Here is a 144,179-nt window from a genome sequence, read left to right as displayed (position 1 = left end):
AGATCTCTCTCGCACCCAGATATTCCTCTCAATGGTCGAGGAGGACACAATCAAAGCATATGATGGCTTTCTTTGTCCTCATCCGCCAAAAAACAATCGCATGCGCAATGTTTCAAATCGTTTGGCAAGTGTAAACAAGTAAATCGGACTTGTGTCACAATTGAAAGTACATGTAAATGGACGGTCGAAAAAATCAGATATAGGCAACAAATCAGAATTGCGTATCAAGAGCTGCAGTGTAACTGGGGCCTAAGGTCAATGCAAAGGTCATGAGTTTGATTGAAATGGTCTGTAAGATAAAAGCATCTGCCAAATTCAAAAATGTGTAAATGATGCAAAGCAGATCTAAGGTTCATTTGCCTTTGTCTGTTTGATAACACAAGATGTCTTGGTGGGCTTTTTGCTGTAGGCTAATTATAAATCGCTTACGTTCAAAGGACCTGCTAATGGGTGTTTTCAACGAAAGCACCTGATAAAGTTCATGCTCATGGTGAATAATTTTCCCTCAATCTGCACTTCCCCTGTGACTGTGAATTTAGGAGCAATAAATAACTGATGATCTGCTTTTCCTTTCTTCAGCTTGCTGTGCACTTCTCACCATAAGATCAATGAAGTCCCTCAGGGATCAGTGCATGGACCGCTGCTTTTTCCATCTACACGACATCCTTGGGACCCATCATACGGGCACAGGGCTCGTATTAGATGGGTATGAATACATCAAAAAGGATTTAAAAAGGATTTCGCTGGCAAAAATCACAATTAAACAGTCCAACAATAATTAAACCTGACATGAACTGTACCATAACATGGGTTTGCTAAGCTTAAATTGCGCTAAAATCACCTTTTTCAAGGTCGCTTCATCTACTTTGCATGTGCACATCCTGCAATTTTATTACATATTTCAGGATCAAAATTTGCCCCACCACTTTTGGAATAGAAGTTCAATTCCACCTGCCAAATGTGTTCTTCTTCTTTTCCCATTTCTTATCAGATAAGAAAGTCCTGTACGTATATGTAAGCGTATAGTACATGGTAACTTAATTCACCACTTTTATTTTCTAAATTATTTATTTATTTTAATATATTTTGTATTAATTAATTTGATTTGCTTACTTTACAGTAAGAAGACATGCTACCTACCTGTGAGCCTTAGTTTCATGTTCAGATTACACTTAATACGAGTTAATAACATTATCGGCATGAACAAATGGTGCTATGAAACACTAAAAGTACTAATCTGGCTCGTAATCATAGGGGAACCAATTTAAGTGATATATATAGCACCTATTCTACCTACTTTTTATAGAACCTCTTTTGGTTTTCAAATTATTGGTGCTATATAGGGATAAAAGAGGTACCACTATGATCACGAGCCAAAGAACCACTTTTAGTCCTACATAGCACAATTAGTTTTTACAGTTTGTAGTGGACAAATAAAGGTTTATGTTTTCAATAAGTTCAACTTTGTCTTCTATTTACATATTTTGATCTTTAAAAAACACCAAACTTATTTATGTCCATGTGCTACACCTTATCCCAGCTAGTCATTCCCAAGGTAGAATGGCCATGAACACAGGCATTTTGAAATATAAGCCATGTGTGCATGTACAGCATAATATATTTAACTTAGTTTTTTAAGGGAGACTAGGCATTGCAATATATAGTAGTCTGTATTCTTAAGATAGCTGAAAAGTGTATTAATACATGAGAATTTGATCTATCTACATACATCCCCATCAACCAGGAATCACAAGATCCAAATGCAAAAAAATTAAGGACTTACCATACTACAGTTGCACATTGCTGCGAGACTTCGAGGGTTGAAGACCTAAATGCAGCTTTACTAATACAACGGTCAGAGCAGGCAGTAGAGATTCACAAACAATATACAACCCAAGGTTAAACACAAGTACTCCAAGCCGAGAATGCTCAGAAATGCAATGTAACAAAAAATCAAGACTTGGCAACGATGAAATAACAGAGCAGGCTTATGTAGACAGAAGTGACATGTTTAAAGTAACAGGTGAGGATGATCAACATAATGAGTCCAGCAAAGGGTTATGGGAGATGTAGTTTGCAATGACAGTTCGGGTAATGAGGGGAGTGCCCTCTAGTGGATTTAAGAGGGCACTCAAGCTGGTGAATGTGACAATTGTAAAGGCATACACTATGAAAAATCCTACTTTTAATTTCAGTGCTTGTTAAGTCATATTTTACATCTTTTTTAATTTTAAAGTCCAATCAAAATATTTCTAACTTATTCTCCTTTGGGTCATCCAATTATTTTTTACTTTCCTTTACAAAGACCACTAAACAGTCAATAGATCGTGAAAACAACAGTAAAATGGCCGAAGAAGCTATCAAACTCCATAATCCCAATATTTTATATTTGTGGATCATTTATTTATAAAAAACATGAATTACAGTTTACATTAATTACGAAATAAATAAATACAAACATAACAACGTACAATAATATGAAAAAATGTATTTTTGGATGAATTATATTTTGACTGAATATGTGTTATATCAACATAAATGTCTGGTTCATAATGAAGATGCACAGATGATATGAGGATGATGTCAACTCAAAAAACACTTGAGTACACTGTGTGTTCATCAGCTTTCTGTAAAAACACATGACACAAGACACATGAGACAAGACACATGAGACAAAAACAAGTTACCTCTCAATGCCGAGTCATTACATTGGTTTGGGTTAGCTTTGCTGTAAATCAGTGCGTGAAAAATACAAACTGTGTTCGTTGTTAAAATGTTTTGCCTTTGTAGAGCTGCACAGACATTACACACTTGGACTAAAGCCAGACTAAATAACGAAAGCCTAGAGACAAGACAGACAAATCGTGTCATTTTGTACAAAATTTCTATTTAATTCGATTCATTCTTTTAACTTTGGTTAACTAGTTGGCAGAATTTGCATTCTGTTTCTTCTCGGAGATTTTACAAGTTCACAAATTCTGTTATATCTGTGTGGTTCGAGTGTAGTCACAACTCACTAAGGTATTTATTTAGCCTACAGCACAAGCGCTAAGCAAGCATCAACATATCTTAAGATAGCTTGACGCCTGATGCAGCATCATGCACTTACAAAAGGAGTGCAAGCAGCACATTTTTTTCTTGTATGTACTAAAGCTTTGACAGAAACCACAGGGTCTCAAATAGCAATATACAGATGCACACAGCAACACAATCTCTTACCGGAATCTCAATATGGCGTGCACTAAATGTTGTTTCTGCATAATGAAGCTCTTCCTCATCACGAGTCTGAACTGTTTTCAATAATAATCACAGTTTTCACTCCACACTTTCTTGCACAAAAGACTAAGTTAATACAATTAAAAACACTTAATACTTACCTCTGTGTCTAGTTTTCCTGTTGTAGAGAAACCACATTACACTCACAGCTGCAGTCGCCACAACCAGCATTACCAGAAAAACTGTGATTCCCACCAAATATGGATTCTGAATGTGTGCTGTAATGAACATATTTAAAAATTAAACTTATCAATGTTTGACTTCAACCAAGGAAACAGACATTAAAGATGAGTTTGACCAACCAGACACTCATTTAACTCTCTTACCTGAACATGACTCACAGAGTTCATTGATGTCTAGATGTTGAGTCTGGTTGCTGACCGGATTGGACACCACACATCTGTATGTGTTGTTGTCTTGATATTCCAACTCCAGAGGTAGAGAGAGTCTGATGTTGAGATCAGACACACTGATGCTGGACAATAAACTGTTTCCTTTGTACCAGGAGAGACTCACATGTGTCACATTCATCACTGAACACAACAACACACATTTTGACACTGAAGATCTTTCTGATGATGAAGAACATTGAGAAGAGTTTCTGATGATGACAGGAACAGCCAGACGAGCTGGATGACATGACAGATGGGAAAAGACACATTACCTAAAGAAACCTATAGATGTGAATTTTCAATCATTTCACATTGCTCACCATGGACAATAACAGTAAAACTTGTGTATGAGATCTTGTCACTGCCGATCATTAGTTTATAAAGTCCAGTGTGTTCCGTTTTTATGTTTGTGATGGTGAGAGATCCAGTCTGATTGTTCATCTGTAGATGATCTCTGAATATCACATCCTTACTAACAAAATAAATGTTCATCTGTTCCCTTTTAATGATTTCGGCCAAAGGAGTGTTTAGTTTAAAAGTCCAGAGTATCTGTATATCTGTCTGTATGTGAGTGAGATCAGTGTGTAGAGTGACAGAATCTCCCTCCATCACTGAGACTGACTTCACTTCATCTGCATCAACACCAAACACACCTGAAGAACAAAAAAGGTAAAAGCTGACACATCTTTACTCACTCACTAACACACCAATAAATAAAAAGACACATATTTATAGGTAAACTAATGTAGACACATGTGCGATTGTGTAGAAGGCACGTGTTACATTAGTAACAGTATCTTCTTCAGCAGTTGAGTTATCGTTTGGGGGTCTGCGCGTCTCGAGTGTACTTTGCACTTTCAACGGAATAAACGCACAAAGGCGAGGCGGGTCCAAGGTGTGTTACCGGATTATTTTCAAATCCGTCACCTGACCTCACCTGTCCATTCATCTTCATGCATTCATTTTCATGCATTCATTTTTAATGCAGCTGTGCAAATGAACATATTTTGCAGACTTCTCAATTATTTACCCCAAACTTTTTTATACTTTATTCAGCTAAAAGTCAAAGCGCATTCACAGCTAAACTCTCAGTCCGACGAAGCTTCATTACAAAAAAGTAACAGTCAGACTATTATTTCAAGTTCAACAAAAGTTAATTGTTATGTGAATAACTTTGAATAAAAATAATCTACTTACCACGTGCAAGCCATAAACACAAAGCGCATAAAACCGATTTATAAATCATATTTTCAAAACGTTTATCCTGCACATGGTAATTTAGGCTGTCTGGTTGTTTTGAGGGTCACTTCAGAAAGCTTCAGAACATCATGAAACGAAAGCATGCCATTAGTTTTCACTTCTTTAAACTAAAGATCAAAAAGAGAAGCAACTGAAGAAAAAACAGTCCGAGAAAGATCATCAAAAAGAAAGATGGAAAAATAAATGTCTTCGACAGACTGTGGATCAGTCTATGCAATAGGTCTACTATAAAAGCACATAATAATATTCCTGATTTTCGCAAAGAAAATTAGCGACGAAGAGATTCAGTTCTTCAACACTGTTGTTTGTTTCGCGGGCTCTGATCTTCTCAAGTTTTTCAAAAGTTCAGATGACATCGGCTGAGGGAGGAGCCACGCAAACTTGGCCCCACTCCAATTCTGTCAAGTTTGGCCAGTTGACCTATTGTTTACATTTGCCCAGCACAAATAAAACACATAACGATAGCAATATCTGATAAAAGACAGACAAATCCATCTAAATAAGATAAATAGTTTTATATATTTTCAAATTATTTATCAAAAATCAAAATAAATTTCCCCCCAAACAAGCCAGATGAACATCACATATGCACAATGTACATATAGCAGAACTTGCCCTGATCATGACATTACTGCAACGATAACCAGTATAATAATATAAGAGCAAAATTAGAATATGAAATCTTGATCTATCTTACATACCTCACCATCAACCGGGAATCGTTAAATCCAAATGCTAAAAAATGAAGGGGTTACTACCACCAGGGTCAGAAATAAACTTTTCCAAAATTTACAAATGAAATGAACATTCTTCTATACATTTGCATTGTCTTCTATTTTAAATATGTATATTAAATCAATTATTTCAACCAATATGAATAACAGCAAACTATAGACAGTAAATGTGCTCAACATTAACAAAAGTCATCTTTAAGCTGCAGCATGACATGGTTTAATACAAAGACTGTTTAATGTTGCTCAAATGTGCCATAATAACACCAATATAACCTAATGTTGTAAGATTAATGTCATTTAAATGAAATGTAATTTAAAGTTAATACATCACAAATGAGAAAAAAAGTTAAAGGCTGATTTAGGCAGAAATGTGTTTGTTGCTCTTGATATTGATTATAAATGTCAAATGAAACATTAAAATCGTTTTGCATGTTGTCTTGCAGACTAACTTATTGCAGTTTTTGCACTCGTAAATCTTCACGTTTCATTTAACATTTATTAAAACCAGGAATAAACAGAAAGCATCAAACAGCTTCCACAAAGAGTCCCTCTGGATTCAAGCTGGTGCATCCAAATACAATGCATTCAAAATGCAGTTAGATAATCTCAATGAGGCCACAACATATTGTTTATATTGTATGAACAACCTATATCCTGTCTTATTTTAATGAACTTCTATTCCTTACAAATACTCAAACTACTAACCTTTATGTTCACTGTTTTTTTTATATATCACCTGTCCTCTTTCTACCCCAGGTTCATGCACACTAATTCGTTTGGTTATACTGCCACCTAGAGGTTAACAACAGTATTGCAACATTGCTCCAAGTAAAACAAATCTTACTAAATGGAAAAATATAAATATATATATATATATTTTTTCACTTGTGTCATCAAAAACCATTTACTTTACTTTACGAAAACCACTAAAAAGTCAAAAGATCTAGATTAAAAGAAAGTTAAATGTGGCGGAAGAAGCTATCCAACTCCAAAATCCCATAAAACCGTCACATGTTGTCCATGTGGGGTATGAAACAATAAAATATTTGTGGATCATTCATTCATAGAAAACCAACATTACCATTTAAAGTAATTACAAAATAAATTAATACAACAGCATAACATACAAAAATGTACAATTTAAACATCATAACATAAATATGTACAACATAAATGTCTGGTTCATAATGAAGACGCACAGATGATATGAGGATGACGTCAACTCAGAGCAACACTTGAATACACCGTGTGTTCATCAGCTTTCTGTAAAAACACATGACACAAGATACATGAGAAAAAAACAAGTTCACTGTCATTGCAGAGGCATTACTTTGGTTTGGGTTAGCTTTGCTATGAGTCAGTGTGTGAAAATAAAAATTGTGTTTGTTGTTACAATGTTTTGCCTTTGTAGAGCTGTACAGACATTACATACTTAGACATAAGCCAAGAGACAAAACAAACAAAGCATTTCACTTCGTACAAATTTACTTGTATTCAGTCACAAATTCGGTTATATGTGTGTGTGTGTGTGTGTGGTTTGAGTTCAGTCGCAGCTGTCTGAGGTATTTATTTAGCCCTATACAGCACAAATGTATCGCAAGCATCCAGAGATTTTTTAGACAGCTTGACGCCTGATGGATCACCACTTACAAAAGTAGCACATAAAACACTTTTTTTGCTTGTAGAGACCAAATCTTTGACAGAAACCAAAGGGGCACAAATAGCAAGATACAGACGCACACAGCAACACAAACTCTTACCGAAATCTCATTATGGCGTGCACTAAATGTTGTATCTGCATAATGAAGCTCTTCCTCATCATGAGTCTGAACTGTTTACAATAATAATCAGTTTTCACACCACATGAAAGACTCTAATAAGAAACTAATACAATTAAAAACATATAATACTTGCCTCTGTGTCTAGTTTTCCTGTAGTAGAGAAACCACATTACACCCAGAGCTGCAGTCGTCATAACCAGCATTACAATAAAAACTGTGATTCCCACCCAGTGTGGCTTCATCATGAGTGCTGTGATGAACAAATTCAGAAATGTATGTGTGAGTTCAAGCATGATATTGTATAATGAAGGGAACAGCCATTAAAAACCAATAACTCATTTTACTGCTGTTACCTGAACATGATTTACAGACATTGTTGATGTCCAGATGTTGAGTTTGGTTTGTGATGGTATGGTTGATGACACATCTGTATGTGTTTGTATCCTGATATTCCACCTCCAGAGGCAGAGAGAGTCTGATGTTGAGATCAGACACACTGATGATGGACAATAAACTGTTTCCTTTGTACCAGGAGAGACTCACATGTGTCACAGTCATCACTGAACACAACAACACACATTTTGAAGATCTTTTTGATGATGAAGAACATTGAGAAGAGTTTGTGATGATGACAGGAACAGACAGACGAGCTGGAAAATATGACAGATATAAATACTTTACCTACAGACAACTAGATGTTCATTTTTATATAATTAAGCATTACTCACCATGTACAGTAACATTAAAAACAAAAAATGAGACCTTGTCCCTGCTAATAAATAGTTTATAAAGTCCAGTGTGTTCAGTTCTGATGTTTGTGATGGTGAGAGATCCAGTCTGATTGTCCAACTGTAGATGATCTCTGAATGTCCCATCCTTACTAACAAAGAAATGGTTCATTTGATCCCTTTTTAAGATATCAGCTATACGAGTCGCTTCAAGTCCAAAACTCCATGTTATTGTAATGTCTGTCTGGTTTTTAGCAAGATCAGTGTGAAGAGTGACATAGTCTCCCTCCATCACTGACACTGACTTCACTACATCTGCATCAACTGAAACACAAAGTGAGAAATTATGAAACATCATATGAGACCCATGATATTTTCTCATGTGTGGTTTATTTTATGGTAGCTTTTCTAAGTCATTTACCAAAACGTGTCACATTTTAGCCGACTTCACCATACTTTAAATAAAATCAGGTGAGAAAAAACACATTATTTTACTAGTATTATCTCTTTGGCAGTTCCGTTGATCGTTGGGTGATGATGTTTCAGTGGGACGCGGGTAGATACGGGATATGCCCGCGCAGCCTGTAGAGGGTTTTTTCGCACTTTGACCCGGTTATACGGTTTTAAAAGGCGGTTCCACTTACCGCTTTATTTCAAAAATAGCTCCTTTCCGGTCTTATCCATTTTCTAAAAGTTATCTATTGTGCCTTAAAACTGTGCATTCAATCAGCATGCGTGGTGTTTACGCAATACTTTGCATTATGAACGTCATTCATAATAAACAATTGATCGGAAGCTCTATTTAGACTTTTTGTCGGCTTCAGTAAAAATAAAACACGGTATAGCCTATATGTATATATATAGCCTATCATATGATTTACACAAGAGTTAATCGTTTTCCTAATTCATTTTAATAACACAAAACACTTACCACGTGCAAGCCATAAGCGCAGAGCGAATAAAACCAATATATATGTCATATTTTCAAATAGTCATCCAAAAAGCTTCTGTTGCTCATGGTGTGGACCTATATCTGGCTGGCATTAGTTTTCACTTCTCCAAGATCGAAAATCCAAAATAGACGAGAACAGAAGCGATAGAAAAAATAACAGTCCGAGATAGAAAGATCAACACAAAGAAAAATGCACTCAAAATAAGTTAAATAAATTCATTAATAAAATTGCAGCGTGTGGATATATATAATCCCGTATAGAAACATACAATAATTACTGTTTTCGTGGGAGAGAGAAAAACATTGACGCGAAGTTATTTCAGTTCCTCGACACTCTGAAAACACTGCGGAGTGTTTTCGGTTTGGGTTTGGGTGGGGTGAAATTTTCTCATTCTGACTTCATTTTATAGAGTTTCGATTAAATGTATCATTACATCTGTTGTATTTTTGGGGGAAAAAACAATTTATATGTTGAAGCCCATTAGAGAATCTTCTGCCTTGCATTTATTGCCTTCCTCCTAAAAAATATGACTATTCATCATTTGTATTGTATTCACATTCATTCAGAACCATACACAGGCTTGCTTTTATTCAAAAGCACACAAGACATCTCTGTTTCTAGTGAAAAACTGGTTATAATTCTTTACAGCACAGATGAATAAACACGCAGGGCTGACATACACAGACTGTAACAAACAACCCTTTATTTTTACAGTACAAATATGGTCATAAAAATAATAGACATATTCACAGGGAAACAAATCAGACTCTTCATCATGGGTTCACTATGTGATATCTCACCAGACTTTATTAGTCATGATTAGATCATTTGTTGTTAACGCACAACATGTGCATGACTGTTTGTCTGAAAGTCCCTGATCATTCTAAACCTCTGACTGTCACCTGCTCCAACATGTTATAAACTTTAAAAACTTCCAGGACCCAAATATGTGGTCATAAAGATACCTTAAGACCACTTTGGAAAACGCAAGCAACACTAATCCAGCGATGGTCCTGAAGAACTTCCTGTTTCAGTTTTAACATTTAAAAAAAAATACAAACAACGGAACGTTTATAAGAGAATATGTTTAAGATTTAATTATATATGTTGGTTTAATTAATAAAAATAAAGATGAAATCGCAAGTGCTTCTGCGCCAGTGTTTACATCCTGCGTAGTGGTCTAAAAATCTGTGCAGGAAGGACCCTGATTAGAGCCTCTAGACAAAATATTGTCTGAACCCAAACATGTTCTTTGTGAAATCCCTTTATAGTTGTCTAATATGTTCTTTTTCGTAGTGACCACATCTCCCAGACTGTGAATGATTTTTTCACTGCATTATCTTTACAAAGAAACCTCCTCATTCTCTGAAAGACTGTATGTGGGGGCTGTCTCTTACTGTATCCTGAAGTGTTTATTCCATGTAACTTTGTCAATCGAATCTCAGTTCTCATTTGTGGGAAATCCAAGAGGTTCAAAACACGAATTACAGATATACACAAGAGCATGACCTTAAAGAGCATGACCCTAAAAACAAACAGCCCTAAGAAGCCTGGCATGAGAAAACAAGAAAAACAAGAGAACATTAAATTAATATATATAGCTTTCCTGTAGCTCAGTGGTAAGAGCATTGTGTGAACAATTCAAGGTTGCGGGTTCGATCCCAAGGGATCCCACATACAGTATGTATAAATGTATATGATAATGCAATGTAAGTTGCTATGTCTGGAAAATGTAATGAGACCAATTAAAGATTTCTTGGAAGTATTTAAGGCTGCTAATGGTTTTCATCAAATCATCCTGCAGTTTATTTACGTGAGAAATAAACAAATGCATAAGATGCTAGCGTGCCATTTCAAATATAGAAAGAACAGAAACTAATGTTAATGTATCCGTGTAGGCCGCCAAGACGTAGGTTCAGCTCTATCAAGTAACCATCTTCACCCACATACGGAACACAGCCTATGCATAACACATAACACCTTCTGCTTATAACACATCTTCAACTTTAGAAGCGTCCTACACCACATCAAATACAACACGCTCTGTGCACTGAACTGACCTACATGATCAAGACGACCACAGCATATCTTATTCAGAGCATGTACGTGGGTCACAGTGCATATCTGCATCTATGTTCCATCAGTGGGTTTACAACACAAGAACAAGAGGTCTTTGGGAGTTCTGCATCGATGCATTACAAAAATAACAAATAAATAAAATAAAATTGAAATCAATGAACTTTTCTGCATGTAAATTGGATGCATGCTCGTGGAAATAACCTGTTTTTCCAAATTTTCCCGAAGGGGGTTATTGTTGACTTTTTGTACTTTCTCAGATTGACAATATAAAGCACCTGGAAATTGGGTTTGATGAAGTTGATCAAGTTCTCTGACTAATGCAACAGCGTGATCTATGCTTGTTATCAAAGACGCTTTTACAGGAACGTGCATAGGGGGTGGAGGGGATAAGAGTGCCCTGCCCATTTGCCCAAGTGTCCTTTCTGATGCCCAAAGATCAGTTTTCATGAAACGGTTGAAGGGGGAAAAGGCATTTTCACATCAACAGGCCATCAGGGTAAATGGTGTTTTCGCCTCTATTTCCAACTCTATCGACCCACCCACTCTTCAGAACATGTGTAATTCAATTGTTTTGCCTCTGATGAGAGTAAATGTCAAATTAAGTTAATTATAACGATGCCCAAATACAAACAAAACAATGCTTTAGTTTGTAAACCCAACAGATGCACTTTAACATTCACCCTTTGTCTTTAATCCATATGTGTTCTATCAATACAAACCACATCCTATACAAAGCTCACCTAAGAATAACACTTTTATTGATTCAAAATCACTTTCAATCTGCTGTGAAAGGAAAATAAAGTGGAACGCAAAAATAGGTAAATATGTCTATTCTTTGTCTTGGGGCGGAGTCATGGCATAGCCTTAGGTTTTGTGTGGAGGGAGAGATGGTGAACCTATCGGTTTTTGACACTCTCTCTCCGGTCTGCGTCTTCGTTTCCCGCCATCTCGTTTCCTTGTTACCTTCCCATCAGTGTTTCATCCCCTACACCTGTTCCCTTAATTATCCTGTTTTTGATTCCCGTATATACAGTATATGCCCTCGTTTCTGCTGTCATGTGCTAGTTCGTTTTGTTCCATGTCGGTGTCCTATTCGAACCTTTGAGATTTCCACTAGTCTTAGTCAAAGTAAGTGTAGTTTTATGTTAGTCTATTGCCATCTTGTCAAGTATTGTATTAAGTATTTGTCAGTTTAAGTATAGTTAGTCTAGTTCCTGTGTACCTTTCATTTATTATTTCTGTCGTGCCCTGTTTTTCCCCATTGTGGGTTTTTGTTTGCTGTTTTGTTCTTTTATTAAAGATTCTTTGTTACCTTACCCGCTGTCTGCACCTGAGACCTCTGTCGTTGTCTCACTGAAACTTGACAGGTGAGCTCTGGTTGACAGAATTTACTTTTATCCTCGCAGGGTTTACTATATTTAAGCACCCACTTGAATTTCCCCAACTCTTTTTTTACCTACAGCACACCAATTTATACTTTGGTAGCATGGTTTGGTTTATTAAAAAAAAGTCCCTTTGAGATGTCACACATCACTGCTAATGTTTACATTTTCTTCAATCTCTCAGCAACTAAATCAGCTGCTGTTTACGAACATAATGGGGTTCAACAGACCACTGAACAGCATCCGTGCAACCTTTCTCACTTGACAACAAACCAAACATCAGTTTTTTCACATACTGCATATTCAACTGACATAACAAAAGATTAAGCGCACACACACCATGACCATCTGAAGCTGAACTAACAGGTGACAACTGTAACGGACAACGTTTTTTTTAGCCTTTGTTTCATATACAACATATCAGCAATGAGTGTTTGTTTTTAGGTTCCGTTTTGACAACTGTTTGAGAACATTCCTGAAGGGAATTTTTCGTGGTTTGCATGGTTTTTCCTCTCAACGACAACAATATCAAAGAGAAAAGTTGTACTTAATACAAGTTTGCTATGATACTGAATAAAAAAAAACATTTTTAAAATGATCTGATAGCCTTTATACACATGTTCCTACACTCTAACAAATGTTGGGTTCTTTGAACCAGTCGTTGGGTCAAGAATGGACAAACCTAACTGTTGTGATATGAATTAACCTATGCTGGCTCGTTTCAACCGATTATTGGGTCAAATTTAAACATTCTCAAGGTAATTTTACGCAAATGTTGGGTTTGTGTGTTTTTTAACCAATGATGGGTTGAAAGAACCCAATATTTTTAGAGTGTAGTGAAAGCAAAGCATTGCACAAACAACTCTAGGGGCCCCGTTTACACTGCGATTTAAATGTGACCAAATTTTTTCCTCCAATGTGACACATATCAGATATGACCCACCATAGTGTAAACAGGAAAAAAAACGAATGCATTCGGATTTCGAGATCAGTTTCAGGCCTCATTCATATTTGGAAATAAATCGGATAAGGTTGATGTCAATGTGACAGTCATGTTTAAAAGGGAGATCGGATTTTCTGTGGTATGTACCTAATTAAAATGGTGACAATTTGGTACTTGTCCGCAGTTTTATGACGTTTGACCAGTCCTGAGATCTCTCTCGCACCCAGATATTCCTCTCAATGGTCGAGGAGGATACAATCAAAGCATATGATGGCTTTCTTTGTCCTCATCCGCCAAAAAACAATCGCATGCGCAATGTTTCAAATCGTTTGGCAAGTGTAAACAAGTAAATCGGACTTGTGTCACAATTGAAAGTACATGTAAATGGACGGTCGAAAAAATCAGATATAGGCAACAAATCAGAATTGCGTATCAAGAGCTGCAGTGTAACTGGGGCCTAAGGTCAATGCAAAGGTCATGAGTTTGATTGAAATGGTCTGTAAGATAAAAGCATCTGCCAAATTAAAAAATGCGTAAATGATGCAAAGCAGATCTAAGGTTCATTTGCCTTTGTCTGTTTGATAACACAAGACGTCTTGCTGGGCTTTTTGCTGTAGGCTAATTATAAATCGCTTACGTTCAAAGGACCTGCTAATGGGTGTTTTCAACGAAAGCACCTGATAAAGTTTGCTCATGGTGAATAATTTTCCTCTCAATCTGCACTTCCCCTGTGACTGTGAATTTAGGAGCAATAAATAACTGATGATCTGCTTTTCCTTTCTTCAGCTTGCTGTGCACTTCTCACCATAAGATCAATGAAGTCCCTCAGGGATCAGTGCATGGACCGCTGCTTTTTCCATCTACACGACATCCTTGGGACCCATCATACGGGCACAGGGCTCGTATTAGATGGGTATGAATACATCAAAAAGGATTTAAAAAGGATTTTTTAAATCGCTGGCAAAAATCACAATTAAACAGTCCAACAATAATTAAACCTGACATGAACTGTACCATAACTTGGGTTTGCTAAGCTTAAATCGCAATAAAATCACCTTTTTCAAGGTCGCTTCATCTACTTTGCATGTGCACATCCTGCAATTTTATTACATATTTCAGGATCAAAATTTGCCCCACCACTTTTGGAATAGTGGTGCGACCACTGCCTGGTGAAGTTATAGAAGTTCAATTCCACCTGCCAAACGTGTTCTTCTCCTTTTCCCATTACTTATCAGATAAAAAAAGTCCTGTACGTATATGTAAGCGTATAGTACATGGTAACTTAATTCACCACTTTTATTTTCTAAATTATTTATTTATTTTAATATATTTTGTATTAATTAATTTGATTTGCTTACTTTACAGTAAGAAGACATGCTAGCTACCTGTGAGCCTTAAGATCATGTTCAGATTACACTTAAAACGAGTTAATAACATTATCGGCATGAACAAATGGTGCTATGAAACACTAAAAGTACTAATCTGGCTCGTAATCATAGGGGAACCAATTTAAGTGATATATATAGCACATATTGTACCTACTTTTTATAGAACCTCTTTCGGTTTTCAAATTATTGGTGCTATATAGGGATAAAAGAGGTACCACTATGATCACGAGCCAAAGAACCACTTTAAGTCCTACATAGCACAATTAGTTTTTACAGTTTGTAGTAGACAAATAAAGGTTTATGTTTTCAATAAGTTCAACATTGTCTTCTATTTACATATTTTGATCTTTGAAAACACCAAACTTATGTATGTCCATGTGCTAGACCTTATCCCAGCTAGTCATTCCCAAGGTAGAATGGCCATGAACACAGGCATTTTGAAATATAAGCCATGTGTGCATGTACAGCATAATATATTTAACTTAGTTTTTTAAGGGAGACTAGGCATTGCAATTTATAGTAGTCTGTATTCTTAAGATAACTGAGAAGAGTATTAATACATGAGAATTTGATCTAAATACATCCACATCAACCAGGAATCAAAAAATCCAATCGCTAAAAAAATTAAGGTGTTACTATACTACTGTTACGCATTGCTCTAATACTTCAAGGGTTGAAGACCTAAATGCAGCTTTAATAATACAACGGTCAGAGCAGGCAGTAGAGATTCACAAACAATATACAATCCAAGGTCAAACACAAGTACTCCAATAGCTGAGAATGCTTAGAAATGCAATGTAACAAAAAAGCAAGACTTGGCAACGATGAAAGAACAGAGCAGGCTTATGTAGACAGAAGTGACATGTTTAAAGTAACAGGTGAGGATGTTCAACATAATGAGTCCAGCAAAGGGTTATGGGAGATGTAGTGTGCAATGACAGTTCGGGGAATGAGGGGAGTGCCCTCTAGTGGATTTAAGAGGGCACTCCAGCTGGTGAATGTGACAATTGTAAAGGCGTACACTATGAAAAATCTTAATTTTAATCTCAGTGCTTGTTTAGTCATATTTTACATCTTTTTAAATTTTAAAGTCCAAACAAAATATTTCTTACTTATTCTCCTTTGTGTCATCCAATTATTTTTTACTTTACTTTACAAAGACCACTAAAAAGTCAATAGATCGTGAAAACAACAGTAAAATGGCCGAAGAAGCTATCAAACTCCAAAATCCCAATATTTTATATTTGTGGATCATTTATTTATAAAAAAACATGAATTACAGTTTACATTAATTACGAAATAAATAAATACAAACATAACAACGTACAATAATGTAAAAAATTGAATTTTTGGATTAATTATATTTTGACTGAATATGTGTTATATCAACATAAATGTCTGGTTCATAATGAAGATGATATGAGGATGACGTCAACTCAAAAAACACTTGAGTACACTGTGTGTTCATCAGCTTTCTGTAAAAACACATGACACAAGACACATGAGACAAGACACATGAGACTAAAACAAGTTACCTCTCAATGCCGAGTAATTACATTGGTTTGGGTTAGCTTTGCTATAAATCAGTGCGTGAAAAATACAAACTGTGTTCGTTGTTAAAATGTTTTGCCTTTGTAGAGCTGCACAGACATTACACACTTGGACTAAAGCCAGACTAAATAACAAAAGCCTAGAGACAAGACAGACAAATCGTGTCATTTTGTACAAAATTTCTATTTAATTCGATTCATTCTTTTAACTTTGGTTAACTAGTTGGCAGAATTTGCATTCTGTTTCTTCTCGGAGATTTTACAAGTTCACAAATTCTGTTATATCTGTGTGGTTCGAGTGTAGTCACAACTCACTAAGGTATTTATTTAGCCTACAGCACAAGCGCTAAGCAAGCATCAACATATCTTAAGATAGCTTGACGCCTGATGCAGCATCATGCACTTACAAAAGGAGCGCAAGCAGCACATTTTTTTCTTGTATGTACTAAAGCTTTGACAGAAACCACAGGGTCTCAAATAGCAATATACAGATGCACACAGCAACACAATCTCTTACCGGAATCTCAATATGGCGTGCACTAAATGTTGTTTCTGCATAATGAATCTCTTCTTCATCACGAGTCTGAACTGTTTTCAATAATAATCACAGTTTTCACTCCACACTTTCTTGCACAAAAGACTAAGTTAATACAATTAAAAACACTTAATACTTACCTCTGTGTCTAGTTTTCCTGTTGTAGAGAAACCACATTACACTCACAGCTGCAGTCGCCACAACCAGCATTACCAGAAAAACTGTGATTCCCACCAAATATGGATTCTGAATGTGTGCTGTAATGAACATATTTAAAAATTAAACTTATCAATGTTTGACTTCAACCAAGGAAACAGACATTAAAGATGAGTTTGACCAACCAGACACTCATTTAACTAATCTCTTACCTGAACATGACTCACAGAGTTCATTGATGTCTAGATGTTGAGTCTGGTTGCTGACCGGATTGGACACCACACATCTGTATGTGTTGTTGTCTTGATATTCCAACTCCAGAGGTAGAGAGAGTCTGATGTTGAGATCAGACACACTGATGCTGGACAATAAACTGTTTCCTTTGTACCAGGAGAGACTCACATGTGTCACATTCATCACTGAACACAACAACACACATTTTGACACTGAAGATCTTTCTGATGATGAAAAACATTGAGAAGAATCTCTGATGATGACAGGAACAGCCAGACGAGCTGGATGACATGACAGATGGGAAAAGACACGTTACTTACAGAAACCTATAGATGAACATTTTCAATAATTGTACATTGCTCACCATGGACAATAACAGTAAAACTTGTGTATGAGATCTTGTCACTGATGATCTGTAGTTGATAAAGTCCAGTGTGTTCAGTTTTGATGTTTGTGATGGTTAGAGATCCAGTCTGATTGTTCATCTGTAGATGATCTCTGAATATCACATCCTCACTAACAAAAAAAATGTTCATCTGTTCCCTTTTAATGATTTCAGCCAAACGAGTGTTTAGTTTAAAAGTCCAGAGTATCTGTACATCTGTCTGTATGTGAGTTAGATTAGTGTGAAGAGTGACAGAATCTCCCTCCATCACTGACACTGACGTCACTTCATCTGCATCAACACCAAACACACCTGAAACACAAAAAAGGTAAAAGCTGACACATCTTTACTTACTTACTAGCAGATCTATACATAAATGTACAGGTATGTACAGGTAAACTAATATATACAAATATACGATTGGGTAGAAGGCACGTGTTATTTTAGTAACAGTAACGTTATTTCTTATTCAGCAGTTCAGTTATTGTTGATCTGCGCGGAATTTTGACAATAAACCGCACGTCCCGGGTGTGTTCCCGGTTTATTGTAAAACGTGGCGCTTTTTTCCCATCACATTCATCTACATTAAGGCATTGTTTTTATCAAAAGTGTTTTACAGTGCCTTCAAGCTACACATTTAATGAATAGCTATACCAGTTTCACGCTGTTCCAGCTGAGGAACGAAAACATACTTCATACTAGAATATTTTTTATATGCTCTTCTTATACTTTATAAATACATCCGATTCCGAAAATCAAAGCGCACAGCCATTCAAACTCTCAGTCAGAGTACGTTTCAGCACAAACTAACACATATCATTATTTCAACAAGGAGCAAATCATTTTGTAAATATTTTTTATTAAAATAAACTACTTACCAAGTGCAAGCCAGAAGCACAGAGCGAAAAAACCGGGTTTATACATCATATTTTCAAAACGTCTATAAGAACAATTCTGCGCCACATGGTGTTTCTGGTTTTTGGGGTGACGAACAAAACTGAAAAGATTCAAAACATCTTAAAACAAAACGAAATCAGTAGTTCTCACTTCAACTTACAGTAAGATCGAAAACCGAAAACAGCCGAAAAGAGAAGCGACTGAGAAACACAGTTCGTGAAAAATCAACACAAAGAAAGGCAAATAAATAAATAAAATAGTTTGCGTCGTGTTAGACAGACAGTCATGCAGCGATATATAATCCTGTAAAGAAATAAACAATAATTCCTGATTTCGTGGGGAATGAACGTCAACGCAACGCCAAGAGATTTCAATTTAGTTCATTGTGTTTGTGTGTCTGTGTGTGTGTGTGAGAGAGAGATGAGTGAGTGAGAGAGCGAGTGAGAGATAGAGAGAGAGCCAGAGAGAGAGAGAGAGAGAGAGAGAGAGAGAGCCAGAGAGAGAGAGAGAGAGAGAGAGAGAGAGAGAGCCAGAGAGAGAGAGAGAGAGAGAGAGAGAGAGAGAGCTCAAACCTGGCTGCAAGATATGTCAAGTCCTGCCACGACCAAAGAACAACCAGCACAACACAACACAACACTGACAGGACAACACACACAAACTGACACTATCACCCTCATTGAGAACTTTGAATAAAACTCTTTTTCTGTTTATATTGAGATGTATATATATATATATTTTTACTTATAGACTTTTAATTTTATTCTATTTTATTTTTTATCTTAATCTATATTTGTGCATGTTTACATTTAATCTTGTGCTTTGGCAATGTAAATTTTATTTTATCATGCCAATAAAGCTCCTTTGAATAGAGAGAGAGAGAGAGAGAGAGAGAGAGAGAGAGACTCTCCTTGTATCCTCATTTTATTATTAGATTTCGATTTTAGAAATGTAAAGAATTATCATTACAGAATTTTCGACCTTGTCTTATTGTGTTCAACCCCATCATTTGCATTTGTGCTTGTATTCCCATTCCCATCCATTCCACCCCACAAATAAGCAAATCATTTTTTAATATCCGATGAATACAAGTGTCTGGTATCATATGATTACTTTACAGCCACAAAGTTATTGAATTAACACACACAGTTGAAACACACAGGCAGAACTTCCTGTTTAAATTTAGTTACCCTAAACAAACACTTGAACAAAATACAAACAACAAAACATCTATAACCAAATCACAAATATCTTTAAGATTCAAATATATATGTAACATTTAAGAAGAATATAAATAAAAATGAAACTGCAAGTGCTTCTTACCAGTGCTATAAATAGATGCTGAAAGGCCTCTTATTAGACCGTCTAGACAAAATCCTGTCTGAACCCAAACATGTTTATAAAGAAATTCCTGTGAGAAACTGTCATTTAAGGAATCGAAAAGCAAAACAAAGGCAAATTTAATCTCATGTTGAAACTCATGTTTGTCGGATCACAGTTTATCTTTATACTACTCTGTTCTATTTCATACAATGGTGACCACAGCTGCAATCGTCTGAATGATATTCTCACGGCCTTTATCTTTATAAAGAAACCTCATCGTTCTCGAACAAAATGAATGTCTGCACTGTCTCTGAATACACAGTGAAGCGTTCATTCTTTTAACTTTGTAAATTGAATCTCAGTTCTCATTTGTGGGAAAACCTAGTTTTATAAACACGAGGTACATAAATACACGAGAGTATGACCTTAAAAACAAACAGCCCAAACAAGCATGACCTGAGAAAACGAGAAAAACAAGAGCGCATTAAATTCACAAGACTAAACGATTTAATGAGACCAAGTAAAGATTTCTTGGAAGTATTTAAGTCTGCTTATGGTTATCAACAAAACATCCTGCTGTTTATTTAGGTCAGAAATAAACAGATACGTAAGCGTGCTATTTCTAATATAGAAAGAATATAAAAACATAAAGACTCGACATGACAAAACGCATTGTTTGTTAAGTCAGTCGCTCACTATTGGTGATCTTAAAGTGTGCATTATTCACTGAATGTTGTGATGTTTACATCTGTAGATTACACTAATGTTATTTTAACCGATGTAGGCCGTGTGGTTCAGCTCTAAGGAAACAGTCATATCTTCACCCACATACTGAACACAGTGAATGCATAACATCTTCTGCACAATTATGAAACATATTCAACAATAGAAGCTGACTTTTACCACATCAATAGAACACGCTCTACGCGCTAAACTGACCTAAATAAATAAAACCACAGCACGTCTCATTAGGAGGATGTATGTGTGGGCCTCAGTGCATATCTCCATCTATGTTCCATCTGTGGGTTAAAAACACTAACATAAGAGGTCTTGGGGAGGTCTGCACTAATGCAAAACAAAAATAAGAAATAAAGGAAATGAAATTGAAATCAATGAACTTTTCTGCATGTGAATTGAAATTGAAATCAAGTGTCTTGCCATTTTTTCTGCTTTTGAATTGCATGCTCGTGGTGATAACCTGTTTTTCCAAAATATCGCTGCTGGTAAGGCCTTTGTGATCTGGAGGAATGGGAGCACAAAACATGGTTACAGTTAGTCTCAGCCTCAAACATCACGTCCATGTTCCTCTGGCTGAACGTCTGATGCATATGAAACACTTTTCTGGAAACACTTCAATACGTTCGAAGTCGTTATCTGATTGGTTGAATTTCACATGATTTCTGTTGGACATGTGTGTGGCGTTCTTCAAAGGTCCGCCTGTTAACAACAAAGCCTTCTGATCTAAGAAGTAAGCTGTTTTGTAAACAACGGTTGATATAAGAATTCATCACAATCAACTAAACGCTCAATTCTTAAAAGTATGCGAAGTTCATCACACGTTCGTAAATGTACAATATCGGTCTGTTACTGCGGGGACATTTCCACCCCTCTACAAAACGTGATTGGTTGCTTTACCTGTCAGTCATATGGCCTCTTGGACGGGCCTTTCCACAGAAAGTGGCGATAACTTCAGACCTTAAGTATACTAGGTTACAGTATGCTTACAGTAAACGAAAACTGAAAAATTATCATCAGGTTTTCAATTTTGCTACATCAGCAGAAACAAAGTGTTATTTATCGTAAGTTTATCGCAACAGGTCATCAGGGAATGCACCTGGTGTTTTTTCCGCCATCTCCAACTTCTCCCAGGCCAAAGTCCCCACTGTAACTGTAAAAAAAAGAAAAAACATGACATGATTCACTTCTACTGTAGAACAATGATGCTAAAATATCCCAGATATGGGCCCTGACATCAACTGGTGTCTGCGCAGTAATGGTCAGAAAAATGACGTATCTGTCATGGTTCCACCTCTCCTTGTCAGGTATTTCTTGGTTTAGAGGTGGAATCATACAGAATCCTCTGTTTCATGTGAGGAGAGATATTTTTGACCCTTGCGGTCTTCCATACTCTCCTCAAGTCGCGTCATTGCCCTACCCTCCTGTTTCCTAGTTAGTGTTAATTACCTTCCCTATAAAGAGTCCTCATGTTTCTTTGTCTCGTTGCTCGTGCATTGTAAGTTGTTCCTTTACGTCTTACCTGTTGATGTTCCTGCCCTTCAGAGTTTGTCCATAAAGTCTTGTTACCTTGTTCCTGTTCCCCTGTATAGTAAGTGTCAGTTTAGTGTTTGTTTCAAGTGTTAGTTTCTTAGTTTTAGTTTAGTAAGTCAGTGTCCTTGTTTATTGTTAAGTATATATTTCCCTGTATGGTTTTCCCCCATCGTGGGTTTTTGTTTTGCCTGTTTGTTTAGTCTTGTTTATTGTTTAATAAAATCCCTGTTAACCCCTACCATCTCGTTTCGTCCTGTGTCTGCCTGCAATTGGGTTCTACCTCCCCCAAACCGTGACAGTATCAGGGTTTACGGCTGAATCAAACAAATCATGTTGACACACCCACTTTTTAGAACATCTTATAACTATGTAAAACCCAACTTCTTGGAAACACAATTTAAAAAAATAAACCGATAAATGCTTTAGTTTTTTGACGCACCTTAAAGGGATAGTTCACCCAAAAATGTAAATACTTTCATCATTTACTCACCGTCGAGTTGCTCCAAATCTGTCTATTTTTTTAAAATCTGATAATCACAGAGAAAGATATTTGGAAGTATGCTTATAACCGAACAGATCTTGCCACCCATTGACTACTATAGTAGAAAAAAATACTTTATAATGTTTTTCCCTGTTGAACAGAAAAGACATTTTGTAGAATGTAGGACAGTAAACCAATCTGGGGCAATTTTGACTACCATTGTATTTTATCCTTCTATGGTAATCAACGGTGGGAAAAATCTGTCTGGTTATAAGCATTCTTCCAAATATCTTTCTCTGTGTTCATTAGATCAAAGAAATGTATATAGATTTGGAACAACTCGAAGGTGAGTAAATGATGACGACATTTTCCTTTTTGGGTGAAGTAGGCTATCCCTTTAACATCCTTCCTTTGTCTTTAATCCATATGTCTTTTGTCTATACAAACCACATCCCGTACAAAGCTCACCTCAAAATAACACTTTTATTTATTTATTCACCTTTTGTTTCTACAAATATAAAGCCCTTTCAATCTGCTGTGAAAAGAATAGAAAGTGAAACGAAAAAATGTAAAACAGCTTTGATGTGGCAAGAAAGTGAGCTCTGGTTTACAGAATATACTTTTAACCTCCCATGGTTCATTAAATTTTAGCACCCACTTCAATTTCCCCAACTTTGTTTACCGTCAGTATAACTATGGTAACTGGTATATTGTAATAAAGTAAAAGCACCCGTGAGATGTTACACATCACTGCTTATGTTGACGTTTTCTTCAGTCTCTCAGCAACAGCTGCAGGCTACTAACATAATGGGTTTCAACAGACCATTGAACAGCATCCGTGCAACCTTTGTTTAATTGACAGCAAACGAAACATCAGTTTTTCCACATTTACTATAGTGCATATTCAAATGACATAAATAAAGATAAAGGGCACAGGCACAAAGTCCATCTGAAGCGGAACAAGCTGGTGACACTTGTCTCGACAAGGTTTTTATTAAAATATGCAGAGGAGCAATGATCTCAGTTCTGAAAGCCACACAAGGAGAGAAACGTCATGCATCAGTAATGAACCTTGAAAGGAAGCTCTTGAAACAGGGTTTCTCCTGGGCATTTTGCTGTAACTATTAATCACTTGTGTTCAAAGCACCTGTTAATGGGTGTTTACAACAGATGCTCATGATAAAGTTGGTTCAGGGTGAATAATGTTCCTCTCAATGTGCACTTCCACTTTGACTTAAGAAGCTATAAATTATAGATGATCTGCTGTTCTTTTACCAGCACCACATAAGAAACAGCAACCAGGTGAACACCTGACCTCAGATCAGAAGCTCTTCAGCATCATGATGTCACCATGAGAAAGACTTCATTCACACTATTGCTTAAACATCATCTTCAAGTTATCAGATCTTTCTCAATAATAACATATCCAAAAAGCTTTTCAACTTTATTTGTCATATTAAGTGTCAGAAAAATTACACAACAACATATAAAAGAACTGGAAAAGCTTAAAGTCTATGCTGTGTGTTTACAGTTTCTGAACACTACTGCCCCCTGGTGTCATAAGATCCTAAAGCAATTCAGTCAGAGCAGTCACGCCCACAGCAGAGATGACCAATCGGATCGTTTTGTTTCAATTAAGTCCATGGATGATCTCTTTGTATTCTTGCATGTTCTTATAATGTCTCTTATCATGAATGTGTCACATTCATCACTGAAAACAACAACACACATTTTGACACTGAAGATATTTCTAAGGATGAAGAACATTGAGAAGAGTTTTTGAAGATGACAGGAACAGACAGACGAGCTGGAAAACATTAATTTCACAATCACCCCGATTCTAAGCTTTATTTCCTGAACAAAACACTCACCATAGACAGAAAACATTAAAACTGGTGTAAAAGATCCTGTCCCTGATAAAAATTTTATAAAGTCCAGAGTGTTTCGTTTTGATGTTTGTGATCATGAGAGATCCATTGTGATTGTCCATCTGTATGAAAAGTCATGAAGTAAAAATAAAACAAATGATTTACAAATTTGAAGAGAGATCAAAGCGATAAAAGCATACGCCAAATGTACAAATATTATAAAGTGACCGGCACACTGAGCCATTTCAACCTTACACCATGTGAAAGTGATGCAAAGCAGATCTAGGCTTCATTTGCCTTTGTCTGTTTGATAACACAAGGCAGTTTTTATTAAAATATGCAGATGAGCAATGATCTGATTTCTGAAAGCAACACAAGAAGAGAAACGTCATGCATAGGTAATGAACCCATCAACAAAGCTCTTGAAACAGGGTTCACATAAGAAAATGCTCACAGGATGAATTTGTTACAAATATATTGATCTGTTTATATTTTAATGAGTCTAAACATCAAAAAATGTCAGTCTGTGAAAAAAAAATGTAAAAAGGGAAATAAACATGTGACAAAAAAAGGACACGTTTTTTGGGAGACGACAGACTTTTTAGGATTTCTGTAAAATAAAATGTACAATCTTGAAGCAATAATACCCAATGAATGGAGAAGGGATGCTTCTTTATAGAACATAAAATGGTTACTTTATATTCATTTTCATGTGTCCCTTTAGGAGCAATATGTAACGTTATGGATGTGACAATCCTGAAAATGGCACTAACCTGACGATGAAGAGTCAGGCACTAAAAATTAAACAAATGCTTTATAAATTTGAAGAGAGATCTCACATGGGTATTTAAACCATCAAACGTTAAAATCTGTGATGTTACTTAAGTTAAAACAAATTGTGGTTAGGTTGACATTTTCATGGAATTGCCCTACACGAACAGCTATCAAGAAATAAAGCGTCTGCGTTGTCTGTATCTCTCCCTTTATATCATTGACCTCAGTGTGTAGAGTAACAGATGTCCCTCCATCACTGACACTGACTTCACTTCATCTCCATCAACACCAAACACTCATGAATCATCAATTTCACAATTCCATTCAGTCCAACCAGTAAATGAAATGTATTCATAACTCACTAGACAGGAGGAACAAAGATCCCACATGAAAGAAAATAATTCGGAAACTTATATGCACATCTATAGAAAAAGGGTTTATCAAGATCATCAATGTTTGTGTTCATCTTTCCCACACTTGTGTTCTCTTCAAAAGGTTAATTTGTGGTTTTGAGAAGAAATTTCCCATATTGCACAGAAGTGTGTGCGTTCACATAAACACACATTCACAAACACACTTCAAATAGACAGAAACTACTTCTGTCAAACTTTTCAATGTCAGTTCTTAAACCATCATGATTTATAACTGTGATCCTCAGCAAAGCTCTTAAACAAGGATTTTTATAGGCCATTGTTCCAGTACTGGTTAAAAGCATCTGCTGTTGACTACGTACAACAGATAGACATGTTAAAGTGATCTCATGGTAGATAATGTTCCTCTCAATGTGATTCACTCCTGTACATTTAGATTAGACAAAGGCTTTAAATCACAGACGATGTTCTCTTCTTTTAAAAGCACTGCAAACAACTAGGTGAACATCTGACCTCACAGTCTTAAAAAAAAAAAAGCTTCAAAGCTTCTTCACAGCAATGCAAAAGAAGAACCATTTTTGGTTCAACAAAGAATCATTCAGTCAAAGGTTCACAAGGAACAATCTCCTTCTCACCTTTTTATAATCTGAAGCACCTTTTCTTCGCCGCAAAGAACCTTTTATGAAACAGAAAGGTTCTTCAGTTGTTAAAGGTTCTTTATGGACCAAAAGGATCTTCTATGGAATCAAAGAAGCCTGTGAAGCACATTTTTAAGAGTGCAGGTCAGAAGCTCTTCAGCATCATAATGAGATTCAATGCAGCTGTAGATGTGAAGCTCACCGTGAGACCGAATTTATAGCGTAAATATAATCTTCATGTTATCAGATCTTTCTTATGACATTCAACTTTATTTGTATTTCTGTGAGTTACAAATTACACAACAACATATAAAGCATTGAAAAAGCTTTGTCTGCATGGTGTAAGAAGGTTTTTTAATCCACTATCGCCCCCTGGTGTCCTCTTCTCCTCCTGTTTAATTTATAAACAGCTTAAGTTCATAAAGCAGTAGAGTCAGAGCAGCCACGCCCACCACAGCAGAGATGACCAATCGGATCACAGTTTCAGTTAAACTACAACAGGGAGAGTCTGAGAAGAAATACAACACTGTTACACAAATGAACCAAAATAAAAGTCACTGCAGTAACATACATCAACATATTGAGCATGACTCACAGATCTCAGTGATGTTGAGCTGTTGAGTGTGGTTTGTGGTGGTTTTGTTTCTGATGATGACAGGAACAGGCATACGAGCTGGAAAACAATGGATAGTTAATGGATAGTAATAATGTAATAATGGATAGTTTAGTTTAACTTTTTAGTGTGGAAAAATCTACACTTCTCATGTCTTCACCACTCTGTATACAATGGTATAAAGCATTTTTCACATGCATTTGCATACACTACTAAATATTATAAGAATTTATTTTATAAAAATATCCTGTGGGTGCCAGAAATAAACTGTAAGATAACACCTATTCCCTGCAAAATAACACTTTTTTTCCTGTAAAAGACATGTTTTCCCTGTTTTCTTGTAAATGTGCATAATTGTAACTTTTTTGAGGGTACTTTCAAAAATAAACTGTAAGAAAAAATATGGAGCTGGAGCGCCAGAAATTAACCTTAAAATATTTGTTTCCTGTAAAATTACATTTACATTACATTAAGTCATTTAGCATACGCGTTCAACTTACAAATGAGGTGAAGCATTGGAACATCATAAGGACAACAAAAAGCATAAGTGCAATAAAACAGGACTCATAAAGCCTACCACAGTATACAGAGCTGTGTACTTTTTTTAAGAAAGAGTAGAAAAGAGATAGAAGTCAGAGATGTGTTTTCAGCTGATTCTTAAAGATGGCTACAGAATCTGCTGATTTTAGCAGCAGAAAATTACATAATTTCCCATTTTCTCATAATTTTATACGGTTTTGACCGTATTTACATGAAAAATATGCAAAGAAAACAGAAATATTTTTTACAGTATGACTGTTAACACAAATTATAACAATCTGTGACAGATGTTGTAAATCAGAATGTTGCGTGTGATGATATAAACAGATTTAGTGTCTGTGACCATAAAAAAGAGGGTGGTGTTAACACATATGACCTAACAAATATAATCAGACATTATATAACACAATTTATGTCCTTTAAAACAATGTTTTGTTTAAAAAAATGGTGAATGAAAATATATGTGTATATGTGTGATTATATTTGAATGAAAATAATCTTATACCTTGTAAAACGCATACATCAGAATAAACAGTGTGAGTGATGTTAAACTCACCAAAGACAGTAACATTATATCTCTTGTATGAAGTTCCTTTGTCACTCATGATCTGTAGTTTGTAAAGTCCAGAGTCTGTGATTCTGATGTCTGTGATGGAAAAAGATTCAGTCTTACTGTCCAGATTCAGTCTGTCTCGAAGTGTGTCATTACTGTCATATAAATCAATGCGATTCTTATACATCTCAGCTATACGACTCCCTTGAGGTCCAAACATCCACACTATGTAATCGTGTCTCTGTATTTCACTAAGATCAGTGTGTAAAATGACAGAATCTCCCTCCATCACTGACACTGACATCACTTCATCTGGATCAACACCAAACACAACTGAAACACAGATACACAAAAATACAAAACTGAGGTCAATCCAAAATTAAACTAATTTACTGTAATTACAAATCAAGTGAAAAACAAATATTTAATATCTGACGGTTAAAATGTTTAATACGAATATTAAAAAATATAAAATGTATAAAAAAATTATAAGACAGACAATACATTTTCTACCAGTAAAAATAGGCTTAAACTGGATAAAATAATATAGCACACTTAAAAACAACAGCTTCCTTTATGGCCAATTATCTTTTAAAAAAGCGTGCAAAACTTCAATACTAAATCCTACTGTTATATTAAATACTGTTTACACATTTTTTTTTTTTAAATAAAAATAATTTCTTTACTTACCATGCAACACAAACAGGAACAGAATAGAGAAAATCATCCTGATAAACACGTATAGTTTTTTATCATAATCTCTTTTCTGAGCTTTACTATAATCTCTCACACGCTTTTGTTCTCATTAGGAACTTCCTTCGTGTATATGAGATGATACCACATTTTCCACACACAACACTAAGATACATAAAACACACAACGTCTCGGGCAAGCAGAGCAGAATTAACCACATTCATTTGTTTCAGATCTTAACCATACCAGCAAAGCAGAACATGCATGTACTGAAAGAAAAAATGACCAACATTTACACAATCAGAACAAATGTCATTGTTTCACCACAAAAGTCTTGTTTTCGACAAGCCATAGGGCCCTATGGTGTTTTCACTTCTTGACTGAATTTTACACACTTCTGAATCAAATACCTTGAAGCTTCAGTTAATCTGCTGTTTGTAAATGTGCTTAAAATTTACAATAGTATACTATATGTTTTTTTACCTTATAAAAGAATATCTCATGCAATTATAGTTTAAATTAATAACACATCTACAGTTCAGATCTTTGATTGTGTTTTTAAAAGCATCAGTTTATTTAGCCACATTTATATTCTGTGTTACTAATAAAGTTTAGAAATATGAAGAATAAATGTTGTGTATATGCAGCCCTCTGAATGTAACGAAAAGGCAGGTGAGCCAGCGGATCCACATGCAGTTAACTTTTATTATACAAAGTAGTAAGTTATAAAAGAAGAAAGAAACTAGTGATGAAACTAGAGGCTTCGAAGTTTGTATTAAAGCATCTCTCAGTGAAAAACAATGTACCGGTATATATATATATATATAAGAAACAGCCAACAGTGTTCACTGTTGAACACATCCTGTTCCTTAATAGAAATCTTTAGATTGTTACCAAAATAAAAGTCCCCAGTTCACAATCTCGTCACAAAACTTTTATTTTAATTTTGTCATGTATGTCTACATGAGCCTCGCTTACGAACTAACAGGACTAAGACAAAAGTTTATTTTAATAACTACATGAAGATCGAAGCACATTTATAAAGAAGGTGTTTTGTCCCATTTTTTTATTTTTTTATTTAGTCATATCAGCTATTCCTACAGTATATACAGCCTAGGCCTACACTGACACATCTTTGTTTTTATTGAGGTTAAGTGACACAAATCCATATGCCACCCGTTTACCACAAGAGGGCGGTAATGAGAACCATTTTGATACAGTTTTTTGGAAAGCCTCATTTCACCATCACTAAAAGAAACACGGAAGTAACAAGTCCAAAGCAAACACTGGGAACACACTGGGGTTTAAATACACTGAGAACTAATAAAATAACAAGAAACACAAGGGAGAAATATTTAACAAGAACCAATGAACAAAAGAACTACAAAAGACTACAACATGAAATAGGAACAGGAAATGCAATACAAACTAACAGGGGAAACACAAACTGAATCATGTCATATGTTGATTGTTTGAGCATATTGAGCTTTCCTGTTGCTCAGTGGTAAATTTTTCACAGATTTGTCCATATGCCGAGATGATCTCTATCACACACAGTCAATATCACACAATTTGTTTCATATTAATGAAAATAAACTAAATCACGCTTATGCTCAACTTGCGTGCTTGCTTTTTATTTGATCAGAAACTCTTTGTTTCTGTCAAATAATTCATTTGAGCTTCTCGGTGATCTTTCACACATGTGTTTACTCATTACAAAGTTCATTTGTGGGCAAATGTAACACCTCTTACAGATACCCGCTTTTGCATTAGCTTTACACCCAGCGAGCAGAATAAACCACAATTCACTGACCTCAATGACAACACATCCGCAGAGCTTTGACTGGACTGAGAAAACAGCATGTGGTTTCTTCAACAAAGTTTCAGTTTCTACAACTTCATTTAAAAAGCATTTTATTTGCTAATATGGAAACGTAGGCCTTCACTTACTTTACAGGATAACAAAACACAACCAGAGTTACTACCATTACATTTATCTTGTTTACAAAACACACTGTTAACACAATTCAAATTTAATATGAAAATAAACCAAAATAAATTCACATTTATTCCTCAAACAATTCAGTTATTTACATGCCATCATTTGAAAGATAATTTTACATTTTAATTTAAATAAAAAGTATCATTAAGTTATATTTAGGTTAAGTTTTAGTTACAATTGGAATATTCATTTGATTTCAAATAAAGTGTTTTTTTTTAATATTACTTTGTAGATAAAACTTGCCGTCCTGTTTTGTTTGTCCAGATTTTCTGCCGTAACAGTGTATCAAATCCGCAGACACGAGCAGCAGCAGGACAACAGCTTTTATCAGCCTTTACAATATATTAACCCCTGATGATGTCTGTGTTTAACAGAGTTAGAAAATACATTTAGTTTCAATGACTCATATATGATTGTAATAAAAATAATAACAGTTGAATTCTTCAAAAATCTCACACTAAACACGACTAACAGACATCATTGAGGTCTAGATGTTGGGTTTGTGATGGGATTCTTGATATCAGTATCCTGATGTTCCACCTCCAGAGGTAACGCTAAAATGAGTCTCCAGTGTTAACCATTAATTGTCAACTCATCAGATGCACTTTAACATTGTTCTCTTGGTCTGTTGTTAATACGTCTTTCTATCACTTACAAGCCACATCCTTCACACAGAGCATTAAAGAACTGTTTATCCAAAAATAGACCAACACTTCTGTCCTTATTTACTCACACTAATGTTGGTACAAACCCTGTGGCGCATTATGTGTGTGCTTTTACTTAATGATATGATAAGGGCTTCAGAGCATTAAAGGTGATATCAGTAGGGAGAGGTAGTACACCTGACCTTACACCAGAAACCCTTCAGCACCACGATGAGATACAATAAAGATGGAGACCTCTCTCAAAACTGCTTTAACACATTATCTTAATGTTATCAGATCTTTCCTAACATTGACAAGTCCAAAGGTATCAAGTCTTCAACTTAATTTCTGTGTGTCACAAGTTACATAAAACCACTGAAAATCTTTACTCTTTACTGTTCATAACCTTCACACTATCGCCCCCTGGTGCCCATTGATGTCTGTGTTCTCCTCCTCAGTCTGTCTCCAAATATCTCATAACTGTCAAAAATATCATAACTTTCAGCTTAATGTGTCTCTTCTGATTCCAGCATCCAGAGAATCTGATCTTGTGTCTGTATGTGAGTTACATTAGTGTGTAAAGTGACAGAATCTCCCTCCATCACTGACACTGACTTCACTCTGTATCAACAATAAACACACCTGAATAAAAACACAAAATGAATCCAATCACACTTTACATTATAATTATTATTAAAAGAGCTCCATATATTCACTCAACACACGACACGAACAGATGAGAGAAACTCATTTTGATAATTCCAGAAAACTCTTCAATCTGATCTTTCACACACTTATTTTCTGATGTGAAGTTTATTTGTGGACATGAGATGAAAACACATTATCACACATGCATAGAGAAAGGCACACACGTGCATAACATTTTCTTGTGCACAAGCAGCCAAATATAAACCACATTCATTTGTTTCAGAACTAACAGCTCATAGTCTAATGAATTTCACACATTCAAACTCCCTCATGCTCCAGTTCAATTTAAATATTTTTTAATGTGTATTTAATTTTATTTAGCTTAAAAAAGACTAGTTTACCCACATTCATATAAAAAAAAATTACAGTTCAGATTGATCCATGAGTTTATTTAACCACATTTATATTTCATGTTAATAACAAAGTTTTACAAATATGCAGAATAAACATTGTGTTGCTCTCTGAAGTTTAATCTTGTGTGTGATGATACGTCACAGATCTCTGTCCATATGCTGATATTACTTCTATCAAACACAAAGAGAGAGATTTTCATTTCATATAAACTAATACAAACATGAACATATTTAAGTAGATGATAAGGAAGGACAATATTTATCATGAATGTGTGTGATGTATGTTCATTGTCCAGGGACAGGTCTTTCACGTGAAGGCTGTAGATGACCTCTGTGTATTCTGACATGTTCTTCTCATCTCTCAATGTTTCATCTGAAAGCACATATGTGTGTAATTACTGTAGTTGAATGTGTGCATTTGTTTGATTAGTTGAAGGACACACTTACTCTCAGGTCCTGTTCACTCTTTACAGAACAAATAGCACACACAGCAGCAGCAGCACATCCATCCCATCAGAAGAAACACAATTACCACAACTAGCACCAGAATTGTATGAACTTCAGTTGATTGCCGAGTTCTTAAAGCAGATAAGAATGGTGGGAACCCTACAGTTCAGAAAAGATCAGATCACACTGTAAATTTTCCACTCAAATTTGAAAAACAAAATTGACTGTATTACATATTTTTCAGTATTTTTGGAATTATGGTGCAAATTTACAAAAAAAACAGAAGGAAAGTCTAATTTTACAGGGAAAACCCGTAATAACAGTGTACTTCGGGCGCACCAGCTACGGCCCATCTGCCAGAAAATTTTCCGTTCATTTACATTTACATTTACATTTAGGCATTTGGCTGACGCCTTAATCCAAAGCAATTTACATTGCTTTTCCTATACATTTTACATAGTTATTTGCACTCCCCTGGGACGAACCCACAACCTTGACTTGTTAACGCAATGCTCTTACCACTGAGCTACAGGAAAGCTTGTTAATTAGGATATTAAGTAAAGATCATGTTCCATGAAGATATTTTATAAATTTACTACTGTAAATGTATATAAACTTTATTTTTGTGAGTGTTTGGCCTCTACGGTGCCTCAGATTAACAACTTCAAAGGCAACTTTCTCAATACGTTGCTTTTTATGCACCCTCAGATTCCAGCTTTGTAAACAGTTGTTGTTCCGCCAGATAGTGTCATATCCTAGCAAACCATATATCAATAGAAAGCTAATTTCGACAGTTTTCAGATGGTGTACAAATCTCAATTTCGAAAAATTCACCCATAAGACTGGTTTTGTTGTCCAGGGTCACATATACTGTATACTTGTATCCTATAATTTAACAAAAAAAAATCATAATTTGGTCACACTTTAGTAAAGGGGGCAAATCTCACTATTTACAAATCGTTAACTACGACTTTTCCCCTAATAAACTCTCAATTTGTTGCTTATTAACAGTTATAAGGTAGTTGTTAGGTTTAGGTATATGGTAGGATTAGAGATGTTGAATATGCTCATGCAGAATATGTGCTTCATAAATACAAAATAAAGAGCCAATATACCCAATAATAGGCACGCTAAAAACAACTAGTTAATAGTGAGAATAACCCCTAATACTTAAGTGTTACCAAATATTTTTTGGTTTATTTCTGTTTTCCAGTTTCCGAAAAAAATCATCAGCATGTTACATAACGATCTTGTCTCGCTCCAAAAAGGTTCATGGAAAACAATCTTAACCCTGTAAGGCGTGTTTGAAATTCTGTCTGTATGAGAATGAAATTAAACTCACCATAGACAGTAACATTGAATCTCTTGTATGAAGTTCCTCTGTCACTGATGATCTCAAGAGTAAAAACACTAGAGTCTGTGATTCTGATGTTTGTGATGTTGAGAGATCCAGTCTGACTGTCCAACTTCAGTCTGTCTCCAAATATCTCTTTACTGTCATACATATCAATGCTTTTCTTATGAATTTCAGCTATAGGAGTGTCTTCAGGTCCAAATATCCACAATATCCGATCATTCTCCTGTATGTGAGTAAAATCAGTGTGTAGAGTGACAGAGTCTCCCTCCATCACTGACACTGACTTCACTTCATCTGCATCAACACCAAACACACCTGAAGAACATATTGTTAAAATAGTAACAGATGTGCACTGTGCTTAGCTCAATTCTACACAAAAACACATGAATGAAAAACAAACGCTTTCTTACCCGTCACACAAACTAGAAACACACAAGTCCACATTTCTCCTTTGTTTCCTGCTGCATCAGTGTCTGTAGTGCAGAAACACAGAGAGGAAGTTAAGTGAGAGATTATCAAGATGTTATAGCCTTTAGAGGTTTATAGAAAACGTCTTGTTTCATTCTGTGCACAAAATATCAGTAGAAGGGGTGTTGCTCGACCTAAGCTCTAAAGGGGCCACACCTCTTTTTTTCTTAAACCTGCTGTGTGCTGGAAATGTACAACACAATGCACTTTACAAACTTCATTTGCTTAAACCAATACTCCTAGAGTGCAACAATACTTTGAAAGGTAAACATTTATGTATTTAAAAACATTTAACTATTATTAGTTATTATATAACTAATATTTTCAAGAATTTACAATTACAACATTCAAGAATGCAGTCATTTAATAAAGTATTTACTCTAATGTGAGGGGTGTACTTACTTCTGTGAGATAATATATGTAGTGGATTGGACTCATTTCCGCCTGGAACGGGATAAAACTGCGGACAACGGACGGCCAGTCGGATAGGAAGTGTGCGCATAACTTGTAAAGGTAGTGAATGTTTGTTTTTATTGTAGCTATGTTCATTTCCTAATGGAATGGCTGTTGTATGTGTCACCTGGTTTTAACAGTTTGTATTGTTTTCAGATGTTCATTTTCTTTACCACTGTTTTTCCCTGTACTTGAATTTGACATGTTTTGTTTTCCCCAAAATTACACTTTGAGTTTATTCTGTAGTATTTTCTGTATGTTCTTTTCATTTCTTTTTTTGTTATTTGTTAGGGCTGTAGCCGCTATTAATGTGTGCAAAATCTTTCTTGGCTGCTAGAGGGGGGTGTACTGCAGTGACGAAGCGGATTGTGTCTTGATTTGTGATGATTTGGGTGAGTTGTTTGCTGTGACTTGAGGATTGGTTTGCACTAACACGTGCTAAGGGTGGTGGTTTCATTGACTCTGGAATCTTTTCTATCTGGCCCTGTTCGCTGGCTACATCCTATTCATTATTTAGCTTTTTGTTGTTTGTTTATTTCATGCATAAACTTTGCTATGTGTATTGCCACCTGATACGGGTGTCAGTCTTATTTAATAAATTGAAGTCATGTACCAACCCAAAGTCCTTGTGTTCATTCAAGTGACAACCTTGAGCGGGCATATTGCTTTGATTGGTATATAGGGTGAATGTGGACCTTATCACATATAGATCCGTTTTTGCTGCTATTATCAATGTAAATGATGACACTGACCAATAAATGAAACTGGGGCACATGCCTCAGTACAAGAAGTCTAGCGTCGCCTCTGGCAGAAGCCACAGACCGGGTCATACACAGGACTTTTTCTGAAACATAGGAATGTCTATAACATGTTCTTCATCAGTGTGAAGCAAAAATTAGAACAAATTTAAAATCAAACGCAAATACTAAAATGAGTCTCCAGTGTTAAGCGTTAACTTGTTGACTCATCAGATGCACTCAAACATTGTTCTCTTGGTCTGTTGTCGATAAGTCTGTCTATCACTTACAAGCCACATCCTGCACATTGAACATTAAAGAACTATGCATAAACTCTTCTGTCCTTATTTACTCAACCAAATGTTGTTACAAACCCAGTGGTGCATTATAGATGTGCTTTTACTCAATGATATGATAAGGATGTCACCTCAGAGTTTTAAAGGTGATATCAGTAGGGAGAGGTAGTACACCTGACCTCACACCAGAAACTCTTCCGCACCCCGAAGAGATGCAATAAAGATGGAGACCTCTCTCAAAACTGCTTTAACACATTATCTTAATGTTATCAGATCTTTCTTAACATTGACAAGTCCAAAGGTATCAAGTCTTCAACTAAATTTCTGTGTGTCACAAGTTACATAAAACCACTGAAAATCTTTACTCTCTACTGTACATAACCTTCACACTATCGCCCCCTGGTGTCCACTGATGTCTGTGTTCTCCTCCTCAGTCGGTCTCCAAATATCTCATAACTGTCAAACATATCATACCTTTCAGCTTAATGTGTCTCTTCTGATTCCAGCATCCAGAGAATCTGATCTTGTGTCTGTATTTCAGTAAGATGAGTGTGTAGAGTGACAGAATCTCCCTCCATCACTGACACTGACGTCACTTCATCTGCATCAACACCAAACACACATGAAACACATTTTGGTAGTCTTGCAATAGATAAAATAGTTTTTAAATACTAATTATTGTTAAAAGATTTGTTTTCATAAACATCCATCTCAAACAAGACCAGAACAAACTGATGAGAGAAAATCAGCCTGATAAATGTTAGTCCCGTTGAACCGGAAGTTGCGATCGTTCTGTATTCTGACACATTTCCAAGTGAAAAGGAATTTCAAAGGAGAAAATTAGTGGGCGTGGCTTGCATTTTACACTGCGAATTGATTGGATGTGTAAAAACAGCCATTGCATTGATTTTGAAAGGAAACTGGAAGCAGACTGACAGTTGAAGGGGAGGAGTTAACGGTTGCTCCGCCCAAGCCGCCTAATTACGTCATTTGAGATGGATAATCATTTCAGATTTTAACTGAAGATTAAGAGTATATGATTTTTTTAAAGAATGACCCCTAAAAACGCTGAAATATTTCATGAAAAAAAAATGATTTACAAATTGAATTTCACTGGGACTTTAAGAACAAAGATTGCTTAACCAAAAAAACGTAAATTTCTGAATTAATATTAAGTAAGTTGAACAAATGTTTGTCATTCACTGTTGCAGCAATGCAAGCATCAAAAATAAAAAACAGTGTGTTTTTATGTTTTTATTTTACACTGCAGTAATTCACACTAGACAGCAGGGGGCAGAAGAGCTCATCTACATGGTGAATGGACGCTCAGGTTTGATTGTAACGGAGAGAGAGGACACGTGTCGTATTGTGGAGAAAAAAGTCTATCAACACTCCTGAGGGTTATATATATATATATATATATATATATACAAAGGTAATAAAGATCAGAATAAATAGATAAAATATATAACTAGTCACTATATCAAAATAGTAACAAATAATACAAATATGAATTGCAAGGTAAAGGAAATATTCTATAATTAGAAAATCCACACAAATACAAAGGTTGCTTTTAAGAAATTCAGATCCTACGATCTGTCTCTTTGTACAAGGAGAGACTCGTACAAAACAAAACACATTTTGAAGATCTTTCTGATGATGCAGAACATTGTGAAGAGTCTCTGATGATAACAGGAACAGAAAGATGAGCTAAAATGTGACAGATGGTAAAATACACTTTATTTACAGAAACCTTTAGATGTTCATTATTAATAGTAATTAAAGTTATTTACAACATAAGTATTAAACTCATGTTTGTGATCCTTTCCCTGATGATGTTTGGTTTATAAATTTCAAAGTGTTCAGTTCTAATGTTTGTGATGGTGAGAGAGTGTTTATCTGTAGATGATCTCTAAATATCCCATCCTTGCTAACAAAGAAAATGTTCATATGTTCCCTTTTAATGATTTCAGCTTTACTAGTTTCCTCAAGTCCATATAACTCTAAGTTACTAGATCATGTCTGTAGTTCAGTAAGACGAATGTGTAGAGTTACAAAATCTCCCTCCATCACTGACACTGACTTCACATAATCTGCATCAACACCAAACACACCTGAATAAATACATTATATTTACATATAATTATTTATACATTATAAATAATTATTTATAATGTATAAATACATTATAAATGTACATTTATAATGTACATTTACATTATAATTATTACTAAAAGAGCTTCTTATATTCACTCACCACACGACGAAAACAGAAGAGAGAAACTCATCTTGATAATCTCAGAAAACTCTTACATTTACGCATTTAGGCATTTGGCAGACGCGTTTATCCAAAGCGACTTACATTGCTTTATCTTATACATTTTACATAGTTATTTGCACTCCCCTGGGATCGAACCCACAATCTTGCGTTGTTAAAACAATGCTCATACCTCTGAGCTACATACCTCTTCACTCTGGTCTTTCACACACTTTTGTTCTGATGTGACATTTATGTGTGGACATGAGATGAAACCACATTTCGCACATGTTTACAGAAAGGAACACAAGTGCACAACACTTTCTTGTGCACCAGCTGCCGAATAAACCACATTCATTTATTTCAGATATGAACTAACAGCTCATAGTCTGTTTGTGTGACATCTAATGCACTTCACACAATCAAACTACCTCATGCTCCAGTTCAATTTTAATCTTTTTTAATGTTTATTTATAGCTTTGGAAAGACTAGTTTACCCAAAATATTAAAAAAAAAACAAATTACAGTTCAGATTGTTTCATGAGTTTATTTAACCACATTTATATTTCATGTTACTAACAAAGTTTTGCAAATATGCAGAATAAACATCGTGTCTGCAGCTCTCTGGAGTTTAATCTTGTGTGTGTTGTCCATATGCTGATATTAATTCTATCAAACACAGAGAGAGAGATTTTCATTTCATATAAACTAATACACACAACAAACATGCTTATGTAGATGATGAGGAAGTAGATGAACAGAAGGACAATATTTATCATGAATGTGTGTGATGTTTATTCATTGTCCTGCGACGGATCTTTCACGTAAAGACTGTAGATGACCTCTGTGTATTCTGACAAGTTCTTCTCTGAAAGCACATGGGTGTGTTATTACTGTAGATTACTGTGTGTATGTGTTGAATAAATTGAAGGACAAACTTACTCTCAGGTCCTGTTCGTTTTCTACAGCACAAACAGCACACACAGCAGCAGCAGCACATACATCCCATCAGGAGACACACAATTAACACAACTGGCAGCAGAATGATTTGAACTTCAGTTGATTGCTGAGTGACTAAAACAGATAAAAATTGCAAAAACCCAACCGTACAGAAAAGATCAGATCACACTGTAAAAAAATATTTTTTACACATTTTCCACACAAAATTGAAAAACAAAATTGACTGTTACATATTTTTATGTATTTTCGAAAATATGGTGCAAATTTACAAGGAAAGTCTAATTTGACAGGGAAACTGTTATTACCGTGTATTTCTGGCGCACCAGCTGCAGCTGCCAGAAAATATCCGTTTATTAAACTAATTTTCATTTTTTCAGTTTATTTTTTTAAGTACGGTCAAAACTAATAAGCAGCCAATATACCAATAATAGGCATGCTAATAACAACTTGTTAATAGTGAGAATTGCCTCCTACACTGAAGTGTTTTGGTTTATTTCTGTTTTCCAGTTTACGGAAAATAAAAACATTTTTCATCAGTATGTTACATAATGGTGTTGTCTTGCTCCAAAAAGGTGCATGGAAAATAATCTTAATCCTGTAAGGAGTGCTGTTGAAATTCTGTTATACTGTATGAGCATTAAAATTAAACTCACAATAGACAGTAACCTTGAATCTCTTGTATGAAGATCTTCTGTCACGGATGGTCTCTAGTGTATAAACACCAGAGTCTGTGATTCTGATGTCTGTGATGGTGAGAGATCCAGTCTGACTGTCCAGCTTCAGTCTGCCTCCAAATATTTCATTACTGTCATACATATTAACATTCTGTGCATGGATTTCAGCTATAACGGTGTCGTGAAATTCAAACATCCACAGTATGCGATCATACTGAATGTGTGTAAGATCAGTGTGTAGAGTGACAGAATGTCCCTCCATCACTGACACTGACTTCACTTCATCTGCATCAACACCAAACACACCTGAAACAATAAATCAATACAATATGAGTAGAAATATGGAGATAATAAAAATAGACAGATTTAGATTATGTGTTTAAGTAAACACTCCTTATTTACTCATAATGTAAATCCGCAAATATAGAATTGAAGTATATTCACTCACCAGACAGGAGGAATAAAGCACACAGATGATAGACAATCATTCTGACACGTGTTTGCACATCAACAGAAAAAAGGTTTATGAAGCACATTGATGCTTGGTGTTGATCTCTTACACACATTTGGTCTCATCATGGTGTTCGTTTGTGGTTATGAGAAGACACAACCGATATTTCACCCAGACACGATGTGACACACACATGCACATCCTGATCTGGTTTAACTGTTTCAATACACAAGAATGAACTCATGTTGAGCTCAGACCCCTCATATGAGCTCAGTCCGTTACTGTTGAATTAAATAAGATTTCATTCTCTCACAGCACAACAACTTCATTTTAACATTATAAACAAAAACTGGATAATCTCATACATTACAGATGATCTGCTGCTTCTTACCAGATGCACATCCACACCTGACCTCAGATCAGAATCATAATAAGATTGAATAAAATGACACAGTAGACATATAGGGTCAAAGTGAGGCCTCAGTCCTTCTATCCAGTAAATATCATCTTGACAAATTTAGATATTTTGTAATAATTTCAAACATATTTTGCCTTTTCAACTTTGTTTGGAATTTCTGTCACAAGTTACACAACAACAACAACAATATAAAGTACATGTTGAAACTATACTGAAGTCTAAATGACCAGAGTATATGAAAGAGTTTTATTCAAATACTGATGAGAGAGGACATGAACACACATTAGGAAAATAATAAATGAGTGTTAAATATTAATCTAGATTTCAGATCAGAACAATCCAAAACCCAGAATGTTCAGTTCTGATGTTTTTGAAAGTGAGAGATCCAGTCTGACTGTTCAATTTCCTATCTTTACTGACAATTTTTTTTAATCCCTTTTTATAGATTTTAGCCATACGAGTAGCCTGAAGTCCAAAATTCCTTAACTTCACTTCATCTCAATCAACACCGAACACAAAAAACACCAGTTTTTGGATACATTATAACATCATAAATTATGACTCCTAAATAATAACTTGTATGTAATTGTAGATTATAGAGAAATAAACTAATTTAAACTCCATTCAAATAATTCAAATAAGAATGAAGCACACAGATGAAAGAAAATCATTATAATTGTTTGTCTTGATAAAGCATTGAAGCTTTGTGTTGATCTTTCACACACTTGTGTTCATCATGAGGTTCATGTGTGTCCACAGACGCATGCGTTCTCATAAACCACATGAGTTCAACAATTCACTAACCTCATACATGAAGCAAGAGTAAGCACAGAGAACCAACAAAGTTAAGCAAAACAAAGTCTTAGTTTTGTATTTCACTACACTGCTAAATAAATACAATTTCAAGAAAACTCAGGAGTCCATTCCTCTTGATTTGATTTGTCTGCTCATGAGCTCCCTCTGATGGTGTTTTTTATTATACAGATGTAATGGCTGAAATATGAACAACCATCTTCACTGAATTATATCAACCACACACAATGAGATGACCAGAAGCATTGATTCACATCTAATCTCACATCAGATCTATAACGTAATAAACCATAAATGATCAAAGTATAAACATGTAGCATCACTCTCTTCATGCTATCAGATGTTAATAATAACAGATCCAAACATATTTTTGATCCAACTTTATTTGGTTTGTCTCTGTTTCGCAAACTGAATGACATAAAAGCACTGAAAAAGCTTTAGGTTTAAGGTAACTTGTGGTGTACCACAGGTTTAGGTTCTTGGTCCACTCTTATTTCTCATCCACGTGCTTCCGTATGGTCAGATTAGCAGACTTCATGATCTAATTTTCATAGTTATGCTGATGATAATGCAATTTACTTTTATTAAACCGAACTCCTTCAGCTCTCCCCTCTCTATTGTCTGCTGTCTTTGAGAACTTAAAACCTGGATGTCTGACAACATTTTGCAGTAAAATGCTGATACAACCGAAATCATGATGGTCGGCCCTAAATCAAAATGCCTGCCCATGATGACTTTTTTATTGATAGTGTCCATCTGTCACAATGAGCTGAGGGGAAAACAAGGAGAGGATCCACGTGCAGTAAATGCTGTTTTTAATATAAGTCCAAAAGACACACATACGGGTAGATCCAGGTTCAGCGACACATGAGGGAGAACATAAAAGAACGATACACACCAGACAACTGAACACAAGGGCTATATACACACAAATGAAGGGACAAACAGGTAATGAGACACAGGGTGTTCCAATAACTGGGAACTGGAGTACTTACAAAACAGAATAGCATGGCGCCCTCAGGTGGTGAACCAAGGTGCCAGCAACAGGGTGTAACACCAGCTAAGGCCCTCGAAAACTGTTAAGAATTTAGCAGTACTGTTTGAGCCAATGCTACGTTTAGATTCACATTTCAGTTAGACTGTTAAAGCGTGTTTCTTTCAACTGCACAATATTGCTTGTGTAACTCCTTCACTCCGTCTTCATGACTCTAAAACTGAAATCCACGCTTTTATTACATCCAACTTTTTATTACTGCAATCCTCACATATCACTCCCATCATCACATCAACTTTACTAGCTTCCTGTGGCAAATCGCATTCAGTTCAAAGTATTAATTTTAATTGTACAAGGCCTGTCATGACCTTGCACCTCAGTACCTTGCAGAGTTATTGCCACCATATGTTCCTACCAGGACTCTCAGATCTAACAATGTTAGCTTGCTCTTTGTGCTACAGGCTCTCTACAGTGGGCGGCAGGGCGTTTGCTTTTTTAGGTCCGAAATTATGGATAGGATAGATAAATTATAGGATAGATAATCTCTGTGCTGTCCCTACTCCCCAGAACTTCAAGTCTCAATTTAAAACTCATCTATTCACTACTCTCTCAAACTAACATACCATTGTTCCAAATCTCATAGGTTATCTCACCATTTATGATGTAATGTTATGTCTTTATCTATTTGAGTTATGTTATGTATTGTCTGTCAATTAATTGTAGATTTTTGCCTTGACCCTGTCAGTATGAGTGTTACCTGTCTTTGTGGTCTGTTGTTGTCGAATAATCTATAGATATGATTTCCTTTCATGAAGGGTCCTTGGGTTTTTGAAAGGCGCTATATGCAGTAAATAAAACAAATTATTATTATCATATTATTCTGTATATAATCTGATTTTCAAGTCTGTTTATGAACTCTATCGCCCTCTGCTGGCATTCTCTCATATCTGCGCTCTCCACCTGTATATGGAGTGGCAGAATCTCTCTCCATCACTGACTTCATTTAATCTGCATCAACACCAAACACACTTGAAACAATGTAAGAATTAATGCAAAATGACTTTCTTAAATTTATCATTTCTCTGAAAGGATAATATCATATTTACTCTCCATCTGGCACGCAAAAAAACAAGAGAAAATCGTCCAGAAAAATGTAAGACCATTTCAAAACAGACATTTGTTCACACACTTGTGTTCTCATATTAAAGTTTATTTGTGGAAATGAGATGAAACCCCTTTTATAACAGCAGATACTTTTTAACAGATCATCTCAGATGTTAATTCATGCACCAGCGAGCAGACTACACCACATTTAGCTGAGATATTAATAAAAAATGACAGCTCAAAGAATCTACTATACTGAAGAGAACTGAAAAGCATTTACATTTAGTCATTTAGCAGACACTTTTATCCAAAGCGACTTACAGGTGGGGTTGGCAATTGAAGCAATTGGGACAGCATAAGTACAACAAAAGCATAAGTGCCATCAAAAAAGAAGCCTGGTCTCATATAACCTAGCACAGTATACAGAACCATTCATTCATTCATTCAAAGAGTAGGGAAGAAAATAGAGTCAGAACAGATCAGTCAGATGTTGACATTTACACAACCACAGAAACGCACAAATTCATTACAGCGTTTAAACATAGACCGATTTACAGTATGAGTTTTGTTAATTTATCTCTATAAAATACATATTGAAATGTTTCTTGAATAAATGATATGTGCTTGTAGCTCTCTGGGGTTTAATCTTGAGTTTCAACACTGTGTTGTTTATTGATAGATACTTCAGATGTACAGTATATGACCTCTGTGTATTCTGACATGTCCTTCTCATGTGTTGGATGAGTTGAAAGACATACTTACTTTTAAAGCCTGTTTGTTTTATGCTGTATATACAACACAACATAGCACAGATCGTAAAGACCACAAACGATAGAAAAGACACTGGATAAAGAAATGAAGGTACTTGTGTAGAGTCTATAATACAATGAAACACGTTTTTAATAAGTGACACAATAAAGACACACCCAACCGTGATGTACTGCAACAACCATGTGATTTAGTAATTAGTTACTACGTAATTAGCTACTGTAATTTAACTACTTTTCCCTTGACAAAGTAAAGTAAGGGATAGCTCTTATTATTTCTTTAATTTAATAACAGTTACTTTTGTTGTAATATATGTGTACAACAGTGGAATTGACATTAAAATTCAAAGTGTAACTTTAAACTGCATGCTTTAATGTATAATTCTCACAGTTGTAATACTTTGGTCAGTTAATAATACTTCTTTGTGTAATTTAATATTTTTTTCTTTGAATTAATAAAATAATCCGTTTCATGTCAGTCATTGAATCACTTAAACAATCAAGGTTGATATAGAAAGTCATTAGAAATAAGTGTCAGGATCCTGTCCTTCCTGTCCCGAGTTTTCTTGCCTTGGACAGTGTCGTGACAGTACCATGTCTTGTGTGTGTTTTGTCTTGTGTGGAGACACGTGTTGGTATGTTTTGACATTTCGGCGCGTGTCGTCCTGTTTTTGGTTTAGCTCCGGCCCCTTGTTTCTCCGCTAGTGTCCATTTAGTGTTTCATCTCCCTCACCTGTCCCATTATCTTACCCCTAATGTTAAGTCTTGTCACCTGCCCGTCTCTGTTGCTACGCAGTTATGCTCTTTAGTGCTTCCCTATTTTATGTTCCCCTCATTCTCACGTTGCTGGTCGATTCATTGTTACCCGTTGTTTGGTTCTACGCACGCACGCACGCATGCACGCACGCAGGCCACACGCCTATGAGGTGTAGTTAGTGCATCTGCATTGCAAACAAAGCAATCAGTCGTGTCGATCGTCGCGCACTTTGCCGTGTCAAAAAGCCGTGACCAATGACGTGTGATAAGGAGTGTTTGACTATCGTCGCCTCGCCTAACCTCATACACGCCCGCACGTCACACGCCCGCACGCCCGCGGATTGCGTTTTCTTGTGGACTTTCACATTTTCGTGTTGGATTTGTTATTTTGGATTATTCGTCGTGTTTGTTTTGTCTCCCTTGTGGGAGGTTAGTGGTTTGACGTTTATATTATTTGTCATGTTTTTCCCCTTCAAGGGTGTTTTTTTTTTTTATTAAAGTAACTTAGCCAACACTGATACTCCCATACCTGAACACGGCTGACAGACATGAGTGATGTGTAGATGTCGTGTGTGGCTTGTGACGGGATTGTTGATGACACATCTGTATGTGTTTGTATCCTGATATTTCACCTCCAGAGGTAGAGAGAGTCTGATGTTGAGATCAGACACACTGATGCTGGACAATAAAAAAATGTGTAAATGAGTGTGAGGTGTCAAAAGTATTCATATTCAATACTCAAGTAGAAGTATAGATAGGAGTGTTTAAAAAGACTTCTACAGAAGTTGAAGTATCAACTCAAGCTTTTTACTCAAGTAAAGTGTAAAAGTACCCGTTTCAAAACTACTTAAAGTATAAAAGTAATGTAAGGAAAAAATGCCATTAAGGACAAAAGCTAAGCCCGCACCACAGGGGCCTATATTGTGTACTACCCTGCCTCCTCAAAAAAACATTTTTCTAAAGGCCATAATGACTTTAATGTTATATTAAAATGTTAATGTTGAAAAATTTGGGATGCAGTAGGCGACCTGTTTCAACCGCATAAATGCCCATTGAAAACGAACGCATTTTAGTACAATGCAAATACATTAAAGAACCTTATGTGTGTACTACTGAGCATGATCAGGCATGTGATCAGCCCAGGACAAAAAAAGAAGGAAGACATGCACCCGCCAACCCCAATCCCCCCAAAACAGTCTTTAACCTATTACTAATTAAATATCACATGATTAAAAACAGGAAACTGTTTGCCGAAAATATATATTTCTCACTTAGCAACACAAAACCAAACTATTTTAATTACCAAATTTGGAAATATCAGTTCAAATATTTATTTCGCCCTTGAGAACCAATCAACTCTGACTACTATAGAAAAGGCCAATGAAATTTGGCGAATGAAATTTGCATGCCGGGCTCCGCCCCCGGATATCCGGTATAAAAGGAAGCCGGCGTGCAGCATTCATTTACCTTTGGTTCTTCAGAGCCTTCGCTCATGACTACGAACAGAACGAATTCAATGAATTCTTCGTCTTCTTCTACTGCCGGATCTACGACGTGTAGCAGCGGATCGTCCCTACCTGCAGCGACCTTCCCCTGGGCGTCTCGGCAGTTCCGAGGGTGTGAGATTTATCTAAAAGGCCTTCTCAGGATTGACTGAGCATTCTCCAGCGCGGCTGTTCTCTTTGGTGCGGAAAGGAATGGATACGATCGCTGCATTAGGTGTGTGGGCGTCCAGCACACTGAAGCAGCGTTCGTTGACACATCTGCCCGCACTGCGGGTAGATTGTCATTCAGAAGTTGCGGTCACGGGTGGCTGTCTTCCTACGGGAACCAGCCACCATTTCGTTTGCTACCAGGGCTGTGACATCTGTGGCTACGGCCCTGATGACCACCCATGTTAGCAGCGTTAGTGATATGGGGAACTCTGCGAACGTAAACCCGCCAGCTAAGTGCTCACGGGCCGATCGCACCCCGATTCGCTTTTCTGAACGTTCCCCAACCGGCGGTGGCATACCGTCCGGATTCTCACGCACACACATCGAGAACGACATGTCCCGCTGTTCTCTTGGGTGCGGCAGGGGACTGACACGATCGCTGCATTAGGTGTGTGGGCGTCCAGCACACTGAAGCAGCGTTCGTTGACACATCTGCGCGCACTGCGGGCAGATTGTCATTCAGAAGTTGCGGTCACGGGTTGCTGTCTTCCTACGGGAACCAGCCACCATTTCGTCTGCTACCCGAACGGTGACATCTGTGGCTACGGCCCCGATGACCACCCACGTTAGCAGCGTTAGTGATATGGGGAACTCTGCGAACGTAAACCCGCCAGCTAAGTGCTCACGGGCCGATCGCACCCCGATACGCTCTTCTGAACGTTCCCCAAACGGCAGTGGCATACCGTCCGGATTCTCACGCACACACATCGGGAACGATGTGTGACGTAGATGAGATGTCGCTCGCAGCATCGGAGGGAGACTGACATCCGACTCTGACGAATCCGAGCTCCACCCCCAGCGGTCGAGTTAGGAGGAAGCAGAAATGTCATTCATGCTAACCCGGGGTTCCGGAGGTGCATGAGGAGCTGTGTAAAACTTGGAGCGCTCCACTCTCGGACCGCTCCAGTGAAAACCAGCTCCACCTCCCTTACTTCCCTCGATGGTGGGGCAGCCAAGGACTGCGTCGAGATCCCCCGAGTGGAACGTCCGCCCGCGGTGCACCTGTGCCGCGGACGGCTACCACCTGGGGGGAATCGGCCACGCCTACGGTCCAAAGCACGTAAGACTTCGGCATCACTGGTGTCGAGGGCTTGCGATGCCGCGGACAAGGCTGCCTCCTCTCTCTTCGCCATGGCCATCCTGCAGGTCCGCCAGGCCAAGGCGTTGAGAGAGCCCCACGAGGGTAAGACCGACCTGGGTATAATGCAGGATCTCCGTGCCGCCGCTGACAGCGCTCTACGGGTGACTAAGGCGGCGGCACGGGCCCTGGGTCGGACGATGTCCACGGTAGTGGTCCAGGAGAGACACCCCCGGCTATACCTTGTGCAGAAGAGTGATACCAAGGAAGTCCGCTTTCTTGATACACTCATCTCGCAGGGTGGGTTGTTGGTAAAGACCGTCGAGGACTGCGCTCAGCAGTTTTTGACGGTGAAGCAGACAGTGGCAATTAACCACATTTTTCTCACCGCGACTCGGCCGCCTGAAGGCCTCCGAGATCCCGCGTGACGTCTGCTTCCCTGCAACCCAGGACCCCTTCGACATCGATTCCGGTTCCTGTGCCCCCACAGGCGGCACCCCGGAAGCAGAGGTCGAGGGGGAAACCTCCACCCCGTCAGCAAACTTCTCACGAGAAGGGACACTGACGGGAAGACTCCAGGGAGAACAACATCGGGCCCGAACCATCACAGCCACGGCTCTGATCGGTCGGCACGTGACGACTCCTGCCTCGTCACCAAAGCCGGGCCCTTTTCAGGGCCTGGCGCCCACTTACTCACAGAGTTTTTCGGTCTCCCCGGATGTACTTGCAGCCGATCCCACACTCCACTGGACTGTGCTCGGTGAACCGACCTCACGCCCTGGCGAGGCGTGAGGTCGTACACATACGACAGTTGTCACCACTCTCAAACCGACAGTGCGTGCCATTGTCCCGCCAGGCAGGTAAAAAGGCGGAGCCATCCTTCCCTCCGGGGACCCCCCGCGACAGATGGTTAGCTCCGCCAGCCGACGAACCACCCCCCGTGGAAATGATGAAGCAGACTGCCCCCTTGGTCACCCTGTACAGTCCCTGGGAGCTCAAGAGCTGCCCACACTGTCTCGCTGGCTAATGCGGGTGGTCCGTCTTGGTTACTCGATCCAGTTTCCCAGAGACTTCTGGCAAAACAGGCATCGAGTTCGTCCAAAATCAAGACGTTCAGTGGGTCACAACCTGCACTTCATCATTCCCTAGAAAGACGGCGGGTTGCCATAGGTCTGCGTACCCTGAACAAGCACCTTCACGAGTTGCCGTTCAGATGCTCACGCAGAGGCGCATCCTGACATCTATCAGGTGTCAGGATTGGTTTGTGGCAATCGACCTGAAGGACGCTTACTCTAATGTCTCGATCCCCTCGACACTGCCCCGTTCCCATGGTTCGAGTTCGAGGGGTGGGCATATCAGTACAGAGTCCTCCCTTTCGGTCTGTCCCTGAACTATCTCGACGACTGGAAAACACTCGTGAGATCTGTTCTGTACACAGAGGGACCTGGTGCTCCGGCATCTAGATCGATTGGGATTTCAGGTCAACCGAGAAAAGAGCAAACTCTCCCCAGTGCAGAGCATCCTCTTTCTCGGTATGGAACCAAACTCTGTCACCATGACGGCACAGCTGTCCGCAGCACGTGCCCAGTCAGTGTTGGAACTGGAGGCTCCTGGGACACATGGCATCCTCCGCGGGGGTAAGACCCCTCGGGCTGATGCACATGAGACCGCTTCAACACTGGCCACAGAGTCAAGTTCCGAGGACAGCGTGGCACACCGGCAGCAGGCGCACGGTGATGACGCCCTGCTGCCGACGCACCCTAACCCCTTGGTCTTCCATGACCTTCCTCCGGGCGGGGATTCCCCTCGGGCAGGTTACGAGGCACGTCGTGGTGACGACGGACGCCTCGCTGCAGGGGTGGGGTGCAGTGTGCAACGGGCACGCAGACGCGGGGCGCTGGACGGGCCCCCGTCTGCGCTGTGCAATTGCCTAGAGTGGTGTACGCTCACGGTAACTAACACAACTTGCCCGACGCCTCCTCCTGTGGAGTTAGCAGGTGATCCGCTCCCTGCGGGCCACACACATCCCAGGCAGACTGAACCAGACAGCCGACACGCTCTCTCGTCAGTATACGCCTTGCGGAGAGTGGCGACTCCACCCCCGGTCCAGCTCATTTTGGGTGTTGTTCGGACAGGCACAGATAGACCTCTTTGCCTCCCATGACACCACCCATTGTCTGCTTTGGTACTCCCTGACCGAGGCCCCCCTCGGCACGGATGCCCTGGCGCACAGCTGACCACGGGACGGGCGGAAGCACACCTTCCCCCCCCAGGAGCCTCCTTGCACAAACACTGTGCAAGGTCAGGGAAGAGGAGCACCAAGTGTATTGGTTACACCACACTTGTCTAACCGCACTTGGCTTCAGAGTTGATGCTCTGAACAGCGACTCCCCCTGAACCATTCCCCTGACAGAGGACCTGCTCTCTCAGGGCAAGGACACGTTCTGGCATCCCAGATCAGACCTCTGGAACACCCATGTCTGGTCTCTAGACAGGACGAGAAAATCCTGAGATGGCTACTCCCCCTCTATGGCTGAGACCATCACCCAGGTTAGGGCCCCATCTACTAGGCGGTCACACGCCTCTAGACGGCGCCTCTTCTCGTCCTGGTGTCTCTCTCTCTCAACGAGAAAAGACCCACTGAGGTGCTTGATCAGGATTGTGTTCCCCTTCTCACGAGACTGGAGACTAACATCTCCCCTCCAAACTGAAGTGTATGTAGTCGCTATCGCCACTCATCACGACTCAGTTGATGGAAAGTTTCTAGGGCAACTCGACCTGATCACCAGGTTCCTAACGGGCGCGAGAGGGCGGAATCCGCCTCATCTCCGCTCCATACCCTCTTGAGAGCCCCTCAGAGGTTCCGATCTTCCTCACCTGAGTAAGACAGCCCTCCTGTTGGTGCTCGCTTCTGTCAAGAGGGTAGGGGACCTCCAAGCATTCTCTGTGTCACCGGATTGCCTTAAATTCGGCCCTGGTATTCTCACGTTATCTTGAGACCCAGGCCCGGATACGTGCCCAAAGTTCCCACTTCTCCCTTCGAGGACCAAGTGGTGGACTTGCAGGCGCTCCCCACTGGGGAGGAAGACCCAACCCCATCCGTGTTGTGTCCTGGACCGCACGCAGAGCTTCAGTAGCTCTGACCAGCTCCTAGTTTGTGTTGGAGGACAGCAGAAGGGGAAGGCTGTCTCCAAGCAGAGTCTGGCGCACTGGGTCGTGAATGCCGTTACGACGGCATTTTGATCTCAGAATCTCCCATGCCCATTGGCAGTGTGGGCTCACTCCACCGGAGTTTAGCCACCTCCTGGGCACTGGCAGAAGCACCTCTCTAGCAGACATCTGTAGAGCTACGGGTTGGGCTACGCCCAAACACCTTCGCAAGGGTTAACAACCTTCGCGTAAACCCGGTGTCAGCCCACGTCCTGCGTGGCGACATGTAGGACTGGCATCCGGGGGGGCGTATGCCTGCGAAAGCACCTTCCCACCCTCCAAGAGGTTGGGTCAGTGTGCTATCTACCCTTTTCTTCTTACCCAAACACATGGCTAAGAAAATTGGTACCTCACCAACCTTCCTTCTTACCCAGACACTGGTTAAGAACAGGCATTCCATCCATCACTAAGCAAGCACCTCCTGGGGGTTGGCTGGGCAGAGCAGCCTTCCCCCTTAGGCCGGGAAACCTTTTGACCTATCACAGATAGTTCTAACCGGACCTGTGCTATCGGACGCAGTAACACCCCCACCGTGGGCTGTTCCGTCTGTTATACCCTCATGACAATGGTTCCCACACATGGTAACCCATGAGCTTCCCCAGGTGGACCTCCACCTCGCGGTACTACCCAGTCCGCCCCTTCCATGCGTTCTCCTCCAAGGATGAGACCATATCATATCTCCACCATATTCCTCCCCACGGGTAGGAGGTGGCCTCTGCAGCGCTTCTCTGATTAAGAGTTGCGCTTTTCCCGGTGTAAAACCGAGCCGGACGGCCTCTCGCCTGTAGAGAGCTAAGGCCCCGTCCGTGAAAGGTTACCGGTCAGGGCTGTACCCATCTTTCTCCCAGAAAGCTCTGGAACCCCCCGACCACCACACTGGTAGGTTACAAGTTTCACGAAAGCGTCGAGCTGACACGCCCAGGCTTGTTACCGTCGCTTCGCTGAGATTGTGACGCGATACAGCGTTTGTGGCGTTTTCCATAGATAACCCCATCTGTCGTTCTCGACACAACATCGAGAGACCGACAGAAAGGGAACGTCTTGGTTACGTATGTAACCTCAGTTCCCTGATGGAGGGAACGAGACGTTGTGTCCCTTATGCCACAAACACGTATCGTATTCTGCTGCAGTCGTGAGAGGATCTCAGGCTCTTCAGAACAAGAGGTAAATGAATGCTGCACGCCGGCTTCCTTTTATACCGGATATCCGGGGGCGGAGCCCGGCATGCAAATTTCATTCGCCAAATTTCATTGGCCTTTTCTATAGTAGTCAGAGTTGATTGGTTCTCAAGGGCGAACCCCATCTGTCGTTCTCGACACAACGTCTCGTTCCCTCCATCAGGGAACTGAGGTTACATACGTAACCAAGACGATTTGCATGCACCGTATGGAAAAAATGAAAGCAGAGAGAGTTTATTCTTTAACATCTGCATTCATTCTACATTACACAATGTCAATTATTAAATATTTTCAAGAATTTACAATTACAACATTTCAAGAATGCAGTCATTTAATAAAATATTTACTGTAATGTGAGGGGTGTACTTATTTCTGTGAGATAATGTAAACATTGATCCGTTTTTGCTGCTATTATCAATGTAAATGATGACACTGACAAATAAAGTAAACTGGGGCACGTGCCTCAGTACAAGGAGTCTAGCGTCGCCTCTGGCAGAAGCCACAGACAGGGTCATACACAGGACTCTTTCTGAAACTAAATTTATGTTTCATTTATCAACATATCTTTAACAAACAATCCTGTCTGGAAAGATAAATAATGTTTATATCAGTGGTTCGCTTCATTTTTGTTGAAAAAGGCCCCCTTTGTGAAAACATATTCAGTTATACAGTTCTGGAACATGTTGTTGGTGGTCTTATTTAAATTACGTTTTCATAATATGCCACCGAATATGTGGCCCCCCTAGACTCACCCCCAGTTTGACAAGCACTAGATTATGAGACGGCTGCAGATCAAACTTTATGCACAAATCAAGAAATGCAATGCAAACTGTACACGTGTTCATGTGTTGTGTGTTCATTCTGACAACTTAAGCTAAGCTAACTCAAATAAACGTATATGAGCTTTTCGCACTTTAACATTGTTCTCTTGAATTGTTGTCGATATGTCTGTCTATCACTTACAAGCCACATCCTCCACACAGATCACTGAAGAACTATGCATCCAAAAATAGATCAACACTTCTGTCCTTATTTACTCACACTAATGTTGGTTCATACCAAGTGGCGCATTATAGATGTGCTTTTACTTAATTATATAATAAGGATGTCACCTCAAAGTTTTAAATGGTGATATCAGTAGGGAGAGGGAGTACAGCTGACCTCTAGAAACTTTTACGCATCACGATGAGATACAATAAAGATGGAGACCTCTCTCAAAACTGCTTTAAAACATCCTTTTAAGATTATCAGATCTTTCTTAACATTGACAAGTCCAAACTTACCAAGTCTTCAACTTAATTTAGAATTTCTGTGTGTCACAAGTTACATAAAAACACTGAAAATCTTTACTCTCTACTGTACATAACCTTCACACCATTGCCCCCTGGTGTCCACTGATGTCTGTGTTCTCCTCCTCAGTCTGTCTCCAAATATCTCATAACTGTCAAACATATCATACCTTTCAGCTTAATGAGTCTCTTCTGATTCCAGCATCCAGAGAATCTGATCTTGTGTCTGTATGTCAGTAAGATGAGTGTGTAGAGTGACAGAATCTCCCTCCATCACTGACACAGACTTCACTTCATCTGCATCAACATCAAACACACAGTCTTACAATAGGTAAAATAGGTTTTAAATACTATTGTTAAAATATTTATTTACGTAACCATCCAGCTCAAACAACACCCGAACACACTGTTGAGACAAAATCAGCCTGATAAATGTTAAAGTCCCCGTGAACCGGAAGTTGCGCTCGTTCCGAATTCTGAAACATTTCAAAGTGAAAAGGAATTTCAAAGGAGACCGTAAGTGGGCGTGGCTTGCGTTTTTCACTGTGAATTGATTGGATGTGTAAAAACAGCCATTGCATTGATTATGAAAGGAAACTGGAAGCAGACTGACCGTTGAAGGGGAGGAGTTAACGGTTGCTCCGCCCAAGCCGTCTAAATTACGTCATTTGAGATGGATAGATTAATTGAAGATTAAGAGGGTATATGCATTTTTAAAAGAAAGTGACCCCATTGATTAGCTATTTGCTATAAATGCTGCAATATTTCATGTAAAAAATAACAATTTACATTTTTAATTTCACTGGGACTTTAAGAACAAATACTGCTTAGCAAAAAACTTAAATGTATGAATGAATACTAAAAAAGTTGAACAAATGATTGTCATTCACTGTTGCAATACAATGCAAGCATTAACAATAAATACAGTGAACATTGACAAAACATCTTAAAACCAAAATAAACACTAAAAATGTAAAATATTCGATTTCTGTGCAAAAATATAGTAGTTAGACGGTGTTTATTGTATATTGCTTGGAATGTACTATTTAAAAGAGTAAAGAGTAAAATACTCTTGTTTTTGATTTTACTCTGCAGTACATCACAGTAGACAGGAGAGGGCAGAAAAGCTCATCTACTGGTAAATGGGTCAATGACAAATAAGAAAATGTCAGGTGGTGCGACCATATATTCATTTAAAATAATATACATTTAATGTATTAAGCACTGAGTATTTTTCCCCTCATATATAAGAAATTTAACATAAAATCATGCCAAAATATTTTATTAAGAATTTTATTGAGAAAATGAACCTTTATTTCTCAGTTTTGTTCTCTGTTTGTATGTTCGGACGGTCGCACCACCTGACATTTTTGGTCTTTCAAACACCAAAACTCAAAAAATCTATTGAATTTCAATAAAATGAAAAGGGTTTCTTATAAAGGACATATTGTAGATCCATTTGATATATGACATGTATTTATTCAAATTCTTTTTAGGAAAATAATGAATTTGGACACAAAACACGTCATTGACCCAAATGCATACTCACGTTTGATCACAACAGAGAGACATATATACAAAGGTAATGAAGAACAGATAATTACATAAAATATAAAACTAATGTCTATATCAAAATAGTAACAAATAATACACATATAAATAACAAGGTAAAGGAAATAGCACAAACCCGATTCCAAATAACTTGGGACACTGTACAAATTGTGTATAAAAACAGAATGCAATGATGTGGAAGTTTCAAATTTCAAAATTTCATTCAGAATACAACATAGATGAGATATCAAATGTTTAAACTGAAAAAATATAGAATTTTAAGGGGAAAAATAAGTTGATTTTAAATTTCATGGCATCAACACATCTCAAAAAAGTTGGGACAAGGCCATGTTTACCACTGTGTGGCATCCCCTCTTGTTTTTATAACAGTCTGCAAATTTCTGAGGACTGAGGAGACAAATTTCTCAAGTAGACAAATTTCTCAAGTTTAGGAATAGGAATGTTGCTCAACTGTCTTAGGTCTTTGTCGCATCTTCCTCTTTATGATGCGCCAAATGTTTTCTATGGGGGAAAAATCTGGGTTGCAGGCTGGCTATTTAAGTACCCGGATCCTTCTTCGCAGCCATGATGTTGTAATCGATGCAGAATGTGGTCTGGCATTGTCATATTGGAAAATTCAAGTTCTTCCCTGAAGGAGACTTTGTCTGGATATACCTTTCAGCATTGATGGTGCCTTTCCAGATGTGTAAGCTGTTAATGCAACACGCACTCATGCAACCCCATATCATCAGAGATGCTGGCTTCTGAAGAGTCTAAGGACCCGAAGATCATGGCATCCAGTTTGGTTTTCCAGCCTTGACCCTTACGCACAGAGGTTGTTCCAGATTCTCTGAATTTTTGGATGATATTATGCACTGTAGATGATGATAACTGCAAACTCTGCCATTTTTCTCGGAGAAACTCCTTTCTGATATTGCTCCACTATTTTTCGCTGCAGCATTGGGGGAATTGGTGATCCTCTGCCCATATTGACTTCTGAGACACTGCCAGTCTGAGAGGCTCTTTTTTATACCCAATCATGTTGCCAATTGATGGTGTTTTACTAAACTAAGTTCGGGAGGAGCAGGAGCAGATAATTAACTCGGCTGGTCGGCTGTCAGCAATCTCAACAATCAACCTATCACTTCAAAGAGAGAGAGAGAGAGTGTCTCTATAAATAGTCAAGACGTCTTACCTTCACTCTCTCTTCAGTCTCAAGCATTGGTATATCCAATTACAGAAATGTCAGAGAACGAAACAGCCCAAATGGACAACTCCATCGAAGATCTAGGTCCTTCGGCGTCCACAAGCGACGGCCAGCCCAGCAGCGCACGCAGGGAAAAATCACAAAAACCCGCAGCTACTCCAAGAGGCCGGCGGTTTTCCCGCGCTTCCTCCTCTACCCCTAGACGCAGTGGCACACAGTCACCGCCGCCTTCCAGGCTGGCACCGACGTCCCCAGCTTCCTCATATGCTTCCATCCTTCCCGACCTCCCGCCTATCGAGATGTGGACGGTCGTAGGATTACGACAAGCGCTACTCAAAGCAAACGTCCATTTTTCACGGCGATTGAACAAAGCCGAACTATATGGTATGTACTCCTCCCTCCAGCCGGATTCCCGGAATACGCCAAATGTCACCCAGACGAGGGCAACAGGAAAGCCGAGGCAGGTTCGCGATTCCCCGAATCTACGGCCGGGTCAGACTCCAACGAGGAGCGGCCTCAGGTCCGAAAACCGCCGGAGCGTTCCCTCTGCAAGCTTGGGCCGCGCCCCGGAGGCCAGAACCGACCACCCGCAGTCTCTTCTCCGCTCAGCTGAGCTCCAGCACGCAGCATCCGCAGGCAAAATTCAAGCCCGCCACACGACGAGCCGCCCTGGCAGCGCGAGCATGGCTCCGCAAGCGGCCCCAGCTCACCCACACATCCTCGCTCTCTCCTCCAATCCTTTTTCCAGCCAATGGCCTGCGGCCCCGCCTTCGTTTTCCAGTGCGAGGCTCCCTCCACTGACGTCACAGGCGCAGGTTTACGACTTCTCCGCCTTCCCTCAGGTCTCAGGCACAGGCAATGTAAACAGCGCAAGACCGGCCTCGCAAATGGTCCCAGCGGACGCCATCCCCACTCTAATGGCACTTCCTCAGACTCGCCCCTCCTTCACACTGGCATCAGCAGCACCGATGCCAGTCCCGCCCAACGCCCCAGCCCTGGAACCGCCCCCAGTGACGGCAAACATAAAAGCTCAGATTCTGGCAGGTGCGGACGTAGACCTCTACACTCTCTTATCTCCACTCTCACCTCCGTCAACAGATCGCCAAATCACCTACGGCGACCTCTCTCTCACTCTAAAAAACACAACACACACCAGTTCACGCACTTTAACATTCCCAGAATTCACTGTAGCCTTTTCTCGCTATCTAGAGAAAATCAGCACGGCATTCCCTCATAGGAGGCGCGAGCTCACCGACTACCTCGCCATAGTCGCGGAGCTCGCGCTTTCTTACGGGGGAACCCTTTTTTATACTTACCATCGTTTATTTTCTGCCAAATGTGCCATCCGCGTAGCTCAGTGGAACCAGTGTCCTTACTGGGGGGCACTGGACACTGAGCTACACAACCGAGTTTTTCAAGGTTGCAAAAATGTTTCATGTGCGGTCTGCAGTTCCGTCGCCCACAACACCACTTCTTGCCCGTTGGTTCACTCATCTTCCCCATGCCCGGACTCACCTCGCACCAAATCCACAGGCTACGTCCCACGCTTCCCATCACACCATGCCAATCCACCTCTGCCCGATTACGATCGCCGACATGCTTCAGGAGGCGAACCATGCAGAAAATTTAACATTGGCGCCTGCTCACGCCAGCGGTGCCGCTACCTGCACGTTTGCAGCTTCTGCGGAGGCGCGCACGCATACATCGTGTGCCAAGTTTACAAAGCTTCTAATAAAAACCGTAAACAGTATTTATCGACTCCAGTGAATGTTTCCATTTTGGCCATTGAACTATCTCTTCACCCCGACACAAGCTTTACTGATTACGTCCTGTCCGGTCTCTCAAACGGATTCAACCCCGGTATCGAGAGTCTACCGTCCGTAAGCCTAGTCTGCCCCAACCTGCAGTCCGCGCTTGCCGAACCCGAAACGGTCGATCTTCTAATCAAAAATGAAATCGACTCAAATTTCATGATCGGCCCCTTCACCGCTCCCCCGTTTAAAACCTTCCGCATCAGCCCCATCGGTGTAGCTACAAGAAAATTCTCAGGTAAAAAACGACTCATATTCGACCTGTCGTCCCCCCATAATTCCCCGTACCCAAGCATTAACAGCCTCATTCCGCTAGAAGAGTTTTCCCTTCTATACCACGACATCGACCAAGCGATTAAACTCATCAAAACCGCCGGACGCGGCGCCTGGCTCGCTAAAGTCGACATCACCTCCGCTTTCAAAGTAATGCCCATTAACCCAGACCTTTGGCATCTGTTCGGCATTCGCTGGCGAAATCAATACTATTTTTCCGTTCGCCTCACTTTTGGTTGCAGAAGCAGTCCAAAGATTTTCGACATGCTGTCAGAGGCAATCTGTTGGATTCTCACTAACAACTACGCCATTCCATACCTCATTCACCTTCTCGACGATTTTCTAGTTATCTCACGTCCAGACTCAATCCCAGCCGCGCATCTCTCGATAGTCCAAAAAGTCTTCGCCAAGCTCGGCATCCCACTAGCCCAAGAAAAAACTTCGGGTCCGAGCACATCAATCGAATTCCTGGGCATCAATCTGGACTCGCTGAACTTTCAGGCTTCCTTGCCCAAAGAGAAAATCGACAGATCAATTCTGATCGCTTCCACTCTCCTAAACAAACCCCATTGTTCCAAACGCGAATTATTATCCGTTCTCGGTCACCTCAATTTCGCGATGCGTATCATTCCCCAAGGAAGATCGTTCGTTTCGCACCTCCTATCCCTCGCTTCCTCAGCTCACGCCCTAGAGGACTCAATAACCTTAACCAGCGCATGCCTCGACGAGCTCGGTTTATGGATTAAATTCCTTAATCAATGGAACGGCTTGTCCTTCTTTTACAAGGACATGCGCGATCTCCCCGTCGACATTCAATTGTTCACCGACGCCGCACCCTCCGTTGGTTTCGGAGGATATTACCAAGGACGCTGGTTCGCCTCCACCTGGCCCCCGCAGCTCCTAGAATTACCTCAGTCACTATCGTCCGCAGCTTTATTCGAGCTGTACCCTCTCGTAGCTGCCGCATATTTATGGGGGAAGGAATGGTCAGCCTTAAGCATTACCGTTCATTGCGACAACGAAGTGACAGTGCACTGCATCAATAAAGGCCGTTCACATTCTTCCGCACTAATGCCTTTCCTTAGACGTCTCACATGGATATCGGCTAGCGATCAGTTTATCGTTACGGCTAAGCATGTTCCCGGTTCTGCAAACCAAATAGCCGACGCTCTTTCCCGTTTTGCCTTCCAGAAATTCAGGCGGCTAGCACCAGAGGCGGACCCCCTCCCAACACCAGTACCTCCCTATTCGGAACTGATATTCCCATAAATCACCCGCTAAGATCTCTTCTAGATTCTTCATTCAATTCTATCATCCAAGCCGTCTCACTCAGGACCCTTCAGTCTTACCTTACCGCGTGGAAGAGTTTCAAGTCATTCCACCAAACATACAACATGCCTTTTCCCGAGTTCTCTCTGCTAACCATCACCTCTTTCATATCCTTCCTAAATATCAACAAAAACCTGCAAGCCAGCTCAATTAAAGGGTACCTAAGCGGAATTCAATTCTTCCACAAACTTATTTTTAACTCAACCTGCACAGCTATATCCAGTCCTCAAACCTCCATGCTCATCAAAGGAATTCAAAGAGCTCAACCCGCCTCCCCGGACAAAAGACAACCCATAACTTTGGATATATTAACCAAATGCATTTCTACCCTCCGCAGAGGTTACCACTCCACGCACACCACCCGCACACTCGACGCCATGTTCACTCTGGCTTTTTCGGATTTCTCAGATGCTCCGAAATGACAACTACATCTAGCTTCAACCCTTCGGTCCACCCCACCATCTCCGACTTGGCAGTGCTCGACGCAGAAACAATCTCCTTCCACATCAAGCAAAGTAAGACGGATCAATTCAAAAAAGGCCATTTCATCTTCATATTCAATCTTCAATCCCCCATCCAGCCGTACCAAACCCTCCTGGCCTACCTACAGTTCAGGAGATCACAGGCAAAATTACCATCGGAACCTCTCTTCATAGATGACTCCGGTCGTCCAGCCTCACGTTTCTGGTTCCAAAAGCATCTTAAATCAGTATTGCGCCAATCCAGCATACCCGAAGAACATTTCTCGAGTCATTCCTTTCGCATCGGCGCAGCTACCACAGCCGCCCAGAAAGGTCTCTCCCAGCCGCAAATCCAAGCTCTCGGTCGCTGGACCGAGCTTTCAAAAGCTCCATTCGGACGGACCGCTCGCTCATCAAAGAAGCCCATCGGACACTAATCTCCCAGATCATCTAGCATCAACCTACCACAGCATAGCGGCAGCATCCACCCCACACCGGCCCGTATCTCCATCCACGTTCTGCAGCAGACTTCACTTCCTTAAAGGCCAGCATCGCAGCAAGCGACCGCCCCATAAGGGCCCGTGCCTTCATCTATTTTCCGCAGGCATCGCAGCAGCGACCGCCCCTCAAGGGCCCGCGCCTCCATCCATGTTTCTGCAGCAGCATACATCATTCACATAGAGGCCAGCATCGCAGCTAGCGACCGCCCCATAAGGGCCCGTGCCTTCATCAATGTCTTGCAGCAAGCGGACATCCTACACACACATAGGCCAGCATCACAGCAGCGACCGCCCCTCAAGGGCCCGCGCCTCCATCCTTGTTTCTGCAGCAGCACACTTCATTCACATAGAGGCCAGCATCGCAGCTAGCGACCGCCCCATAAGGGCCCGTGCCTTCATCAATGTCTTGCAGCAAGCGGACATCCTACACACACATAGGCCAGCTTCACAGCAGCGACCGCCCCTCAAGGGCCCGTGCCTCCATCCATGTTTCTGCAGAAGCAGGCATCCTACACAAAGAGGCCATAATCGCAGAAGCGACCGCCCCTCAACGGCCCGCGCCTCCATCTACTTCCTTCAGCAGCAATCACCAATTACATAGAGGACAGCATCGCAGCATGCGACCGCCCCTCAAGGGCCCGCGCCTCCATCCATGTTTCTGCAGCGGCATACATCATTCACATAGAGGCCAGCATCGCAGCTAGCGACCGCCCCATAAGGGCCCGTGCCTTCATCAATGTCTTGCAGCAAGCGGACATCCTACACACACATAGGCCATAATCACAGCAGCGACCGCCCCTCAAGGGCCCGCGCCTCCATCCTTTTTTCGGCAGCAGCATACATCATTCACATAGAGGCCAGCATCGCAGCTAGCGACCGCCCCATAAGGGCCCGTGCCTTCATCAATGTCTTGCAGCAAGCGGACATCCTACACACACATAGGCCAGCATCACAGCAGCGACCGCCCCTCAAGGGCCCGTGCCTCCATCCATGTTTCTGCAGAAGCAGGCATCCTACACTTCGAGGCCAGAATCGCGGCAGCAATCGCCCCACCAGGGCCTGTGCCTCCATCTACGTGCTGCAGCAGCAGGCATCCTACACACAGAGGCCAGCATCGCAGCAGCGACCGCCCACAAGGGCCAGTGCCTCCATCTACGTCCTACAGCAGGCACAACTCCTTTAGAGGCCAGCTTCGCAGCAGCGGTCGCCCACAAGGGCCCGTGCCTCCATCCATGGTCTACAGCATTAGACATCATCCACTCAGAGGCCCGCATCGCGGCAGCAATCGCCCCACCAGGGCCCGTGCCTCCATCTACGTTCCACAGCAGCAGACACCACTCCCCTAGAGGACAGCATCGCAGCAGCGACCACCCACAAGGGCCCGTGCTTTCAGCTACGTCCTACAGCAGCAGACATCACTCCCTGAGAGGCCAGCATCACAGCAGCGACCTCACAAGGCCCCGTGCACACATCTATTTCTGCAGCAGCAGACATATTTCACTTAGAGCCCACAGGGCCCGCGCCTCCATCAATGTCCCGTAGCATCAGACATCACTCTCTTACATCGCAGCAGAGACCGCCCCCCAAGGGCCCATGCCTCAATCTACATCCCTTGCTTCTTTCATCCCTCCGATCAGCCGGCATCTTTCTCCAGGAAACCTCAAATTCCCCGCTTCAGTAACACCTGAAGTCTCTTCAAGACTCCACAATATCGGCTTTCATACCAAGCAAGGCCTGGTCACCAGCAGCCAATACCAGCCTCGTTTTTGGGGGGTGTGCATATGCGGCTGCTGTCTTGCATCGGTTGCATCTCTTGGGGGGGAGTGTTCCGGGTTCAGGCTAATGCCGGATTCGGAGCCCTCACCCCGGACAGGGGGGAGTGCTCTGAGCTCGGAAGAATGAACGAGCTCGGAGCCCTCTCCCCGACAGCACGCCAAATACGCATACCCTCAAACTACTCTATTATCTGTGTAGGTGAACTCGTGAAATGGTGTTTTACTAAACTAAGTTCGGGAGGAGCAGGAGCAGATAATTAACTCGGCTGGTCGGCTGTCAGCAATCTCAACAATCAACCTATCACTTCAAAGAGAGAGAGAGAGAGTGTCTCTATAAATAGTCAAGACGTCTTACCTTCACTCTCTCTTCAGTCTCAAGCATCCCACCACCACCCCGGCTCCTCACCTGGAGCCACTCGTCTCCAGCAGGACACAAAGGGGGGGGGGGAGTGTTCCGGGTTCAGGCTAATGCCGGATTCGGAGCCCTCACCCCGGACAGGGGGGAGTGCTCTGAGCTCGGAAGAATGAACGAGCTCGGAGCCCTCTCCCCGACAGCACGCCAAATACGCATACCCTCAAACTACTCTATTATCTGTGTAGGTGAACTCGTGAAATGGTGTTTTACTAAACTAAGTTCGGGAGGAGCAGGAGCAGATAATTAACTCGGCTGGTCGGCTGTCAGCAATCTCAACAATCAACCTATCACTTCAAAGAGAGAGAGAGAGAGTGTCTCTATAAATAGTCAAGACGTCTTACCTTCACTCTCTCTTCAGTCTCAAGCATCCCACCACCACCCCGGCTCCTCACCTGGAGCCCCTCGTCTCCAGCAGGACACAAAGGGGGGGGGGGGAGTGTTCCGGGTTCAGGCTAATGCCGGATTCGGAGCCCTCACCCCGGACAGGGGGGAGTGCTCTGAGCTCGGAAGAATGAACGAGCTCGGAGCCCTCTCCCCGACAGCACGCCAAATACGCATACCCTCAAACTACTCTATTATCTGTGTAGGTGAACTCGTGAAACCTAATAGGTGGCAAATTGGTCCTACAGCTGTTCCTTATATGTACTTATATGTATTTTTATTATGTATTTTATTTTATGTTTAAGTTTTATTATTCTTCTGCTATTTTTCATGTCATAATCACAAGCCCTGAGATGTGACAGGTCTCTCATGTGAAGACTGTAGATGATCTATGTGTATTCTGACAGACAAACATGTGGGTCACTGTGATGACATTTACACTTTGTATATCCAAACAACCATATTATCAGATCACGTCACTGTATGTGTAAGATGATTGTGTATAGTGACAATGCTCCCTCCTATACTAACACTGACTTGATTTAATTTACTTTAATAAATTCAGTCCGACATAAAATTATAATCATTATTTAAAGAGTTTCTATATTGCCCTCCCCGAGACACAAACAAGATCAAAGCAAACGGGAGAGAAAATCCTCATGCTAAACATTCACTTAGATCTTTCACCCACGTTTGTTCTTGGTTTATTTCTGGACATGCGATAAAACCACATTCTCCCCCCAAACACACACAAACGCAAGTGCATGACACTTCCTAAAAGACATCATCAAATTTTCTTGTGCACAAGCGAGCAGAATAAACCACATACATTTAGCTCAGATCTAAACAAACTAACAACTCAGAAGTTGAAACTGATTAACATTTACACACACACACACACAGACAAACAGAACAAATACATTCATTCACAGTGTTGTCAAATGTCTTTCACACATGTTTCAGTTAAAAAATATCAATGTTTTTCATGTGTATTTTATATTATTTAGCTTATGAAACACTAGTTTACCCAAATATATATTTCAATAAATAACAAATTACAGTTCTGATGTTGCCATGTTCAGCATATTTTATTGAGCATCAGTTTATTTAATCACAATTATTTTCCATATTACTTTTTTTTTAAATGTAATAAACATTGTGTCTGCAGCTCTCTGGAGCTTAATCTTGAGTTCACTGTGTAGTGTGATGATACATCACAGAGCTCATGGTTCTGTCCATATACTCATATGATTTCTATCAAACACACCCACACGGAAAAAACCTATATGTTTAAATATAGGTTTTGATATAGGTTTTTAATATATGTGACATTTATATAAAATTGGCAGTTTTCCTATATTATATGCACACATATATGCACATATATGCGTACATATACGCGTACATATATAGACATATACGCGCACATATATGCGTACGTATATGCGCACATATATGGGCACATATATACGCGCACATATTTGCGTACGTATATGCGCACATATATGCGTACATACATGCACTTATATGTGTACATATACGCGTACATATATGCACATATACGCGTACATATATGCACATATATGTATACATATACGCGTTCATATATGCACATATATGCGTACATATACACGCACATATATGCGTACGTATATGCGCACATATATGCGTGCATACATGCACATATATGTGTACATATATGCATATATACGCGTACATATATGCACATATACGCGTACATATATGCACATATATGCGTACATACATGCACTTATATGTATACATATACGCATTCATATATATGTTTGCATATATGCACGTATATGTCCACCTATATGTTTACCTTTATATTATTAAAATTGTTAAAATCCATAGATGCTAGACAACATAAATAAAAGCCCACAATGTAGAAATTTACATTTTTTATTTACTTACAAATAATCAAATAGTACAAGAACAAAAATAAGACAAAAAATTATCTTGATGATCTTCTCAGCTCCGTGAGCTTCGAATTGATAGACGTGCCTATCTGCCCTCGGGTGGCTGATGGCCACTTCTTCAATGTAGCATCTAGAGAAGACAAAAAAAATAAGACAGTATAATAATATTAATAATATAGTGCTTCATCAGGAACCCAAACTGCTTATAGTACAGCTACAATTGGACACAAATTTTGGATAAAGGGCTGATCATAATAATGCGTCATGTAAACACGTCAATTGGAAGATTCTGATTGGATTCTGCTAAATCTGAAAGAAATTCAAATTGGAAACATCATCCCCACTTTTTTTAGCGGCATCGTTCTTTCATATGCACATGTCCGTCATGGGGACTGCATGTCACACGGTCAATCATGTGCATGCAAAGCAGATAAAATTCTTGGATAAGAAAATTTTTGCCACTCCCGCGTTTTTTGGTTTGCTTAAAACACATGTAAAGTACAACTTCTGCAGTTGTTGGCAGACTGGTAGTGTACCTTGTTCGTTGCCTCCTCCTCCTCCTCGTGATTGTATGTAGAAGAACATCTCTTCTTCACGTAAACCTTCGGAGGGAGAGCAAGAAACAGAGGAAAAAGAAAAAGCAATTTAATGGCGACAGTGGCACAGATGGGAGAGCGGATCGTCCTATGATCGAAGGTCGGGGGTTTGAATCCCAGCTCCTGCAGGTGCAGACTGTCATTGTGTGACAAGGCACTTGGGCAATACACTTCACCCAATCCTTATGTGTGAATGGTTCGTGGTTGTCAGAGGGACCGTTGGCGCAGATGTGAGCAGCCTCACTTCTGTCAGTCTAACCCATGGGAAACTATGGCTACAATTGTAGCTTACCACCATCAGCATGGAGTGAATGAACCCCCCTCCCTTTCATGTGTGAAGCGCTTTGGGTGTGACTTGTGTGTCTTGTGAAAAGCTCTATACAAATAAGATTCCCTTATCCCCCATAAAAATCGTAGTCATCATGAATGAAGAGTAACACCACACACACAGGATGCGGACTGGTAGTGTACCTTGTTCTTTGAAAGTCTGTCATGACCCTTCTCCTGCTTCTCACCCTCCTGGTGCTTATATTTGGAAGCCCCTCCCTTTTTATTGTCAATCTTGAGAGACAGAGAGAGACAGACTGACTTTTAGCCCAACTCTTATTAACTTAAGTTACACCACCTTGCACATACATCTTGTCAACAAAGCACATGAAATCATCATAGATGACATAATAACAAACCTAAACACATGCCTACACATTAAGAAACAAGAGAGAGAGGGGGAGATAACTTTAAGTAAAGCACCAATTGGTGCAGTCAGTTACCTTTTCTTTGAAGCATTCCCAGTCTGCCCCTGCTGCTCACTGTACTTTGATTTGGGGATGTGAGGACGTTTTGTTTGCCCTTGTGTGTCCTCCTTCTCCATCTCGATTGCACACAGTTTAATTTGGAGAGTTTTTTCAAATTCTGTTGCAATAAAATTGAAATGTTACTGCAAACGTTTGTCTAATCATGTTTAACGTTACCAAATCTAACATTAGTCCCTCATTCCATTCAAGTAAGACATAGCGGATGTCCAATGTTGATATCGCCATTTTTTCTCCCAGCCGGTCTCTTTCGCCGCATACGGATGACGTCATCAACTACGCCGCATGCGGATGACGTCACAAACTAGAAAACGTTGCATTTTGCATTGCATTTGTTGGATGTAACGGTGAATGTGTGGATGTGTATGAGCTGTAATGTGAATCAGGAAGTGACTTGAAATTAGAAAAAAAGGCTTAATTGACAGAATAAAAAACGGCAAACCATTTTGTTGTACATTTCCTTCCTTTCCACTATCTTTATACAAGAAAGAATTGACCTTAAATGTTTCAGGAAAACGTGTAGACATCATAGCTTTCCATCTCCCCTCACTTATTTGCCATAGTTAAATTCCATAACATGCCAATTACATGTGATACCAATTTCACATGTTAGCACATACATACGTTTTTGCATTTTTTTTAGTTTGTTAGTTATTGCCTTGATTTTAGAAAATATGAGCTAGGCATCATGTATGACAGTTGCCAAAGTGAGATATGTGCTACAAAATCACCAGATCATGCCATGAGCTATATAGGAGACATGTACATATAGGGCTTATAGGTGGATATAAAGAAGCAATACAGGAGACCTATATGGCACATATATGCACCTTAATTTTGCCTATATGTGGCATATATACGCATATAGGTTTCATATATGTGAATATATCCTCATATAGGTTCTTTCCATGTGGGCACAGAGAGATATATTAATTTCATATAATCTAACACCAACATAAACACATTTAAGTGAAAAATGTCTCACAGACGCCCTCTAACAGACACACAAACACACTCTTGTGCATCCAACGAGCAAAATAAACCACAATTCACTGACCTCAATGACAACACAGAGCTCTGACATGATTGAGAAAAAAAACCTGTGGTGTCTGTGAACAAAACTCAAATAAAATGTTCTCAAATTTTATTCAAAAGGCATTTTTAGTCAATTCAAATTTACGTTACAACAATTACAGTCATACAAAAAGGACTCTTAACTTAATTCTAATTGAATAACAAAATAAACCAAAAGGTATTAACATTTATTCTTCAAGCACTATATGTGACCCTAGACAACAAAACCAGTCTTATGGGTCAATTTTTCGAAGTTTTTATATAATTTGAAAGTTGAATAAATAAACTTTCTATTTATCTATGAGTTGTTGGAATAGGACAATATCTGGTTGAGATTAAACCATTAAAAACTCAGGAATCTGAGAACGCAAAAAAAATATATATGGAGAAAATTGCCTTTGAAGTTGTTAATCAGAGATGCTGTAGCAGGCCATCCACTCACAACTTTTTGAAATTTTACAACATATCTTCATTGAACATGATCTTTACTTAATATCCTAATGATTTTTGGCATAAAAGAAAAATCGATCATTTTGACCCAATCAATCTATTTTTGTCTTTTACCTAAAATGTTTCCATGCTACTTAAGACTGGTTTTCTGATGCAGGGTCACATATAGTCATTATACTACCATCATTATTTAAACTAATAATAATAAGCACATAACTGCTGTATTGTTATCATCTGTGCTGATGTCTTTTATTGTGTATGTCAAAGATCAAAGTCAAATATTTGAATTCTGCTTAGGTCAAAAAGGAACACTAATATTAAACAAACTGACCAGACAAACAATAATCTCTTCAAGTAGCTCAAGCATTAACATGTGAAGAGTTGAGTTGAGATTTTTCAGTGACCTGCTGTGACAGATCTCTCATGTGAAGACTGTAGATGACCTCTGTCCATTCTGACAGACAAACACATGTGTGTATTAAACATCACATGTAATTTCAGTTTAGATTTTGCCATGTGTTTAATATATTGCATATGTCACATTGCCAAATAAGTATGATTTTATTTGGCAACTAGTATTTGGTTTACCCGAGTTTCAACTGGTTTTCTTTTTTAATAGTATTTTTCACAAAAAAACATTATTTGCGTGTCACAGTCTGAAATTTTTAGAATACTTGCCTTCTTGTTTTGTTTGTCTAGATTTTCTGCAGTAACAGCGAATCACACCCGCAGGCACGAGCAGCAGCAGCATCACTGCAGCTGCTATTAGCATTAAAATAAATACCTTAGAGAAGTCTGTATGTAACATGAAGAAAACAATCTTTAGTGTAAATGACCTCACCCATCCACTGTGAACAGATCATGTGACATTTGGAAATATGAATTATAGTCGAATGTTAAAAATATCACCTGAGCACAGCTGATCAACATCAGTAATGTGGATTTTGAATTATTAATAAATAAACCGAGATTTAAACCAAATAATTTAAATGGAGACTTGAATTATAAAGTGACAGTTGATGAAAAAACAATCAATCTTCAAATCTCATTTCATTAAATCTTTTTACTTGGTAAATCGACACCTGCATTAAATATGTAATAAATCCTATTAATATATCGTCTGTTTAAAAATGAATTTTTACTTTTCCTAATATAATTTGTTTCTTCACTTACCACAAAACATGCTGAACATTACCAGAAGCTCTTATTTCTGTCACGTAAAATCATCTGATCTTCAATATGATCTTTCACATAGTTTTGTTCTCAATATGAAGTTCATTTGTAGACATGAGATGAAACCACATTTTCCAAACAAACACAAACACACACAAACACCTGTACAAAACACACTTTCTCATCACAGACTCACACAATCTCATCTTCTGCACCAACAAGCAGAATAAACAATGATAATTTATGTTGGATCTGAATCAAATTAAGAAAAACATAATTTGTGACTCTACAGAAGGCAGCAAATTGACCAACATTTACACAGTTGAATTCAGATCATTGTAACACAAGTCGGCTTGTGGCATCTAAAGCAATTTACAGCACAAACTCATTGAAGCTTCAGTTAATGTGTTATTTGTAAATGTGTTTAAAATATAAAATAAAATAATGTACTATTTGTTTTTTACCCTATAAAATACTGTCTCACCCAATTATATTTGAAAAATTACACATCTGATCAGATCTTTAAACACGCTTTATTAAGCATTGGGTTATTTAACCGCATATACTGTATATTCGGTGCTGTTTACAAATATGCAAAATAAACGCTGTGTCTGCAGCTCTCTGGAGTTTAATCTTGTGTTCATTGTGTCATGTTTTATGTTGTACGTCACCTATCTCATTCTTCTGTCCATATGCTGATATGATTTCTATCAAACACAGAAAGATAAATAAATGTATTATAATTATATTACAAACATAAGCATGTTTAAACTTCTGTTAGACTGGAAAACTCTCTCTGTCTCAAAATAAGTAGATGATGAGCAGAAGGTCTATATTTATCATGAATGTGAGATGAATGTGCGTGATGTTTATTCGGTGAAATGCGACAGCTCTCTAATGAGAAGGCTGTAGATGACCTCTGTGTATTCTGACAAGTTCTTCTCTTAAAGCACATGTGTGTGTTTTTACTGTAGTTTAATGTGTGTATGTGATGGATTAAGGACACACTTACTCTCAGCACAGAAAGCAGAAACACAGACAGCACATCACAGGTCACATTAAAAAGATCATAACTGGCAGTGGTAACACATCATGATCTGAAGTTACTTCCTGAATGACTAAAACAGATACAAATGGCAATTACCTTTCAGTACATAAGAGATTACATCACACTGTAAAAACCTTGTAATTTTACAGAATCTTTCTGTTACTTTTTTACAGATTTTCACGTAAAATGAAAAATCTATTTTGACTGGGGAAACTTATTTTAAAGTTAACTTCTGGCACCCCAGCTTTTCTCAGTTTTTTTAAACAAGATTTATTTGTTTACTTTTTACTTTTGAAATGCGGTCAACAACTATAAAATAACATTTACAAGAAAAATGTGTAAAACTATTTAAATGTATCCGTGTATCCTATAATTTCACAGAAAATACCGGATATGTATCTTATACAGTATATTTCCTGTTTTTTTCACATTTTCTTTACAGTGCAGTTTAGTATACAGTAAAAAAACTTTTCCCATCAGTATGTTACATAAAAAAGCTACATGGAATATAGTCTTAAAACTGCAAGGAGTACTGTTGAAATCCTGTTATACTGTCTGTATGAGAATGATAGTAAACTCACCATAGACAGTAAATTTGAATCTCTTGTATGAAGATCTTCTGTCACTGATGGTCACTAGTGTATAAACAACAGAGTCTGTGATTAACATTCTGTACATGGATTTCAGCTATAAGATTGTAGTGAAATTCAAAACATCCACAGTATGCGATCATGTATCTGAATGTGTGTAACATCAGTGTGTAGAGTGACAGAATCTCCCTACATCACTGACGCTGACATCACTTCATCTGAATCAACACCAAACACACCTGAAACAACATATAAATAACTAAAATAAATTCAGTCCGACATAATATTACAATAATTATTAAAAGAGTTTCTATTTTCACTTACAACACAACACAAACAAGATCAAAGCAAATGGAAGAGTGAAAATCATCCTGCTGAACATTCAATGGCATCTTTCACACATGTTTGGTCTCGGTATGAAGTTGATATCTGGACATGCGATGAAACCACATTCCCACTCACACAAACAAAGAATGCAAGTGCAGAACACTTCCTAAAAGACACCCTCAGACTTTATCTCGTGCACCAGCGAGCAGAATAAACCACTTTCATTTAGCTCAGATCTAAACACACCAAACAGCTCAGAAGACGAAACTGACCAACATTTACACACAAATGTACAGACAAACACAACAAATACATTAATTCACTTCAGTGTAACTTCACAAAGAAACTCTGTTTGTCTAATGCATTTCACACATACTTCAGTAAAACAATGTTTACATTTTTGTCATTTATATTTTATTTTATTTACCTTATGAAAGACTAGTTTACCCAAAAATCATACCTGCCAACTTTTCAAAAAACCTTGGAGTGAGATTTTGTCAGGAGTGATCAAAATTATGCCGCGCATGCAGCCACACAAGTTGGTGCCTCAGATCTCAGAGAATTGGAATTCATTTGATGTTGTACCCTGCATTCTGGTAGGTTGTGCGGAGGCCCAAATCCGTTGATAGGGGCAGCCTACTAGAGATGGATAACATTGGTTACATTCTGTGAATCAGACATAGCTGAAGGTCCGCCCCCAGGAAATTTTGGATTAAGTAGATGTGATTTCCTGCATTCTAGTGGATTTTTGAGTGGTCTGCTAAAGATGTGTAATACCTGAACTTATTCTAATTTATGTTCTTCATAATGACTTCTAGGGCCTTCTAGACTTGAGCTGAACAGTCGACCTGAAAAATATTGTTGTGCCTAAATGACTGCCTATGTACCACAATAAAACCTTATTTATAGACCATTCTTTAAGATTTGACCTAGATAGGTTGATTGATATCTTGATTAGAATGGTATTTAACTCATTCTTAACTGAAACCTAGCCTATGTTGTGAATAATTGTATTGTTAAAGGGGTCATTTGACTCGGCTAAAAGGAATATTATTGTTTGCTTTAGATGTAATTCAATGTGTATACACGATTTAAGGTTAAAAACTGTGTATTTTCCACACACCGATCATGTTTGTATCTCCTCTTTGCTCCACCTCTCTGAAACGCGCTGATATTTTACAAAACTCATCGGTCTGAACAGTGAGGTGTGCTATGATTGGCTAGGTCACTAGTGCAAAGTGATTGGTCTAATACTGCACTGAAATGTAACGACTCTTACCATATTCAGAACATCAGGCTGCGCAGGCGACGGTACAATGAGATATAAAAGACCACCCACCTTACTTGAGTATACATTTGGGCGGTCTTAGTCAAATCAACGTGATGTACATGCTTGGGATGTGGTTACAAGAGGCGTTTCAGGAAGGTCTGGGTTCACATTCGCTTTTAGATTGCATTTATCTTTTGTTCCGACACTTAATATTTTTGAATTTTATGTGTCTAATACATGCATGGGCAACTACAACACCCCAAAGACAGAGAAAAACACGTATTTCCGCCATATGACCCCTTTAAGAGCGCTTCATGATTAATGTTCAGCCAAAAACGACACAAGATTACTTAGGGAGGGACATTATTCTTCATTCAAAGCCACAAACATCAGATACAAATAAAGGGCAACAAATAAAGTGCTGAAACAGTACAACTTTTTAAGCAATAAAACAGATGAATTTAATGGGTTTAATAACTCTACTCTCAGTTACAAAAACATGCCTACTTCTATTGCTCAAATTTCTTGTATTTATGTTAAATTCTTTGGAATACATACCTGTTTGGTCAAACAGATGAGAAAAAGTCTTCATCCACACGGAGTCATTTTCGTTGGACTGTTGATAAAAAGATAAATGTGATAGGAATAAATAAACAATGCTATAACCTCATGTCTTGAGCATGCATTAAACCACAAAGTAAAAAAGATGCTCTCCTGCTGCTTGTTATGACAGCTGAGCTTACATTCACAACAATAAATCGTGTTCAAAGACACACACACACACACACACACACACACAAATAATTTATTTCAAGATTTAAAGTTTAAGAGAGTCAGTACTCAATTGGACGACATTTCATTGTTACATACCTAGTCTCAGATTCATCATTAGACTTGAGGTGGTAGTTTCTCTCATTGTCTTTCAGGGTTTCTCTTCCCCTGTCGCTAACTTGGGGGTGCAGCAAGCCATCAGTGCCATCTACCGTCGGGGAGTTTGAAAAGGAACGAACGAGTCTCGCCCCACGATCGTTATTTTTTTTTGCGTGAGAAATTGGATGTGTGGCGTGAGTGCGTGTGAAAATAGAGAAATCCGTGTGTCACACGGCGAAAGCGTGAGAGTTGGCAGCACTGCAAAAATATTTAAATAAATAACACCGTTCAAACACGTTTTATCAAGCATATGTTTATTTAACCACAATTACATTGAATGTTAGTAATACAGTGTTTACAATAAGGTAAAATAAACGTTGTTCGTGTCTGAAGCTGCAGAGTTTAATCTTGCGTTCACTGTGTTGTGATGATACGAGATGTAACATGTGGACAAGATCGCTGTTCGTTCACTCCACCACCTACGTTTCCTGCAAATCTTTAGACACAAACCTGCAACCTTTGGGTTACAAGTCCAACTCTATAACCATCAGGCCACAACACAAAATGACGTGCACGATATTCTTTTATTGACTCGTGACACATTTTGTTTATGATTATTTGGTGAGTGTCACAAATTATACAACAACAACATATAAAAGCGGCAGAAAATCTTTAGATCTAATGTGTATAAACAGATGTTGAGTTGATCTGAACTCAAATGACAACGTTAAATGGAGACTGTAATTTACAATTAGGTGGAGTTAAAAACACAATATTTTATATCTGACGATCAAAATTTTCAACACTTTCTTACATTGAAAGATATGAAATGTTATTTGAATTAGATAGACATTTTTATTGGTAAAAATGTGCTCAAACATAATGAAATAATTATCAAAAATACTTAAAAAATAAATTGTACTTATAATACAAATAAGTAACTCATATTTGTTTTTGTGTAATAATAAATATGGTTTAAATACTAATCAGGTTTTAGTACAAATAATTTCATCACTCACCGTGCAGCATAAGGAACAAAAAAGAGAAAATCATCCTGAAAAACATTTATTGTTTTTTAATCATAAACTCTTGTGAATGAGTTTTTCTCTGATCTCTCTCACACTTTTGTTCTCATTAGGAAGTTCTCATGTGAGATGAAACCACAAAGTTACGCAAACACAAGTGGGTAACAAACTTTCTACAGTCTCGGGCCGGCATAACAAACTTTATTTAGTTCAGCTCATAACCAAAGAGTACCTAGCATATGGTTTTTTAGGTCATACTTTGGTTTATGGAGTGTCCAACAACAAGTGTATGTACATACAATGTGTAAAAAGACTATAATGTCGTTATAATAGGCAGTTATTCGTACCTTACTTTCAAATGATTCGTTCCGCGATGCATCTGTCTAGGCCCCGCCTACCCGCTAACCTTGTGTCATGTGATTGCATGTCATGTGTCATGCATGTTGTGCTTTTTCTCATCAATGAAATAAATTATATTTTTTTCTTAAAATACTGTTAATACGTTAGTAATATTATTATTTCGTCTTAACTGTGCGTTGTCATGGTACATCGAGCATTTCAGAAAGTTGACGTCATGAAAAATGAAATATATTAAACCCAAATATATCTATATAGGTGCACGTGCGGCAAATGTGTCAAAATGAAGAGTTAATAGCAAGATACACAAACTGTAACACTCCAGAAATAACGCTACATGCTAATGTTAGCATTATATGCATTAGCTTAACACAGATTTAAGGTACGAAAATATTTCTTGAAGTTAAGGCAAAAATCAAAAGTCACACATACAGATTGGGATTCGGTGGAGCTAACAGGTCCAAATAGAGTTGGTGTTCCCCCTCTTTCAAGGACAGTCGTTTCACATACCCTGCTGTGAACGCGCCAATATTAAACCAATGTTCAGTGAAATGACGCGCGCACAGTTAAACCCTGGGGTTATACTCCTTTGGTATCGTTGGAAAAAGGAATTGTAACCGTTTTTCCATCAGACGTTCTTCCTTTGGTAGTTGAAATAAGACGGAGTTAGTTTCACACCGTAGAACACAGACTCTAGACATGATACACGGCACGCGCATCACGAACGAGCGACAGTGTTTGGGGGAGGAGAAATAAGTTTTCGCGTCAATCTCGGCAAAACGTAGGCGGGACTATGTATAGTGACGTAGATATGCAGGTGAACTGTTCCACGTCTCGTTTGTGTTATTCAGAGTCGACTCTCATTTTTACAAGCAAATAACTTTGTTATTTATTCACCTTCGAACTTGCAACTTGGCAGACAGCTTACTTTCAAACACGGCAACAGATCAGACTGCATGAAATGTAATTTTCATGATCTCATGCTACGTACTCTTTAACCAAACTGACAAAGTACAAACTCAACACATACAGTAACTTAACAACAGAGATATTTTGAGTTCAGATTTATCAATTTCACTAGAGGGATCTAGTGAACTCTTCTTTATAGACTCTACTTTGTCTATAAAAAGAAATAACACACAGTTCAGATCTTCAAACATGTATTATAAATCAGTTTAACCACATTATTATTCCATCTTACTAATGTTTAGAGAATAGATTTTGTGATTTTGTATCATTGTGTTGTGTGTTGATACGTCACAGATCTCATGGGTTTTTCCATACGCTGATGTAATTTCTATCCAACACAGAAATACACTTTTATTTTTTACAAATTAATACAAACTGAACAGAAAGTGCTAAATTTTGTCAAAAATGAGCATAAAGTCAAAGTTATCATGAATGTGTGTGATGTTTATTCATTGACCTGTGACAGAGATCATCTAGAGTCTTCACGTGACAGATCTATGTATTCTGACATGTTCTTCTCATCTCTCACCGTTTCATCTGAAAACACATGTGTGTTGTGTAACTGTTTTTTAATTTGTGTATTTATTAAACAATGTGTTGTATTAGTTAAGGACACACTTACTCTCAGGTCTTCTTTGGTCTTTACTGTGCAGACAACAGCACACAGCACAAATCACAAACATCACAACCGACAGAAGAATCACCACATGACGAAATGAATTGACTTGCTGAGAGTCTAAAACAGATTTAAGATATTTTAAGACATTTTGCTGTATTTAGTACAATACATTTCTGATCAGTTCAGTAAATAAACATTAAAATTACTTTGTACATACCTGAACACATCTGACAGACATCATTGATGTCTAGATGTTGAGTCTGGTTGCTGACTGGATTGGACACCACACATCTGTATGTGTTTGTATCGTGATGTTCCACCTCCAGAGGTAGAGAGAGTCTGATGTTGAGATCATACACACTGATGTTGGACAATAAACTGTTTCCTTTGTACCAGGAGAGACTCACATGTGTCACATTCATCACTGAACACAACAACACACATTTTGATGCTGAAGATCTTTCTGATGATGAAGAACATTGTGAAGAGTCTCTGATGATCACAGGAACAGGCAGACGAGCTGAAAAACATTATAATAAAATTCCTACAATATAATTTTTTTACTATAGGTACATCTAGACTTTTAATAATTGCAATATCCTGATATTTTTTAATATATAATTTGTTTTATGAAAAAAAATCGCTCCAAAAATGGTGAATGAATGATAATCTTATACCCGTCAGAGAATTGTTGTAATTATGTTAAGTGGCCAGGCAAATAATATCCTCATCGGCGTTGCCAGGGTAACACACGCAATTACCCATTCAAAGCTGCCGGTCGTCTGCTCCTGCGGCTCGTTCCCGGTCCCCATAAAGGCGGGAGAGGAGAACGAGACGGGAGGCTTCCACTCAACATGCTAACCCCATGTTAGCACCCCAACATACGTTGTCTCTTTCTCTCTTTCCGACACAACCTCATTCCATTTCCCCACACAGGACTGCACCCAGAAACCCCAGAGGGACTGTTTTGCACATTTCCCCAATTGCACCACCGAATAAACTGCCCTCCGGGGATTTTCGCACTACCCTGCGTTTCGTGCTTTGCTCGCCACAGTTACCATTGAATCAGTGTGTGACAATAAACTCACCATAGACGGTAACATTGAATCTCTTGTACATAGTCCCTCTGTTACTGATGATCTGTAGTTTATAAAGTCCAGAGTCTGTCAATCTGATGTTTGTGATGACGAGAGATCCAGTCTGACTGTCCAGCTTCAGGCTGCCTCCGAACGTCTCATAAGTGTTATACATTTTAACCCTTTTTGTATGGATCTCGGCTATACGAGTCTCTTGAGGTCCAAACTGCCACAGTATCTGTTCGCCTTTCTGTATGTGAGTAAGATCAGTGTGTAGAGTGACAGAATCTCCCTCCATCACTGACACTGACTTCCCTTCATCTGCATCAACACCAAACACACCTGAAGAACATGTTGTAAGAATAATAACTGATGTGATGCACTGAGTTCAGCTCAATTGAACACAAAATCACATGAAAAACAAACGCTTACTTACCCGTCACACAAACTAGAAACACACTAGTCCACATTTCTTCACTGTTTCCTGCTGCATTCAGTGTCTGCACTGCAGAAACACAGAGGAAGTAAAGTGAGAATGATCATGTTTTTGCCTTTAGGTTTATAGGAAACGTCTTGTTTCATTCTGTGCACAAAATATCAGTAGCAGGGGTGTTGCTCGACCTAAAGCTCTAAAGGGGCACACATCACTGTTTTTCTTAAACCTGCTGTGTGCCGGAAATGTGCAACACAATGCCATTTACAAACTTCACTTGCTTAAACCAATATTCCTACAGTGCAACAATACTTTGAAAGGTAAACATTTATGTATTTAAAAACATTTAACTGTTTAACATGCTTCACATAAATGTTGACATAATTGCATGCACTGTATGGAAAAATGAAAGCAGAGAGAGTTTATTCTTTCCCATCTGCATTCATTCTACATTACACAATGTCAATTATTAAATATTTTCAAGAATTTACAATTACAGCATTTCAAGAAACCAGTCATTTAATAAAATATTTACTCTAATGTGAGGGGTGTACTTACTTCTGTGAGATAATGTAAATGTAGATCCGTTTTGCCGCTATTATCAATGTAAATGATGACACTGACAAAAAGTTAACTGGGGCACGTGCCTCAGTACAAGGAGTCTAGCGTCGCCTCAGGCAGAAGCCACAGACAGGGTCATACACAGGACCTTTTCTGAAACTAAACTTATGTTTCATTTATCAACATATGTTTAACAAACAATCCTGTCTGGATTATCAGCTTATTCATCATCGTCTTAATGCAAAAACATAGGAATGTCTATAACATGCTCTTCATCAGTGTGAAGCAAAAATGAGTACGAAAACAAATTTATAATCAAACGCAAACGCTAAAATGAGTCTCCTTTGTTATCCATTAACTCGTCAGATGCACTCAAACATTGTTCTATTGGTCTTATGTCGATACATCTTTCTATCACTTAAGCCACATCCTGCCCAAGGAGCATTGAAGAACTATGCATCCAAAAATAGACCAACACTTCTGTCCTTATTTAGTCACACTAATGTTGGTTCATACCAAGTGGCGCATTATGGGCGTGCTTTTACTTAAATGATATGATATGATGTCACCTCGAAGTTTTAAATTGTGATATCAGTAGGCACATCAGAAACTCTTCCGCACCACGATGAGATACAATAAAGATGGAGACCTCTCTCAAATAGGCTTTAAAACATCCTTTTAATGTTATCAGATCTTTCTTAACATTGACAAGTCCAAAGGTATCAAGTCTTCAACTTTATTTAGAATTTCTGTGCGTCACAAATTAAATAAAACCACTGAAAATCTTTACTCTCTACTGTACATAACCTTCACACTATCGCCCCCTGGTGTCCACTGATGTCTGTGTTCTCTTCCTCAGTCTGTCTCCAAATATCTCATAACTGTCAAACATATCATACCTTTCAGCTTAATGAGTCTCTTCTGATTCCAGCATCCGGAGAATCTAAATTTGTGGCTGTATGTCAGTAAGATCAATGTGTAGGGTGACAGAATCTCCCTCTATCACTAACTTCACTTCATCTGAATCAACATGTAACACATTTTGGTAGTCTTACAATAAAACAGTTTTTTAAATACTAATTATTGTTAAAGGATTTTTTACAATTACCATCTAGCTCAAACAAGACCAGAACAAACTGATGAGAGAAAATCAGCCTAATAACTGTTAAAGTCCCGGTGAACCGGAAGTTTCGATCGTTCCGTATTCTGACACATTTCCAAGTGAAAAGGAATTTCAAACGAGAAAATGAGTGGGCGTGGCTTGCGTTTTTTTTTCTGAGAATTGATTGGATGTGTAAAAACAGCCATTGCATTGATTTTGAAAGGAAACTGGCAGCAGACTTACAGTTGAAGGGGAGGAGTTAACGGTTGCTCCGCCCAAGCCGTCTAATATACGTCATTTGAGATGGAGCGTCATTTCAGGGCGGAAGCGCATTTTCAGATTTTAACTGAAGATTATGAGGGTACATGAATACAATGATCAATAATAAAAGCAGTGAACATTGAAAAAACATCTTAAAATCAAAATAGACACAAAAAAGTAAAATGTAAAATTTCTGGACCAAAAAATTGAATAGTGAATATTGTATAGTGCTTGAAATGTACTATTTCATAGAGTAAAATACTCTGGTTTTTTTACAATGGAGAGAGAGGACACGCGTCGTATTGTGGAGAAAAAAGTCTAGCAACACCCCTGAGGGGTGTATATATATATATATAAAGGTAATAAAGACCAGAATAAGTAGATAAAATCGGATCGCTCGCCACGTGCATGGACGGAATTGGATGATGATCGATCTCATCCGGGATGGTCTCGCTCAAACGGAGTTGAGCACACAAAAACCACCGGATGAGATCGATAAACTCCACAAACGGGTCTGTCCATGAACTCAGGACACAGACACCGAAAGGAGTCATCATCTAACCCCAACAAAAACATGCAATCGATCGAGCGATCATTCCAGCTCACCTCGCGACTCAGAACGAGGAAGTCATTTCCATTTTACATTTCCATAGGCATTTGGCAGACGCTTTTATCCAAAGTGACTTACATTGCTTTATCCAATACATTTACATAGGTATTTGCAATCCCCTGGGATAGAACCCACAACCTTGCGTTGTTAACTCTAACCACTGAGCTACAGGAAAGTCCTCCACATATCTCTCCAGAGAACAGCCGTCCTGGCTGAAGTGGTACTTCAGATTGTCCTCTGGAGAGATGCCATTATTTTCTTTAAAGGTCTGCTATTCTGTTACGTGTTGTCTCGGGAAAGGTAGAACGCACACAACACTGGACTCCAATACCAAAGGGTAACATTTAATAGAAACTCTGGAACAGAGAATACTTAAACTAAACAATAGCAGACAAGGAACTGAGGAACACACAGGGCTTAAATACATGGGGAAACGCAATCAAGGGAAACAGAATCTGGTGAGGGACTAATTAACATAAAGACATCAGACAAAGAAGGCAAAGACAAACCACAACAGAGAACAACTGTGACACTTGTGTCATACCAAAACCATTTAGATAACGAAAGTAAAATTTGAGCGAAGCTATCAAACTCCAAAACCCCAATAAAACCATCACTTGTTGTGCATGTGGTGTTTGAAACAATAAAATATTATTTTTTTAATCATTTATTTAAAGAAAACCAACATAATATATATTAATTACAAAAATAAATTAACATGCAAATAAATTAATAAGACTAAATGTTTGCCGTAAAACAGGAGTCATGTGATTTAGAATGTGCTGTTTGAAGATTCACTTAAAATTGACTGTGAAATGGGAACAAACCATTTCGAATATAACAGATGAAATGGAGTTCTACTACCAATTAATAAAATTTCTAAATAATTCCAGTTTAATTCATCTTCATAACACTTTCTGCAGCAATGTATTTTTGGATTATTTCTATTGTGATTGAACATGTATTAAAGCAATAGAAGTTGTTTATAATGCAGACGCACAGATGACGCCAGGATGTCATCAACTCAAAGGAACACTTGAGTACAATGTGTGGGCATCTTTCTGTGAAAACACATGAGAAAAAAAAGTTCACACTTATGGCTCATCATATGACTTAGGTTTGTGAGTCAATAGTCAATAGTCCCTTTCACACATGCGCTCTTTACTGGTAAGTTGCAGGAATATCACAGCTACAGATCATGTTTGAACCTTACTGGTAAATCAGTAAACCCAATTTACCAGTAATAGAAGATGACTATCAAATTACCAGAAAGCCTTTGCTTGTGTGAACAGAATTTACCATAAATTCACCTGAATGACTTTACCTGTGATTCACCAGATTGCTTTGTGAAAAGGGCTATTGTGTTAAAAGAATATTGTTTTCCTTGTTACAATGTTTTTAATCTGTAGAGCTGTACAGACATTACACATTCAGACTAAAGCAAAGAGACGAGACAGATAAAGCGTGTCATTTTTTGTTAAATTTAAATTTACTTCTATTCAGTCTTTTAACTTTTAGTTAAATTTGGTGGCAGAAATTGCACTTTGTTTCTTCCGGACCTTTCCAAAGTTCACAATTCTGTTTTGACGAGTTCGCCTATGCAGGTAACAGTGGCAGGAGTGGTAAAGTATGCTTGTTTTTTCTGGGGAGAGGGCCCGAGCTCACCGGTTCCTATCGAACCCGGAGCACTGCACCCTGTCGAGACGACAGAACCGGTCCAGAACCTGAGCGCACCCGCCTGATTCATTACCAGTTACAAAAGTAGCACAAACAACACATTTTGGCTTGTACAGACCAAAGCTTTGACAGAAACGACAGGGGTCACATAGCAAGATACAGACGCACACAGCAACACAATCTCTTACCGGAATCTCACTATGGCGTGCACTAAATGTTGTATCTGCATAATGAATCTCTTCCTCATCATGAGTCTGAACTGTTCACAATAATAATCAGTTTTCACACCACATGAAATAATCTAATAGGAAACCAATATGATAAAAAAATAATACTTGCCCATATGTCTCATGTGTCTAGTTTTCCTGCTGTAGAGAAGGAACATTACACTCAGAGCTGCAGTCGCCACAACCAGCATTACCAGAAAAACTGTGATTCCCACCCAGTGTGGCTTCTGCATGAACGCTGTAATGAAAAATATCAAAAATTAAACCTAGAAATGTTTAAGTTAAAGCATGATATTGTATAGTGAAGGAAACGGCTATCATTTTACTACAGTCTTACCTGAACATGACCCACAGAGTTTATTGATGTCTAGATGTTGTGTGTGGTTTGAGATGGTGTTGTTGACGACACATCTGTATGTGTTTGTATCCTGATATTCCACCTCCAGAGGTAGAGAGAGTATGATGTTGAGATCAGACACACTGATGCTGGACAATAAACTGTTTCCTTTGTACCAGGAGAGACTCACATGTGTCACATTCATCACTGAACACAACAACACACATTTTGACACTGAAGATCTTTCTGATGATGAAGAACATTGAGAAGAGTTTCTGATGATGACAGGAGGAGGTAGATGAGCTGGAAATATAACAGATGGGAAAACAGTTCACTTATAGAAACCTATAGGCTATATACTTATATCTGTATACATTTATTTCAATAATTAAACATTATACTCACCATAGACAATCAAATTAAAACTAATGTCTGAAATCATGTTCCTACTGATCCGTAGTTGATAAAGTCCTGAGTGTTCAGTTGTGATGTTTGTGATGGTGAGAGATCCAGTCTGATTGTTCATCTCTAGACGATCTTTAAATATACCTTCCTTGCTAAGAAAGAAAAATTGAATTTGGTCCCTTTCAAAGATTTCTGCTAAACGAATGGTTTGTTTTAATGTCCAAGTTATCTGTATATTCTTCTGTATGTCAAGATCAGTGATTAGAGTGACAGAATCTCCCGCCATCACCGACACGTCACCTTTATCAACACCAAACACACCTGGAAGAATGTTGAGGAATAATTAAAAAGTTGCTTTAAAACAAAATTAAAAAGTAAAAGTAGACATTGATGCACTTGAGTGCGATTAGGCTATACATAAACCCTATTAAAAATATGAAGATTAAGTGAGATACAACACGTCTTATTTTAATAGCATCAATTCTTTTCTGCCGTTCAGTGTATTGTTGAGGGATCGTGTTTTCCGTTTAGCTTTTAGGAGTTCCTGCACTTTGATCCTTAACAAATATTGTATGGCTCCAATGTGTTTGCCCACTTCATTAAAAAAAAGTGGGTCAGCTTCAAATGTTGTCATCTGTCCATTATCAAAAATTATATTATTATACTTATATTATCATATTTTACCATAATGGGTTCCCTAGTCAAACCCAAGGCTTGCACCACTGATGCAATACTTTGCATCGGTCTTCTTATACTTTTTAATGATAGTAGCGTGAGGCTAGTAACATTTCGGAAATCACTCTTTATGTAGCTGTAGTGGAGTATGCGAGGCGAGACCGTGAGTCGAGATTGGGAGCATAAGAGAACGAGCGACCGGACCGTCGATGAGAGAGGACCAGGCCTTGATTTTAGTTGTGGTTTGTTTTATTTACCGGCAGTCGTCCGTGAGGGGCTGTCAGCTGTCTTTTTACTTTGTTGTCGTGTTATTAAATGTTTAAATGTTTGCCGGTTCGCGTCTCCTTCCTTCCTTTTAAATGAACCTTATTACAGTAGCGAATATTAATTAAAGTTACACATAAAAGGTTGGGTTCAGGGTTATAAATACATGTGCAATAAATGTGGGGAATTCCATTTGTTAGAAAAAACTACTTACCACGTGCGAGCCATAAGTACAGAGTAAATATAACAGATTGATTCATCATTTTCAGACGAGGCTGACTCCAGCTCCTTTTTCGCCAGCTCCCTATTCGCCGAACTATCCGTTCCACCTTAAAAAATGTGGAATGAGATATGTGAACAGTTTTCAATTGGTGATTTATTCATTATGAATCACTGATAAACAGTGTGTTATTATTACTTTGTGAATTGCTTTGATATTACAGAATAGTGCTATGATTGTCAAATTCTCAGAGACAAATTAAATATGCTAACAACCATTTTAACTAACTATAAATCAATTAGACATTTATAATCAACTGGGCTCATCAACCATCACATCTTCCAGAAAGGCAAGAAACCTGGGAGTGGTGGTGGATGATCAGCTCAACTTCACAGATCAAGTTGCCAGCACCGCCCGGTCCTGTAGATTCATTCTCTACAATATTAGGAAAATTAGACCCTTTCTATCAGAGCATGCTACGCAAGTCCTAGTGCAGGCTCTGGTCCTGTCCAGACTGGACTACTGCAATGCGCTACTGGGTGGACTTCCAGCTTGCACAACCAAACCTCTACAGATGATCCAGGTTGTGGTTGTTAGCTGTTTGCTCGTTATCCCTTGTTACCTTGTTCCTGTCCCTCGAGTCCTAGTAAGTTGTAGTTTAGTGTTTGTTTCTAGTGTTTGTTTTATAGTTTAGTTTGTCCTTTTTCTTGTATTGTTTAAATATATTAAATTGTCTTGTTTTCCCCCTCGTGGGTTTTGTTTTGCCTTTTTGTTGTTTTTTGTTATATTTAATAAATATACACTTGTTTACCCCGTACCACCCGTGCCTTTGTGTCTGCCTGCGATTGGGTTCTCCCGCACTGTTTTCCGTGCCACAAGTGTGACCCAGTGGTGGAGTCGGGTGTTCGTGACGCCGGAGACCGATCCTAACAAAATGTAAATGTAATAATCAGTGCATGAAACTCAACAATAGTGAGAATCAACAAAATAAAAATGCATGCAGGGTAACATCATGATTCCCAGCATCCATTGCAGTTGATCTGTTTATCTGAATTTGTTTAATGATTGTCAACATTGTTGAGGTTTGTATGATGAGTGTTGATGTCTAAGTGTGTCATTAAAACATTATTTTGACACAATCCTTGTGCATTTATGAACTGAAACATTTTCATCAGTAAGAGAAGGCTGGAACTCATTCTTATTTACATCAGCTTCTGTACTTTATTAAAAATTGAAACCTTTTATGAAATCTGCTCCAAATTGTCCTTTTGAACTCTTTCTAATCAATGTAAAAGTGTTATTTCTGGAACACATACAAGCGCTGACAGAGAAATTAACTTCACAGTAGCCAAGAGTCAAGAGCCATGGCAACCACGCAATCACGCCGCACCACCTGCAAGTTGTCACCACCTGATCCCTATCAAATGCACGATTTATAAGCGGCGGAGAAAGAGGAAGCGTTGAGCTTGTTCTCCTGAAAGCCACTTGAAGACTAATCCTTTGTTACTCTCTTTACCACAAAATCTAGCGGCTGACAACCAGCAGACACCACACCACATCGCCATCACGCAAGACTGAACTTTATTCACTCAAGGGACTCTCACGAAGCACCACTTCAGACAGAGACTAGAGGAGCTAATTTGCCTACTTCCTACAAGCGCTACTAAAATTCACCACTTGCTCACAACTAGGCACCTTCACACACAAATACAAAATAGTATACAATATATAATAATACAATATAATATTCAAACTCGCTCAATCTTCGGCCAAGCAGAGGGGCAACGCTACGCGTGCCGCTCTGCCACTCTATATGACACCGACACCAAGGTGACTCATTACGCCAAACCACTTCACCACCAGCTCTATATGTACACCCATCTGACACATGATAGGATGGTCAATAATCACAACCACACCAATCACCGTTACAAGGGAAGAACTATTGGTTCCACCAAACCGGCAAATACATCTAAAATTGGCCTCTGCCTCCGATATCACTTAAGTGGTAATAGTATTAATAGCCTGGTTTTGGTCACGTTTAATAATGGACAATCGTGTGTGTGATGAATCTAATTGTTTGGAGACTAATCATTTTGACTGAGGTCAGAGTTTCATTTACACAGCCTAGCTGTATGTACTTATTAGTAAAACGTAGTCTTGGAGCGCTGCCTGTGTGCTTCTGTCTGAATAGTTTTTCCCTATTGTGCAAAGTACTTCCTATGCTTTACAATAAAATGTGTTTTGTATCATATTTTATTTGATTTAAAATGAAAGCAATCACATCAGATTACCCAAATCATATACATATATGTAAATGAAAACAAAGCAGGTGTTGATATCATATTGCATTTCATTGTAAATGTAAAATGAAGGTACGTGGAACGGACAATGGATTAGAACTATTTAGAATTAACTGATATTTAGTGAACGGCTGATAAGTGTCGCAATCAGAAGTGAATTACAATTGTTATTTAAAGGGTGTTCAAATGTCTGTAAAATAACTCTTACAACTGCACTAGTGTATTATTGCAAAAGTTCAAAATAATTGTCTTTCCTTGATGTCATGATAGAATAACAACATGTCATACTGTTACAAGCATTTTTACCGTTTTAGTACAGTTATGATTTAGTATATATTTAAGATAAACAAACACATGCAGAATGCTTGAGCAAGGCACCTTACCTCTAATTGCTCCCCAGGTGCTGCAGTGATACCACTTGCTGTGCATGTGTTCACTTCTCGGATGGGTAAAATGCAGAGATCAGCTTTCGGTATGATTTACCATGACTGAAACGTCACTTCCACTTATTGCAATCTAGTCCTGTTTAAAAGAAATGATCTATGTGATGTATGTGTATGGTTAACACTGCTTTGTCAACTCAGTGAAAACAGCAAATGGAAAGCATGAAGACAGACTGAAGCTGAACCATGAGACTGGATCTCTCATCATCACAAACATCAGAACTGAACACTCTGGACTTTATAAACTACAGATCATCAACAGCATTGCAACTTTATACAGGACATTCAATGTTTCTGTCCATGGTGAGTACAGAGAATTTCAAAATTGTCGTCTGTTAATGGTCATTGATTTTGAAAAGAGAAGTAAAACAGTTTAGACATGTGTTTCTATCTCATGCATATCATAGGGATTTCAAAACATACAGCACAGTGTCAATCTATCCACGGTAGTAAATAGGATGTCAAGGTTTTGCTGCTTAACATCTATTTAGATGTTTATGTACCATATACAAAAAGATATTGCCTTATAAAAGTACATCCTAACAACAGAAGTGAATTCTTTATTAGAATAAACTAGGCTGTTTTCTTCAATGTTTTCCAGAGCGTCTGCCTGTCCCCACCAGAAAACAAACTCAACTTCTCAGCATAACTGATGTCTGTCAGAGGTGTTCATGTGTGTAAACATTTATAGTAATTTTATTTAGGCACGTCAGTAGTGATGGAATTGTCACACAACGCCCACATTGCCCACTATGGCGAGCCCCAAGGGGAAAACTGTATTGCTCACACACACACACGTTTGCACAGCTATCCTTATGAGGATATACATTGACGCAATGCAATCTCTAGCCCCTTACCCTAACCATCAGAACTGAGTACCTGTCCCTCACCCTAAACCTAATCCTAAAACAAAACCTAATTATAACCTAAACCCTAAAACCATGTCTTGACCCTCAAAGAGCCCTTTAAAGGTGTCTCAGAATGTGAGGGCCGGCCAAAACTTTCTCAATTCACTCTCTTAGTCCTCACTCTGCTGGTCTTAAACTCAAACTGGTCCTCATAAAGATAGATGTACAAGCACACACTCACAATGCGAATGCTCTCAGTATTACAATATAAAACACTCAAATAAAATCTGTTACACACGCAAATAAAGTACAGTGACAGGTATTTATTGCACCAATTTAACAAAAGCATTACAACATATAACAAACAAAATGATCATAGGAATTGTAAAAAACTGTATAGATTAGGAAAGACTAGTTCACCCAAAATATTACAGTTTGGATGGATTCATGACTGTATTTAACCACATTAATATTTCATGTTACTACGACAGGATTACAAATGTGCAGATTAAACATTGTGTCTTGCACTCTCTGGAGTTGAATCATGTGTGTGTGTGTGTGTGTGTGGTGATACAGACAGAAATAATCGTTCTGTCCATTTTCTGATATTAATTCTATCAAAGACCAAGAAAGAGAGAGATATTAATTTAATATAAACTAATACAAACATAAGCATGTTTAAGTTGATCATGAGGAAGCATATGAACTGAAGAACAATATTTATCCTGAATGTGTGTGATGTTTATTCATTGACCTGTGACAGATCTCTCACGTGAAAACTGTAGTTGACCTCTGTGAATTCTGACAAGTTCTTCTCATCTCTCACTGTTTCATCTGAAAACACATGTGTGTAATGTTACTGTAGTTTAATTTGTGCATATGTTGGATTAGTTGAAGGACACACTTACTCTCAGATCCTGTTTTATTGCACAAACAGCACACACAGCAGCAGCACATACATCCCATCAGAAGACACATCAGAAATATCAAAACTGGCAGCAGAATCACATGATGAACTGAAGTTTTTAGCTGAATGACTAAAACAGATAAAAACGCCAAGAACCTTTCAGTACAGAAAACATCAGATCACACTGTAAAAAAAATGTTTCTGTTATTTATTTTACAGATTTTCAACGTTAAATGTTTAAAAATACGTAAAGTGTCATTTTCAGGGAAAACCCGTAATGTTACATTTATTTCTTGCTGCCCAGTTGTTTTTTTAAAACAAGATTTCTTTTGAAAAAGATTTCTTTTTTTACAATTTAGTTTTTAAATATGGTCAAAAACAAAAAAGTTACAGAAAAAGACAACACATTAACAAGACAAATGGGGGAAATCCTATCCCTTTAATTTTACAGAAACAGTATATGTTTTTATATTTCTGTTTTTCCAGTTTACGGAAAATGTCCTTTTTTTTCTCTTCAGTGTTGTAAACAGTAAAAACCTTTTTTCATCAGTATGTTACATTATGCTGTTGTCTTGCTCCAAAAAGGTGCATGGACAATAATCTTAATACTGCAAAATTCTGTTATACTGTCTGTATGAGAATGAAATTAAACTCACCATAGACATTAACATTGAATCTCCTGAATGAAGATCTTCTGTTACTGATGGTCACTAGTGTATAAACACCAGAGTCTGTGATTTGGATGTCTCTGATGGTAAGAGATCCAGTCTGAATGTTCATCTCCAAAATTAACTTTACTGTCATTTACGTTAACATTCTGTGCGTGGATTTCCGCTATAAGAGTGTCCGCAAATTCAAAAATCCACAGTAAGCGATCATGTATCTGAATGTGTTTAAGACCAGTGTGTAGAGTGACAGAATTTCCCTCCATCACTGACGTCACTTCATCTGCACCAACACCAAACACACCTGAAACAACAAGTAGAAATAAGGAGTTACAGTTTTTCTCTATTACTAAAACACAATTCGTGAAACAATACACCATTTTCTGACAACTTTAAACACATTCTCAGAACAATACACAAACATGTGTAAACCCCACACAAAACAGCTTCATTTTGCAAAGGTTTGACCATGTTCTCATTCAGAAAACACACAATATAATGAACTGAAGTGTCAAGATGTAAACTCAAATAGCACACATTTATCCATCAGTAAACATTCAGTGGAAAAACTGATGACACGGCAATCAGAATCTCAGGATTATGTCACCACAAGCACATAATTGTGCTTCCTAGAATCATCTAGGGCTTTACACTACTACTTACATAAACATACAGTATAATTACAGTACACACTTTATATGAGAGACGTTTCTCTATTCTGTATCCAGTAAACTGTACGTTTAAACCCACAAATTTATCATTGTCAAGTTTACAAATTTGTTATTGTAGCCTTTTTTACCTGTTCGGTATTTTTGCAGAAAATAGTATACTTTAACGAAATTGTGTCAAAGGTCCAGCGGATGCCATATTTTTTACATTGCCTCCTATTGACAAATCGCTTCGCTGTATTGTTTCCTTTATCTTCTCTGTCAGTTGCTTTGGATAAAAGCATCTGCTAAATGCATGAATGTAAATGTTATTTGTGCAGTTGTATACTGTATTTTGTTGCATGACCATTTCATATTGTTCTTTGGTTTTTGAACTGTTCTTGTCATGTAAGATCATCTTTAGTATTGAAATGTATTATTTTTATAATTTCCTGAAGCTCATTCTTGCATTTGGCTCTATATGCACACTTTCATGTTGTATATTCTTATAAACACTAAGCTTTCAAATAATAATTGAATCCCAATAGGAGATTGTAGTTACAGTGTTTTATCTCACCAGTGTCTAAGACTGTGTTGTAGTGTGGGTGTTTTTGAGGGCTTGTGTGTCATGTCTGGTGGAAAAGTTAGTTTTTCCAGCAAGTTTGAATTGTTTTGAGAGCTTAACTTTGACCTGAAAATAGGATGTTTGGGGAATTGGGTGAGATGTTATGGATTTGTGTTTACTGTTTTGAGAATACGAGGAATCATTTCAAGAAACGTGTTTAAGCAATCGAGAAAAACTGTAATAAAATCAAACAGATTTAGATTCCGTGTGGAAGTAAACACTCCATATTTCTCCAATCGTGGGGCAATCGTAGCCTAATGGTTAGAGAGTCCTACTCGTGACCAGAAGGTTGCCGGTTCGATCCTCAGGGCCGGCGGGTAAGGATTGCGGTGCCCTTGAGCAAGGCACCTAGCCCCTAAATGCTCCCCGGGCGCTGCAGTGATAGCTGCCCACTGTTCCGGGTGTATGTGTGTTCATCACTAAGTGTGTGTGTGTGCTCACTAATCACTGGATGGGTTAAATGCAGAGGTCACATTTCGGTTATGGGTCACCATACCTGACAAATTGGTCACTTTCATATTCAGTGTTACTGTGAACGATACTTTTAATACTATACTATCACAGTTTTTGATTTCACGCTCTCTAAGATCTCAAAACTTAGGACTTTTGACAACACCTAGAATAACAAAATCCACCAAAGGGGGTCGAGCTTTCTCATACGTAGCACCTACACTCTGGAATAGCCTTCCTGATACTATTCGAGGGTCAGACACACTCTCCCAATTTAAATCTAGATTAAAGACACATCTTTTCAGCCAAGCATTCACTTTATGCATAGTTAATGAACAGCAGCTACGCTAATTATTCTCTTTATTCTCTTTCCGCCTCTAGGAAGAAGTTCCATCATCTCCAGATGACCGACAGATGCCCATCCCAAATTTGAGATTACAGCAGATACAGCTGCAGACTGACTGACCATCCCAGCTCCATCTAAGGCAATTCCACCAGCTGCCAAGAGAAATATGACCATCGAACCATCCCAGCTCAGACCACTACATCCCCAACGCAAAGACGGACAATTTTGTCTTATTAATGCTGAAGTTACAATATTTGGTATTAAATGCTAAACCTAAACCACATGTCAGCAGTCTGAGTGCAGCTATGACACGTCAGAGGGGATCTGGCCCTCCTGGTTGAGCCCGGTTTCTCCCAAGGGTTTTTTCTCCATTAATCAATCATTGGAGTTTGGGTTCCTCGCCACAGCAGGCCAGTGTTGGCCTGCTCACCGGGAGACTGCATTTATTTATTTATTTAGATATAAGATATTATTTACTGAAATGATCTTACTCGTTGTATAAATACCGTGCTGTGTTTTATTGGAATGATCTTACTTGTTGTATAAATACCATGCACTGTGCTCTGTTTTACCTTTTCTGTTTTTTTCTGTTTGCCCCTGTAAAGCTGCTTTGAAACAATACACATTGTGAAAAGCGCTATATAAATAAACTTGAATTGAATTGAATTTGATTCAAGACAAAGTGTTTTTGATAAAACATGAAATGTAGTTCAGGTATAGAACAGTTGTTTTGTGTTTTGAACGGAGTTACACTGGAGGAGAAAACAGACATCAGAGGACACCAGCAGGGGGCGAAAGTGTTCAGAAACTGAATTGAACATCTCTTTATACACCACCACTTTAATGGGTTGTTATGTAATTGTGACAATCACCAACTACTTCCAAACAAAGATCTGTCAGGGGTCAATGAAAGAATATCTTGCACGTGATTTTGTGTTGTGGCCTGATGATTAAATCGAGGTTGTGCAGTGAATGAACAGGGGCCCGTTTCAGAAAGCAGGGTAAGTGCAAACTCCGAGTAAGTCAACCCCAGAAAACGGAATACTCAGGGTTTTTGGTTTCAGAACGCGAGGAATGTCAAACCCGCGACCGCGGAGTAAGTCAAGCCCATTTCAGAAATCGAGGTATCTTATACTCCGGGTGAGTAACCAGAGTAACCTACTCCGTGAACCTAACCTGGTCGGGAGCAGGTTTTATTCCGCAAACGCAGGGTTTGTTACAATCTCCGCCCCCTTTTCGAAGCGCGAGCGGGTTGAAATGACATACGTCATATGTTTATTGATTAGAGTTCCTAATCGCGCTCTATTTAGTCACACAGAACTTAAAATAGCATGTTCGTTTATTCATGAACCCATAGATGAGGAAGCTGCATTAATTCGCACAGAATTATATTTATGTCGGGAGAGAATTCTGAGGCCCCGTTTGGACGTTTTATCTTAACTTTTAAGGCCAGTTTAAGAAGTATATTTAACATTTCCCAATCAGTCATCCTACTAGCAAGACTATTTTATTTCTTTAAACTTTCCTGAATGAATGATGTTATTGTATTTCTACCACGGCGTTTTAGTGCCACGTTAAAAATAACATAAATTCAAGATTACGAGAATAAAGTCAAAATGTTACGAGAATAAACTCGTCGTAATACGTATTTTATTTTCGTGAAAGTTGTAGTTTAAGAGTTTAAATTATGTTTAAGTACGTCATCTGAATCAGTGAGTTAATTCGTAGTTCATGTCAGATTTTGACATTTCGACTTTATTCTCGTAACATTTCGACTTTATTCTCGTAACATTTCGACTTTATTCTCGTAACATTTCGACTTTATTCTCGTAACATTTCGACTTTATTCTCGTAACATTTCGACTTTATTCTCGTAACATTTCGACTTTATTCTCGAAATCTTTTTTTTTACGACGTCGTCGTATATTTCATATTCAGCTGCTGCCAAGATCTTTTTATTGCAGAAGGATTTCACCTACATGAGAGCAAGAGAGTTAAATATAATTTACATTTTCACAGTTTCAACAAAATAAATATAAAAGTGATTGACATATAAACTTGCGCATTAACACGTGAAGCACTTTTCTCCCACGCCAACTCTCTTTCTTTTGCTGCTGCGGCTGTGTGCACTTTTTTCTAAATATCTGCTCATATTCACTATACGCTTGTAACAGTTCCTTCAATTTGATTGGCGAGAAATGAACAGAGCGCTTTTTGTCACGTGCCGTTGCCATGGTGAATCGTGCTATCTTCACTCAATTGATGATGGCTTTTCATCGCCATGCTGCACGCGCGTAACCTAGAGTGAACTTACTCAGAGTGGATTGAACTAACTCAAATCAGCTGTTCTGAAACTGAAAACTCAGAGTAACGATTCTCTGAGTAAATCAACTCAGGGTTCAGATTTTAACTCAGTGTTGGTTGAACTTCCTTATTGAAACGGGCCCCAGAGCTCTTGGCCACATGTAACTTCACGTATCATCACACAACACAGTGGACACAAGATGATACTCTCTACCTGCAGACATAGCGTTTATTCTACCTTATCTTAAATACTATATCAGTAACATTCAATATAATTGTGGTTATATAAACAGATGCTTGATAAAACATGCTGAACAAGTCTAAACTGGGTTATATATTTAAATGTATTTGTGTAAACTGGTCTTTCAGAAGCTAAAGAACATGAAATATAGCTGAAAATCATTTATAATTTTATTAACTGAAGCATGAGTGAAATGCATTAGACGTCACAAACAGACTGTGAGTTTCTTTGTGAAGTTAAGCTGAAGTGAATTAATGTATTTGTTCTGTTTGTCTGTACATGTGTGTGTGTGTTAATGATGGTCAGATTCATCTTATGAGCTGTTATTTGGTTCCAATCTGAACTAAATTCAAGTGGTTTCTTCTGCTCACTGGTGCACAAGAAAAAGTCTGAGGGTGTCTTTAGGAAGTGTAATGCACTTGCGTTTGGGTGTGTGTGGTTTCGTCTTTTGTCCAGAAATAAACTTCATACTAAGAACAAACGTGTGTGGAAGATCATGTTTAGCAGGATGATTTTATCTCTTCTGTTTGTCTTGATCTTGTTTGTGTTTTGTGGTAATTTAATATAATAAACTCTTTTAATAAAAATTATAATTTTATGCAGGACTGAATTTATTTTAGTTTTCTATATGTTCTGCAGGTGTGTTTGGTGTTGATTCAGATGAAGTGAAGTCAGTCGTGGAGGGACCTTCTGTCTCTTTATACAATAATGTTAATGAAATACAGAGAGATGATCAAACACTGTGGATTTTCGGACCTCAAGATACCAGTACAGCTGAAATCTTTAGGCAACACATTTCAATGTTTGATAGAAATGAGATATTCAGAGACAGACTGAAGCTCAACAATCAGACTGGAGTCCGGACTTTATAAACTAAATCCGCAGTGACAAAGGAATAATTAACACTTAACCTTAATATAACTTAATGATAATATACATTAAATGTATATGTTTGATAAATAATTGAATAATTAAAATGTTGTAAAGCTGTTAAACACCTTAATGTCCTCACAGTGATTCACATGTGTTTGTGTTTGTCTGTCAGAATACACAGAGATCATCTCTTCACATGAGAGATCCGTCACATCTCAACGCTTCACGTGGGATTACGACATGAAAACTAACAGCAGGATAATAAAACTTAAACAGATTCTCTTTGACTTGAGTGACAGAAAGTCTCTCTATCACTGACTTCACTTCATCTGGATCAAAACCAAACACACCTGAAGAACATATTGTGAGATAATAACAGATGTGATGCAGTGACTTTAGCTTAATTCAACACCAAACACATGAATGAAAAACAAACGCTTTCTTACCCGCCACACAAACTAGAAACACACAAGCCCACATTTCTTCTTCTGCTTCTTTCTTCCTCTGTTGTGCAGAAACACTATGAGGAAGTCTAGTGAGAGGTGATCATAGTGTTACATCCTTTCTTAGTTCACAGGAAACTTCCTTTGGACGTCTCAAACACAAAAAGCATCACTCATCCTGCAACTTTTCCTCAAATGTTTAAACTAATAAAAGCCAACAAAATGATCACAGTTTCTTAGTTTCTCTGCATCATTTCGCGTGTCATCTTAGTTAGACAATTATGTTTCAATTTCGGATATATGAAAATGGTTCAGTCTGGTCAAATGCACTCATAAATGTGTTAAAAGTCCTGTATTGAATTGTTTTTTAAATGAGTAAAATATCATGTTAATACATTTTCCAGTTGGTGTGTAGAGATGTCAAACTATTTTACAATGAAATGCAAATGCTAACTTGTCGACTCAATACATGCACTTTGACATTGTTCCCTCTATGTTACATGTTTCTATCACTTACAACATTCTGCACTCTTACAAAAAGGTGCTTCAAAAGGTTCTTCAAAGAAACCTTAACATCTGTAGAAACTTTCTGTTCCAAAAAAGCTTCTTTGGATTATAAAAACGTAAGAAAGAGACACTTTTTAAAAGAACTGTTGACTGAATGCTTATTTGTGGAACCGAAAATGGTTCTTCATCGCTGCGCGTGCACAGAAAGCATTAAACAATTGTTCATCCAAAAAAAGACCAGCACTTCCGTCATTACTTACTAACACTTTATGTTGCTACAAACCCTGTGGTAGATTTGGGCCTTTAGTGTGACAGACCATATGCTAATCTCTCTTAAATTATGCTAATTTTATCAGCCTGTTAACCTATTTTCGCATCAAGTGAGTTGTGCAGTACGAGTCTTTATCTGCAGGGACTTGGGGTGTGGGAGGTGTTGCAGCAGCTGAGATCATCGCTATTTAGGGCCTGTGACCCTCCCTTTTTGAGTAAAGCTATCTTATTACCTGCATTTATAATGGCTGCCTGAACCAGAGTGTTCCGGGAGGGATGTGGATAGTGTAGCAATTTATACGTGTTATTGACAGTCTTTAATTTGAAGTTTTGTATGTGTTTGTATGTTGGTTTCTTTTGTGGCTTTTCTTTCCAGAATTGGGAAATTTGTCGTGGCGAAGATCCTTTGTTTGTGGTGCTGTGGTTGTTGGTTTGCAGTGTTCACAACAGAGAAGTTTTGGTGTGGTTTGACGTGAGTTATGAACAAGCGATTGCTGAGTTATTGTTTCGATAGAATGACTTCCCCAATTCTGAGTTGGAGAACTTGTGTGTGTGTGATGGTTTGGTATTTTAAGATGTTGTATTGTCTGGATTTTAATGCTTTAAATTAAAGGTAAGCTTGTATTTTATATAACGTGTTTGGAATAAATAGTTTGCCATCTTCCCCTGTTGTCTGCTGTCTGTCTCAGCCAATAGTGAACCTGTGTGCTTTTGGTGCTTGTGTTCTAGGTTTCAGGGGCGGGTCCAGAGAATTTTCTGGTGGGGGCACAGGGGATAACAGCAATTAATCTGGGGGACGCCCAAAAGTAGCAAAAATGAAAGCTGCCACTGATCGCCCACTTCAATACGGCCGATCACTTCAATTTATATTGTACAGTTACACACTGTTTGATTTCATCTTGCTTTTCTTGGCCACATCAAATCTGCTGGGTGTACTCTAACCAAGTGGTAACACACAGAACACTGGCATATTTGCTGTACAGATTTAGCAAGAAGTTAGTGCTTCTAGCTCAGTACAGTGAACAAAGCAGTGTTCTGTATAGAAATCAGTTTTAAGCACCACTTAAACTGGCACTGAGAGTATTTAATCCAGGTATAGGCTTAATATCATGAAGCGCTGAAAGCTCTGGTCCAACCCTGCAGTGTTGCCAACTTGGCGACTTTGTCGCAATATTTAGCGACTTTTCAGAACCCTTTAGCGTCTTATTTTTCATAAAGCGACTTGTGACAAATCTAGCTACTTTCTTAATAAGTCTTGGAGACTAAGCGAAACATTCTGCTTCACTTCTACTGCCCTGCCAGAGCGAGTCTTTGCCTTCTGTACAGTGCGAGTGCCCACAAGAGAGGAGTAGCTGAAGACCGCACGGATGCATGAATGAGATTCGCAGTTTGCTTTTACAAACAAAAGGTTTCCAAGAACTAATCACTTATTGACCTCATTTGAGCATTTATGATTACGAAACATGATGAAACACCCCGACTATGGACGTGTAAACATGAACACAGACAGATTTTAGCTGTTCGATGAAAATTACTGCTGGTGTGTTTTAAGGGGTCGAGTTTAATCACTATTATGTAGATTTTGTTGTCTGCCAACAGAAACACAAAAATAATTTTGTATAAAAAATAAAAGAATTTAAGATAACTTTATAGTGCATTTGGGTGAATTGTTTTAATATAATACTATATATGACAGCTCAGAGAATAGAGATGTGAAGCAGACCTGAAGCGCTTAGGGATTACATCGCTGATAGGCAAATCAGCGCGTGGCGTCATCTGCCGACTTTTCAGGCAGGACGTAGCTACTTTCCATTGAAAAGAGTTGCCAACACTGCTACCCTGTACATGCTGAGTGCGATGGAAGGTCTTCAAGATAGGATGTGCAGGGCCTGCAGCTCTGGTTTGAGAAATGTCAGGAAACATTAGCGTTGCACACTATATACTTTCGGTTGAATGAGTGCATCATCCGCGTACTTAAAGTGCACTTCTTTTTGGAGAATTTTCAATATTTGATGTGTGGAGACCATAAGTAGCTTGACAAATAATGAAGTGCATAAATGCATGATTTGGGACGCACCCATTGTGCTGGATTATTTAAAGGACACACTTACTCCCTGGTTATGTTTGGACTTTACTGCACAGACATATCACAGCACTCATCACAAATATCACAACTGACAGCAAAATCACCACATGAAGAAAAAAGGTACTTGCTGTATTCCTAAAACAGATAAACATGTCAAGACCCTTTCGGCAGAGAAGGTCAGTTTAAACAGTAAAACTTTTTTATCAGTATGTCACATGATGATGTTGTCTTGCTCTTAAAAGGGTACATGGAATATAATCTTAAACCAGATGGACTGTAGAATTGCTGTTATACACTGTCTGTTTGAGAATGAATTTCAAGAAAACACGTCAGATGTCAAAGCTTCAATTAAATGATGAGATCATGAGCGGTCTCTGATGATGCTTCATTGATTATACAGATATAATGGCAAAATTATGAACGACAACCCAACGAATTATTGCATTCAAACATTATAAACAAATCTCAGAAATTACAGAAGATCACCAGCACTATATAAGAAGCACCAAACAGGTGCACACCTGACCTCAGATCAGAAGCTCTTCAGCATTATGATGAGATTTAATAAATATGCATAGAAACCTGTAGGGTCACCACAAGACCCCATTGCCACTACAGAGCAAATATCTTGTTCATAATTTTAGATATTTAGATATTTTTGTTTTTAAGCATGGACTGTAAAAGAACAAGGTCATCAAAAATATGTGGCTCTATAAACAGACTTAAAGGAATCGTATATCCTCCATATAATGGATTCAAAGGGGGGCTACCTGATTTAAGGTCCCAATTTTAGTTTCTTCGCAGGTTTAAATGGAAAATCGCGACACCAGCTGATGAATCAGGGTGTTTTCTAGCGAAACAAACTACTTTTTATACTTTTTAATCACAAATACACAGCGTGCACCCAACCGTGTTGCGCGTTCAAGACTTCCTGTAATACATTATCACGTTGGAGAGGTCACACGTCTGACGACAGTACATCTGTATATGCCTGTATTCTTCTGTTGAACACTAAACAAGATATTTGGGAAATGTGGTTTTGTGTCCATACAATGAAAATCGATGTGGGTGAATGTTGTTTGGTTACCAACGTTCTTCAAAATATTTTCTGTTGTTTTCTGGATAAGAAAAATTCAGGAAGAGTGACTTGAAGAATTCTGACTTTTATTACTTCAGGCCTCTTATTTAACCCAAAACCACATGCTCAGCCATAATTTTATCATCGATTCTTGCTGTTTATCTATTCAGAGTTATGGGGTTTATCAACAATAAACTAGAGAGATGTCACACAGATAGACCATGAAAACCAGAGCAGGACAACATTGCATCATTTACCACATCAGACTGACGTGATCGCCACATTCAGATGCACAAAATTATAATGATGAATGCTTTGGTAACTCAAAAAACGACTTTGTCTTCATTAATCTCAAATTTTAATACTTTAAGTATTTCTAGTTTCAGTGCACAGCAACCAAAATTGCACAAAAACATATCTAATCACTAAAGACATCTAGGCTATTAGGCATCTCGTATGGCCTTGCATGAACAAGTAAGAAATGCGCACACCCTAGTGTCTGTTTATGTTTATTCTTGCCTCAAGTTCATATCTTAAGGGTCTGAAGTAATTCTCAAACTTTTTCTGGCAATTCAACTCAACTTTATTTATAAAGCGCTTTTTACAATTTTCATTGTAACAAAGCCGCTGTGCATGAGACACATTGAATACAAGTAAAACTCAAGGGATATACCTGTAAAAACAAGAAAAAGGTGAAAACAACAAAGACAGACATACAAATGCTCCACACACACAATATGCATACATACTCACACACATTGACATAGACGCACACACACACACAACACACTCGCGCACACACACACACAGTGGAAGCACACATTTGAGATAAAGGAGAACCACAGGTCAGATATTAAACGGACTATAAATTCTTATGTGCGATATTAATTATCATAGGAAACTAAAAGAGGGAAAAAAGTATGCTACATGAAAGAACGAAACGTACAATTACAACACAAGGAACTTTTAATAATTTGGAAATTTCACTTGATCGGTGACGTAGCCTATTATACGTCGGCGAGATGCCTTGTTGGCCGTGTTGGCTCTGCTTTGTGTAGGTTTAAAACATGTTTTACAGATATGTATTATGGTGTCTGCGGTCTTGCTATGACAATAAGCGGAATAATGCTCATGTGCGGGTTTGCTCTGTCAAAATGCGCTTATTTGTCGACGCATCTCGCAGGAAGGAAACTGAAACGCAAACTACAGGGAAAATAATGTCAGTCACGCCCGAAAGTGTAAAATAAGACGACAGAGACTCTACCCGCAGCATTGCAACATATCGACGATACCCAAGAAACTTGGATTTGTTTAAAACGCTCTCAATCCTGATTGAAACCGGAATAATACGATTTTAACCGTACGGAGTCGCGATACCGCTCTGATGATTTATATTTCACGCACCTCTAGTGTGGACGTCCACTAAAATGGATCTCGTTGTGTTCCGTGTACAGGATGTGGAATGGATTACGTGACCTTTCAAGTATGTATGTTTTTTAGCAAAACACACTTGTATTCGTGGGTAGTGGTGACAGGGTCAATTCAGAAAACACAACAGTAACATGGACAATGGGAGTTTTACCAGAAAGAAGCAAGTTAACCAGTTCCACTTTTATCCTCTGAGCTGAATGGAAGTGGATGACTCATCACACACGGTTGTGACCGACGGCAACTTGGCAAGTGATCTCACATTTTGTTGAGAAAACCGAGAAGATGTATGGTTTGATATCGTGATTTCCTTTAATTTTAAGGAAGTTAAGACTCTGAGATCTTGTTCTTGTTGTGAGCAACAAGTTAGGTAAACAAAGAGCTTATTTTATTGCTGCTTCTGTTCCACTTAAGTGAATAATAATAATAAAAAAGAGAATAATTATATATATTTGGTATTTTTAAAACATATATAAGTTATTTCAAATTAGAGTTCAAGAAAGTGATATTTAAAAAATTTGTTCAGCAAAGAAAAGGCCTTGGGGAAACTGCACACATTGTTGGGTTTAAATCGGATGATGTGAAGGTAATTAGGATTAGTTTCTTTTAATCTCTTTATTGTGCGAAACAATAAAGTTGGACTAAACTGTTCCGCTACACGATGTTCACTAGATGGCAGCAAATAGCAATAAATAAAATCAACACAGTCCGCAAGGGGAATCTCAAATGAAGGACAATGATTTTTGGGAAAATATAATCAAAACACCTGAAACTCCACAAAACAAAGAACGTTTAGAAAATGTGGAACGTAAAAACTCACAAAGCACAAGGCTTCAGATGAAGACATCAGGAAACATTATTTAACAAAACGTGTAAACAGATCAGTGCACATTTTAATTAGCGCATTAAAGTCACATTAAACAAACTACAGATTGGTGAAGCCCGTTTAAGGATAAACAAAATCGATTGGAATTTACATTCTGTCAAGAAGGACTGACAGAAAAAGTAGAACCCCCAAAAGCCAAGAACGTTTCACGATCGGCACACCGAGGCCAAGGACTCATCTATTCATACAATCTACACAACCTCTGCATGTAACTGTATACTTAACAGCCCTGTTATAAACTTAAAACTATGAAACCTTAAACTTCTTAAAAGAGCACACAGACAACGCGTATTTTACTGGAACAACGATTCACGTTTAGTGCCTTTATGCATATTTACATGGTATTTTAACATAATTGAGCCATTTAAATTTAATTTGCTATAAAAATAACAAAAATGCCTTTTGCACTTTTATATTTTATCAATGGGTTCTAAAGTGTGGCTCTTTGGTGATAAAAATAGGAGCAGGGGGAGTTACAAGAACTTAAAAAGTGGGTTTCCTGACGCCACAGTATAAGACAATGTGTCAAGCAAAGCAGTTCCGTTAGAGACAGACCACAGACAGATTTTTCTTTGCGTGCTGATGTGCAGAGAGCAACCTCATGTCTTTCTGCTGGTTCAATCGCAAAAGGACCAGAATTTCATAGAGTCCGTGATGAACTATAGCTTACAGGAGAGACTTTATAAACGAACGGCATCTGTTTCACTCCAAAGGATCGAACTGCGTGCGGAGTAGAAATGGCACTTCTACCGCTTTGTGCATTTTCTCTATTAATGGTGAAAGGTAAGAAAGTCTTTGGAAGATTTACTTTAAACTGCAAACACAGAATGGGCACACGCACCAGCCGGAGCTCTCTGAATGTGCCCAGAGAATGTGGTGATTCTTACATTCTGTGTATTTCATAACGTAGTTTATTGGTGAGTTGAAGTGTATATATTTAATTTCGGGACTTGACATTTACAATAATGCATTTGGCACTTTTATCCAAAGCGACTTGCATTGGATTGTATTATACATTTTTTTCTGACTATGTGCAATCCCCTGGGATCGAACCCATGACCTTTGCATTGATAGTGCCACGCTCTGACCACTGGTGGCCACTTTTCACTGCAATCCATTTTCAAGATCCGACCATATTGTGATTTGATAATGGCCTTGATCTCATCCAGCCGTAGGACATCCTGGGCATACACCTGCATCAGACACCAATGCTTAGGGACAGAAGGCATGAAGGAACAGGTTCAAATGTCACATGCAGGAACAGGCTCGACTTTAGAGGACTGGCAATCCCCTTGCAAACTGTCAGATACTGGACTGTCTTTTGTAACCACACCTCAGCATTACGCTCCTGCAGATGCACCAGAGGTGGGGAAAGTATGAGTGGGGGAGTTCTGGGTAGGGACAACATGCTGGGTGGGGGCAGTGAACTGTGTGGGGAGAGCATGGTGGTTGGTAGCAGAGGGCCGTGGAGCTTTCACAGCATATTGTTTCCTTCATGGCAATGGCAATTTACCAGAAGGAAAGAGCTCAATATACTCCCTAAAACTCCCCTTGTAGTGGGCATGTTATTGGGTCTCTTTGCCGCCTCATTTGTCACATACACAATTATAAAGAATATAATCAGCAGTGAAATGTTAGTCAGGTCAGGTCCGCTCAATGGACAGTGCAATTATATGTACACAACACAACACAAGAGAATATACATAAATATGGTATATATTTTTTAATAAAGTAAGGAACAGGGGCCTCGTGTTATCACGATGTTATCACATCGTTATCACAATGCATTGACGATGCATTGGCGTCTCAAATTTCAATTTACTAGTTCGCATGTTTGTCAATAAATACAAGCAGTCAGATATATGAACTGAAACTCTAATTTTACCTGCTCTTCTTCGAAGTATCAAACATCAAACAAAACACAAGTCTGTGCATTAGCATGAGCAGGCGCAACAGGAGCAAATACAAAAAATAAATACTTAAAGTGCACAATGCAAGGAGTGCAGTAAATACTGCAATGCACTTGTAAAACATTTTAATGTAAACAAATGTTTAAACATTAAATTAAGTAATACACCAAAATAAACAAGAGGCCACACCTACTTGTGAAGTCAATGTTAAAAAAAAAAAAATACATTTGCACTTCAGCAGTGTTTTAGAAGCAAAAAACAAATATAAAAGATCAGAAAGACAGGCAACTTCCTGAAACATCACAAACTGCTCAGTATGAGCCACTGCTTATAAACCTAAAATTTGTAGGTTTTTCTTTAAGAACACTAACTGGTCCACATGGTCTGGTTTAAGAGTGCTTCTTTTAGCAGTTACCACATTTCCTGCTGTGGAGAAAACACGCTCTGCAGACACGCTTGTGTCTGGGATAAACACGTATTGCTTTGACAGCTGAGACAACTATTATATGCAGTATATGGATTATAACTGTTTTTCAGTTTAAATAAAAAATTACTAATATTATTATTATGTGTAAAGGGTTTGTTTTCATTTTTTATATTGTAGAATTACCTTTAAGGATGCAGCAGCCTCTGTCAATGCTCCGTATAGCTCGAATCTCTCCTCTTCTGTGAGAATAGGCATTCCCTTAAACCTGGGATCCAATGGAGAGGCTGTATGAAGGATTCTCTTCTCTGACTCACTGTTGTACCTCTTCAGGAGATCTGTTCTGGTAGCATTTTTGATCTCATGGATCATATGAGAGTCTCCAATGGTGTCGTACATGTTTTGGATGAGTTGCACATTTAGAGGACCAATGAGAGACATTGTCTGATTGCGCTCTTCTGACAATCACGAGTTCACCTTAGCATATAATTAAAAGGGGGGCAGCGTAGTTACGCTGAGAATTTAGTATGTGTGTTTGGCATGCTGTCCGGGGAGAGGGCTCCGGGGTCGGCATTCTCTCCCGACCCCGGAGCACTCCCCCTTGGTTCGGGGTGTGGGCTCTGATCGCTGTGTTTGTCCGTGCCCCGAGCGATTCCCCCCCTTTTTCGGGTAGAAAAGAGTTTTAATGGTGAGGAGTTAGGACGGCATGAGACACTAGCTCTGCAAGATGCGCACCTGTCTGAGACTCATAAGCCGCTCTCGTTTGCAGCACATGTGACACAATCTTCCAGTCCTCGTTAATGTAATGTGCCGTTATTGTCACATTCGGCTCATTAACTTCATTACCTGGGCCTTGGTTTCGTGGTAGAGTTCGGGCACAATGTTTTCTGAAAAGTGGCTGCGTGAGGGAAGCTTATATTGCGGCTCCAGTGCATTCAACAGGTGGCGAAACCCGAGGTTTTCCACCACAGAATAAGGCCGGAAATCCCTTGCAATAAAAGCTGCCACTGCTCTGGTAATTCTCTGCCCTCTTTCCAAGTTGGTCGGAAATGTTGATAGCATTTTATCTATTTTAAGCTGAGCTGGGTCCACCTTGGCAGTGGCACTGATATGCGTTAACAGCTCAGGTACCCCTGCGTCAGTGGCGGCTGCTGATCTTTTAGAGGGGAAGCTCATTTTCGGCCTAAATCATAAAAATTGTCCATTTATTTATATGTAAATTCTTCCCTACCTTCCTTTTCAAGAAAATGCTCTGTAACCCTGTCGTACCAACTAGGCGTCTTTTCCAGTGACTTGAGCAGTGTCCTCTCAATGGCCAGCAGAGCTAGGCTGCTTAAACGGCCTTGGTCCATTGTGTTGCGGGTGTAGGACTTGAGGCGCTTTAAACAGGAGAAGCTCCTTTCTACACATTCAGATGTAGCTCCAATTGTTGCCACTAATGAGAACAGTTTGTAAAGCTGAGGCATTGCACTGTCCAACTCCATGTCTTTAAGGAACACCTAGTAATCACACAGCTTTCCCCTCTTACTCTGCAAGTCCTGATCTGAATGAATGAATTAATTAAGGTTTAGACTATATGAATTAATGAACAAACAATCTCATATATATATATATTTAACTCAACGGGAGGAAATGTGGGAATTATGTTAAACTGAAACAATGAATGTGGTGTGAAATTGTGTGAAATATACGACGAAGGTTGCAGCAGTTGTGCAGTATGTCTTTCGACTAAACATGCAAAATCCACGATGGGACTGAGTTGGAAATGGAGACACAGAGTGATACGCGTCATAATCTGAAGACCAGGCCAACGCCCACACCAACCGTCTCTTTGCATTGCGAGAAGCTGCCGCCTCCTTGTCATTTATGATTTATAAAAAAAAAAAATAATGTCTAAAAGCTGATATGTGACAATGTGTATAGCAAACAAGCTAAACAAGAAATACGTTTTTATAAGCTGTCGACCCCAAAAAACGAGCGTTTTAGGACATAAAAGTGGATTAAAAAGAGATGACAGACCCTCTAATCATTACGCAGATGCTCGTAGTCCGGGCCAGCCCACTCCTCCATTCATCCCAGAGACGCTGAGCGTCCGTGGGCGGGACATAATCGCAGCATTATCCAATGACCGTCTTGTTTGAAAAGCACTGAAAAAAACTGTTTACAGTTTTTCTCAGTCGCTTTGGTGCATTTCTCAAAACACTATTTACATTTGCACAACAGTTAATGCATTTCTCAAAACAATTAGTACAAACTGCAATACCTAGTTGATAACCTGCAAAAGCGTGTCATTTGTTCAAAATGGATAGCTTATTCCTCAAAAGCAAGTATTCATGTCAATGAAAGTGTCAGTGTCATCAAGATGAAAAGTCCTGACACCACTGTTTATGAACAAGGTAGTCAAATGGCTTTGTCATGTTTTCATTATGACAGTTTACTCTGTAAAGGTTTTCCAATGCAAAAAAGGTCAGATTTTATAGTACCTCATGCACATCCAGACGTTCCTCTCTGTCTGGACACATAGTTTCATCTAAATCACAGCGAATATCATTTCTTACAATGCAGCGAGGAAAGTATCTCCTTATACCTTCCACCTCCATGAAGAGAAATTCCTCTATTGGATGTTGGAATGGTGAGTAGGGAGGGAGATACTCCACCAGCATCCTATCATGTGCTGCAAACCACTGTCTGACAACATCTGAGTGGTGAAAACGCACATTATCATAAACAACAACATGCTTATTCAGATGGTCTCCAGTTAGACCCCTCTCATTCTCGGGGATTATGTAGATTTTGACAACTAGTTCAACATTTTTGTATGTAATGACTCAAGCAATGAAATGAGGACTATTAGTTTTATATGGAATGACTATTCAGCATTCACAAGTTTAGTTAATTTTGACTGACATGACATAAGCAACTGATAATGTTATAAAACAGCAGAGAGTTGTATGAAAGCAATTGATGCATGTCCAAAAGCATTTGCAATTTGTTGGAAGGAATGAAAAACTGCTACTATGATGTGGACAAATGACCAAATGTTGTGGAGGTTGAATTAAATGTTGTGCAAATGTTAATAGTGATGTGAGAAATGCACCAAAGCGACTGAGAAAAACTGTAAAGCAGCCCTATTGAAGTCAATGGACGCTGGGCCGCTTTCGAATAAATCTGTGAGAAAACTAGGTTTGGATACATATTGCACGTTTGCAAAAAATGCCTTTATCGTATTGACTGAAACAACACGTCATGCGAGCGTGTTTCCATTGGGCATATTTTTAAAGCGCCATTTCAGTTTGAGCATTTTGAAGGGTAATGGAAACGCAGCTACTGACCCCCTTCAATTACTCTTAAAGGAAAACCCGTGTGAATGCAGGGTAAGAGCTCAAGGGTTTCTTTCTAGAAACATCCTGAGCACCCCAAAACAAAATGAAATCCAGGCCGATGCCCCTATACACTAGCAGAGGATTATAAATTATGATTTAAAAGAAATTATTTTGTTCTATACTTTTTTTTGGAAAACCTTGCATTGTCTACTTATAACATACTTGATTTGTGATTTATTCAGATGTGTTTGATTTATATATATATATATATATATATATATATATATATATATATATATATATCGAATAGACTGCCAAGGAAATGGACAAAATTAACAATTCAATAATGATAGAAATGGGCCCTATAGTGATTTTTGTGTTATTTAGAGAATGCTTTGTATTGTATAAACATTTACATTAACAGTCATTTTCTTTTAAACATCATAACTGTTTTCTTACAGAGAGCCAACAGGAAAGATGACTAATGACTTTGCAAACTACAGCAAGAAGCTAATAGCTACACTGAGCTTCTACGAGCTGTTTTAAGAACGCTTATGTTTCATGTTTGTTACCTAAAATGACCCTAAACATGATTACACAATGTTGTGGTTTGTTATTTAGGAGTCTCCTTTTGTTTCTAAAGTGATTGAATGTCGCTGTACAGACAATTTAGCATGACCTAGCAACTGTCCAAAAGCACTTCCTGCTTTTGGAGAGTGCATATTTAGATGATCGGACCTGTTAGATTTATAACACATTAAATGCATTTACATTTACTCATTTGGCAGACACTTTAAAAGCGACATTGCATTATCCTATACATTTTGTTTCTGATTATGTGCAATGCTCTGGTCCGGAACTACAACCTTGCGTTTTTAATGCAATGCTGTTACCACTGAGCTACAGGAGAATACAGGAAATGAGTCACTATTTCCTAGCAGTGTTGTAAAGTACAGTACTTAAGTATTTTGTACTTTACTTGAGACTTTATATTGCTGCAGACTTTTCTGAACAGAATTTCCTGAACAAAATTTTTTATTTTTACTCTGATACATTTCCCCTAAGCATGTTCGTTACTACAAAATAAATGCATGGATTGGGTCACCATTAAAATGCTGAACCAATCATTGGTTAAAGCTCAATGTGCAGGTGCAAAAAGGTGCTCTTCACAGTTAATTTCAACATGGTTTTAATGTGCTGCTTCTTTTAAAGATGGACAACATTTTTTTCAGTTTCAATGAATTATCAAATATCTGGGTTTTACTTTAAGGGAAATGCAAGGAAAGAAAGAAGTAAGGGCCAGACAGATTTGTTGGAGATAATATTGGGGGTGGGAGGGAACTATTCTTTTATTAAGTTATAAAGATGTGGTTTCTGAACTTGTATTTTGATAGTACTTTTGTAAATTAAGCACAATATTTATCTGATACTCTAAGACTCTTCCTCAAGTCAACTTACCTTCTACCAAAGCAAATTTCTGGACAGATATTTTTACTATTTGTACTTTATACATCACTGGTCCCGACAGACATGATAGAAAGTTGGCGATGAACGAGAAGAATAAATTGAACTTTATACTTACACAAACAATGTGTATCTGACATGACTAAAACACAATGTCATATAACAGTATGATTGTTGCCTCTTCCATAAAACATCTTGTGTATTTTATGAACAATAAATGTATTGATTTGGTTGAACTTTTGTAAATGTCTGAAAGCTAAAATAAACAATATACGTGATTGATAACACTGCATAGTAGTGATATATGTCAACTTCTCTCTTACGTTTCTGACTCAGAGCTTAAAATGAGTAAGAAGTCTGTAACAAATCTCCATAAAAGGGAAGGAAGGAGTCTGGAACCGGAAGACATTTGAAAACATTTAATAAAGTAATATAACAGCCGGCGGCCCCTCATGGACGACCGCCGGCGAACAACAACAAAGTAAAACATAAATACATATACAACCGTAATACAAGTTCGGGCCCGGTCCTCTCTCTTCGGCAGTCCGGGCGCTCGTTCCTTTTATTTGCTCCCAATCTCCTACGTGATTCGAGCCCGGTGTGCGCACAGCTGGCGCTCATTCACAATTACTGACCGGACTCGATCCACGGTCTCGCCCCGCCTACTCAACTACAAAGTCCAACTGCAGAAATTCCCTGTCTGGAAGCAACAAGCAAATGCGAAAATAAGAGAGGAAATGATGTCACGCAAGTGCTACAAGTACACTCTTCTCATGTAACATATGACCGCAACGAAGAACATATTTGGATCTTATTAAACGTTCTCTTTACTTTCTATATGTTTAGTTTCGATTGCAAAAAGAGGACATAATACGATTTCTAACGGCAGGGTAACTGTGATATCGCTCTAGTGCAGTGGTTCCCAAATGGGGGTACGCGTACCCCCAGGCAGGGGCGCCGTATAGGGGGGAAAGTTAGGACAATTCCAAGGGCCCATGACTGACAGGGGCCCCAAACATATGTAAAAACTTATATAACATTATCAAACCATCATCATTCATTATATAATTTTATATAATAATACAATTAATGATCGCTTTCTTTTAAAAATCCCCATTGACCAAAAGGTAAACATCCATATTAACCGACCACCCCCTGTATCTGCATGAAATGGTTTGGTTCTGATTTAGCGCTCTCAGTGACGTGTTTAGTTGCAGTCAGTAGATGCGCCAAAACTACAGTGACCACAATGTTGCCTACTAACGTTAAATCAAAATCTGGTTTTCCATAAAAGAGAGGAAAGACAAAGGAAAGGGTGGCAAACTGTAACCCAGTTTTTCACCAAGAAAGGTGTGTAGCCTATAGCAGTGGTTCTTAACTCTTGCCCGCGAGATCCACTTTCCTGCCGAGTTAACTCTGATAAAACACCTGGGGCCTCATTTATAAAACTGTGCGTAGGATCCTTACTAAAACTCTACGTAAGCACAAAAGCCAAAAATAGCGTACGCAAAAAAAGATTCAGATTTATAAAACCATGCGTACGCACACCTGCAAGCAATTTTCACTTTATAAATCACAGCCTACCTGATAATTTGCGCACGCAATTTACCGCCCTTTATCCGCCCACATTCAACCATATATAGACAATGCAAATTACCTCATTGGCAATGCATATTAAAAAGAGCAAGGAAATTCGTGTTTTTTAAAAACAAAATCATGGCAGCAATGGAGAGCAAGGGCAAGAAGCGAAATTTCTCTGAGGCAGAAATAGAGGTTCTTGTGAGTGAGGTGGATGAAATGAAGGCTATTTTGTTTGGTGGCCACAGCAGTGGAATTACCAATAAAAAAAAAAAATTATAGTGGCAACACATCACTGCTGCGGTAAACGCAGTTACTTCGGCAAACAGGACGGTTCCAGATATAAAAAAGAAGTGGTCCGATCTTAAGGTGGGAGCAAAGAAACGGCTTGCCTCTCACCGACAGAGTGTGTGTGCGACTGGTGGGAGCAAAGGCGCCCCCGATTTGTCCCCATTGGAGACCCGAATGGCCTCGATTCTTGGCCAAACCAGTGTGTGTGGCATTGTGTCTGAGAGGGAGGGAGACACGGATGTGCTGGATACAGGGGAACAAGGTAAATAATTTTATTGCTTGTGTGCTCAATTAAACAAAATATGTTACATAATTGATTTAGTCCTTATTCTTGCAGAGTCTGCGGGAGACCAGTGTGACGAAACTCCCATCGCAGAGTCTGCAGGGGCTATGGAGTTTCCCGAGGTCCCCAGCACAAGTGCGTCCCAACCGTATGGCACGGCTGGAAGTGGCCGGGTGCTGACTGAGGCTGTTCTGCAGACAGAGAGAGACACCATTAACGCAATTACTGTAATCGCAGATGAGCTTAAGCAAATAAGGGTTGTGCTGGGTGACATTGCATCTACATTAAAAGATCTTGTTAAAAAATGTACCTTGGCACTGTTGTTCTTCACAAATGGCGCATTACTTCCTGACGGAGCCTTGCTCCCTGATGATGTCCTTCTTGTTGGGGAGGGGGATGTGGGTCAGGCTCTTCATGCTGGTGTTGTGTTAGGTCGGGAGGAACAGGGATACCATTCATCAGTGCAATGTTGTGTAAAATAGCGCACACCATGATGATCTGGCAAACTTTTTTGGGTTGATATAAAAGTCTACCACCCGAAGCATTAAGGCAACGCCATCTACACTTGAGGAGGCCAATGTCTCTCTCAACTACTGAGCGCGCACGAGCGTGGGTATCATTAAAGCGCACTTCTTCTGTGCTCTGAGGGTTTGAGAATGGGGTGAGTAGCCAGCGCCTGAGCGGGTAACCGCTGTCACTTGTAAAGTATAACAGATTATTTGTACAATAGGCTTTAGCTGTTATTTAAAAACAATGATATGCATTTACTTACCCAGAAGCCAGCCATCGCGAACTGCACCCGCCCTAAGTCGATTCCCTACACTGCTGTGCGCTAGAATAAAAGAGTCATGTGTAGAACCAGGCCATCGTGCCACAACATTCCTTAGAGTCAAGTTGGCGTCACATATAATTTGCACATTTATTGAATGCACATGTTTGCGATTCACATAAATGAATTTATCTAAATATGGAGCCCTTATAGCAATATGAGTGCAGTCGATTGGGAAACCGGACATTGCTGCAAATTGCCTTTTGATATTGGCCTGTTCTCCAACAGTGTAAGGAAACTTTATGTATCGATTGGTCATTTGAATAATCCCTTTCAAAAAAAGTACAGTTCGTTACCTGTCGCCTATTTCCCGCTGATATGTCCCGGTTGCCAAAAATCCTAAAACTGAAAGTTCTTGGGTTGGTACCGTCATGGCGGGGTTCCGTGTTGTTGGTCTTTGTAATGCTGGGCCAAGTTCAGCACACAGATCCAAGAGCATGGCTCTGGGAAATCTAAAGCGGCTTATTAGCCACTCATCATCATGGGCTAGGAAATCCTCACGGTCCCTGAATACTCTTTCCCTGCGAAGTCTGCCATTGGCATAGTCTTCCAGCAGTGCCAGCGCATCCATCATACAATATGCACTTAAGTGTTGCTGCAGTAGGATATTTACGTTTTCAGCGATCAGATGTAATCATTTACACCTTATCACATTAATCACATTAATCACATAATGAATGATAGGCCTACATCCATTTAAGAATGGAAGTGAAAGAAATTAAATTTACGTACTTTCAGCATATAGTTCCTTTTATGTCTTTAAACTAAACATGCAAGTATGTATCTTTAGGACCCATAATGGTGTTTAATGTTATTTGTATTTTTTCCGCAGGAACTGGCGTACGCATGTTTTCAGCCCCGTTTTGTGCGTATGCAAGCTTTATAAATGAGGCCCCTGATGAGGGTAATCAATGACTTCAGGAACAGACGCGTTCAACTTATTGTTGGGCTGCGCAGATTGTTTGGCATATCGTATTAAAGTACAGCGAGAGCGATTCAAATGCGTACCGCGCAATCTGAACTTGAATCTCTTTTGCGGTACTTAAATGTCATACGCTGATAGATTTGCGCAGCGCTGCATTAAGTTGAACGCATCTATTGTAAAAACGCTGATTAGATTGATCAGGTGTTTTTTTTATCAGAGTTGGAGATAAACTCTGCAGGAAAATGGATCTCGCGGACCAGAGTTGAGAACCACTGGTCTATAGTCTGTGAGTGGTATTAACCTTTTGGCTTAATGTCCATTGTGAAATAAGCTAGCTAGAAACAGACTAGTGTTAGCCTTCATTTAATCACCATTTAATCAGTGCAGGGAAAAGTTTTACACTATAATAACCCTGGTGTGAAATTGCATTTTACATGTCCACTTTATTTTCTTGTTGGCACATATGTGCAGCTTAGTAAAAAAATATGCCGTTTTCATTGTTTTGAGAGAGGATGATGTTAATTTTTAAGTTTATTTGTTTTTTCTTTCTTTAAATCTTTCATTAATAATTAAAAATAATTTTGTTACGAGAATTATTTTTTTTGGCAAATATCACAATAAAAATACATTGAGACTGTAAAAGACAGCCTTCAGCTAATTTTTATGGTTGCTTTTAATCTTGCATCAAATAGTTAACTATACTAGACTTCCATGCATGTACAAATCACCAGCAGTAAATTTTGTGCTAGTACTAGTATTAGACTACAAGAAGCAGGACAGTAGTAAGCCTTTAATTAGAGTAATGAAAAGATTTTGATGGGACAGTTAGGTCCTAGAGATGTGGTGACAACAGCTGCACAGAGGGGGCCCAATTTGATTTTTTGTCATGGGGCCCAAAATTCCTGGCGGCGCCCCTGCCCCAAGGGGTACTGCAAGGTAAAACGTGAGAGAAACTGAAATTTAGGAATAAATAATGAAAATAAATTAGTCAATAAATTATGATAATAGTGTTCTTTCTATGAAACGAGGACCACATAAATATGCATAAAAAAAATATTCAAACATTTAAAACGCATTTCAATTTATAAGCGTTCCTTTTTGAGACCCAGACCCGGACTCAGGAGCAGTGTCTGGGTGCGAAATAATGCAAGTTAGGAGAGTTTACGGTTAAATGTTAAAGAAATGTTGATTTTCCTGAACTGAAAAACACTGATTTATTTAACTGTTATGACTAATACTTAAGAGAATTAGCCCATAGTTGCCTAAAGCTACATACAGAAATTTTTATAAGCAATAAACCTGCTTGGGGGCATGAGATATAATAACTGTCTGACTCTCATTTCACTGTATTTAACTGCAAAATGTTGCGGTCTGGTCAAGGGGTACTTGGCTTGAAAAGATCATAAAAAGGGGTACTTAAGCAAAACAAGTTTGAGAACCACTGCTTTAGTGTATGTACATCGTGTGTGTTCATCGACTCATGCATTACAAATCCTCCTGCACTGTTCCCCAGCCAAGCTGCTTGACCCACAATGTTCTCTTGCACATGTACAGTATTCATCAGAACCATTTGTATAGATTGTATTTTTTGTTTATTTATAGGTAAAACAATTTTACACATAGTATATTTATTGTCAAACTATCAGTAGGATAGTTATTTATGCCTGTATATATGTAGCACCCTGGTCCTGTGAGGCACGACATTTTGTTCCACTGTATGTCCCCACATGTAGTGGAATGGCAATAATGATCAAACTGAAACTGAAACTTAACTTACTAAAATGCGTTTAGTTTCGCTTTGTTTAAGGTACAGGGTGCGGTCATGGCGACATGACTGTCGAAGTATTCTGGAATATGATCTAGAGCGAAAAACTAGAAGTAGAAAAGAAGAAAGATAAATAATCGCAGTTAATCCACACACAAAAGAGTACTGAACAACACATCGCTCTTTATTCTGTGTCTGTGATCGCTCATTTTGTTTTTACTCGATGCGAATCGATGACAAGTGGAATGGTTTGAGACGTCGACATTTTATAGGTAGAACTGCTAAAGAAGGTGACGCCTAGAACTCTCTTTCAAGGATGGGGTCGACTATATGAGACCAGTTTTACTTCACTTTTTGTTGTCCTTATTTTGTTCCAATTGCTTCTATTGCTCACATCACATGTATTTCTTTGGATAAAATAAAAGTTATCAGTTTGGGTTTTTGATAAGTAGTACAACAATTTGTAAGCACTAAATATGAAACACATGTTTAAAAGGATCGTAATATCTTCTTAAGATCCTCTGCTTCCTATTTTTCGTAAAATTTCGGCGTTGTATTGTTCATGATTAACAGAGATCAAGGGGTCGTGACGATCAGCACAGTGCGATTTATAAAGCAATGCTGCGGGTGAGAAACAGGGCAATTCTCGGCACCCGGCATAGCGCGAGGATGTGTCTGTTGAGAACATTAATACTTTGTGTTTTTCTCTCTCCGATAATCGTGGAAGGTAAAGATTGTTCTATACTGTTTACCGTGTTGACAAAATGTTTATATGCCCTCGCTTTGGAAAAAGCGTCTTCAAAATTAATTAATGTAAATAAATGTAGGATATTGATTTCTGATTTTCATTCAATAGAATAACACTTTTCTTGATATTGAAACTTGACATTTTAGACTTAACCATGAAAGCATTTCCTTATCATCTGAATTTCGAATCCAAGACATTACGATAACAGGAAAGAGGTTTGATCAGTTATATTCATGTTCTGTGAGGTCAGTTTACTGATGCCAATGTCTTCCACAGGTCTTCAGCTGCTTCCACAGACCCGTGAGGATCCTAACAATCTGAAACATGCAGATGAAGGTACTTTGAAGTGAAGGTTTGCTAAACCAAGCTTAACTTGGGATAGAAAAAGTTGTAATAAACTATAAAATCATAATATCTACAAAAATATATTCTGCTTTTCAATAACATTTAAACACTGTACATTCTCTAAATGTGTATTCAGAGGAAATCAAGTCAGTGATGGAGGGAGATTCTGTCACATTACACACTGATGTTACTCACATACAGAGACGTGATCAGATACTGTGGATGTTTGGAGCTCAAGGGATTCCAATAGCTGATATTTATAATCAGAAACCCAACACATATCAAACTGGAAGATATGGTGGTAGACTGCAGATCAACAGTCAGACTGGATCTCTCACCATCACAAACATGAGAACAACAGACTCTGGACTTTATAGATTAGAGGTCATCAACGGGAAAGAAACATTGTTCAAGAGATTTAATCTAAATGCCTATGGTGAGTAAAGAGAATTCAAGTCTTATCATCATAAGACATCGAGCTTGTTGTCAATATACAGTATGCTCTGTGTTAAGGAGGTTTGGCTGGTACGCTGCTGGTGAGATGTTATTTTACATCATTTTTTCATAAATTGTTTTTCAGCTCGTCTGCCTGTTCCTGTCATCATCAGAAACTCTTCTCAATGTTCTTCATCATCAGAAAGATCTTCAGTGTCAAAATGTGTGTTGTTGTGTTCAGTGATGAATGTGACACATGTGAGTCTCTCTTGGTACAAAGGAAACAGTTTATTGTCCAGCATCAATGTGTCTGATCTCAACATCAGACTCTCTCTACCTCTGGAGGTGGAATATCAAGACAACAACACATACAGATGTGTGATCAATAATCCCATCACAAACTGCACACAACATCTACACATCAATGATGTCTGCCACACGTGTTCAGGTCAGTACACAGTTATAATAATGTGCTGTTGTGTGGAAATTCAGCCACTGTCAGCATTATTGTCAGTGTGACGTTGTTAAAGGCATTTTTGTTGTAATTATATACACTCTGGTATGGAATTCCCACGTTATATTAGGGTTATTGGATAATGTGTATTGATAGTAGGGAAGCACACAGTTTTTTGACCGTTTTAGGTCATGCTTCATGATTATAAACAGGCTTTTTGGATTAGCCTATGTGGGACCAAGTAAAACATTATGCTGTATCTACAAGTGTGAACCAAACAACATGACACCACAGGAAGCTAATTGAAGCAATTTTTATTCGTTGAAGCACAATAAAGAGACTATGTCCATATTTACATGTATGCATTTGGCAGAGGCTTTTATCCAAAGCGACATACATTGTATTATCCTATACATTTATACATAGGTATTTGCAATCCCCTGGGATCGAACCCACAACCTTGCGTTGTTAACGTAATGCCCTTACCAGTAAGCTACAGGAAAGCTATTTCATCCTTTTGCATTGACACTAAATGCTTCCTCACTCCTTTAACCAAATCCTGCAGTTAAATGGAAAGCTGAAAAACAGATGTTATCTTATCATTTGTGGTTAACACTCAGATTTTCCAAGATGTCTGAACCGTAGAAAATTATGGGTCAAAAAACTGTTTTGTCTGTGTTGTAGGTAATGATCACATGTTTTGAAAAAATGTTTGTTAAAATTAAATGTACTCACCCAAACCTTTTTTTGTTTTATGTCTAGGTTTACGTCATACTGACTGGGTTGTCATCATAGCGGTTATTTTCATTCTAATATCAGCAGCTGGTCTGGTCTGTTTTGTCAAGATTGTAGCAGTCAAACACTGTCGGATCAATGAACAAGAACTGCAGGAATGTAAGTATTGAATCAAATATGACAAATCATTGTGCTCAAGACACTAGATAGTTTCATGAGTTTAGACTCGATGAGAGTGAGACAAACAGATGACTGTCCATTTTTTGACATTTTAAATTTACATTTGTGTCACGTGGTTTTATTTTACAGCCAATGTAGAAGAGACGCTATCTTTGAATCACTTGAACAATTTGGTAAGATACTGTACTTATATGTTCATTTAACACCATACGAACAAGAGTTGACCAGTAATGAATGACTCACTTTGTAAAAATGTTTGTGAAAACTGCATGGTGTAATTCATTTTCTCAACTAGACTGCCGGTAAAGTAAATGGGGAACATGGTCATACACAAAATAAGCCCTATAGGGCATTTTTCTGTCTTGAATGTTTTATATGAACATACTTGCATTAATAGTCCTTGTTTCTGTTGTGACTGGCTCTGTGTTTTCTTACAGGGAGCCACAAGTGATATGGTTTCTGCACCAGCAGTTTCAAATGGAGTCTTCACCTGCTGTCCATGTGGTCATATTGTTTAATCATGTCTAATTGTAAATGAATAAATATTAAAATTTACATAATTTCTTGTGCAATCTGATGTAATTTGTATTTATTTTGTAGTAAGAACTCATCCCGTGATGTAATGTGTTGGTTCTAGGTGGCAACCAACAAGCTGGACTCATTAAAAATTGTGAATGAAAGGTGCAAGTAAATTTCTTTATTATCTGTTTTTAAACGTGAAGGGCTTATGTTATTCTGAAGAATGTAGGTAAATGGCTCCCATTCATTTGAATTTGTTTTATGTCAATACAATAGAAGTGAATGGGTGTCACTGCTGTTTGGTTACAAACTTTCTTTAAAATATCTTTTCAATTCTGCAGAAGAAAGAAAGTCATACAGGTTTGAAACGACAAGAGGGCGAGTAAATGTTCATTTTGAGGTGAACCATATAAAGGCTCTCAGAGAAAAACATTACGCAGGGGACGAAAATGCACCCAACCACTTTTGAAACAGATTAAATGTACAAGGTTTTTATTGTGCGTTTCTGTGGAAACCAAAAAGATGTTTAGGAAAATAACAGGTCATACAGGTTTGGAATGATTAGATTAGATTCAACTTTATTGTCATTACACATATACAAGTACAGTGTAACGAAAGGTAGTTAGGTCTAACCAGAAGTGCAATTAGCAAGTGCAGATATACAGTGTGATGACACAAGTGTTCGAGTGTTTAAGTGCCAAACCAACGCCCTATCCATCAGAAAACGTTTTACTGCCGCAGGTGTTGCGAAGTCACTGTGGAAATGTATCTTCCTGCTTGTCCAAGTATTTTGCATATTTTTCCCCAAATCCTGTTTTCCCTCCTTGTTAAATCTCAAACATTAAATAATCATGTTGCCTTGGGATGCAGCATTTCCAAAAACAAATCAACGCTGTTGAAATAACCGCTTTTACGGAGCAGTGAACACAAAACGCTTTTCAGCTTGTATCTTAAAGTGTTATGGACTGGCATGAAGTTAGTTTGACTTTGGACGTTCGATAATCGTGAATTTAGGGACCATCTCTAAAGTTACATACACATTCAATTATTATTTTACAGTTTTAATAGCATTTAAAGGGAATTACAGGCAGAAAACTTACTGTACAGTGCTCATGAGTTTGTCAGCTATGATGCACACCGTTTTGATTTTTTTTATAATAAACCGTAAAATCAATTGCAAATATTGCTGTGTTTCACTACTGTGGCAAAATTTGCATATGATTTTACGTTTTATGACACACTCGTGAACACTCTACAGTAAGTTTTGTGTCTGTAAGTGATTCCCTTTAAATGTTATTGAGCTTTAAAAAAAAATATTTTCATGAATGAGTCCATACATTCGTGAAACACATGGCAATATTTGCATATGATTTTGCAGTTAATTATAATAAATAATTAAAAATCAAAAAGGTGTGTATTGTATCTGACACTCATGAACACTGTACAGTTAGTTTTGTGTCTTAGTAATTCCCTTCAAATGTTATTGAGCTTTAAAAATTGGATTATGTGATCACGTCTCTGTATGAGAGTAAGATTAGTGTGTAGAGTGACAGAATCTCCCTCCATCACTGACACTGACTTCACTTCATCTGCATCAACACCAGACACGCCTGCAGAAAATATAAAAACTCAAGTAAATTCAGTCCGACACATTATAATCATTATTAAAAGAGTTTCTATTTTCACTTATCACAAAACGCAAGCAATATCAAAGGCAAAGCAAACCAAAGAGATAAAATCATTCTGCTTAACATTCTCTGTGATCTTTCACACCTTTGTACCAGAAGTGACTTGCACCTGAGCTCAGATTAGAGGTACTTTGGCATTATAAACATGATATCCTGTACAGTCATTGTGAGACATAACTCTTTACTTACTGATTTTATCTCATCTTCATGTTATCAGATCTTTTAATAATGTCAAATCCAAACCATTTAATTTTTGGAATTTATGTGTTAGGCAGATTACACAACAACATATAAAAGCACTTAAAATGATTTATGTCTGAACTGTGTAAGAAGCTCTTAATGTAATTTTACTGACTGAGTAGTGGTCTGAGAAGAAATACCGCTGTGATATATCTGAAGTCCATTTCATGTCTTATAAAACCAAATGTTGTCTTGAACCAATAAAGATAAATTAAAAGATCTAAAAAAAGGAGTAATTAAGCGATTAAACTCACCATTCACAGTTACACTGAACGTCTTCCACAAATGATCTTTGTTCCTAAACATTTCAGCTATACAAGTCACTTGAGGTCCAAACATCCACAATATCAGATCATCTGTCTGTAGATCAGTAAGTGTGTAGGGTGACAGAATCTCCCTCCATCACTGACACTGACTTTACTTCATATGCATCAAAACCAAACACACCTGAAGAACATATTGTAAGATAATAACTGATGTGATGCACTGAGTTCAGCTTAATTCAACACAAAAACACATGAATGAAAGACAAATGCTTTCTTACCCATCACACAAACTAGAAAAACAAGCCCACATTTCTTCAGTTTTCTTTCTTCCTCTGTTGTGCAGAAGCACTAGTAGAAAGTCTAGTGTCATAGTCATAGTGTTACATCCTTTCTATGTTCACAGGAAACTTAAACGTATCTTTTTCACGTCTCGAACACAAAAAGTGTCATGATACTCAGGTTGAGACATGGCGTGGGAACCCAATAGCAGGCAGACACAGACGGTAGAGGTGGTAACACTTATATTTATTGTACAAGTAACAGGACTAAACAAACAGGCAAAACAAAAACCCACGAGGGGGAAAACAGGACAGGAATATATAAACTTTAAGAACAAACACTGACTTACTAAACTATAAAACAAACACTTGGTACAAACACTAAACAAACACTTACTTAGACAAGGGAGACAGGAACTGGGGAGACAAGGAACTTGAAATAGTAATACTATTACAGGTACAAGAATGTACAGCAAACAAGTACAATGCACGAGCACAGGACAATGAAACATGAGGACTCTTTATAGGGAACAAACACAGGATTGTTAACGAGAAACAGGTGCTGGGGATTAGCACTAAGGAGAGGCTGACGAGGAACGAGATGTAGGGAACAATGACAAGACACGAGAAAGAATCATTCAATCTCACATAAAACCATAGGTTATGCCAGCGGTTCCCAATCCTGGTCCTCGCGACCCACCGCTCTGCATATTTTGTGTATCTCTCTTGTTTAACACACCTGATTTAAATCTCTAGCTCATTAGAAGAGAGCTTAATGAATGAACCGCGTTCCGATTGACGTGTTCCCTGAACTGTGTTCATTGCTCTCTACTCCCTGCACACATGAAATCGTCTGACGTTAACTTAAGAACACGAAGAACAAAATTTACTACGGAAGATTGAAGGGTAATTTAACCGTAATTTTGAGATTTGCGCAACATTATCCACATTTCGAACGGGATTTATGGCAGAATATCTAGTGATGTTTACTTCGCAGGGCTCTTATGGGCGTATTAAACAACCCTCCGAAGCGGTAGGAGAAGCATACAAAATATGCAGAGTAGGGGGTCGCGAGGACCAGGATTGGGAACCGCTGGGTTATGCCATGACTCCACTCAAATAACACGAATAAACATGACATGATAGTGGAATCATGACAAAAAGTATCACTCATCCTGTATCAAATTGCAATTTTTCCTCAAATCTTTAAACTAATAACTGACAAGAAAATGATCACACTTCTTAGTTTCTCTGCATCATTCTATCTGTTTCATCTTAGTTAGACAATTATGTTTAAATTTCGGATATATTAAAAAGTTCTGTCTGGTCAAATGCATTCATAAATGTGTTAAAAGTCCTGTGTTCCCTCTATGTTTTTAATACATGTTTCTATCACTTTCAACATCCTGCACTCTTACAAAAATGGTGCTTCAAACGGTTCTTCAATGCCATAGAAGAACATTTAAAGAACCTTAACATCTGTAGAAACTTTCTGTTCCAAAAAAGATTCTTTGTGGCGAAAAAAGCTTTTTTAGATTATAAAAAAGAGATTAGGGTTAGAAAGAGATACTTCTGAAGAGAACTGTTGACTGAATCTCTTAAATTTTACTCATTTTATCAGCCTGTTGACCTATTTTCGCATCATGTGCATGGTGCAGTAAGAGTCATTATCTGCTGTGACTTGGGGTGTGGGAGATGTTGGAGGTGTTGCAGCAGCTGAGATTGACACTATTTGGGGGCTGAGATCGACACTATTTGGGGGCTGTGACCCTCCCTTTTTGAGTAAAGCTATAACCTGCATTAATAATGGCTGCCTGTAACGGAGTGTTTCGGTCGGGATGTGGATAGTGTATCAATTGATATGTACATTGACAGTCTTAAATGTGAAGTTTTGTATGTGTTTGTATGTTTGTGTTTTGGTTTCTTTTGTGTCTTTTCTTTCCAGAATTGGGGAACTATCCGTGGCCAAGATCCTCTGTTTGTGGTGCTGTGGTTGTTGGTTTGCAGTGGTCACAACAGAGAAGTTTTGGTGCGGTGTGACGTGAGCGAGCACAAGCATTTGCTGAGTTATTGGATCGAAAGAATGACTTCCCCAATTATGAGTTGGAGGTCTTGTGTGTGTGTGTGTGTGTGTGTGATAGTTTAGTATTTTAAGATGTTGTATTGTCTGGATCTTAATCCTTTAAATTAAAGGCAAGCTTGTATTTTATATTACGTGTTTGTAATAAATTGTTTGCCATCTTCCCCTGTTGTCTGCGACCTGTCTCTGCCAATAGTGAACCTGTGTGCTTTTGGTGCTTATGTACTAGGTTTCAGGGGCGGGTCCAGAGTATTTTCTGGTGGGGGGCACATGGGAAAACCCAAAAGTAGCAAAAATGAAAGCTGCCACTGATCGCCCACTTCAATACGGCCGATCACTTCAATTTATATGGACAGTTACACACTGTTTGTTTTCATCTTGCTTTTCTTGGCCACATTAAATCTGCTGGGTGTACTCTAACCAAGTGGTAACACACAGAACACTGGCATGTTTGCTGTACAGATTTACCAAGAAGTTAGTGCTTCTAGCTCAGTACAGTGAACAAAGCAGTGTTCTGTATAGAAATCAGTTTTAAGCACCACTTAAACTGGCACTGAGAGTATTTAATCCAGGTATAGGCTTAATATCAGGAAGCGCTGAAAGCTCTGGTCCAACCCTGCAGTGTTGCCAACTTGGCGACTTTGTCGCAATATTTAGCGACTTTTCAGAACCCTTTAGCGTCTTATTTTTCATAAAGCGACTTGTGATAAATCTAGCTACTTTCTTAATAAGTCTTGGAGACTAAGCGAAACATTCTGCTTCACTTCTACTGCCCTGCCAGAGCGAGTCTTTGCCTTCTGTACAGTGCGAGTGCCCACAAGAGAGGAGCAGATGAAGACCGCACTGATGCATGAATGAGATTCGCAGTTTGCTTGCACAAACATTGTTTCCGAGAACTAATCACTTACTGACCTTATTTGAGCATTTATGGTTACGAAACGTGATGAAACGCCCTGACTATGGACGTGTAAACATGAACACAGACAGATTTTAGCTGTTCGATGAAAATTACTGCTGGTGTGTAGTTTTAAGGGGTCTAGTTCAATCACTATTATGTAAAATTTGTCGTCTGCCAACACAAACACAAAAATAATTTAGTATAAAAATAGAAGAACTTTAGATAACTTTATTGTGCATTTGGGTGAATTGTTTTAATGTAATACTATATACGACAGCTCAGAGAGTAGAGATGTGAAGCAGACCTGAAGCGCTTAGCTCGATAGATACTACGTGATGACATCGCTGATATCCAAATTAGCGTGTGGCGTCATCTGGCGACATTTCAGGCAGGACGTAGCTACTTTCCATTGAAAAGAGTTGCCAACACTGCTACCCTTGTCCATGCTGACTGAGAGGTAAGGTCTTCAAGATAGGATGTGCAGGGCCTGCAGCTCTGGTTTGAGAAATGTCAGGAAACATTAGCGTTGCACACTACATACTTTCGGTTGAATGAGTGCATCATCCGCGTACTTAAAGTTCACTTCTTTTTGGAGAATTTTCAATGTTTGATGTGTGGAGACCGTAAGTAACTTGACAAATAATGAAGTGCATAAATGCATGATTTGGGACGCACCTATTGTGTTGGATTATTTAAAGGACACACTTACTCCCTGGTTATGTTTGGACTTTACTGCACAGACATATCACAGCACTCATCACAAATATCACAACTGACAGCAAAAGCACCACATGAAGAAAAAAAGGTACTTGCTGAATAGCTCAAACAGATAAACATGTCAATACCCTTTCAGTACAGAGAAGATCAGTTTAAACAGTAATACATATCTTATCAGTATGTCCCATGATGATGTTTTCTTGCTCTTAAAAGGGTTCGTGGAAAATAACGTTTAACAAGATGGACTGTAGAATTGCTGTTATACACTGTCTGTTTGAGAATGAATTTTAAGAAAACACGTCAGAACTCAAAGCTTCAATTGAATGATGAGATCATTAGCGGTCTCTGATGATGCTTCATTGATTATACAGATATAATGGCTAAATTATAAACGACCACTTACCGAATTATTTTATTCAAACATTATAAACAAATCTCAGAAATTACAGAAGATCTGCGTATTCACCAGCACTATATAAGAAGCACCAAACAGGTGCACACCTGACCTCAGATCAGAAGCTCCTCAGCATCATGATGAGATTTAATAAATATACATAGAAACCTGTAGGGTCACCACAATTTAGATATTTTGTAATACTGACATACCCAAACATTTGTAAGTTTTGCCCCTTTCAATTTGGATTGTCTGTGTGTTATATATTACACGACATCATAAGAACAGTAGGAATGCTTTAGGTCTATGAACAGATTTTAAGGGCCGTTTCTAAACACTATCTGCTGGTGTCAGTGTTCTTCTTGATCTTTCTGATGATGAAGATTGAGAAAAGTTTCTGATTGTCACAAGGTCCACAAAGCAGCTCAGACCAGTACATCCCCAACCAAGAGCAAAGACGGACTATTTGTCTTATTAATGCTGAAGTTGCAATATTTGGTATTAAATGCTAAACCTAAACCACATGTCAGCAGTCTGAGTGCAGCTATGACACGTCAGAGGGGATCTGGCTCTCCCGGTTGAGCCTGGATTCTCCCGAGGTTTTTTTCTCCATTAATCAATAATTGGAGTTTGGGTTCCTCGCCACAGCAGGGCAGTGTTGGCCTGCTCACCGGGAGACTGCATTTATTTATATATTTATTTATTTATTTATAAATTAGATATCATTTATTAGAATGATCTTATGCGTTGTATAAATACCATGCACTGTGCTGTGTTTTAACTTTTCTGTTTTTCCTGTTTGCCCCTGTAAAGCTGCTTTGAAACAATACACATTGTGAAAAGCGCTATATAAATAAACTTGAATTGAAATGAAATGAAGTGAAACAGATAATGGTCAGGACAGGCAGAAAAGGTATAACAGGCTGTGATCGTCGCAGGCAGCAGAGGTTCAGAAACGATAATCAAATCCATTGTCAAACACAATAAAAAAATAAGGAATCCACTCAGAAATGCAATATGACACAAACAAGACTTGCCAATGAGTGACTTAAATGACTGGGTTTAAATAAACAAAGGTGTACAAGAGAGAGGTAACAAACTAAATTATTGTACTTACATTTAGGTAACGTCAAAATCCCACAACACATTTGCTTCAAAATGCGTTGCGAGAACTCGTAATCCAAGATTACCCGATCACAAATGGAATTTACTTCCTTGAAAGGACCACAGCATGTACCCTTCGCTAACAGGCTTCTGAAAGGGCCTAGGCAAAGGGATTCAGGTGTTCACTTTCGTTTGAAATTCCCCTACAAATGGCGTCCCCTTCACCAAGGCTTCTTCAAGGGTGCATTACTGCCAATCTCACGGGGAGTCAGATTTTGAAATGACACCGGATATCTGCTAACCTTCCACACGCATCAAATAATAGATATGTCTGTATGGTTCTGCAAGCTCTATGTCCCGGATTACTGACCTATATACACACAACACCACAGCACATCTCTGTATGAGTCAGGAAACAGAGAAAAGTTCTATCACAGTGCATAAAGTCTCATGGGTTTACAAAAAAGTTCAATGCAAAACCAAATATAAGAAACATCTTTAAGGTTCGTTCTTAAGCATGCACAGTTAAAGAACAAGGTCATCAAAAATATGTGGCTCTATAAACAACCTTAAAGGAATCGTATATCCTCCATATAATGGATTTAAAGGGAGGCTACCTGATTTAAGGTCCCAATTTTAGTTTCTACGCATGTTTAAATGGCTAATCGCGGTATCAGCCGATGAATCAGGGTGTTTTCTAGCGAAATAAACTACTTTTTATACTTTTTAATCACAAATACACAGCGTGCACCCAACTGTGTTGCGCGTTCAAGACTTCCTGTAATACATTATCACGTTGGAAAGGTAACACGTCTGTACATCTGTATATGCCTTTATTCTTCTGTTGAACACAAAACAAGATATTTGGGAAATGTGGTTTTGTGTCCATACAATGAAAATCGATGTGGGTGAATGTTGTTTGGTTACCAACATTCTTCAAAATATCTTCTGTTGTGTTCTGGATAAGAAAAAAGTCAGGAAGAGTGACTTGAAGAATTTTGACTTGTTATTACTTCAGGCCTCTTTTTTAACCCAAAACCACATGCTCAGCTATAATTTTATCATCGATTCTTGCTGTTTATCTATTCAGAGTTATGGGGTTTATTAACCATAAACTAGAGAGATGTCACACAGATAGACCATGAAAACCAGAGCAGGACAACACTGCATCATTTACCACATCAGACTGACGTGATCGCCACATTCAGTTGCACAAAATTATAATGATGAATGCTTTGGTAACTCAAAAAACAACTTTTTCTTCATTAATCTCAAATTTTAATACTTCAAGTATTTCTAGTTTCAGTACACAGCAACCAAAATTGCACAAAAAAATATCTTATCACTAAAGACATCTAGGCTATTAGGCATCTCATATGGCCTTGCATGAACAAGTAAGAAATGCGCACCCCCTAGTGTCTGTTTATGTTTATTCTTGCCTCAAGTTCATATCTTAAGGGTCTGAAGTAATTCTCAAACTTTTTCTGGCAATTCAACTCACCTTTATTTATATAGCGCTTTTTACAATTTTCATTTTTACAAAGCAGCTGTACATGAGACACATTGAATACAAGAAAATCAACTAAAGGCATATACCTGTAAAAACAAGGAAAACGGTGAAAACAACAAAGACAGACATACAAATGCTCCACACACACAATATGCATACATACTTACACACATTGACATAGACGCACACACACACACAACACACTCGTGCACACACACACAGTGGAAGCACACATTTGAGATAAAGGAGAACCACAGGTCAGACATTAACTTCTGAATTCTAATCCCCACTTTGGAGGTTAGGAAGGGTTCCGAGCGCCACCCGTCCCCAATAGACCCAACAAAATGGTAATAAACTTTGTCCACTGTCTGTCTTGGTTTTGACTGCTTTTGACATTTTCGCATTTCTTCTATTTATTTAGCCATTCAGCAGGAAGACCAAACCGCAAGAATAATGATGTAACCTTTGTCTTCAGTTACTTTCCATAGCGTAGCTTAACCATCATATGACAACAATTGGAGCTGTGAGAATGATTATTCTATTGTAAAAATGTTTCAAAACTATTTGTAGTCGTTTCAAAATGCTGCTTGACAAAATGAAAAATTAGTTGAAAAGATGCAAGAGCAGGTACAGTATATGACAAATATGCCAAATATGAATTAATTCCAGTATAAAGTTTGACGTTTATGAGCAACTTCTGCGGTTCACTAAGCTGAGTGCTTCTTATAAAAAATGCTTTTACACAACATCACAAAATATTTTTGAGACCAAAAAGTTGGGCGTATAGTGGGTAAAAAACATGGATTGAATTATAAATTGATGTCAAAGTTATTATCTCAAGATCACAGATGGATCAAAATTGAGTTCAGGCCCACTTTCATATTACAGTAAATCGACAATGGACAAGAGCAGAGTGCCCTCTGGTGGATATCAAGAGCACTTCACCTGATGCTTGAGCTACACCAAGGTCCTCAGAGCAAGTATGCTTTTAAAAATTGTCAATAATTTATTAGATATTGAAAGTGTGACAGTCTGTCAGTACTGTGATGGTACATTATTATAGAGATGTTTATAATTCTGGAGAAGTTGAAATTCCATCTTTAATACCATGGTGCTACAGTACATTTCAACCATAGTTGTATCTCTAGTAGTTTGTTTCAGCAAATATTTATTTTCATTGTGGTTGTTTATAGATCTATTTAGATTTATTTAAAAAAAAATCACATGTCAACTTCCGTTTTGTAATCTCTAGGGTCAGTGATTGACACAATACTGCCATCTAGTGCCCATGAATCTTATTTAAAATAAATAAATATAAAAACCCTAGAAAATTATAATAAAGAATGTTTCAGTTGTTTTGAAGACACACAAAAATATTTTAATATATTAGTTTGTGGTATATTCTAAGGACAGAGACAAAAAAAGATCTTGGTATGTAAAATGAACCAGTGTTTCTTTCGCCGCTAAGTTTATTACAAACATCACACATGGTCAATGTGCCACAAGCATCATCTACATTATAGTTTATTAGCAGGTGCTGTTATATATGCATCGTAAAATACGGACAAAATACAAGCAAAACGTTGAAAAAGTAAAGGCAGAGCCATTAAAGTATTGTAGAAAAAAAGCATTCTTGCATTCCATGAAAAGTAGATCTCCATACGTTTTAAATGTGCATTTAAATGACATTAAGTTTGCATGTTGCATGTATGCAAAAAATATTTTTTTGTAAGTTTCCAGTAATGGCGACATTTGCGCTTAATCAACCATTTTTACTGGTAACATGTTGATAAATCATAATATTGCAAATAACCCAGCACCAGTAACATTAATAAAGGATATGACTAAGATCGCATTGCCTCTCTGTACATTATCATATTGTAAATCACCTATGAGCACAGTGATCACTAAATATAAGTATATGTATTTTAAATAGCATGCACATAATATTGAAAAAAATTGTCTTATATTAAACAATCGACATTTTCTGACAATCCAAAATACTCAAAGACCATTGCACAGAGAAAAATTGCATGTATTATAGACTAATTCCATATATAATCTTCGTGTATTTAACGATTATTTTTACTATTCTTACTTAACTTTTCTTTATGTGAAACTTTGCAACAATGAATAAAGCGAAAAGAGCTTCATAAATAAAATCTAATTGAACTGAATTCGTCTATTTTAACACAAAGACTTGTTAAATGCTCGGAAGATCAATTATTACCTGAAGTTGGGAAAAGACAGAATGATGTGAAAGGTCAAAAACAATGTCTTTTAATTATTATCCAATAGCAGTTTAGTTTATGTAGTTTATAACTATAGTTTATAGTTTATATTATATTTATATTTCACGCACCTCTAGTGTGGACGTCTACTAAAATGGATCTCGTTGTGTTCTGTGTACAGGGTGTGGAACGGACTTGACCTTTTAATCATGTACTTTTTTTTGCTAAACACACTTGTATTCTTGTGTAGTGGTCTGAAATACAGAAGACAGAACAGTAATATGGAGAATCGGTGTTTTACCAGAAAGAAGCAAATGAACCGGTTCCCTTTTGTCCTCTGAGCTGAATTGAAGGATGACTCATCACACACGGTACTTTCCAAGTGATCGCAAGTTCTGTTGAGAATACCGAGAGGATGTTTGGTGTTTGATCGAGATCGAGATTTCATTTAATTTTAAGGAAGTTCAGACTCTCTCAGAGATCTTGTTCTTGTAAATTCTGTGAACAACAAGGTATAGGTAAAGAGCTTATTTTATTGCTGCTTCTCTACTGAATAGAAGAGAATAATTAGATTTTTTTTTTTTTCAAATTATTAAACACGTATAAGTAGAGTTCAAGAAAGTGATCACAAGTTCAACAAACAAAAAATAATATATAAAAAGGAACAATGTAATGTTTTTTGCACTATTTTCAGGGGCGTAGCAACATGGTGGCCCTTTTTATTCAGCTTGTGTCAATGTGTTATGGCTGTGCCACTGCTTTAAATGAAATTGACTTACATTTACATGTATGCATTTGGCAGACGCTTTTACCCAAAGTGACTAACATAATGTTATCCTATAAATCTATACATAGGTTTGTGCAATCCCCTGTGATCGAGCGCACAACCTTGCGTTGTGTTGCGTTTTGGGTCGAGGCTTTGAAGCGATCCAACACCCCTCACCACGGTGATATTAAATGGTCAATATGCGTTCATTTCTCTGAATAAACCTTGACTCTGATTCATTACAATGTTGTTTGTGGTAAAGAATGAGCCGTGTGGGAAGGTTTTTTTTCGATACCTGCTTTACTGGTTAGGGCTAACGCAATTGTAAAAGCCACTGAAAGGCGTATTTTAATTATGTTTTTAAACGTGCTGATTTTTTATCGGCAGAACAACACATCAGCTTGGTTTGATAAAATTAGAATTATATCATATTATGAATCGGTATTATTATTCTTTACGTTCTTCAATGAATATTTAGTTTGAAACACTTACATTGACACCATGGCGTTTATCAGAAATGTGCCATCACACAACTTACAAGGTTGTTTTAAAAATGTTACCCTGGACAACAAAACCAGTCTGAAGGGTCAATTTTTCAAAATTGATATTTTTACAACATATGAATTTTGAGGACATGAATTTTGGATCTTATTAAACGTCCTCTTTAGTTTCTGTACGTTTAGTTTCGATTGCAAAAAGAGGACATAACACGATTTGTAACGGCAGGGTAACTGTGATATTGCTCTAGTGTCTGTACATCGTGTGTGTTCATCGACTAAAATGCGTTTAAGGTACAGAGTGCGGTCATGGCGACATGACTGTAGAAGTATTCTGGAATATGATCTAGAGCGAAAAACTAGAAGAAGAAAAGAAGAAAGATAAATAATCGCAGTTAATCCACACACAAAAGAGTACTGAACAACACATCGCTCTTTATTCTGTGAGCTGACTCATCACACAGGCTTAGTTTATTCAGTCAGGAGGCGTGGACTTGGTTTGCTCTGGCAGGAGGCGTGACTTGGTTTGCTCTGGCAGGAGGCGTGACTTGGTTTGCTCTGCCAGGAGGCGTGGACTTGGTTTGCTCTTGCAGGGTATAAACTTGCACCAGTCTGAGCAGTGAACACACAGTTAGTGACGGGAATGTACTGGTGTTCGTCTGAATCTGTACTAGGATAGAACTTACGTCATGGAATATCCCCGTGTTACCGCGTTGTGTGCTTTGTCTATTGATTGGCGGTGTGGAAAGTAATGAAATCTTTTTGATAATATTTATGGCAGATGATTTGGTTTACTGTAGTGCGGACCTATTCCATTTTCATGTAATGTTATGCATTTTTTAGAAGCTTTTATCCACATCAAATTTTGATTATGTATTTGGTTTAAGCGTCTTTAATAAGTATCTGTGTTCCCTGAAAGAGGAAAGAGGTAAAATGGGTTTCGGTCCGTTCAAGGTACACGGTGTGGCCATGGCTTCCAAATATGTTGGCAAATCTTCTAGAGCGAAAAACTAGAAGTAGAAAAAGGCAACGTTGATAATCGCAGTTAATCCACAGTCAGAAGAGGATTGAACAACACATCGCTCTTTATTCTGTGAGCTGAACCGAGAAATGACTCCTCCCACAAGGTTTGTAACATGTTCATTTTCAAGAAATTGCTCATTCTGTTTTTACTGGTAAATGGTTTGAGATGTTGACTTTTTAAGGGAAGAAAAGCTAAAAAAGATAATGCCTAGAATTCATTTTCTTCCACTAATGCATTGTTTGACGATTCCTCTCAGCCATTCTTCGCCTACTACTGCTCTGAGTAGATTTACTGTAATCAACCATTTGTAATGGCGACATTGGTTTGTTGTCCTTCGTGGGCGTGGCTTATTTCGAGTTTTAGAAACGATGCAATCAAACCGGAAAATTCAAAGTGTTTTACTCATTGCTGAAGTGATCATTATAAATGATGTATCCGCGCACACCTTTCTTTTTGTTTAAATTCGTTTGCAATTGAAGTCTCAAATAATAAAACCGTAAAGATCCCCTCCCCCTCTCATATACAACTCCTCGCCACATGACGAAAAAAAGATGGAAGGTTCTTCAGTGACCAGTAGAGATCCGCGGCTAAGCTAAAATGTCACCCACATCCGCTTCTACAAATAAATTATCCATCCGCCCGCACGTATAATTTTCACAGATATAGATATCCGGACCCGATCGTCATTTAAATTACTCCGTAAATTGTCTAGCACTGTCTTTGTCTGTAAATACTTAAACGATGTAGCTCACACATGATCCTTGTTAAAACCACTTCGCAAAAACGCTCGCACACGGTACTTTTCTTTTCTACCTTTTTGTTTTGTTTTTAATTCTCCCTTTTTAAATTTCTCTCGGATCTGTTATGCCTCTATTTCTGCATAAGAAATAGACCGTCCTCTACTGCCGCCACGCGCGCATTTCTTTTAAATTACTGCAAATTAGCGCCTGAAAAATGCATTTAAAACACATGCAATGTTAACAACATTTCTCTAAAAATACGAATGTGATATTAATCTAGATGTATGTTTTATTACCCGACACGCGGATCATCCGCGGCGCCCGCGGATTTAACCGCCATCCGCGCATCACTAGTGGCCAGGCATTTTTAGCCCTCCCCTGCAGGCCATGCTTTTTTTCTAATTTCAGAAGCCATTTAACTTGGATTTGCGTCACGATACGGAATATAAATCAATCCCAACTTCCGTATCATGGTGAATTTAATTACTTTTGGTTTTGACAGGCACGAGTAGGACCCTGAACAGTGAAGCATATTCTTTTGGATTGTGTTGCATATTACAGGAAGTGGCAACAATTAGTTAAAGGCCTAAATTTGCTAGGAATTAATATCAATTATCTAAAATTATTATTAGGAAATGGGTCAAAACAATCTAGTATTCATGGAATATTATACAAATATTTGAAAGAATGAATAGAGTATAAATGGTGTACATTTTAATAGGATTTTGATAAGTATTTTTCCTCCAGTTGATTCCATTCAAATATTATACACACTCCATATCAGTAGGTGGCGATGATTTGCCCAAAACACAGGAAGTAAAGGCCGCCGTGATCTCGCTTTAATTATTCTGTTGATGCCTAGCCTAGACTTTCCGTTCTTTGGACACGATCTCCCTCATTTCGAATGACAGAATTAACGTTACGAAATATCAGCATGCTATCACGTTGCGTACCTTGGATATCGTTTATTTTCCTGGCAGGTAATTAACCTTTTTATTATATTTAATACAGACTATGTATCCGTTTACTTTAGTGCGGCCCTGTTCCATTCACATTAAACGTTACGGATTTGACAGACGCTTATGTTCATATCGACTCTTGGTTATGCATTTGGTTTATACGTGTTTTATTAGTATATTATACCGAAGTCTCTAGCGTCTGTCGCTAGACCATCCTTGAGGCGGGGGAGTGAGGTTTACACACTGCACAGCATTTCACTAGCTGGCCTCCGTCAAAGCCACCGGGATAGCAAGCTGGTGGCGGGTGAACATCGCGAGGCTCAGCGTCTCCAGTTTTAGCATTTATATAGGGTTTTTCTTTGGATGTCGATTTGAGCCTTTCCGAAAGTTTTATCAGCAACATTCAACTCGTCCCTGAGATCGCCAGAACACCCGATGCTACGCACCCCACACGGCCGGGCGGAAGTGCTCGCCGGTGGCGTCGAGATCGTAAACAATGGCGGTTAAAGCGCGCAGCGCTAAGAGCTAAGCTAAAGCTAACACCACATCGGCTCTCTTTACCCAACATTTTCCTTGCTAATATACGATCATTAGTGAACAAAATGGATGAGATTCGACCCCGCGTCATCAACAACAAAATACTTTTGAACTGCAATGTCATAATCTTCACGGAAACATGTTTACACAGCGCCATACCGGACAACGCTATTGAGCTAGCGGGCTACAACACACCGCGCGGATAGAACGGCAGAGTAATCCGGTAAAACAAGAGGTGAACTGTGCATTTATGTCAACAAAGCTTGGTGCACGAACTCTGTTATTGTCGGGAGACACTGCTCTGCTAACCTTGAGTTTCTCATGATTAAATGTTTTATCTGCCACGGGAATTCACTTCCACCATTATAATGACAGCTGATATTCCACCGGATGCTGATGCCAAACTTGCTATGAAAGAACTTCATGCAGCCATCAGTAAACAACAGACTGCTCACCCGGAGGCTGCATTTATTGTTGCGGGAGATTTTATTCACTCTAACTTAAAGACAGTGCTCCCTAAATTTCATCAGCATGTTTCCTGCCATACAAGAGGAAACAAAACTTTGGATCATGTCTAATACAAACATGGCTGAAGTTTACACCGCGACCCCCCTCCCCCACCTGGGTTAATCTGATCACCTTTCTTTGTTCCTCACCTCTGATTAATCGTGTGAAGCCATCAGTGAAGACCATCTGTGAAGAGAGGTGTGGCCTGCGGGGGCAGAGTTAACACTCCAGGAGAGGTTTCTACACACAGACTGGAGTATGTTTGCTTCTCAGGCCACCAGTGGCTCTCATACGGACATAGACAGCTATACCTCCTCTGTATTGGACTACATCAATACCACCATTGATAGTGTCACAACTCACAAGCAGATCACCACACACCTCAATCAGAAGCCATGGATGAACAAGGCCATGTGTTAGGGAATCCAGGCCATTAGTGATTACAAACCCAACCACACATGTATATCACAGACTCTCAATATACATTGCATTTTGTTCGTTGGGTTTTTGTTTGTTTGCTTTTTGAGTGATTCTGCTTCGCGCAGGTTTAAATGCAGTTTTATTTTTCAATTTTTTCCAACGTTGGTAATCTTCAATATTATATCAACAGAATATAATATTAGTGTGTTATATTTAATTATAATTATAAGCTTGATGTGAAATTGTGACTAAATAAAAATGTAACATTTGTCTTTATGAACTTAATTTAAATAAACAAATATTTGTTTTTTATGAGCTCAAATATGAAATTATTGAAAAACGGCCATTCCTAGTTTCCATGCGCAGTGTCACATGCACATCCAGAAACAAATCAACCTATTTTCGCATGTAGATTCATGCAATGATATGAATTTGCTCATATGCAATTAATAGAGTGCACATCTGAGAGCAGGACACGTTGTATGTTGCTACATATGTTAATTACTAAATACATCATTTTCTATATGATTATATAACCAATCACACAGATTCGTTTTAACAATGCTACTATGCTTTATTTAAACTTGGAAACCTTTTTATTCAGGCGAGGAAGCTGGCGTTTTGCATAGCATTTGTGCACCCTCATGCCATATGCCACCAGTAATCGATTAATTGATCGTAAATTTAAATGAAGATATATTATGGGAATTTGTCTAAATAGACATCCCTACTCCTGACTCAACCTAGCACTCTGGAAATAAATTCTGAATAGTCTGCAAAGATAATTTTGGGATTTCAGTAACATTGAGATACTTGTTCTGTCACTATAATCTGTCACTCTACACACTAATCTAACTCGCATACAGATACAAGATCAGATTCTGTGGATGTTTGGACCTCAAGAGTCTCGTATAGCTGACAATCATCGACTAAAACCAAACACATATGGTTCAGCTGGAATGAAGTTGGACAGTCAGACTGGATCTCTCACCATCACAAACATCAGATTCAAGGACTCGGGACTTTATAAACTAGAGATCATCAACAGCAAGGAAACGGCAGTAAGGAGATTCAATGTGACCGTCTATGGTGAGTAAATAAAATGTCTTGTCGTCTGTTAATGGTCATTGATTACATTTTAATTAGAAATAAAACAGAATAGACATGTGCTTATGACAGCATATTATCATTAATATTATTTAACTATAAATTAGGCTCAATTTATAAAAACAGACCTTTTCAAAGTGCAACTTAAAAAGGGTGCATAGGGCTAGCCTATAGTCTGTACAAGTGTTGGGCTGTTGTAGAACTACTGGGACGCTTTAATGAATCGGCAAGTAGTGCTGCCTTATTTTTTGGTCGACATGTTTCGTCTGAGGACAAGCAATATGTTCACTTTGTCTGGTTTCAGTGAGGCTCTTAAGTAGGGAAGTGCATGAATCTTAAAATATTGGATTCGCAATAACTATTCGAAAATTAAAAATGCTCTTCGAATATTCATATTTTTCATAAGAATAACAGGGCTACGTTACCTCTACAGAAGAGCCTAGAGTTGTCACGTCTTAATGGATGCTTCTTTAATTGTTCTGTAATGATTTGTAATATAATGAAAATGTAAAAAAATCATTTGTTTGTGTTCCTAAATCTTTGTTCACACAAGCTAGTTTAAATATTTTAAACTTAAAGTTAAAAAACGGAAGGCCGGATCGTGTGTTATGCTCTATTTACATCACCATATTAAAATGTTTAAAAACTGGTTAACCACAGAATTCGTTAACATTACTTGCATAAGGTATAAAAAAACAACGTTATATTAAATGATTAATAAAAATCCATTTGTCACCACAACTTCGGAACTGTTGTTTTTTGTAAATTCATTTGTGCTTTAAAAATATATTAAATAATGCTAATTTCTACAACTTTAAACATGAAAATGTACATTTCACTGCTACTAATGTTAATGAATTTGGCCTTTGCATAATACTGTAGTCTGTAAATAAATTTGCACGGATGCTTTTTTCTTTGTTTTAAAACGCATTGTGATTCCTTAGTTACCTTAGTTGAAATAAAAATCTTATTGATTAATGCAATGCAAAGCTATGAAGACAGTAATTTATGATAAATAATAATTATTGTGTTTGTAGTTCATATCACACACACCATATGCACTCCTGTAACTTTAACCAGCAAATAAATAAAATACTGAAGCGTATGATGAACGACAGAAAAAATACTTTTTCGACTCACTTTAGGTTACTCAGAACAAAGAGCAATGTAAAACACATCCTTGCCCTTCTGAACTAAAACTGCTCATCTTTTTTTCGGGGATCCAAACTACAATAACCTCTGTACTTGTAGCGGCGCAGGGAAAAGCCCTAAGTGCATCAAATCAACATTAGGTACCACTTTCTGTGCACTACAATACAAAAAAGTACTGTGATGACCTCAACACTGCGGTCAGCATCTCATTACTGCTGTGATACGGTTATCGTCACAGCCCTATATGTGCTTCTCAGTCATATAGGGATTTCAAAACACGGCACAGTGTCAGTCTGAACACAGTATTAAACAGGAGGTCAAGGTTTTGTTGCTTAACATCTGTTGAGATGCTTTATGCACCATTTGCAAGTATATTCTGACAACATAAGTGAATTCTTAATTAGCGATATACATCTTTACAGTGAGGCTACGTTTTCTTTAATGTTTTTCAGAGCGTTTGCCCGTTCCCATCACAAACGAACCTCAACTACCCAACACCACTCTTCTCTGTCAGACGTGTTCAGGTATGTAAACATTATATTAATGTTTCTTAACGCATGATAGTAATGATGTTTAGGAATTGTCACACAAGCAAACGTGATGTTGTATCAAATATCAGCAGAGATGTTTATCAGATTATTGTCAGTTTACTAAGATATTCTGCTCATCTGACAATATCTGTGGTAAAGCTTTTCAAATTTAAAGATGGTTTTGCAAGAAGTTGGTTCTGTTGTTTGGACCGTTTGAAATCTGATTTTCTGTTCAAATAAAATGTTTGGACAAATAAACTTGAACATTATGATCAAATTAAGATCACAATGTTGTAGGTATCCAACATATGTATGGAAATGTTTGTGTAATAAAAAAATCCCAAATCTGCTTGTTCCATGTCTAGATGCGACTGCCAGCAACCGTTCACATGTCTTTGCCATCATAGCAGCAGTGGTGGTGGTGGTGTTGGTGGTTTTAATCACGAGTGTTATAGCAGTCAAACACTGTTGGACCACTAGACACCCAGACAGAGATGTAAGTATTACAGCTAATACAACAAATCCTGCTCCGTAAATCACTGGAGACATTTTGATTACTTTATTGATGGCTGTATTTGCTTTTACTTGTTCGTGAAGGTTACATGAGGTTTGCTTCTTTTAAACATCCTGAGCACCCTAACACAGTCAAGAAATAAATACAAATCTATTACTGCCAGGGACAACTTGCAAAAGATTAATTTAAATAATGACAACAATGTGAGAAAATGATTTCATGAACAAACAGAACATTTATGAGAATTAAATGCCAAAGCCATAAAACAGACAATTAATCCTCGAAGCCCCCAAACAGACAATTAACCGTTATAATCGCCATGATTTATTAGACAATAAACCGTTATAATCGCCATGATTTATTAGACAATAAACCGTTATAATCGCCATGATTTATTAGACAATAAACCGTTATAATCGCCATGATTTATTAGACAATAAACCGTTATAATCGCCATGATTTATTAGACAATAAACTGTTATAATCGCCATGATTTATTAGACAATAAACCGTTATAATCGCCATGATTTATTAGACAATAAACCGTTATAATCGCCATGATTTATTAGACAATAAACCGTTATAATCGCCATGATTTATTAGACAATAAACCGTTATAATCGCCATGATTTATTAGACAATAAATTGTTATAATCGCCATGATTTATTAGACAATAAACCGTTATAATCGCCATGATTTATTAGACAATTAACCGTTAGCCAAATTTCATTATCGTGACTGCACTAGTCATGCAATAAATCTGACATATGCAACCAGTTAACAGATCAAATATTCACATATGCTTGGCTGTGCGCTCCCAGATAAATGTTAGTTCTAAAGCTACCAACAGTTTAATGTTTTACAGTTAGCAAATTACTCGTAATTGTATCCTAATTAAGTAACTTGGTGTTTGGTAACAAACAGCCTTCTGTGCATCTATAACACTAACTCAATGACAAATAAGTAATTCATAAGAACTGATGGTACCTTAATTCATAGCAACTAGTTTCTCATTAATTAACCATTTGATTGTTAATCATAATTAATAATAAACATATAATAATATATTACGTGACAAGCAATGGTGATGCGCAAAATCATGCTCCTAATAAACAGCTACTTGAAATAAGGTACAATATTCAACAAGCATGCAGTATTTATTAAGCAAATATTAATGTATAAATCATTGGGAGCTGAAAACAAACATTGTAGCTTAAAAAATCTAAATGTAGTCAGAAAATAATCAAGAAGTGTCAACAGAACTTCTCAATGAATATTAATCCAATTCCAACAATACAACAGAGCAGGTATTCCAAAAAATTTCACAAAGGTCTAACAGAAACAGTTGTGTGTAAATGTGGGGGCTCGTATGTATCTGTGTCTTGGAGGCTCAGAGAAAAGCAGCTGCTCCACTCAAATTTACTACCATTCCAAAAAATATAGTGGCATTAAAGTGTAATGTTGTACAACACTGAAATGCATTTTTATTTTTTTCCATGCACAGCCCACCAACATAACATAGGCTTAGAGAGAAGCAGGCTAACATGGGGCTGCTGCTCGATATAATAGAATTAAGCCTAGACTACTAACACAAAGACCGAAATTTAACATAAACTCTTTAAATGGGTCATTTGACGCGGCTAAAACAAATATTATTGTTTGCTTTAGGTGTACACATGATTTAAGGTTAAAAACGCTGTATTTTAAACATACCGCGCATGTTGGTATCTCCTCTTTGCTCCGCCTCTCAGAAACGTGCTGATATTTTAGAAACCTCATTGCTCTTAAAAGTGAGGTGTGCTATGATTGGCCAGTTCACTAGTGCGTAGTGATTGGTTGAATACTGCAGGGAAATGTCACACCTCCTTACCATTTTCGTAACATCAGGGTTCCAAAACGAAACGCACATCGTCTCCGCGACATGGCTGCGCCGGTACAATGAGATTCACAAGTGGATGAAAGAGGCACATACCCATTTACACCCGCTGCTGTAATCTGTCAATTTTTTTCCACTTTTGACCACTTCTGTCCTGATCTCCTCAAGAAATATCTGAAAAAGCATTTCACCTGGCTTCGTGAATGTACTGAATGTTCAGATATTTCATTCGAATACACAAAATAAGTGCATGCAATGTACAAATGAGCACGACTGAAGATGACAGAATAAAACATGCAGAGAGCAGTGGTTTTATTTCTGCTTTGACAGATGTGAGAGCCCCGAACACTGTGTGCATGTGTTAAATTGAATGGTGAAAAAACTAATTTCACCAAAATCACACGTTTTTCGTCTTTAAATCAAACTTTTAGGTCTTTAGCCGACATAGTTTCAATCCTGTCTGGCTAGCCCGCTTGTTTACTCATGATGTCCGTATGTGGAGAGTATTGTGGCTGTTCATTAAACGCCGCAAAACAAAAGTTCACAGAAACAAGCTGATGTCTAACTAAAGCAGCGCATGTAACACCGCAACGCTACTCTCCTATTGCAACACTCCCTCTTCTTGCCAGGGACAAAAATGTATAAATTGTTAACATCTAAATTCATATAAAATTCAATAAAATCTGCACTATATTGTTACAGTCAAGCATTTTTAAATACAGTTTTATTTTTAAACCCCATGAAGAGGGGATATCCATCACTCACATCAACATCTATGTGGTAAGATGCCATACTTATGTTTGTCAATATATTTAATTCCAAATTATCAAGACTTTTATAATATAATGAACAAGCCCAATAATAACAGCATTGTACAAAAATGTTGAAAACCTTGTTATGTTATTCATTTTGTTAAAAAGTCTGCAAAAAAGTAAATGGACCAACATGGTTGATTCATTATCCATGAAATGGGTCCTATAGTGATTTTTTTTGTCTTTGAATGATGTTTAAATAAGTGATAATCCACGATGAGCTGTGAACCGTTCCAACCACACTGCTCGAAGCTTATAAAATGAACATTCATTAGTATTATACATTACCACTATATTTACATTAAGACATTTACATTAAAACTCTCATTACTCTCAGGTTTTTAAATGATTCTTTTTTTTCTTACAGAGACCCAACAGGGATGAAGTTTCTGTACCACTAGCAGTTGCCAATGGAGTCCAGCACCCTCCATGCTAGGATGAAGGCATGTGTCTTTCAAGCAGATCAAGATGCTGACTGCTTCTCTAGTTATTACTGTTTTTTACAAATGTTAGTGTTTCACATCTGTCACCTGAAATGGCACTTAACACTTTGGCACTTTTTGATGTTACTGAGATTGACAAACAATATTTCTTAAAAAGTCTTCATGCCCAAGTGGAGTATGTCAAGAAACAATGGCCCCCCGTTTTATCATATTTTGAGAAAGTAAAATAGGCCAAAATACATCAGCACATCTTTTTAATACTTGCATATTTTTTATCTTTTTAACTTTAGATAATGTATTATTAGGGATAAAAATAATAATTATGTGAGAAGAAATACCTCAACTTCATACGTGAAGAAAAGTTTACCTCACTACGCTGATCAAAACAAAAAGCTCAAGATGTTTGTCCCTGATTGTGCTAATTTGTATTTTCTGGAAAATGTTACGTTATGTGTATTATTTTCTTTCTCAATTTTTTTGTATTTATAATAGCAGTATGTGTTTAATGTATCCGTATGTCTTGTGTTTGCATGTTTTGTTATGTAAAGGCCGTTTGGCTTACCCGAACTTTTGGGCCCCGGGACAAAAAAATCTAATTGGGCCCCCTCTGCACAGCTGTTGTTACTAAATCTCTAGGACCTAACTGTCCAATCAAAAGCTTTACATTACTCTCATTAAAGGCTTGCTACTGTCTTGCTTCTTTTAGTTCAATACTAGCACAATATTTACTGCTGTTGATTTTTTTTACATGCATGCAAGTCTATTATGCAGTTCACTGTTTGATGCAATATTAAAAGAGACCATAAAAAATATTTTACATTCTCAATGTATTTTTATTGTAAAATTTGACAAAATGTAAGATTCTCTTCACAAAATTATTATTAATCATTATTTTAACTATTAATGAAAGATTAAAAAAAAGAAAAACCAACAAACTTAAATATTTACTTTTCAATCAAAATAAATGAACCCTCCTCTCCAAATAATGGAAAAAGCTGATTTTTTACTAAGCTGCACATATATGCCAACAAGAAAATAAAGTGGACATGTAAAATTGAATTTCCACACCAGGGTTATTATAGTGCTAAACGTTTCCCTGCGCTGACTAAATGGTGATTAAATGCAGGCTAACACTAGTCTGATTTAACGTAACTAGGTAAAACTTTGGTTACTGTCGTTCTGGTACTGACTTTGCCTAACACCGTCACTGATCAAGGAGGACCAAACCATTTCATGCAGATACAGGGGGGTGATCGGTCAATATGGATGTTTACTTTTAGGTCAATGGGGATTTTTAACTTTTGCTGCCAAAAACAAAGAGATGATTTATTTTATTATTTAAAAAAAATATATACTGAATGATGATGGTTTGATAACTTTATATTCGTTTTTATCTATTTTTGGGGCTCCTATAAGTCATGGGCCCTTGGAATTGTCCTAACGTTTCCTCTATACGGTGGCCCTCCCCTAGTGTATATCACGCTGCCATGGCCAATCACAGTGCCGTTGCCGCTTCAGTCTCCACCCAGGCTTCGACTTCATATTGTAGTGTCACGGAGGATTTTAAGCGTTTCCAACAGAAACACGCCCACTCAGAGAATCTGGGGAAAGACGTTTTTTCATACAAAAAATCTGCCAAGATACGTGGAGTTGCAGTCACTCTTACATTTTCGAGATATGATGATGTCACTATTACCACTATGTGTCATGCTCTTACAAATCATTATACAAGGTAAGAAAACTTTTTTTTGTGATTCACATACGATGCCGTTTACCAGAGTTGATCTAAACTGCTCATTCTTAAAACTGCTGAAACATCGAACGCGTAATTTCTCTAAATTAACAGTCGATAAAGCAGAACAGTTCATCTGACATGGAAACACAATGATGATATTTAGAACTGCAATGGTTGTTATTTATTATGTTTTATATTTTCACGCGCTGTTATTATCTTATTTCACTGTTAACCGCACTTACACAACTCCTTAAATATGGTGTAAGTTTTAGTTTAATAAATGGTCAACGTTGACGCTATTATTTCAAGCATACGGAAGGTTTGACGAGATGCCGCCAACATTTTACCTATGGGTGCGTGGTTTCAATAACAAATCCGACTCGATCTGTTCCGCGCATGCTCGAAATGAACTCAAGGGATCGGTTGTCCTCTCGCAGAAGTTATTTGCATTGCGCAGCCAGCATCAGCAGTGCGCTCGTTTCTTTTTGGCACAATTTTCGTGTATGCCTCACCGAGAGTTAGTCATTTGATTGGAGAAAGCTGTCCATAGCATTCCAACCTTTAGACTCACGAGTCTATAACAAAATAGAAAAAAATACTATTCAATTGTACTAAAACACTAAAGTATAAGAAGTAATTAAGGATAGAAATTCAATTGTTGGATGCAGGTATAGCAAAGTGTACCCTATTTTAAGATTAAGAGTTGCACTCTGTTTTCCAATTAACCATTGTTACTCATTAAACATAGTTTAATAATAATTTGTTATACATTAGATTGCAATTAATGCAAATCTAAAGAAACCTAGAAAAACACATGCTGACAGAATACGGAAAAAGCCAGGGTCTCTGGAAAGTTCTTCAGGTTCCATGCGGTCAGGTGAGCAGTATGATGATGTGTGATGAATATCTTCCACAGGTGAGACTATGCTGCATTTGAAAAGGAGACGTGTTGAGTCTTAAACAAGATGCTCATCCCCTCAAACAACAAGAGCTGCATATTAAC

General features: G+C 38.3%; 7 protein-coding genes and 2 long non-coding RNA genes across 21 annotated transcripts in view; 2 read left to right on the top strand and 7 right to left on the bottom strand.

Annotated features, from left to right (window-relative positions):
- Positions 1-2,399: 2,399 nt before the first annotated feature.
- On the bottom strand, positions 2,400-20,111 carry LOC130429710 (carcinoembryonic antigen-related cell adhesion molecule 3-like). 6 transcript variants are annotated; one of them, XM_056758429.1, is made up of 7 exons: positions 18,655-19,125; positions 17,756-18,088; positions 5,412-5,423; positions 3,989-4,300; positions 3,603-3,905; positions 3,378-3,494; positions 2,400-3,290 (listed from the first exon to the last, which is right to left on the bottom strand). In XM_056758429.1, the coding sequence occupies exons 1-7, from the start codon at positions 18,701-18,703 to the stop codon at positions 3,148-3,150; spliced, it is 1,269 nt and encodes a 422-aa protein (XP_056614407.1). In that variant the 5' UTR covers positions 18,704-19,125; the 3' UTR covers positions 2,400-3,147. The 6 variants fall into 6 exon arrangements, with proteins under 6 accessions (XP_056614407.1, XP_056614404.1, XP_056614403.1 ...); XM_056758426.1 differs by lacking the exons at positions 5,412-5,423; positions 17,756-18,088; positions 18,655-19,125 and adding an exon at positions 4,866-5,374 and having other exon boundaries at positions 2,400-2,627; positions 3,220-3,290; positions 3,989-4,321; XM_056758425.1 differs by lacking the exons at positions 5,412-5,423; positions 17,756-18,088; positions 18,655-19,125 and adding an exon at positions 4,866-5,374 and having other exon boundaries at positions 3,989-4,321.
- LOC130429714 (uncharacterized) lies at positions 5,875-13,279 on the bottom strand. Its single transcript, XM_056758434.1, has 6 exons — positions 9,103-13,279; positions 8,172-8,495; positions 7,797-8,093; positions 7,577-7,693; positions 7,423-7,493; positions 5,875-6,925 (listed from the first exon to the last, which is right to left on the bottom strand). Exons 1-6 carry the CDS (start codon positions 9,149-9,151, stop codon positions 6,881-6,883), a joined length of 903 nt encoding a protein of 300 aa, XP_056614412.1. The 5' UTR covers positions 9,152-13,279; the 3' UTR covers positions 5,875-6,880.
- An 11,833-nt stretch (positions 20,112-31,944) lies between the features above and the next one.
- Positions 31,945-40,711, bottom strand: LOC130429892 (uncharacterized). Its single transcript, XM_056758735.1, has 8 exons — positions 40,597-40,711; positions 40,128-40,454; positions 39,457-39,588; positions 34,714-34,833; positions 34,289-34,618; positions 32,989-33,105; positions 32,811-32,872; positions 31,945-32,043 (listed from the first exon to the last, which is right to left on the bottom strand). The coding sequence occupies exons 1-8, from the start codon at positions 40,682-40,684 to the stop codon at positions 31,945-31,947; spliced, it is 1,275 nt and encodes a 424-aa protein (XP_056614713.1). The 5' UTR covers positions 40,685-40,711.
- Positions 40,712-65,531: 24,820 nt separating this feature from the next.
- LOC130430329 (uncharacterized) lies at positions 65,532-67,633 on the bottom strand. The gene is made up of 4 exons (XR_008907769.1): positions 66,931-67,633; positions 66,632-66,721; positions 66,101-66,166; positions 65,532-65,694 (listed from the first exon to the last, which is right to left on the bottom strand). It is a non-coding gene; the product is annotated as an uncharacterized LOC130430329 (long non-coding RNA).
- Positions 67,634-70,183: 2,550 nt separating this feature from the next.
- LOC130430212 (uncharacterized) lies at positions 70,184-73,870 on the bottom strand. Of its 2 annotated transcripts, XR_008907746.1 has the most exons (6): positions 73,775-73,870; positions 73,463-73,520; positions 72,095-72,273; positions 71,299-71,352; positions 70,682-70,787; positions 70,184-70,376 (listed from the first exon to the last, which is right to left on the bottom strand). It is a non-coding gene; the product is annotated as an uncharacterized LOC130430212 (long non-coding RNA). The 2 variants fall into 2 exon arrangements; XR_008907745.1 differs by having other exon boundaries at positions 71,299-72,273.
- Positions 73,871-76,414: 2,544 nt separating this feature from the next.
- Positions 76,415-78,864, bottom strand: LOC130430728 (natural killer cell receptor 2B4-like). Its single transcript, XM_056759875.1, has 7 exons — positions 78,812-78,864; positions 78,257-78,325; positions 77,833-78,162; positions 76,962-77,264; positions 76,748-76,861; positions 76,583-76,662; positions 76,415-76,453 (listed from the first exon to the last, which is right to left on the bottom strand). Coding segments are annotated over exons 1-6 (885 nt in total). The 5' UTR covers positions 78,813-78,864; the 3' UTR covers positions 76,415-76,453; positions 76,583-76,594.
- A 2,942-nt stretch (positions 78,865-81,806) lies between these two features.
- Positions 81,807-95,735, bottom strand: LOC130429891 (uncharacterized). The gene is made up of 8 exons (XM_056758734.1): positions 95,691-95,735; positions 89,908-90,062; positions 85,813-85,830; positions 83,434-83,581; positions 83,029-83,331; positions 82,822-82,929; positions 82,653-82,729; positions 81,807-81,848 (listed from the first exon to the last, which is right to left on the bottom strand). Exons 1-8 carry the CDS (start codon positions 95,722-95,724, stop codon positions 81,807-81,809), a joined length of 885 nt encoding a protein of 294 aa, XP_056614712.1. The 5' UTR covers positions 95,725-95,735.
- A 4,937-nt stretch (positions 95,736-100,672) lies between these two features.
- LOC130430726 (SLAM family member 5-like) lies at positions 100,673-118,231 on the top strand. 5 transcript variants are annotated; one of them, XM_056759871.1, is made up of 8 exons: positions 114,802-115,024; positions 115,308-115,461; positions 115,759-115,818; positions 115,964-116,263; positions 116,408-116,710; positions 117,479-117,610; positions 117,761-117,804; positions 118,069-118,231. In XM_056759871.1, the coding sequence occupies exons 2-8, from the start codon at positions 115,353-115,355 to the stop codon at positions 118,147-118,149; spliced, it is 1,029 nt and encodes a 342-aa protein (XP_056615849.1). In that variant the 5' UTR covers positions 114,802-115,024; positions 115,308-115,352; the 3' UTR covers positions 118,150-118,231. The 5 variants fall into 5 exon arrangements, with proteins under 5 accessions (XP_056615852.1, XP_056615849.1, XP_056615851.1 ...); XM_056759874.1 differs by lacking the exons at positions 114,802-115,024; positions 115,308-115,461 and adding an exon at positions 100,673-101,111; XM_056759873.1 differs by lacking the exon at positions 115,308-115,461 and having other exon boundaries at positions 114,802-115,006.
- A 13,214-nt stretch (positions 118,232-131,445) lies between these two features.
- The window catches only part of LOC130429615 (uncharacterized), a 15,746-nt gene continuing 3,012 nt past the window's right edge, over positions 131,446-144,179 (top strand). The window contains exons 1-6 of one of the 3 annotated variants that reach the window (XM_056758277.1): positions 131,458-131,567; positions 131,774-131,946; positions 135,873-136,095; positions 137,718-137,789; positions 138,161-138,291; positions 141,366-143,173. In XM_056758277.1, coding sequence (XP_056614255.1) covers positions 143,119-143,173 — 55 coding nt within the window. In that variant the 5' untranslated portion in view covers positions 131,458-131,567; positions 131,774-131,946; positions 135,873-136,095; ... (1 more) ...; positions 138,161-138,291; positions 141,366-143,118. Of the gene's footprint in view, positions 131,947-134,454; positions 136,096-137,717; positions 137,790-138,160; positions 138,292-141,365; positions 143,174-144,179 lie in introns of all 3 variants that reach the window. The other 2 variants (XM_056758275.1, XM_056758276.1) reach the window with 2 other exon arrangements.

This window comes from Triplophysa dalaica, chromosome 10, assembly GCF_015846415.1.
Source record: "Triplophysa dalaica isolate WHDGS20190420 chromosome 10, ASM1584641v1, whole genome shotgun sequence".
In the NCBI taxonomy this organism is placed as follows: domain Eukaryota; kingdom Metazoa; phylum Chordata; class Actinopteri; order Cypriniformes; family Nemacheilidae; genus Triplophysa; species Triplophysa dalaica.
The sequence above is the reverse complement of the archived record's forward strand: the minus strand, read 5'-3'. Positions and strand labels throughout refer to the sequence as shown.

What these genes read in the sequence shown, in the direction of transcription:
- LOC130429714 (XM_056758434.1), bottom strand. Translation starts at nt 9,151, where the DNA reads ATGACATATATATTGGTTTTATTCGCTCTGCGCTTATGGCTTGCACGT. An exon ending in GCGCTTATGGCTTGCACGTG is followed by an intron (nt 8,496 to 9,102) that starts GTAAGTGTTTTG and finishes TTTGTGTTTCAG; the next exon opens with TTGATGCAGATGTAGTGAAG. An exon ending in TTTTAATGTTACTGTACATG is followed by an intron (nt 8,094 to 8,171) that starts GTGAGTAATGCT and finishes CATATTTTCCAG; the next exon opens with CTCGTCTGTCTGTTCCTGTC.
- LOC130429710 (XM_056758429.1), bottom strand. Translation starts at nt 18,703, where the DNA reads ATGATGTATAAACCCGGTTTTTTCGCTCTGTGCTTCTGGCTTGCACTT. An exon ending in GTGCTTCTGGCTTGCACTTG is followed by an intron (nt 18,089 to 18,654) that starts GTAAGTAGTTTA and finishes TTTGTGTTTCAG; the next exon opens with GTGTGTTTGGTGTTGATGCA. An exon ending in ACTCTGTGAGTCATGTTCAG is followed by an intron (nt 3,495 to 3,602) that starts GTAAGAGAGTTA and finishes TGTTCATTACAG; the next exon opens with CACACATTCAGAATCCATAT.
- LOC130429892 (XM_056758735.1), bottom strand. Translation starts at nt 40,684, where the DNA reads ATGTGCTTCATAAACCTTTTTTCTGTTGATGTGCAAACACGTGTCAGA. An exon ending in GTTTCTAGTTTGTGTGACGG is followed by an intron (nt 34,619 to 34,713) that starts GTAAGAAAGCGT and finishes TATGTTCTTCAG; the next exon opens with GTGTGTTTGGTGTTGATGCA. An exon ending in ATTCAATGTTACTGTCTATG is followed by an intron (nt 33,106 to 34,288) that starts GTGAGTTTAATT and finishes TCTGAACTGTAG; the next exon opens with GGTTCCCACCATTCTTATCT.
- LOC130430728 (XM_056759875.1), bottom strand. An exon ending in TGTCTGTCAGATGTGTTCAG is followed by an intron (nt 76,862 to 76,961) that starts GTATGTACAAAG and finishes AATCTGTTTTAG; the next exon opens with ACTCTCAGCAAGTCAATTCA. An exon ending in AGACCAAAGAAGACCTGAGA is followed by an intron (nt 76,663 to 76,747) that starts GTAAGTGTGTCC and finishes ATGTGTTTTCAG; the next exon opens with ATGAAACGGTGAGAGATGAG.
- LOC130429891 (XM_056758734.1), bottom strand. Translation starts at nt 95,724, where the DNA reads ATGTGGGCTTGTGTGTTTCTAGTTTGTGTGGCGG. An exon ending in ACTCTGTGGGTCATGTTCAG is followed by an intron (nt 82,930 to 83,028) that starts GTAAGACTGTAG and finishes TTTTCATTACAG; the next exon opens with CGTTCATGCAGAAGCCACAC. An exon ending in TCTCTACAGCAGGAAAACTA is followed by an intron (nt 82,730 to 82,821) that starts GACACATGAGAC and finishes GATTATTATTGT; the next exon opens with GAACAGTTCAGACTCATGAT.
- LOC130430726 (XM_056759871.1), top strand. Translation starts at nt 115,353, where the DNA reads ATGCTGCGGGTGAGAAACAGGGCAATTCTCGGCACCCGGCATAGCGCG. An exon ending in TGTCTGCCACACGTGTTCAG is followed by an intron (nt 116,711 to 117,478) that starts GTCAGTACACAG and finishes TTTTATGTCTAG; the next exon opens with GTTTACGTCATACTGACTGG. An exon ending in TGAACAAGAACTGCAGGAAT is followed by an intron (nt 117,611 to 117,760) that starts GTAAGTATTGAA and finishes TTTATTTTACAG; the next exon opens with CCAATGTAGAAGAGACGCTA.